Here is a 144,179-nt window from a genome sequence, read left to right as displayed (position 1 = left end):
AGATATTTCTCTCACCCAGCATTGGTATATGTAAAAAGACACCCCAAAACACATTGCCCTACTTCTTCTGAGTACGGCGATACCAGATGTGTGACACTTTTTTGCAGCCTAGGTGGGCAAATGGGCCCACATTCCAAAGAGCACCTTTCGGATTTCACAGGGCATTTTTTACACATTTTGATTTCAAACTACTTCTCACAAATTAGGGCCCCTAAAATGCCAGGGCAGTATAACTACCCCACAAGTGACCCCATTTTGGAAAGAAGACACCCCAAGGTATTCTTTGAGGGGCATGGAGAGTTCCTAGAATTTTTATTTTTTGTCACAAGTTAGCGGAAAATGATGATTTTTTTTTTTTTTTCTTACAAAGTCTCATATTCCACTAACTTGTGACAAAAAATAAAAACTTCCATGAACTCACTATGCCCATCACGAAATACCTTGGGGTGTCTTCTTTACAAAATGGGGTCACTTGTGGGGTAGTTATACTGCCCTGGCATTTTAGGGGCCCTAATGCGTGAAAAGAAGTCTGGAATCCAAATGTGTAAAAAATGCCCTGTAAAATCCTAAAGGTGCTCTTTGGAATGTGGGCCCCTTTGCCCACCTAGGCTGCAAAAAAGTGTCACACATCTGGTATCGCCGTACTCAGAAGAAGTAGGGCAATGTGTTTTGGGGTGTATTTTTACATATACCCATGCTGGGTGAGAGAAACATCTCGGCAAAAGACAACTTTTCCCATTTTTTTATACAAAGTTGGCATTTGACCGAGATATTTATCTCACCCAGCATGGGTATATGTAAAATGACACCCCAAAACACATTTCCCAACTTCTCCTGAGTACGGCGATACCAGATGTGTGACACTTTTTTGCAGCCTAGGTGAGCAAAGGGGCCCACATTCCAAAGAGCACCTTTAGGATTTCACAGGGCATTTTTTACACATTTTGATTTCAAACTACTTCTCACGCATTAGGGCCCCTAAAATGCCAGGGCAGTATAACTACCCCACAAGTGACCCCTTTTTGGAAAGAAAACACCCCAAGGTATTTCGTGATGGGCATAGTGAGTTCATGGAAATTTTTATTTTTTGTCACAAGTTAGTGGAATATGAGACTTTGTAAGGAAAAAAAATCATTTTCCGCTAACTTGTGACAAAAAATAAAAAGTTCTATGAACTCACTATGCCCATCAGCGAATACCTTAGGGTGTCTACTTTCCGAAATGGGGTTATTTGTGGGGTGTTTGTACTGTCTGGGCATTGTAGAACCTTTGGAAACATGACAGGTGCTCAGAAAGTCAGATCTGCTTCAAAAAGCGGAAATTCACATTTTTGTACCATAGTTTGTAAACGCTATAACTTTTACCCAAACCATTTTTTTTTTTACCCAAACATTTTTTTTTATCAAAGACATGTAGAACAATAAATTTAGAGAAATTTATATATAGATGTTGTTTTTTTTTAAAAAAATTACAACTGAAAGTGAAAAATATCATTTTTTTGGCAAAAATTTCGTTAAATTTCGATTAATAACAAAAAAAAGTTAAAATGTCAGCAGCAATGAAATACCACCAAATGAAAGCTCTATTAGTGAGAAGAAAAGGAGGTAAAATTCATTTGGGTGGTAAGTTGCATGACCGAGCAATAAACTGTGAAAGTAGTGTAGTGCAGAAGTGTAAAAAGTGGTCTGGTCATTAAGGGTGTTTAAGCTAGGGGGGCTGAGGTGGTAAGGGGAAAATGAGCCCTGTCCTTAAGGAGTTAATAATGAACACAATTCTACTCAATTGGATCTATATGATTTTCAGTATAAATACATAATTGCTGATAATGCGTTGATGCAGTTAGTGTAAAAACTGACCTTTAGGCTTACGTCTACACAACGACATTTGTCACCGACAATTTTTATAATGGCAGTCTATGGTGTCGCACTGCAACATGCAAAATGATGCAACTGCGACGCAACAGTCGCAGAAAATCCATTCGAGATGGATTTTTCTGGACTGTCCGCGTCGCAGTCGCAGCATGTCGCATGTTGCAGTGCAGACACCATAGACTGCCATTATAAAAATTGTCGCGCGACATTGGTACAACAAAATGTTGCGCGACAAATGTTGCAGTGTAGTTGTGCCCTGTTGCGCGAGAAATGTCGTCGTGTAGACCTAGCCTAAACCTCTTAAAAAACAAACTAATAAAAAAGGAACACAAGTTTTAATTGAAAGTAGTGACCATAAGTTAAAGTGACAACACATGTTTTCCAAGGCACACTACTCTCCTCCAGTTTTGTTGAACTCTCCAAACATAGTTGGATTCATTTCCCAGTGGGGTCAATTAGCACAAGCACCTTTTCGACCTGATGACAATCTAAAAAATAATTTTTGCAAAGATATATTTTACATAGCTGAAAGAGACTTGCGTCCATCAAGTTCAGCTTTCCCCACACATGTTTTTGCTGTTGATGAAAAATAAGGAAACAAATCCCACTTTGAAGCACTTCCAATAGCACATGACAACACAAGTAAAGAAAGGTAAATTAACGAAGTCCTATAATAAATACCACTAAAATCCAGTGAGCGCTGAAGTTCAGAGGGCATAGCCAGAGATCTTCCGGGGAAATCCTCATCTGAAGAATACAGAGAAATCACAAAAATACATATTGTTTATATATTATATAAATACCTAATTTTATAATATACTATGCATTGACATATTATATTACATAAATTAAATTATAATATCTAATCTATCTATCTATCTATCTATATATATATTAGTAACCAGAAAAAAGCAGCAGCACAGCTGATGAATGTGAACAGGGTGCAAAATCCTCTTGGGAATTTAGGCAGTTATTCCAGGTATGTATAATCCAAAGACGAGGCAGCACTCCAGCTTTAGTGAGAATATAGGTGACCCTCTTTATTCCCCAGGCAACGTTTCGGTCCACACAATGAGACCTTTGTCAAGCATGTATGTATGTATGTATGTATGTATGTATGTATGTATATGTAATATATGTGTCTTAGGGCGGTTTCACACGTGCCCGTATTGCAGACCGCATTTGCGGAACCGCAATATAAGGGCACGGGTCCGTAGCCATTCCGCATCACGGATGCGAAACCATTCATTTCAATGGGTCGGCAAATCCGGAGATGTGGAACGGAAGGACGGAAGGAAACACTATGGAAGAACTACGGAGTGCTTTCCGGTGTTCCGTTCCGTCCTTCCGCACCGCAAAAGATAGAGCATGCTCTATCTTTTTGCGGAAACGGAGGGATCGTGGACCCATTCAAGTGAATGGGGCTGCGATCCCCTTGCGGCTTCGACACAGTATATGCCTGTGCCTTGTGGCCCGCAATTGGTGGGCCACGGCACGGCCATGGGCGACAGACGTTCGTGTGAAACCGCCCTTATACACACACAGTAGAAGTAGAAGGCAGTAGTAGTCCCAGTTGTGATAAGAGCACTCAAGGCTGTGACTCATAAGTTGGGAGAGTGGCTTCAACAGATTCCAGGTGGTGGGACATCTGAGATTGCTGTCCAGAAGAGTGCACTTCTAGGAACAGCTAATACACTGTGCAAAACCCTCATTGTCCCAGGCCTCTGGTAGAGGACCTGAGAGTGAGGAATAAACATACTTCCCAGAGGGGTGAGAAAACCAATTTGCTTTTTGTTATGTGTGTATGAATAGCTGTTATTGTGACAAAGAACTAACCTTTCCAAGTCTATCTAATTTTCCGGAAAATAATGTCAATGAAATCACTGCATCCAACTGGTGAATAGGTTCCTGTTAAAAAGATTTACAGTTATAATGTAGAATAACAACACAAACATACACCAATTCACACTTGCCTGATGCTTTTTAATCAAGTGATACAAGTATGCATCAATCACCTGCATTATAGAGAATGAACAAATAAATAATTTTTTTATTTTGGCTTTTAACCAGCTCCCGACCGCCTAACGCAGGGATGTGTCCTGCGGACGGTTGGGTTATTCCTCCTTGACGCATCGGCGCGTCAGCTCGCGAGACGCGAGATTTCCTGTGAACGCGCGCACACAGGAGCGTGCGTTCACAGGATCGGGAGGTAAACGAGTTGATCTACAGCCTGCCAGCGGCGATCATTCGCTGGCGAGGCTGTAGATGCGATTTTTTTTTTAAACCCCAGAAAGGTATAGCAGACGCTGTTTTGTTAACAACGTCTGATATACCTGCTACCTGGTCCTCTGGTGGTCCCTTTTGCTTGGATTGACCACCAGAGGACACAGTCAGCTCTGTAAGTAGCACCAAGCACCACACTACACTACACCCCCCCTGTCACTTATTAACCCTTATTAACCCCTGATCACACCATATAGACTCCCTGATCACCCCCCTGTCATTAATCACCCCCCTGTAAGGCTCCATTCAGACGTCCGTATGTGTTTTGGCGGATCCACGAAACACGGACACCAGCAATGTGCTTTCCGCATTGCCAGAACTATATAGAAAATGCCTTTTCGTTGTCCGCAATTGCGGACAAGAATAGGACATGTTCTATATTTTTGCGGAACGGAAGTGCGGACCCGGAAAGTGCAGATCCACAATTCCGGATCCGAGTGAGACAAAGTCTGTCCATAGAAATGAATGGGTCCGCATTTACGTTCCGCAAAATGCGGAACAGAATTGCGGACGTGTGAATGGGGCCTAAGGGTCCCTTATCACCGCCAGTTAGTTAGCCACTTTGTTAGGGTCGTTAGCGCCCACCGCACCGCAGTCACTGATTAGTCGCTGATTAGCGTCATCGCTGTCGCTAATCAGCACTAGTACTATATAGTATCTGTAAGTGATCAAGATTGATCGCAATCAGATCTATATAAGTTACATTAGGTCACCTTAGGCTCTACAAAGAAACGCAGTGTTCGCCCGATCAGGCCTGATCTTGTGCGCACACTTGCGTTCAGGTCCACGCCACCGCAGTGACATAAATTGTTTTTTCTGATCACTGCAAAAACACCGTAAAATCGCTGCGGCACTATAAAGATCACTTTTGAGCTTTTGGATCTTTATTAGCGATCGCAGCTTTTTTTTTTTTGCACATTTTTTGGCAGAGGATTTTTTTCATCCACATTGATCGATGTGAATGAAGAAATCTGTGGCGTTCATTTTTCTTTCAGCCCAGAGGCTGAACGAAAAAAATAAATCTCATTACCCGTATGCTCAATATAAGGCCTCATGCACACCGACCGTCCCGTTTTTTTTGCGGTCCGCAAACCGCGGATGCGCAAAAAACGGAAGGCGCCCGCAATTTGTGGAACGGGCGCCGGCAATATAAATACCTATTCTTGTCCACAAAGAGCGCGGACAAGAATAGGACATGCATATTTTTTTAGCAGGGCTGCGGAACGGAGCCACGGATGCGGACAGCACATGGAGTGCTGTCCGCATCTTTTGCAGCCCCATTGAAATGAATGGGTCCGCATCCGAGCCGCCAAAACGGTGGCTCGGATGCGACCCAAAACAACGCTCGTGGCATGAGGCCTAAGGAGAATAGCAGAAACTCCTAACGCTGGCCATACATGTAATGATTGCGGAGACCCTCAAATGCCAGGGCAGTACAAACACCCCACAAATGGAATCCAAATGCCTAAAAATGCCTCCTAAAAGGTACTCAATTGGAATTTGGGCCCCTTTGCACACCTAGGCTGAAAAAAAGTGTCACACATGTGGTATCGCCGTACTCAGGAGAAGTAGGGCAATGTGTTTTGGGGTGTCTTTTTACATATACCCATGCTGGGGTGAGAGAAATACTCTGTAAAATGACAACTTTGTATAAAAAAAAAATGGGAAAAGTTGTCTTGTTACAGAGATATTTATCTCACCCAGCATGGGTATATGTAAAAATACACCCCAAAACACATTGCCCTACTTCTCCTGAGTACAGCGATACCACATGTGTGATACTTTTTGCAGCCTATGTGTGCAAAATGGCCCAAATTCCAATGAGTACCTTTACGATTTCACAGGGCATTTTTTACGCATTTGGATTCCAAACTACTTCACGCTTTAGGTCCCCTAAAATGCCAGGGCAGTATAAATACCCCACAAGTGACCCCATTTTGGAAAAATACAACCCAAGGTATTTCGTGAGGGGCATGGCGAGTTCATGTAAATTTTATTTTTGTCACAAGTTAGTGGAATATGAGACTTTGTAAGAAAAAAATGAAATATCATTTTCCGGTAAACTTGTGCCAAAAATATATATATTCTAGGAACTCCCCATGCCCCTCACGGAATACCTTGGGCTGTCTTCTTTACAAAATGGGGTCACTTGTGGGGTATTTATACTTCCCTGGCATTTTAGGGACCCTAAAGTGTGAGAAGTAGTTTGGAATCCAAATGCGTAAAAAATGCCCTGTGAAATCGTAAAGGTACTCATTGGAATTTGGGCCCCTTTGTGCACCTACGCTGAAAAAAAGTGTCACACATGTGGCATCGCCGTACTCAGGAGAAGTAGGGCAATGTGTTTTGAGGTGTATTTTTACATATACCCATGCTGGGTGAGAGAAATATCTCTGTAAAATGACAACTTTGTATAAAAAAAAAATGGGAAAAGTTGTCTTTTCCAGAGATATTTATCTCACCCAGCATGGGTATATGTAAAAATACACCCCTTCTGCAACCTTCTGCTTTTCCTGAGACTTAGATATGTTCTCCAGTGTTGCTTCTTTTATTGAATCCATGGATGATTTCCTCTCCTCCATGTAACTTAGGTAATTATTCTCCTCTGGGTGAATGATATTTGACAGCTGGAAAACAAATTGTTTAAATAAATGGCAAGACCAGGGCTTTTTTTCCTCAGAGAAAAGGTGGTGGAACTCACCCCCCCTCCCCTGGCCACGCCCTTACCCAACCCTAGGACCGCCCCCTACCCGCCTCTAAGACCACCCCTACCCACCCCTAGGACCGCCCCCTAAAACCGCCCCTTTAGAGAACAGGGATGCAAGTAAAATTTGGGGGGGGGGGGGCTATAAATGTCCAGCCCAGCAAAGAAACCCCCCAGATGGGGATGGCACTGTTAATGGGGGGGGATCTGGGGATGGCACTGTTATGGGGTGGAGGATCTGGGGATGGCACTGTTATGGGGTGGAGGATCTGGGGATGGCATCCACAGATCCCCCATCCTATAACAGTGCCATCCACAGACCCCCCCCCCATCCTATAACAGTGCCATCCACAGACCCCCCCCCACCCCATAACAGTGCCATCCACAGACCCCCCCCCCACCCCATAACAGTGCCATCCACAGACCCCCCCCCACCCCATAACAGTGCCATCCACAGACCCCCCCCCCCCCACCCCATAACAGTGCCATCCACAGACCCCCCCCACCCCATAACAGTGCCATCCACAGACCCCCCCCACCCCATAACAGTGCCATCCACAGACCCCCCCCACCCCATAACAGTGCCATCCACAGACCCCCCCCCACCCCATAACAGTGCCATCCACAGACCCCCCCACCCCATAACAGTGCCATCCACAGACCCCCCCCACCCCATAACAGTGCCATCCACAGACCCCCCCACCCCATAACAGTGCCATCCACAGACCCCCCCCAGCCCATAACAGTGCCATCCACAGACCTCCCCCAGCCCATAACAGTGCCATCCACAGACCCCCCCCCAGCCCATAACAGTGCCATCCACAGACCCCCCCCCCCCACCCCATAACAGTGTCATCCACAGACCCCCCATTGCCGCTCCAGTACAGTTATAAAATGTGTAATTAAATTCATTCATAAAGTAGGCCGGGCAGGCACGTGACGTCAGTCAGTGACTCTGCCGCTCGTCTGCCCGGCCGGCCTGCATTACGATAACAGTAGCGATGTGAGTACAATATATTGAAAGTTATACTACTGAGGGGGCAGCATGAATCATTATTCATTTAATTACACATTTTATAAGTCTCTACTGGAGCTGCGGGGCCGGAGCACAGTGAACGCACCGGCCCCCAGCTCCTCCTCCCAGTCCCTCCCCGCTGATACATCGCAGGATGCGATGTCAAAAGGTGGCGGAACGCCGTTCCGGTGCGTTCCGCCAGAAAAAAGCCCTGGGTAAGACAATACAGTATAAAGAATAAAATAAAAAATCAACTTTCGTAGTAAAGTTTTATGTGAAAAATGGAACGGATGGTTATGAAGATGAAAATGCTTACAGAAACAAAAAGTACATGTTTATTTGCATATGCTCTAAGCAACAACAAATAACATTCAAATGTAATTTGCAACCTAAGTGGAATAAAGCAAGTAGTCTTTATCGGGTGAAATCTGTATATACAAAACAATTAGTCCATGTAACACAGGCAAATATTTTACTGTGGCCGTGACAGACAGACAGACAGAAATAAATAAAAAACAGCTACTCACCCGGCAGATCCACAGGGACTTCTACTGGGAAAACTGCCTCCCTCCCATACATTAGAACAAATGGCGAAAATGTGGTTGTTGTGTGGACCTTTGATTGGAGCGAAAATAATGTGGCTTCCAAATATATGTCCCAGTTGTTTTGTTTTTCGTTTACTAATTTAGATAGGGCTCTAGAATGAATAAAGAAACAAACACCTTTTCAAAACTGTACAAAGTAATGTTAAATTTATAGCTCTAACCACTAATAGAAACAAGTGGAATGTAAGAAAAAATTCGTTAAAGTGAAACCTGTGAAGCAAAGTTCTAATGACCCCGCACTCCGCTCTGCTATTTGGTGACCCCGCGCCGCTATGTGGTGACCCCGCACTCCGCTCTGCTATGTAATGACCCCGCAGTCAGCTATATCCCGCACTCAGCGCCGCTATGTGGTGACCCCGCACTCAGCTATATCCCGCACTCCACTCTGCTATGTGGTGACCCCGCACTCAGCTATATTCGGCACTCAGCGCCGCTATGTGGTGTCCCTGCACTCAGCTATATCCCGCACTCAGCTCCGCTATGTGGTGACCCCGCACTCAGCGCCGCTATGTGGTGTCCCTGCACTCAGCTATACCCCGCACTCCGCTCTGCTATGTGGTGACCCCGCACTCCGCTCTGCTATGTGGTGACCCCGCACTCCGCTCTGCTATGTGGTGACCCCGCACTCCGCTCTGCTATGTGGTGACCCCGCACTCCGCTCTGCTATGTGGTGACCCCGCACTCCGCTCTGCTATGTGGTGACCCCGCACTCCGCTCTGCTATGTGGTGACCCCGCACTCCGCTCTGCTATGTGGTGACCCCGCACTCCGCTCTGCTATGTGGTGACCCCGCACTCCGCTCTGCTATGTGGTGACCCCCGCACTCCGCTCTGCTATGTGGTGACCCCGCACTCCGCTCTGCTATGTGGTGACCCCGCACTCCGCTCTGCTATGTGGTGACCCCGCACTCCGCTCTGCTATGTGGTGACCCCGCACTCCGCTCTGCTATGTGGTGACCCCGCACTCCGCTCTGCTATGTGGTGACCCCGCACTCCGCTCTGCTATGTGGTGACCCCGCACTCCGCTCTGCTATGTGGTGACCCCGCACTCCGCTCTGCTATGTGGTGACCCCCGCACTCCGCTCTGCTATGTGGTGACCCCGCACTCCGCTCTGCTATGTGGTGACCCCGCACTCCGCTCTGCTATGTGGTGACCCCGCACTCCGCTCTGCTATGTGGTGACCCCGCAGTCAGCTATATCCCGCACTCAGCGCCGCTATGTGGTGACCCCGCACTCGGCTATATCCTGCACTCAGCTCCGCTATGTGGTGTCCCCAAAATATACAACACTCAGCTCCGCTATGTGGTGTCCCCAAAATATACTGCACTCAGCTCCGCTATGTGGTGTCCCCAAAATATACTGCACTCCGCTCTGCTATGTGGTATCCCCCAATATCCCGCACTCAGCTCTGCTGGTGACCCCACCCCGCACTCAGCTATATCCCGCACTCAGCGCCGCTATGTGGTGACCCCGCACTCTGCTCTGCTATGTGGTGACCCCGCACTCAGCGCCGCTATGTGGTGACCCCGCACTCAGCTATATCCCGCACTCCACTCTGCCATGTGGTGACCCCGCACTCAGCTATATCCCGCACTCCACTCTGCCATGTGGTGACCCTGCACTCAGCTATATCCCGCACTCAGCGCCGCTATGTGGTGACCCCGCACTCTGCTCTGCTATGTGGTGACCCCGCACTCAGCGCCGCTATGTGGTGACCCCGCACTCAGCTATATCCCGCACTCCACTCTGCCATGTGGTGACCCTGCACTCAGCTATATCCCGCACTCAGCGCCGCTATGTGGTGACCCCGCACTCAGCTATATCCCACACTCAGCACTGCTATGTGGTGACCCCGCACTCAGCTATATCCCGCACTCAGCTCTGCTATGTGGTGACCCCGCACTCCGCTCTGCTATGTGGTGACCCCGCACTCCGCTCTGCTATGTGGTGACCCCGCACTCCGCTCCGCTATGTGGTGACCCCGCACTCAGCGCCGCTATGTGGTGACCCCGCACTCAGCGCCGCTATGTGGTGACCCCGCACTCAGCGCCGCTATGTGGTGACCCCGCACTCAGCGCCGCTATGTGGTGACCCCGCACTCAGCGCCGCTATGTGGTGACCCCGCACTCAGCGCCGCTATGTGGTGACCCCGCACTCAGCGCCGCTATGTGGTGACCCCGCACTCAGCGCCGCTATGTGGTGACCCCGCACTCAGCGCCGCTATGTGGTGACCCCGCACTCAGCGCCGCTATGTGGTGACCCCGCACTCAGCGCCGCTATGTGGTGACCCCGCACTCAGCGCCGCTATGTGGTGACCCCGCACTCAGCGCCGCTATGTGGTGACCCCGCACTCAGCGCCGCTATGTGGTGACCCCGCACTCAGCGCCGCTATGTGGTGACCCCGCACTCAGCGCCGCTATGTGGTGACCCCGCACTCAGCGCCGCTATGTGGTGACCCCCGCACTCAGCGCCGCTATGTGGTGACCCCGCACTCAGCGCCGCTATGTGGTGACCCCGCACTCAGCGCCGCTATGTGGTGACCCCGCACTCAGCGCCGCTATGTGGTGACCCCGCACTCAGCGCCGCTATGTGGTGACCCCGCACTCAGCGCCGCTATGTGGTGACCCCGCACTCAGCGCCGCTATGTGGTGACCCCGCACTCAGCGCCGCTATGTGGTGACCCCAAAATATACAGAACTCGGCTCTGCTATGTGGTGTACCCCAAAATATCCAGCACTCAGCTCTGCCGTAAGGATGAACTGAAACTGATGATTTGCACTCAGCTCAAGGATGAACTGCAACTGATGATTTCCACTCAGCTCTGCCGAAAGAGTGAAGTGAAACTGATGATTTGTGGGCGCCTGCGCACTCAAGAGTAGGGAGCTCTGATGCAACACTTTTAAAATCTCTATACCCCTAAATGCGCGGTGCGCGAAGTACTTCTATGGAGGCGCAGCAATTATTCTTTGTTAGACGGTGCGGCCGCGTCATTTCCGGTATAGACTTTTCTCCGGGTATATAAAAGTGGCAGAACACCGGATCCAGAGAGCTCCTGCAGGTTGCTCTTTGCCAGAACAGTTTGCTAGAATTACTACCGGTAGTGTAAAACAGGTGAAAATTTGTGGGCAATACATTGAAGGGTAAAAGAGGAGAGAACTTCAACTCCCAGCATATTCAGTCTGTTATTATGGAATACAAGTTGACATTACAGGGAGAGGGTATAAGAGGAGAGAACTATAACCCTAGCATTACCAGACTGTTATTATACAGCATCAGTGGATATTATAAGAGGTGAGAACTACAACTCCCAGCATGTCCATACTGTTATTTTGGTGCATCTGTAAACATTACATGAAGGGGGATACAGTAAGGCAGAACTACAACTCCCAGTATAAGGATGTTATGGGCTATCCCAGGACACCACTGACCACTCCTCCAGGCACACACAGAAGCTCCTCCCCATGTAGTTTCACTACATTTTCCTTTCCACTGCTGAGCTCCATCTCACTGCCCTGGTCACATGAAGATGACATCATCACAGATCCTTCAGCTGTAAAACTACTGACTTTGTACTCTGCATGGCTGCCCTGATCACATGCTGATGACATCATCGCAGGTCCTTCTGCACAACTAGCTAGGTTTTCACAGCTAGCTATGTAAGTGTAATTGGGGGCTTTCTTTCAGGGCCGGGGCCCTTCCTCCACTGGCCCCATAGCAGCTGTGTGGTCTGCCTCTATTAGAAGTACATCTTAGTAGGAGGTGGCATACAAAAACATTTAAAAAAGGGTTTTTATGTGCAAAGGTAATAAAAAAAATGTATATATATATATATATATATACACACACATATTTGTGTTCTGTCCCCACATGAAGGCGATTATCAGTTACACCTTCAATGACTTTGTGACTGTCCTACCTTCGTATCCAAGCAGTGGAGCAGACCGGAACGGCAGATGCTCAGGTTAGATGGATCCAGACGTAGACATGAGGATGCAATCAAACGTGGGTTTATTTGATCCAGAGCAGTGACATACGGTGATGGAATACAGTAGATGCTGTCATGTGGATGTCTTTTCTGAGGCTAACTGCTGAGGCTACTGCTGAGGCAACTGCTGATCAAAAACTGATGCCTTCACAAGCCAAGGTGTGTGTCTCCAGTCACAAAGGATGCAGCACTGAAAAAGGCTACAGGAAGTGACCAGGTCCAAGGCTGCTAAAACCACGCCCAGAGAAAAAACTTTATAGACAACGAACGAGGCGTGCAGCATACAAATTCCGGCCAGCAGATGGCAGCAGAGAACAATGGATAGAAACAACATAGGTAAGAAGAAATAATACAGTGCAGAAATTCAATTAGAAAGGAACAGCACAATTTGGTATTACTGTAATTGTAGTGAAAAAGAAAATAGTTAGTTATTTATGCTGAAAAATGACACAGCAAAAGTTATAATGTAAAAACTCGGTTATTGTTTTTTCCCATCCCCTACAAAAAGAGTTAATCGGTAAAAGTTATATGTGTCATTAAAAATCACCAACTTGTCCCCCAGAAAAGCATACTATTATATCGATTTAAAAATAAAAGTTATAGCTCTTGAAATGCAACAATGAACAAATGAATAAAGAACCTTTGGTCATTAAGGCCCAAAACAGGCTGGGTCACTAAGGGGTTAAAAGTACTATTAGAAATAACAGATTATACAGTCTAGCCCTTCTTTCTGATTAGTACTGCCTTTTTTGCATCATTACTTGTTTTCTATATAAGATATGCAGAATGGTTGTTGATGTAGACGATGGCCATCTGCTCTGTGCTTAAGTTTCAGTCTAATGCGGTGGTCACGTTACTAGGGGAGCAGAACATCATTTTGCTTAATAAATAATTCAGCCACAAATATACTTTTCCTTTGTCAGACGTAATGCTGCAACCTGCCATTTATTCAGGTACTGCCGAGAAGAGGCAGTGGATGCCCCTTTTGTTCTGTTCATCTATATGAGGTCCCAAGGGGTGAGACTCTCCAACATAAACTCACATGGATAGATTATCTTAACCATAGGCTATGAATGTAAGTCCCCAAAGACCTCTTTAAAGAAGCACTCCCACAAATATTTGTATTCTCTGGCCTGTTAGAAAGGTACATGATGTAAATTGTAGTGATTTTATTTGAATTTTTTACCAGTAATTGAATTTGTGACCTATCCATTCCCTTCTGTTCCTCAGCTGAGTCATTCTGACTCTCCAGCTGACAAGGCATCTCATGTGAGGACTGCTGCGTTTGTGTGGTGGCTGGGCCTGGTTACTAGTGGTCTGGTAATATACTGGTTACTGTGAGTTTTTTTTTATATCCTTTCTCCATCACAGACTCGAATTCTGGTTGTGGGGAGCCCACAACCTTGCCGGTTTCCTGATCAATTTCTTGGATTTATTCTGGCCCTCTACTTTAATGCTGCTTCCCCAGGACACTACTGCAAAGAATATAACGCTCTCCATGACACCGCGATAAAACATGTCCAATATCTTATTGAAGAAGTCAGTTTGTTCCCTTTTTATGGATCTTGTCCATGTTCACCCGCCAGTACAGTTTGTCATCCAGGTGAACCCCCAGGTGTTTGTAGCTGCTGACCAGCTCAGCCTCTTGACCGTTAATTGTGATAGGCCGATGAGGTTCCTTCTCCCCCGCCCCCCCCCCCCCCCCCCCAAGCTATCATCTCCTTCATTTTCACCACGTTAAGTACCAACCAAGTCGTTTGAAGATGTTTAGATGTGGCATCTGTTGGAGTTGTACACAAAGTCTGTAGTGTGGAGTGATTCTTGGCAAAGGATATTAAACAGTTTGGCCGCACAGACCTTAAAGGGGTTTTGTCACTTCAGCAAATAACATGTATTATGCAGAGAAAGTTTCCATGGTTATGACCACCCTGCAATCCAGCAGTGGTGGACGTGCTTGCAGTTTATGTGAGCTCCTGCGGTCCCGGCCACCAGAGAGGCTGGTATTTTTTTCCTATGGTGTGCAAGCACGAGCACCACTGCTGGACTACAGGGTGGTTGTAGGCATGGAAGCGGGCAGTGTATAATGTGATGGGAAAATGAACCAAGCAAGCAAAGGAGGCGATATGGACAATGACAATACATTAGTAAGTGCCTTGTATTAACTTTCTCTACATGATAAATGCCACTTGCTGAAGTGAGACAGCCCTTTAAGACCGCTACCCGGTCAACTATCAGTGACTGAGAGCTAAGTACATATGTATACACACTTAGGCCTCATGCACACGAACATATTTTCGGTTTGTATTTTTTACAAATCAAATGCAGACCCATTCATTTCTATGGGGCCGCAAAAAAAGTAGACAGCACACAAATTTTATATGTGTGCTGTCCACATCCATTTATCATGTAGAGAAAGTTAACACAAGGCACTTACTAATGTATTGTTATTATCCATGTTGCCTCATTTGCTGGCTGGGTTCATTTTCCCATCACATTATACACCGCTCGCTTCCATGCCTACAACCACCCTGTAGTCCAGCAGTGGTGGTCGTGCTTGCACACCATAGAAAAAAAATACCAGCCTCTCTGGTGGCCGGGACCGCAGGAGCTCACATAAACTGGTGTTTTTTCTATAGTGTGCAAGCACGGCCACCGCTGATGAACTGCAGGGTGGTCGTAACCATGGAAACTTTTTCTGCATAATAAATGCTATTTGCATCACATTATACATCACATTATACACTGCTCATTTCCATAGTTACAAACACCCTGCAATCCATCAGTGGTGGCCGTGCTTACACACTATAAGAAAAAATGCCAGCCTCTCTGGTGGCCGGGACCGTGGGAGCTCACATAGGCTGGTGCTTTTTTCTACAGTGTGCAAGCACGGCCACCGCTGGTGAACTGCAGGGTGGTCGTAACCATGGAAACTTTTTCTGCATAATAAATGCTATTTGCTGAAGCGGCAAAACCCCTTTAAAGGAGTTGTCTCATCATGGACAATGGGGGCATATCGCTAGGATATGTCCCCATTGTCTTATAGGTGCGGATCCCACTGCTGGGACCCACACATATATCGAGAACGAAGCCCGGCAAGGTGGTGGCTGGAAGACTCCGGTCCGGCCACCACCGAGCTGGCTCCCCATAGAAGTGAATGGGAGCGTACCACGCATGTGCGGCCCCGGCTCCCATTCATTTCTATGAAGCCGACGGAAATAGCTGAGCCAGCACTCGGCCATTTCGAACGGCCCCAAAGAAAATGAATGGAGGGTGGCTGCGCATGTGCAGTGTCCCACTTGAGATGTGTGGGCACTTTAAACCTTGTTATTTGCCAATGTAATGTATTGATGTATGAACCCTGTATATCCCATGTGGCAGTCCGTTATTTAGCTCACCTTTCCAGAGGTGAAAAGGTAGGGGGATTAGTCAGATTATTTCGCAGAAGGAGACCTCAGGAGACAGAAGTGCATTTCAACTGGCGTCCTGCCAGCTTTATTTCACAGGTTGCATTAAAACACAAAAACATAAACGGAACACCTAGCCTTGTCCAGGCTCTAACTAAACAATAGGTCCCTCTCTAGGACGTGGATGAGCTATTCTCAGTCCACCCAAAATAAGCACGCTGTCTGAACAGCAACCTGTGATACTTGCAGTTTGCAGGCTCTGGACCTTCAGGGTCCCTCAGTGAGATGTGGCTTCTCTCACTCCCAGGAAGTTCTGAGCAAGTGTGTTGTCAGCCCAGTTATCTAGCAACTCCCCAGGTGCAGCTCATCAGGACCCAGGCTTAGTTTTTTTTAACGGAAAATGCAAATGTGATCGCACACTACATCCAGCACTCTGCCCTCCATGCTGGATGAGACATTGGTTTATATTTTGGCCAAAGCATAGTAAGCCACTCACCGCGTCAAGGCTGTCTCATGAGTGGTCCCTAACTCTTGTTCCTACCTGTTCATGGGCCATGACAGCCACATAAAATCCAGGGAATGCAGGTCAGCATGCAAGCCAAGTACACTTTGCTTGTAACCCCGTCCGGTGCCATTACAGCTTTCATCGGATCCAGTGATGCAAGTACCAACATGCATGCTGAACAAACCATATACTTCTCCTGGAGCCAAATGGCTAATGGTAGGTTCTATACAAGCAGACTCAGTTTTATACTGACTTTAAAACCAGCCTCAAGGACAGATTAACTGGTCAGGTGTGCAATGACTCCAAGGAGATCGCCACGCCTCCAATATATACTACAAAGAAAAAAATAAGGGGTTGGGTCAGCACAACCTGCCTGTAGGTGCAGATCGCTAGGCGAAATACATATACAAACGGAAAATGCAAATGTGATCGCACACTACATCCAGCACTCTGCCCTCCATGCTGGATGAGACATTGGTTTATATTTTGGCCAAAGCATAGTAAGCCACTCACCGCGTCAAGGCTGTCTCATGAGTGGTCCCTAACTCTTGTTCCTACCTGTTCATGGGCCATGACAGCCACATAAAATCCAGGGAATGCAGGTCAGCATGCAAGCCAAGTACACTTTGCTTGTAACCCCGTCCGGTGCCATTACAGCTTTCATCGGATCCAGGGATGCAAGTACCAACATGCATGCTGAACCCACCATATACTTCTCCTGGAGCCAAATGGCTAATGGTAGGTTCTATACAAGCAGACTCAGTTTTATACTGACTTTAAAACCAGCCTCAAGGACAGATTAACTGGTCAGGTGTGCAATGACTCCAAGGAGATCACCACGCCTCCAATATATACTACAAAGAAAAAAATAAGGGGTTGGGTCAGCACAACCTGCCTGTAGGTGCAGATCGCTATGGCGAAATACATATACAAACGGAAAATGCAAATGTGATCGCACACTACATCCAGCACTCTGCCCTCCATGCTGGATGAGACATTGGTTTATATTTTGGCCAAAGCATAGTAAGCCACTCACCGCGTCAAGGCTGTCTCATGAGTGGTCCCTAACTCTTGTTCCTACCTGTTCATGGGCCATGACAGCCACATAAAATCCAGGGAATGCAGGTCAGCATGCAAGCCAAGTACACTTTGCTTGTAACCCCGTCCGGTGCCATTACAGCTTTCATCGGATCCAGGGATGCAAGTACCAACATGCATGCTGAACCCACCATATACTTCTCCTGGAGCCAAATGGCTAATGGTAGGTTCTATACAAGCAGACTCAGTTTTATACTGACTTTAAAACCAGCCTCAAGGACAGATTAACTGGTCAGGTGTGCAATGACTCCAAGGAGATCGCCACGCCTCCAATATATACTACAAAGAAAAAAATAAGGGGTTGGGTCAGCACAACCTGCCTGTAGGTGCAGATCGCTATGGCGAAATACATATACAAACGGAAAATGCAAATGTGATCGCACACTACATCCAGCACTCTGCCCTCCATGCTGGATGAGACATTGGTTTATGGCCCATGAACAGGTAGGAACAAGAGTTAGGGACCACTCATGAGACAGCCTTGACGCGGTGAGTGGCTTACTATGCTTTGGCCAAAATATAAACCAATGTCTCATCCAGCATGGAGGGCAGAGTGCTGGATGTAGTGTGCGATCACATTTGCATTTTCCGTTTGTATATGTATTTCGCCATAGCGATCTGCACCTACAGGCAGGTTGTGCTGACCCAACCCCTTATTTTTTTCTTTGTGGTATATATTGGAGGCGTGGCGATCTCCTTGGAGTCATTGCACACCTGACCAGTTAATCTGTCCTTGAGGCTGGTTTTAAAGTCAGTATAAAACTGAGTCTGCTTGTATAGAACCTACCATTAGCCATTTGGCTCCAGGAGAAGTATATGGTGGGTTCAGCATGCATGTTGGTACTTGCATCCCTGGATCCGATGAAAGCTGTAATGGCACCGGACGGGGTTACAAGCAAAGTGTACTTGGCTTGCATGCTGACCTGCATTCCCTGGATTTTATGTGGCTGTCATGGCCCATGAACAGGTAGGAACAAGAGTTAGGGACCACTCATGAGACAGCCTTGACGCGGTGAGTGGCTTACTATGCTTTGGCCAAAATATAAACCAATGTCTCATCCAGCATGGAGGGCAGAGTGCTGGATGTAGTGTGCGATCACATTTGCATTTTCCGTTTGTATATGTATTTCGCCATAGCGATCTGCACCTACAGGCAGGTTGTGCTGACCCAACCCCTTATTTTTTTCTTTGTAGTATATATTGGAGGCGTGGCGATCTCCTTGGAGTCATTGCACACCTGACCAGTTAATCTGTCCTTGAGGCTGGTTTTAAAGTCAGTATAAAACTGAGTCTGCTTGTATAGAACCTACCATTAGCCATTTGGCTCCAGGAGAAGTATATGGTGGGTTCAGCATGCATGTTGGTACTTGCATCCCTGGATCCGATGAAAGCTGTAATGGCACCGGACGGCGTTACAAGCAAAGTGTACTTGGCTTGCATGCTGACCTGCATTCCCTGGATTTTATGTGGCTGTCATGGCCCATGAACAGGTAGGAACAAGAGTTAGGGACCACTCATGAGACAGCCTTGACGCGGTGAGTGGCTTACTATGCTTTGGCCAAAATATAAACCAATGTCTCATCCAGCATGGAGGGCAGAGTGCTGGATGTAGTGTGCGATCACATTTGCATTTTCTGTTTGTATATGTATTTCGCCATAGCGATCTGCACCTACAGGCAGGTTGTGCTGACCCAACCCCTTATTTTTTTCTTTGTAGTATATATTGGAGGCGTGGCGATCTCCTTGGAGTCATTGCACACCTGACCAGTTAATCTGTCCTTGAGGCTGGTTTTAAAGTCAGTATAAAACTGAGTCTGCTTGTATAGAACCTACCATTAGCCATTTGGCTCCAGGAGAAGTATATGGTGGGTTCAGCATGCATGTTGGTACTTGCATCCCTGGATCCGATGAAAGCTGTAATGGCACCGGACGGGGTTACAAGCAAAGTGTACTTGGCTTGCATGCTGACCTGCATTCCCTGGATTTTATGTGGCTGTCATGGCCCATGAACAGGTAGGAACAAGAGTTAGGGACCACTCATGAGACAGCCTTGACGCGGTGAGTGGCTTACTATGCTTTGGCCAAAATATAAACCAATGTCTCATCCAGCATGGAGGGCAGAGTGCTGGATGTAGTGTGCGATCACATTTGCATTTTCCGTTTGTATATGTATTTCGCCATAGCGATCTGCACCTACAGGCAGGTTGTGCTGACCCAACCCCTTATTTTTTTCTTTGTAGTATATATTGGAGGCGTGGCGATCTCCTTGGAGTCATTGCACACCTGACCAGTTAATCTGTCCTTGAGGCTGGTTTTAAAGTCAGTATAAAACTGAGTCTGCTTGTATAGAACCTACCATTAGCCATTTGGCTCCAGGAGAAGTATATGGTGGGTTCAGCATGCATGTTGGTACTTGCATCCCTGGATCCGATGAAAGCTGTAATGGCACCGGACGGGGTTACAAGCAAAGTGTACTTGGCTTGCATGCTGACCTGCATTCCCTGGATTTTATGTGGCTGTCATGGCCCATGAACAGGTAGGAACAAGAGTTAGGGACCACTCATGAGACAGCCTTGACGCGGTGAGTGGCTTACTATGCTTTGGCCAAAATATAAACCAATGTCTCATCCAGCATGGAGGGCAGAGTGCTGGATGTAGTGTGCGATCACATTTGCATTTTCCGTTTGTATATGTATTTCGCCATAGCGATCTGCACCTACAGGCAGGTTGTGCTGACCCAACCCCTTATTTTTTTCTTTGTAGTATATATTGGAGGCGTGGCGATCTCCTTGGAGTCATTGCACACCTGACCAGTTAATCTGTCCTTGAGGCTGGTTTTAAAGTCAGTATAAAACTGAGTCTGCTTGTATAGAACCTACCATTAGCCATTTGGCTCCAGGAGAAGTATATGGTGGGTTCAGCATGCATGTTGGTACTTGCATCCCTGGATCCGATGAAAGCTGTAATGGCACCGGACGGGGTTACAAGCAAAGTGTACTTGGCTTGCATGCTGACCTGCATTCCCTGGATTTTATGTGGCTGTCATGGCCCATGAACAGGTAGGAACAAGAGTTAGGGACCACTCATGAGACAGCCTTGACGCGGTGAGTGGCTTACTATGCTTTGGCCAAAATATAAACCAATGTCTCATCCAGCATGGAGGGCAGAGTGCTGGATGTAGTGTGCGATCACATTTGCATTTTCCGTTTGTATATGTATTTCGCCATAGCGATCTGCACCTACAGGCAGGTTGTGCTGACCCAACCCCTTAGTTTTTTTTAACCCTTTCCTAAATAACTTTCTTCAGCATATGCTAAGAACCTGGGAGACACATATATACCCTCAATTACTTCACCCTGTGATACACCATATTTCCCCCCCTTTTGCACTAACCTATGGGTTGGAGCACCCTGGCTTGACAAACAGTAAGTACGAGACAAACCATCTACATTTCCCTGGAGGCTGCCTGCTCGGTGCTGTACTGTGAACCTAAAAGGCTGGAGGGACAGAAACAACCTGGTAACCCTACTATTCTTTTCCTTGTTATTCTGCATCCACTTTAGGGGTGCATGGTCTGTTATGAGGGTGAATTCTCTGCCCAGTAGGTAGTATTTGAGAGCGTCCAGGGCCCATTTAATGGCCAAAGCCTCTTTCTCTACAGTGGCATACCTCTTTTCATGGTCATTCAGCTTCCGACTTATGTATATGACAGGGTGTTCTTCCCCATCAATTATTTGTGATAACACTGCTCCTAACCCAGCCTCCGAAGCATCGGTTTGCAGTGAGAAGGGTTTATGAAAATCCGGACATACCAGTACCGGCTGGGAGCACAGGGCTTGTTTCAAGGATTGGAACGCCCTCTCGGCCTCTGGGGTCCATTTTATCATCACCGAATTTTTTCCTTTTGTAAGATCGGTTAAGGGAACCGCCATAGATGCAAAATTAGGGATAAACCTTCTGTAATACCCTGCAATTCCCAAAAACGACCTCACTTGCTTCTTGTTTAGGGGTCTAGGCCAGTTTTGTATTGAGTCTATTTTGTTTAGCTGGGGTTTGATCAGACCTCGCCCAATGGTGTATCCCAAATACTTGGCTTCTTCCAAGCCGATGGCACACTTTTTAGGGTTTGTGGTGAGACCCGCCTGTCTTAGTGAATCCACAACCGCCTGCACTTTTTGTAGGTGAGACTCCCAGTCGCTACTGTAAATTATTACATCATCCAGATATGCTGATGTATAACCAATATGTGGCCTTAGGATCCTATCCATCATACGCTGAAAAGTCGCCGGGGCCCCATGGAGGCCAAATGGCAACCTAGTGTATTGGAAATGACCACTGGGTGCAGAAAAAGCCATCTTTTCCTTGGCCCTTTCAGTTAGCGGAATTTGCCAGTACCCTTTAGTTAAGTCCAATGTTGTTAAGTACCGAGCACTACCCAGCTTGTCTATTAGTTCGTCTACTCTCGCCATTGGGTAGGCGTCAAACTTTGAGACCAAGTTTAACTGGCGATAGTCATTACAGAACCTTATGGACCCATCAGGTTTGGGAATTAAAACGATGGGACTAGACCACTCACTTACAGACTCTTCTATTACCCCTAGGTCTAACATCTTGTTAATCTCTTGGGTAATGACCTCGCGCCTCGCTTCGGGGACCCGGTAGGGCTTAATCTTCACCTTAACACTGGGTTCTGTGACAATATCGTGTTTTATCACATGAGTGAGGCCTGGGAGTTCTGAGAAGAAATCGTTATTTCTCATAACGAATTCCTGTGATTCCTGTTCCTGATGGGGAAACAGGGACTCAGCAATTCTAACCTCAGGTACGGTGTAGCTTCGTGGTGCTGAGTTTACCACCAGAGTTTCCCTATCTTTCCAGGGCTTTATCAAGTTAATATGATAGTTCTGTTCGGGTTTTCTCTTCCCGGGCTGATGAACTAGATAGTTCACCTCGCTTATCTTTTTAACAATTGTGAAGGGCCCTTGCCATTTTGCTAAGAATTTGCTCTCTACTGTGGGTATTAATACAAGCACCCGGTCCCCTGGACTAAAATGACGCAGTTTCGCACCCCGGTTATATATTCTACTTTGGGCCTGTTGGGCTTGCTGCATATGTTCTCGAACCAAGGGCATGACTGCCTTGATCCGGTCCTGCATCTGTGACACATGCTCAATTATACTGCGGTACGGGGTAGATTCGTGCTCCCACGTCTCTTTAGCTATGTCAAGTAGCCCTTGGGGCTGCCTGCCATACAGAAGTTCAAAGGGTGAAAACCCCGTAGACGATTGCGGTACTTCTCGTATGGCAAACAGTAAATAGGGAAGTAGGCAATCCCAATCCCTACCATCCTTGGCAATCACCTTTCTTAACATGTTTTTCAGGGTTTTATGGAATCTTTCCACCAATCCATCCGTTTGCGGATGGTAGACTGAGGTTCGGATATGCTTCACCCTGAATAGCCGACATAATTCTTTGGTCACCCTGGACATAAATGGGGTGCCCTGATCCGTTAAGATCTCTTTAGGGATCCCAACCCTACTGAACACCAGGACCAACTCCTTGGCTATGGTCTTTGCCGTCATATTTCTTAATGGAATAGCTTCTGGATATCTGGTGGCGTAGTCTAGGATCACCAGTATGTACTGATGTCCGCGAGCTGATTTCACTATAGGGCCTACCAGATCCATAGCTATTCGTTCGAATGGCACTTCCACAATGGGTAAGGGTACCAATGGGCTTCTAAAGTTAGGGGACGGAGATGTATATTGGCACTCGGGACAAGATGCACAGTAATCTCGTACCTCTGCTACTAGCCCTGGCCAAAAGAAACGCATTAAAATTCGTTCTTTTGTCTTTTCCATCCCCAGATGTCCCCCCAACAAATGACCATGTGCTAGATCCAAGACCATCTTCCTAAATGGCTTGGGAACTATCAGTTGTTCTACGATGTCTTCACCTTGCTTGTCTACCTGATACAGTAAGTTATTTTTCATCGCGATATGGGGATAAGCAAGCGTGACATCTGGGTAAACCAGAACACCATTTATTATTTTTACATTTTCCCGGGCCCGAACCAAAGTAGGGTCATTCAGCTGCGCTGTGGCAAAATTGTCGCGTGAAACCTTTATATCCGCTAAGACATTTTCAACCCTCTCCTCTGGCTCCCCACTTACATCAGTGGTTTCGGTGTCCCCTGACATTACATCAAAAGGAAACACGGCCTTATCAGGAGATGACAGAACCTCATGAAGAAGCTCAGGTTCTGTGACTCCTGTTGCCCTTTCTCCAGAGATCGTAACCACTGTTGGCTCTTTAACCCTTTTTTCCCACAATTCCCAGAAAAAAGGAAAATCCCTCCCCAGTATTAAGTCATACATGAGAGTGGGTATTATCGCTACCTGACAGGTTACCTGGTTGAGCACAGTTCCTATGGTAACACGTGCCGTATTATACTCGCGAGTTTCCTCATGAATACAGGTGACCCCTACTGACTGGGTCTGTAAGCTATCGGAGTTTACCAAACTGGCTTTGACTAATGTGATCATACTGCCAGTATCCAGGAGAGCCTGCACCTCTCTCCCCTCTACTGAAACAGGACACAGATGTTTATCGACCCTTTCAGGGGTCCCAATAGAACAAACCCCTTGGGCAAACATCGATTTCGTATTTGGCATAGCACTCATATCACACTGCATGGGCTCTGAGTTTAGCGGACAGTTAGCAGCAATATGTCCTGGTCTCCTACAACGGAAGCATTTGATAGGTTCTGGTCTCAGAAAGTCAGACTTGGACCTTTCGGAGCGTTCCGGCCAGAGTTCAGCTTTGGCCCTTGTGTCCCTGTTAGGGGCCCCACCCCTCGCAGGAGTACCCCCCTGCCGGGTACTTTCCTGGGTTAGGCGGGGCTTTTGTAACAGGTCCTTTGCCGCAGCATATCTTTCCACCAGAGAGACCAACTCAGCTGCGCTGTTAGGGTCACCGTGGGTAACCCACTTGCATATTTCAGGTGGAAGGGCTCTAAGATATCTGTCCATTACCACACGTTGGACAACCTCTGGAGCCGATAGAACATCTGGTTGTAACCACTTCTTGGTTAAGTGTACCAGGTCGTACATTTGGGAGCGAGCTGGTTTGTCTGCCTGAAAAACCCAATGGTGCACTCTTTGGTTCCGAACCGACAAAGTAACTCCCAGACGGGCCAAAATCTCTGCTTTCAGCTTACAGTAATCCTGAGCGTCGGCAGGATCCAAATCATAATAAGACTTCTGAGCCTCTCCACTCAGAAAGGGGGCTATTAACCCCGCCCACTGATCTAGTGGCCATCTTTCACGCTCAGCGGTGCGCTCAAATGAGAATGAGACGCCGGCAGGTTCCCCTGGGTGGAGCCTAACTATGAAGATACCGGAGGCTATAACGGGAGAACGGAGAGGCGCCCGGGGATAACAGTAAGTGCAGGGAGATCCCTGGGCACCGCTCTACATGTCTGTATAGTTAGTTTAGATGTTTTATTCTAGTGAAAGGTCCTCTTTAAGCCCTGCAATTTCTCTCATTCCAGCCCAGACTCCCCTTATATTGTTTTTTCTAGTCTCTCCTCTAGTTTTTTCTCTGTATTGCATCTCACTCTAATTCATCTGTACATTTAGTTCCCTTTGGGTTTTCTTCATTAGGACCTTGTCCCCCTCTTTGAATGCCTGTTTCTTTTTGTTCAGTAGCACCTTCATTTCTTTAGTAATCCACGGCTTGTTGTTTAGAAAGCATCTTACTTTTCTAGCATTGGCCAGACAGTAGAAAAGTGGCCATGAAAAACTGACAGTGTGTCCATTTTTCAAGTCCATTTTTTCACTGTTGTGTAAATGTAGCCTTGAGATCATCCTGTGCCTAGCTTCTGTTCGGCCTACATGATCTCCACCAGTACCTCAAAAGCTACCAGGTTTACTATTAGCAGATCATCTTTTTGCTGATGTCTTTGGTCACATCGTAATTATGACTGATTGACTTAAATTCTAGGTCCACAGCTTCTAGAGGTCTTTTATATCTTCTGTCTCCTCTGGAGACCCTGGATATATCAGAATATATAAAGAGAAGCTTAGAGGTTTCATATGTAAATCGTCTTCACCGGCTGGAGCCGGATTTTTCTTTGTCAAGAAGGACAGATCTCTCCATCCATGCACTGATTTTTGGGACTAAACAAGAAAACAGTAAAAAATAAGTATCCATTACCTCTCTTTCTAGAACTGTTTAATCGACTGCATGAAGCTAAAATCTTATCTAAATGTGGGATCTACATCTTGACCCAGATCCACCAAGGCGATAAATAGGATGACCTCTTTCAACAGCGGTGACGGTCACTACGAATACCCAATTATGCCTTTTGGTCTATGTAATGCTCCAGCAGTTTTTCTGGATTTTGAATTATTTTATATCCTTAATACTACCAAGTAATTATTTTTTGAAGTGAACACTTCACTCATAGGGGCTGGGGAATAGTGATGGACGAACATCGGCCGGGACGATTCGCGAACGCGATCAAATGTTCGCGAACTGCAAGTTCGCAGCGGGCCCCATTCACTTTAATGGCAGGCGAACCTGAAAAACCTTCAGGTCATATTTGCAGCCACCAAATACCAAAATTCCTACAAAAAAATATGTATTTTAATTAGGGGCCATTTTTATGCGTCTTAAAGGGAAACTGCCAAATATGTGCTCTGCTGGAGTGTAGAAAATTTTTATTTTAGACCACGGGAGTACAGGCCCCAAACATTAGGCATTCACCGGACAGAAAACATCAAGTGATTATGTGGCTGGAGGTATATTAGACGGTCAATGGATATCAATTCTACTACATTTGCACTAAATTGGAAGCGGTGGAGCGGCCTGGCTCCTGCTCATCGCCCAGGAGAATGTCATCCTCGGTCTCCTCCCCCCAGCCACGGACAACACCAGGGATTCCAGAAAAGTTTAAAGCCTGCTCTACTTGCTCCTCCTCCTCCTCCTCCCCCCATGCACCATCCTCCTCTGACTCCTCTTCAGACTCCTACTGACTTGTCTCAGATGGAGAAGCCCCCCCTGGGAATTCATTCAGCATTGCGACTTTCTCATCTTCCTGCTCCTGCTCCTCGACGGCTTGATCAATGACACGACGCAATGCATGCTCCAGAAAGAAGGCGTAAGGTACGATGTCACTGATGGAGCCCTGGTGGCGACTGACCAGTTTGGTGATCTCATCAAATGGCCACAGAAGTCTGCATGCGTTGTGCATGAGTAGCCACTGGTGTGTGAAAGAAAACCAAGCTCCCAGAACCTGTCCTGCCGCAGAGTTCGTACGGCACATTTCTGCTGGAGCAGCCTATTAAGCATATACAAGGTGGAGTTCCAGCGCGTCGGGCAGTCACAAATCAGCCATCTGACGGGCAAGTGGTGTCGCCGCTGAATGTCAGGAAGACGAGCCATGGCTGTGTAAGATTTTCTAAAATGGCCAGAGATTTTCTGGACCCCGGGGTATTTGGCATCGAATTGCTGCACGACAAAGTTCAGGACATGTGCCATGCACGGCCAGTGTGTCATTTTGCCCTGTTTCAGTGCGCTCAGCAGATTGGCACCGTTGTCGCACACCACTTTACCAACTGTCAAATTGAGCAGGGTCAGCCACTGATCGGCCTGTGACTGCAGAGTTTAAAGGAGTGCAGGACCAGTGGCACAACAGCCGTAGCACAGCATGGCAACGTCTCACCTGGCACGTCGAATAGGTTCTGGGGAGCTAGGGGGGTGCAGCAGAAGAGGCAGTAGCAGTAGAAAAGGAGGAGTCAGCCGAGGAGGAGATGCAGGGCGGAGTAGGAGGAGGAGAAGAAGAGGCAGGTCTGCATGCAATCCGTGGTGGTAACACCAAATCCACACGGGTGCCAAGGGTTGCATGCTTGACAGCTGTCAGAAGGTTTACCCAGTGGGCAGTAAAAATGATGTACCTTCCCTGCCCGTGTTTGCTAGACCACGTGTCTGTGGTCAGATGTATCTTGGCACCTACACTATGTGCCAGAGATACATTCACTTGCCACTGAACATGGCCATATAGCTCTGGGATGCCCTTCTGGGAGAAATATTTCCTTCTGGGGACCGTCCATTGCAGTGTGCCAATGGCCACAAATTTTCTAAAGGCCTCCGAGTTCACCAGTTTATATGGCAGTAGTTGGCGGGCTAGCAGTTCCGACAAGCCGGCGGTCAACCATTGGGCAAGAGGGTTATTCGGCGTCATCAGCTTTTTACGTTCGAACATTTGTGCCACGGAAGCCTGCCTTCTGCCAGATGAACGCGACGATGGCATGGTGGAAGGTGGAGTGGAGGATAAATGGGAGGAGAGAGGAGAAGGAGAAGAGGCATGACGTAGAGCGACGGGAGTGTGGCTTTGTGGGTTCTGACGGTGTTGCTCCCACTGGACTGAGTGATGGGAGGCCAGGCGCCTTAAGGAGGTCGTCCCTTAAGGCGTTGCCTTCTTAAGGCGGTGTTGGGCTTACCGCCACTTATGCGTTGACAGCACAGGCTGCAGATGGCAACACTATTGTCAGCAGCTGACACGTTAAAAAAAGCCCACACTGCAGAGCCATGTGACGGCGTCCTGGGAGTGCCAGATGTGACCGTGCATGGTGGATGGCTCACTGCCTGATTTTCCTCCTTCGTCTCCCTATCTGCTGCTTCGTCTATCCCTCTGAACTCCCCTCCTCTTCCTCTCTTGTGGGCACCCATGTGACGTCCATCAACACGTCATCATCGTCACCTTCACCACCACTGACATTAGAGATCTCGGAGTAGGCAGCAACAGCGGGGACTACCCTCCTTGAGCGGATCTGGGTACTGTCGTCAGACCGCTGTGTTTGGGCCGTTGCTACCTCATCCGATGCCAAGAATGGCTGCGCATCGGTAAGGTCTGGGAGTGGATGGGAAAATAATTCCTCTGACTCGGGTGGAGAGGCTATGGTGGTGGTGGTGTCTTTGGGGGTGCACACAGCAGAAAGTGAGGAGGGTGCAGAAGCTGAAGGCTGAGTGAGCCACTCAACCAACTCTGGTGCGTCCTTTGACGTAATCGCACGCACCTTCTCCAACTTCCCACTTAGGCTTCGGCCTGGTGCACCTGCCCGACCCCTACCACCCTTCCGGAATGGCCTGCCTCTTTCTCTGCCTGTCATTTTCAAAATGACCCTGTGACAGTCCCTATAGAAGAGCAGTATTTGTGGAAGCAGGTATATCGCAGGCCTCAATCAATATTTTGTGAAAGCCGGTATATAAATACCCTTTATCATTATTTTGTGGAAACAGGTATATAGAACCCAATAATAAGTATTTGCTGGAAGACGGTAATTCAAACCCCTTAACCAATATTTGGTGGAAGCTGCTGTATCGCAGGCCTCAATCAATATTTGGTGGAAGGCGGTATATCAATACCCTGTATCAGTATTTTGTGGAAACAGGTATATAGAATCCAATAATGAGTATTTGCTGGAAGCCAGTAAATTAAACCCCTTGATCAATATTTGTGGGAAGCTGGTGTATCGCAGGCCTCAATCAATATTTGGTGGAAGCCGGTATATCAATCCCCTCTATCAGTATTTTGTGGAAACAGGTATATAGAACCCAATAAGGAGTATTTGCTGGAAGCCGGTAAATCAAAGCCCTTAATCAATATTTGGTGGAAACCTTGTATCGCAGGCCTCAATCAATATTTGCTGGAAGCCGGTAAATCAAAGCCCTTAATCAATATTTGGTGGAAACTGGTGTATCGCAGGCCTCAATCAATATTTTGTGGAAACCGGTTTATCACAGGCCTCAATCAATATTTGGTGGAATGCGATATATCAATACCCTGCATCAGTATTTTGTGGAAACAAGTATATAGAACCCAATAATGAGTATTTGCTGGAAGACGGTAAATCAAACCCCTTAATCAATATTTGTGGGAAGCTGGTGTATCGCAGGCCTCAATCAATATTTTGTGAAAGCCGGTATATCAATCCCCTCTAACAGTATTTTGTGGAAACAGGTGTATAGAACCCAATAATGAGTATTTGCTGGAAGATGGTAAATCAAACCCCTTAATCAATATTTGGTGGAATGAGATATATCAATACCCTGCATCAGTATTTTGTGGAAACAAGTATATAGAACCCAATAATGAGTATTTGCTGGAAGACGGTAAATCAAACCCCTTAATCAATATTTGTGGGAAGCTGGTGTATCGCAGGCCTCAATCAATATTTTGTGAAAGCCGGTATATCAATCCCCTCTAACAGTATTTTGTGGAAACAGGTATATAGAACCCAATAATGAGTATTTGCTGGAAGATGGTAAATCAAACCCCTTAATCAATATTTGGTGGAAGGAGGTGTATCACAGGCCTCAATCAATTTTTGGTGGAAGGCGGTATATCAATACCCTGTATCAGTATTTTGTGGAAACAGGTATATAGAACCCAATAAGGAGTATTTGCTGGAAGCCGGTAATTCAAACCCCTTAATCAATGTTTGGTGGAAACCGTGTATCGCAGGCCTTAATCAATATTTGCTGGAAGGCGGTATATCAATCCCCTCTATCAGTATTTTGTGGAAACAGGTATATAGAATCCAATAATGAGTATTTGCTGGAAGCTGGTGAATTAAACCCCTTAATCAATATTTGGTGGAAGCTGGTGTATCGCAGGCCTGAATCTATATTTGGTGTAAGCCGGTGTATCACACCCCTCAATCAATATTTTGTGGAAGCCAGTGTATCACACCCCTCAATCAGTATTTTGTGGAAGCAGGTGTATCGCACCCCTTAATCAGTTTTTTTTGGGGGGCAACAGGTATATCACACTAGTTGCAATTACTTATTCCAGTAACGTTTGTCTCTCTATCTAGCTGCGGTATCTCAGCAGAACCGCACACAACTGCTGCACAATACAAATGCACTATGATATACTTTCTATGTTAGAAGGTATATTATAGATATATTACACCCCTCAATCAGGTTTTTTTTTGGGGGGGCAACAGGTATATCACACCGGTTTCAATTACTTATTCCAATAGCATTTGTCTCTCTATCTAGCTGCGGTATCTCAGCAGCAACGCACACAACTGCTGCACAATACAAATGCACTATAATGTACTTTCTATGTTAGAAGGTATATTATAGGTATATCACACCCCTCAATCAGTTTTTTTTGGGGGGCAACAGGTATATCACACCAGTTGCAATTACTTATTCCATTAGCGTTTGTCCCTCTATCTAGCTGCGGTATCTCAGCAGAACAGCACACAACTGCTGCACAATACAAATGCACTATAATATACTTTCTATGTTAGAAGATATATAATAGGTATATCACACCTCTCAATCAGATTTATTTATTTTTTTTTGGGGGGGGGGGGGGCAACAGGTATATTACACCAGTTGCAATTAGTTATTCCAATAGCGTTTGTCCCTCTATCTAGCTGCGGTATCTCAGTAGAACCGCACACAACTGCTGCACAATACAAATGCACTATGATATACTTTCTATGTTAGAAAGTATATTATAAGTATATCACACCCCTCTGTATGTCACACCTATCGATAGCACACCTATACCAGTCCTCAAAAGGACGTTTGTGGCCCTATTTTCTAGCGTTTGGTGTCCCTAACAGTCTGTCCCTGCTCCAAACAGCAACATCTCCCTACACTGGCAAAAAAACAGAATGTAAAATGGCTGCCAGATCGCGTTTATTAATAGGGTAGGGGGTGTGTCCATGTGCTGAAACGTCTCAATTGGCTGTCCTGTCCCACCTTATGGATGTGTCTTGGGTCAAAGTTCTGCACAATGTAAAGAATATGGTGCCGGCGGACATCGCTATATGTTCGGAGACGTGTTGAGAGCAATTCTTGACAGTTTAGGTATCTTACAAGCATTCCACAGACCATACCACCCTCAAAGCAGTGCGAAAATTTAAGACAGGACTTTGAAAATAAAAATCCAGAAGGCCAAAGCAGAGACAGGGATGCCATGGACCGAGTGCCTCTCAATTGCTTTATTTTCAGTACGTAAAACCCTTGACAGGAAGACTGGGTTGACTCCTTATGAAGAGTTGTTTGGAAATGTTCTCCAGAAGAGCCTTAACTTGGTACAGCAGTTGCAGGCACAGCATTGGGACTTGACTGCTTATGTTTCCGCACTGCATGGTCAATTCACCAGAGTTCACAAATCAGACCCAGACTCAAAAGAGAGGACCCAGACTCAAAAGAGGGGACCCACAATCATAAATCTGGAGATTGGGTAGTCAATAAAAATGTCAGAAAGGGTCTGGATCCTTGATTTGATGGCCCATACTAAGTTTTGCTTACCACAGAGTCCTCTGTAATATTGAAAGGAAAGGCTTCTTGGATTCACACCAGTCTATGCAAGAAGATTCTGAAACTAGAAGCAAAACTATGAGAGTCTCGACCACATCTTTTTGGGACTAGTTGCCACTTGTGTGGCCATTAATGAACACTTAGTAGGGGACTGGAAAAATAAGTCTGTGACTTATCATCAAATAGTATCTACTTTGTTTATTGTATCATTGCTGGGTCTGCACATACAGAGCCGCATCAGCCATGAGGCAAGATGAGAATCTTGAGGGTGTGTAGAAGAAAGTGGCTACACCTGCCTGGAAAATGATTTTTTTCCCCTTAAATACATATTTTATCTATATATACAGTACAGACCAAAAGTTTGGACACACCTTCTCATTCAAAGAGTTTTCTTTATTTTCATGACTATGAAGGCATCAAAACTATGAATTAACACATGTGGAATTATATACATAACAAACAAGTGTGAAACAACTGAAAATATGTCAAATTCTAGGTTCATCAAAGTAGCCACCTTTTGCTTTGATTACTGCTTTGCAGACTCTTGGCATTCTCTTGATGAGCTTCAAGAGGTAGTCCCCTGAAATGGTCTTCCAACAGTCTTGAAGGAGTTCCCAGAGATGCTTAGCCCTTGTTGGCCCTTTTGCCTTCACTCTGCGGTCCAGCTCACCCCAAACCATCTCGATTGGGTTCAGGTCCGGTGACTGTGGAGGCCAGGTCATCTGGCGCAGCACCCCATCACTCTCCTTCATGGCCAAATAACCCTTACTTTCAAAGTTTTCCCAATTTTTCGGCTGACTGACTGACCTTCATTTCTTAAAGTAATGATGGCCACTCGTTTTTCTTTACTTAGCTGCTTTTTTCTTGCCATAATACAAATTCTAACAGTCTATTCAGTAGGACTATCAGCTGTGTATCCACCTGACTTCTCCTCAACGCAACTGATGGTCCCAACCCCATTTATAAGGCAAGAAATCCCACTTATTAAACCTGACAGGGCACACCTGTAAAGTGAAAAACATTTCAGGGGACTACCTCTTGAAGCTCATCAAGAGAATGCCAAGAGTGTGCAAAGCAGTAATCAAAGCAAAAAGTGGCTACTTTGAAGAACCTAGAATATGACATATTTTCAGTTGTTTCACACTTGTTTGTTATGTATATAATTCCACATGTGTTAATTCATAGTTTTGATGCCTTCAGTGTGAATCTACAATTTTCATAGTCATGAAAATAAAGAAAACTTTTTGAATGAGAAGGTGTGTCCAAACTTTTGGTCTGTACTGTATATATATATATATATATATATATATATATATCATATAGCTTGAGAAAGACAGCAACAAGCTGTTGAAACGTCGCTGCTGACACTGGGTGAATAAACTACACGTTTTCCGTTGAAATCCGTGGTGTGCTGCTGGCCTTTTTTCATCATTGTATCGCATTGGACCCAGGTGCCGGTTCACATTGGCTTGATTTGCACCCGCATCTTACAGTGTGCTGCATCCTCATTTTCCCAAAGCATATATATATTTATATATATATTATCCACACTACAGCAAAGCCCTCACAACTGAGACACATTATCTCTAACAAAACGCATTAGAACCGCACCTTCAATCAATTCCACTATTCTTTAACACACCATACCCAGCTCCACATTATCTCCAACAATACGCACTAGAACCTCACAGACACACTGGCACATATTCTGTAAGGCCGTCCTGTTTTCCCACTTTATGACTATGTGCGCGACCACAAGGCTAAGTCTATCCAATAACTATAAGATCACATTTAGGTTTAACGGCATACACACTCCGATTACACCTACCCAATGGCAAGTACAACTCAATTACCTGACTGTACAACCGCACTAATATGGCAACGATCACGTACCTATGATACTTACCAATCACCTTTTTACAATATATGTTTTCTTTCTGGACTAATTGTCCAGCGCTATGATCAAATATACACAACAAGTCATCCCCACCCTATATTATTGAATATTATTAAATATCACTTAAACTAATTCAACACCTGGGATCGTAGCACCACTTAGATTCACCTTTGGTCACTCCTTCTTCCTCGAGGTTGGGAACGCCCCTATCTTTTCCTTTATAAGTCAGGATAACCCACTATCCTGCAGGCCACTGAAGAAGAAGCAGAGAGCTTCGAAACGTGTTTGGTATCCCCTGCAGCAGCACAAAGACCACTGTTCCCCCACAAAGGATCGGATATCTACTCCGGACTTACTGAATTCAACAAGAAAGATTTGACCTACTATCCTCATACAGGTCTGAAAGGCGCCATCCCCTTTTTTCAAAAGATAAATCTCCCGCCCTCGTGGGACGCCACGAGCGGAGCTGGTGGATTTTTACCAACCACTTGCGCTACGGAGTACCCCGCTCCCGGCAACATTCAACGGGTAAGGTTATATATACCTTTTAAATACATTGGCCACATTAATACCGATGCAACCACTAAATTGAGCATTACTATAGATTTCTATTGCCCACAAGAGGATTCGGACTGTTGCACAGCTATTTACAGCTGTGCAACATTAGTGACCACTGCAAATACACTGCTGCTAACACATTAACACGCTGTGCATGGTACATCTCTGTGCAGCCCAGGCTACTTGAGAAACCTTGGCGTGGAGCCCGGGCTTAGACATGTTCTACACCGTAGGACATGTTGACTAATCTCTCAATTTTAAAATCAGTTTGAGGGTTTAGTGAGACTGCAGAGTGCACCTGTGTTTGTTATTGTTTTGTTATATTGTTATATTAATTGTGACATCCGCACTTGTTACCTTGTGTAGGATGTCTATTGTGGTACTTGTGGTTCGCCGCGGGCATCCTTCACCGTATGCATTTTGCTGGGGATTGCCATTAGCAACGGGCCACAAGTGCAGGATTTGCTCCCCTATATATATGCACAACTGCATGTGGGTTCGAGCACCTCCTGCTAATGCCAACCTGTCTTCTTAGTTTGTATATATAGATTCCTGGAGGTGTATAAACTCCAATTTAAATGTGCCTGTTTTCCATCTACAGGCCACATTTAGGTGCACCTGTGAGGCCTGGGACATATCAGCCAGTCTTGAGTGGGACTCGCAGACTCCTCCCTCCTCCCATTGCAAGCATGGCTACATGCTGGAGGTAACTGGTGAGCTGTTTGTGAGTCGGCCTTATGCTCCTGTAATTTGCCCACTGGCTCCTGGTATTGCCCATACGGCTCAGGTAGGAGAGTGTTAAGTCCCGGGCTACTTGAGAAACCTTGGCGTGGTGCCCGGGCTTAGACATGTTCTACACCGTAGGACATGTTGACTAATCTCTCAATTTTAAAATCAGTTTGAGGGTTTAGTGAGACTGCAGAGTGCACCTGTGTTTGTTATTGTTTTGTTATATTAATTATGACATCCGCACTTGTTACCTTGTGTAGGATGTCTATTGTGGTACTTGTGGTTCGCCGCGGGCATCCTCCACCGTATGCATTTTGCTGGGGATTGCCATTAGCAACGGGCCACAAGTGCAGGATTTGCTCCCCTATATATATGCACAACTGCATGTGGGTTCGAGCACCTCCTGCTAATGCCAACCTGTCTTCTTAGTTTGTATATATAGATTCCTGGAGGTGTATAAACTCCAATTTAAATGTGCCTGTTTTCCATCTACAGGCCACATTTAGGTGCACCTGTGAGGCCTGGGACATATCAGCCAGTCTTGAGTGGGACTCGCAGACTCCTCCCTCTGCAAGCATGGCTACATGCTGGAGGTAACTGGTGAGCTGTTTGTTAGTCGGCCTTATGCTCCTGTAATTTGCCCACTGGCTCCTGGTATTGCCCATACGGCTCAGGTAGGAGAGTGTTAAGTCCCGGGCTACTTGAGAAACCTTGTCGTGGTGCCCGGGCTTAGACATGTTCTACACCGTAGGACATGTTGACTAATCTCTCAATTTTAAAATCAGTTTGAGGGTTTAGTGAGACTGCAGAGTGCACCTGTCTTTGTTATTGTTTTGTTATATTGTTACATCTCTGTGCAGCACCATAAAACGCAGCACTTGTGTCTACATGTAGGAGGATTTCCTCTCAAATGCCAAGCACTGCCATCAAGCAGACAAATGTGAAGAAACATAAGCGCTACTACAGGTAGTACCGCAAATTCCAGCAATCCCAAAAACAGACTCTTTTCCATATAGAACCGCTCCTTATAGGTCCTCTAAAAGACTTTCTACAGGTGTTTGGAATACCATCCTTTGGAGCCTATATCGGATCCATCCTTGGACATTGGCTTGATTCTTTTTCTGGGACTTATTTTTACTCATCCTTTTTTATATATATTTTTCTATATTTATAACAGTTGTCGTCGTCGTCGTCCCCCCCCCCTTTTTTTTCATCTATCAATAATAAATATCTATTTTTATTTTTATATTTTTACATATATCTTTATATTTAATAATAAAAATCTACTTTTAGGTACACTGTAGTCATATTTGATTTTATTCCATACCATCTACGGTTCTAGACATCTACTATCTACACTGACAACAACCATCCAATCCTAGGTAATGAGTGCCCTCCACACTGACTAAACTTTACAAGATAAGAATCTTGCCTTAGGAGGTGGCCGGGCTGGCTTTAAGGGGGCAGCAGTTTACGGCAGGGCCTATGACTTACGCTCCTTCCGTCCCTGCAGTAGAAAGGCGCAGGAAGTCGCAATGACATTACCACAGGCACAACCTCATGCACCGGGTCTCGAGTGACGCAACAAAGTGGCCCCCAATGCCTGTGTCTTGATGCAGGCATTCGTGACCGTGTCTTTCCACTGTCCGAGACCCAGAGCAGGAGGTCACAATGATGTCAGTTTTTTTTTTTTATATATATATATATATATTGGCACAACTGCGGGCATTGGGGGGGAGGGAGTGCATTATATATAAAACCACTACAGGGGGCATTATACTATGGGGGGGGTATAACAGAGGCGCTTTATACTATGGTTCAACTACAAGGGCGCATTATACTATTGGAGAACTACAGGGGTGCATTATATATAAAACCACAACTGGGTGTATTATATTATGGGGGAACTACAAAGGTGCATTATACTATGGGGGAGGCTTAAGGGATGCATTATACTATGGGGCGACTACAGGGATGCATTTTTCTATGGTGGACTAAAGAGAGGCATTACACTATGGGGGCTACAGGGTACTGCAGTAGAGCATTATACTACAGGAGCACTACAGAGGTGTGTTATACAACAGGATGACTACAGGTGGGCATTGTACTACAGGTGGATTATAGGAGGGCTTTATACTACAGGGGGAATACAGGAAACATTATACTACGGGGTGACTACAGGAGGGCATTGTAGTATGGGGGCATTATAATACGGGGGTATTAAACTACAGGGGGGGCATTACACTACAGAGGCACAATATACTACAGGAGAAACTACAGGAGGGCATTATACTACAGAGGGACTACATGGGTGTATTATATTACAGAAAAACTAAGGGTGCATTATAGTACAGGGGGACTTTATGGTTACTGAGAACATTATACATACTAGCACTACAGGGGGCATTATGCTACAGGGGGTACAACAGGAACAAAGAGCATTATACACAGTAGCACTACAGGAGGGGGGGGGGGGGGGGCATTATGTATACTGGCAGAACACAGAGGAAAGGGGGGGGGGGGCATTATACTATAGGCCAGAGCACTACATGGGAGATTATAATACAGAGGACACTCCAGGGGTGCTTTGTAAATACTGGGACTACTACAAGGGGAATTATAAATATTGGAGCTACTACAAGGGGAATTATAAATATTGGAGCTACTACAAGGGGAATTATAAATATTGGAGCTACTACAGGGGGCAATATAACTACTGGGGACACTATAGGACGGTGATCGATTACTACTGTAGGCTCTATAAGGGTGCCTTATAAATCAGCCTTATTACTGCTGAGGGAACTTATAAATGGATACACATAATAGTGGGATGGATGAGGTAATAGGTGGATTAACTCATATATAAAGTCCAGACAATGCAAGTTGTTGAAGGGAATTAATAAGGTCCCACATTTGTGCGAATAATGTCTAGTAAGCAAAATCGATTGCAATATGGGATATTCATAAAGAGTCCGAAATTTTTAGCATGGCCATGCAATACTGAAAGAGACCTAGGAAATCATCCTCTGAAACGAATGTAAGAAAACCGACTGGTGGTCGATTTAATTAACGGCTGGCTACTGATAATAATCCATGATCACAAGATCGAAGCTACACCACGATTTTTGCCGCGATTGACAGAGTCTGTATTACACGAAAGAGAAAGAGAAAGAAACAGCTCATCTCGCGATAATTGAAGCGATCTTACGGAGATCCGATTTTATGATGTCAGTTAGCAATTACACTCTGCCGTTCGCATTTGACTAAACCGACACCAAGGTAAGCGCTCTTACACGTGGGACGCCACAGAGCTGCGCAAAAGTGAGTATCCTACTCATTACAGTTGAAGACTGTTTGCTATCGATTTTTCCTATTCATTATATTTGGAGAGTGTTTGCAATCCATTTTGCTTACTAGACATTATTCGCACAAATATGGGACATTATTATTCCCTTCAACAACTTGCATTGTATGGACTTTATATATGAGTTAATCCACCTATTACCTCATCCATCCCACTATTATGTGTATGTATGCTTTTATGTTTTATTAAATTGCACTATTTTACCATACTGGTTTTACTATACTGGTCCTCTGCGTGAACCCATATGTTTGAGTGCCGGTCCAATACTATCTAAATTTTACTGTTTTGAAGGGGCGATTCTATTTTGGACATTGGCACCAATCCGTGTATCTAGTGAGTGAGCCGTCCCATTACCATTCAACTTCTAAATGGGCCTTATTTCTACTAGGGGCCATATGGTAGCTTTATAAATACTGTAAGGGGATTATTATTATTATAGAGGACATTAGGAGGGCATTACTACTAATGGTGGCACTCTTGGGGAACATTCGTCCTATTGGGGGTATCGTAGGGGGCATTATTACTATTGAGGGCAGTCTGGGAGTACTATTACTATGGGGGGGGGGGACTATCTGTACAACACTGATTTCTACAGCATGGCATCTGAGGACAATGGGAAGCACAGTGGGCATAGTATTGGGGGAAGCAGCAAGATAAAAATGTTGGGGCACCAAGAAGGATGATGAAAAAGTGAGGAGTCTAAGATGTCTGTGTGGCAAACTTTGCAAAGATGAAAGATGTTGTCATGTGAACACTTCCTTCCCGACAATTGACTGCTCCTGTAAATCCATGCCCCAATCTCTGTGCTTCTGGGCCTGGAACAGCTCCCCTGCCATCGATTGTGGCATGCCTTTCCTTCTTCCTGAGTCTCTGTGAAGAAACCCACTGTATCAGAGTTGTAGTTCCTATGGGTGCCAGCAGGTGGCAGGGCTCCATAGGATAACAGTAAATGGAGCTTACAATGCAGTGCTAATTTATTTGAATGTGATCAGAAGATCACATATTCAAGACCCCTCAGCAGGGAAGGGGGACAAAATAAATGACAAAAAAAAAAATTTTTATATAAAAATTCACATCACCCCCCTTTCCCCAGAATTAAATAAAAAAATATACGATAAAAAAGCTCTATTAGGACATAAAAATATTTATCCCATATGGCAAACGACGTAATGGAAAAAAAGATCAAAATGGATGCTTTTCCATTTTTTCATTGCTTCACTTCCCCCAAAAAATGTGATCACATACACATGCCAAAATGGTTTAAATAAAAACTACAGATCGCCCCGCAAAAAAATGAGCCCTCACACAGCTCCATAGACATAACTAAAAACTTATTTTTTTTCAGTAACATCCAAGCAAAACTATATAAATGTGGTATTCTTGTAATCAGACTGACCTGGAGAATAAGGATAACAGGTTAGTTTTACCGCATAGGGAACGTTGTAAAAACAAAACCCTTAAAATGGTGGCCAAATTGCATTTTCTTTTACCAGTTCCACCCCATTTGAATTTTTTTTTCCAGCTTCTCATTATATGGCCGCATGCAACATCCGTGCAGCGGGCCGGACCTATTCAACTTGAATGGGTCCTTGGTCTGTCCGCACCGGGAAAAAAATGACATGTCATATTTATTTGCGGTGCGGAGCAACGGAAAGAAACACCACGGAAGCATTCCGTAGTGCTTCCGGTGTTCCGGTCCGTATTTCCAAAATTGCGTGGTACACACGGTCGGCGGCCGTGGATTGCCAACCCGCCGTTTGCGGACCGCTATACGGTCTATTAAATACATTGTATGGAACAACAAATGGTGCTATTAGAAAGTACAATTTGTCCCGCCAAACAAGCCCTTTTATGGCTATGTAAACAAAAAAAATAAAAAAATTATGGCACCGGGAAGGCAGGGAGTGAAAAACAAAAATGCAAAAACAAAATATCCTCCTGGGCCCAAGGTGCCTTGTACCTACATAAAGGGTATGTAAGAAGTCACCTATATGCCATATAGATAGTCCACCTATAGTAACAGTACTCCAAAAGTTCAAATATTTTAATTCTCCCCCAGAGTGCCCTCAATAGTAATAGTGCCCCAATAGTGATAATACCCCTTTTAGCAGTAGAGCCCTCAATGTTGTGCCAAATAATGATAACACCCCCCCCCCCCAATAGTATCCCCAGTAGTAGTAATAATGTCCCATAATAGAAATACTTTCTCATAGTGCCTCCAGTAGTGATAAAGCCCCCACTGTAACAGTGATAAAGCGCTCCCCCCCCCCCAATAGTAAACCAGCAGTACAATTGCCCTAAAAGTGCCCCCAGGACTGATAAATACCCCCACAGTGCTCCTAATAGTAAAAAAGACCCCCATAGTGCCCCCAATAAGGCCCTTCTATAGTACCCCCGGTTAATGTAATGTTCCCATATAGTGCCCACAGTAATTGTAATATCCCTTATAGTGTATATATAGTGCCCCAGTAGCTTTAATCCACCATAAAATGCCCCCAGTAGCTTAAAGGGGTTCTTTACCTTTTTCTTACTGATGATCTATCCTTTGGATAGGTCATCAGCATCTGATCGGCAGGTGTTCAGCTGTTTGTGAAGGCAGCGGCTCTCGCATTAGCACTGCAGCCTTCTCGTCCCACAGGCCACTGAAGTCATGACTATGTCACGTGGCCTGAAGTGTATGGGGCTGAGCTGCGCCCAGGCCACATGACGTAGTCGTGATGTCACTGGCCTGTGGGAACTAGTGAGAAGGCTGTGGCACTAATGCGAGGGCACTATAAGCAGGTTCCTGCAGACCAGTGATGTCACGACTATGTTATGTGGCCTGGGCACAGTTCAGTCCCATTCACTTCAAACCACGTGACATAGTCGTGGTGTTGGACCCGCGGTTGTCACGGTAAGTACGGGGAAGGAAAGACAACCAATGAGAACCACAGCTAAACAACAACAGACTAGGCCCCACACCTAGGGAACAAAGAGGACACCTCCTAGCAATCCCTGATTCTCTCCCTAAGCTGCTAACAACATGTTCAAATCTCAAACGTAGAAATGCACATGCACAGGAACCTGAGACTGCCGAAACACTGCACCAAACCCTCAGCTTAGGGAACAGGGAAAGAGGCAACCGGCTCCTTCCAAACTGAAGGAGCTAGTGGCTTCCTGAGGCCTAGTCAGAACAGACACACCAAGAAAAGGGAAAAGGACTTAGCTTGAGATGTAAGTGGAACAGGAGAACCACCACACAAGCAGATCACTCCACAGAAGAACTGTCAGCCGCAGGGAAACAAGTGAGAGGCGGAACATATAAAGAGCCACCTGACTGATAATGAGCAGCATCTGCGAAGGTGAGGAAACCTGTCAGCAACAATGAAAACAAGAGAGATCTGTCAGATAGACTCCTGAGTCTTCCATCTATCTGAACTTCTAAGATCTCTCCCAGGGCAGGCGGTGACACCGGCGATCAGATGCTGATGACATATTCAAAGGATAGGTCATCAGTAAGAAAAGGGTAGAGAATCCCTTTAAATGCCCCATATAGTACCCCCAGTAGCTTAAATTGTCCCCTATAGTGCCACTAGCAGCTAAAAAGGTCCCCTATAGTGCCCCCAGTAGTTTGGATAGCCCCCTATAGTGCCCCCAGTAGTTTAGATAGTCCCCTATAGTGCCCCCAGTAGTTTGGATAGCCCCCATAGTGCCCCAAGTAGTTTGGATAGCCCCCATAGTGCCCCAAGTAGTTTGGATAGTGCCCTTTAATGCCCCCAGTAGTTTGGATAGTCCCCTATAGTGCCCCCAGTAGTTTGGATAGTCTCCAATAGTACCCCCAGTTTGTACAGTCCCCTATAGTGCCCCCAGTAATTTAGATAGTCCCCGATAGTGACCCCAATATTGAGATAGCCCTCTGTAGTAACCTCAGTAGTTTGGATAGTCCCCTATAGTGCCCCCAGTAGTTTAGACAGTCTCCTATAGTGGCCCCAATTGTTTAGATAGTCCCCTATAGTACCCCCAGTAGTTCGGATAGTCCCCTATAGTACCCCCAGTAGTTTGGATAATCCCTATAGTGCCCCCAGCAGTTTGGCTAGTCCCCTATAGTGCCCCCAGCAGTTTGGCTAGTCCCCTATAGTGCCCCCAGTAGTTAAGATAGTGCCTCCTATAGTGCCTCTGTAGTCTGTAGCTCAGATGTGAAAATAAAACAAAAATTAAATACTCACTTGATTCCTACTTTATGCTGTAATTAGTGATGAAGGCCGCAGGCCTCTTCCAGTTGGTTCCGTCCCAGATGTGATTACGTCATCACGCGGCATAACTGAGTAAGCTCAGGCTGCAGGCTGGCTAGAGGAGGCCTCTGGCCTACATGATGGGTGGCGGCTGCTGCGGCATGGAGCCACAGTATTCAATGCAAAGATAATTCACGAACAGGCTTTTTTTCTGCTGGACATTGCAGACGGCAGAAGAAAACACTCTGTTTTACAGACTGTCCGTGAATCTATGGACGGTTGGCAACCCTGTCAGGCATATCCAAACACATTTGTATCTAATCCTATCATGTATGATACAGACTGCTGTGTCTGAAACATAGCCTGTTGTGTGCAATACTGCCTGCTGAGCTGTGTATCTAATCCTGTCTTGTACTATACTGCCTGCTGAGCTGTGTATCTAATCCTGTCTTGTACTATACTGCCTGCTGAGCTGTGTATCTAATCCTACCTTGTATGATACTGTCTGGTGTGTCTCTGTATCCAAATCTATCACCTGCGATCTAGTCTACTGTTCCTGTATCAAACATTCTCATGTGTGATCCTGGCTGCTGAGCTATGTATCTAATCCTATCTTGTATGATCCAGTCAGCAGCAAGTGTTCACTGCGGCGTGATCAAATGGAGGACTTTAATTATTATTATTTTCTTAACACAAGTGGGGTAGGAGGAGTAAAAGGCTGTACTAATGAGCACCCCACAGTGGATTTGCTCATTAGTAACAGGCCTCTTTCACACGGGCGATGCGGGAAAAGGTGCGGGTGCGTTGCGGGAACATGCACGATTTTTCCGCGCGAGTGCAAAACATTGTAATGCGTTTTGCACTCGCGTGAGAAAAATCACGCATGTTTGGTACCCAAACCCGAACTTCTTCACAGAAGTTCGGGCTTGGGATCGGTGTTCTGTAAATTGTATTATTTCCCCTTATAACATGGTTATAAGGGAAAATAATAGCTTTCTTAATACAGAATGCATAGTACAGTAAGGCTGGAGGGGTTAAAAAAAAATAATAATAATTAAACTCACCTTAATCCACTTGCTCGCGCAGCCTGGCATCTCTTCTGTCTTCTTTTTTGCTGTGTGCAGGAAAAGGACCTGTGGTGACGTCACTCCGGTCATCACATGGTCCGTCACATGATCTTTTACCATGGTGATGGATCATGTGACGGACCATGTGATGACCGGAGTGACGTCACCACAGGTCCTTTTCCTGCACACAGCAAAAAAGAAGACAGAAGAGATGCCAGGCTGCGCGAGCAAGTGGATTAAGGTGAGTTTAATTTTTTTTTTTTTTTTTTAACCCCTCTAGCCCTATTTTACTTTGCATTTTGTTTTCAGAATGCTATTATTTTCCCTTATAACCATGTTATAATGGAAAATAATAATGATTGGGTCCCCATCCCGATCGTCACCTAGCAACCGTGCGTGAAAATCGCACCGCATCCTCACTTGCTTGCGGATGCTTGCGATTTTCACGCAAACCCATTCATTTCTATGGGGCCTGCGTTACATGAAAAACGCACAAAGAGGAGCATGCTGCGATTTTCACGCAACGCACAAGTGATGCGTGAAAATCACTGCTCGTGTGCACAGCCCCATAGAAATGAATGGGTCAGGATTCAGTGCGGGTGCAATGCGTTCAACTCACGCATCGCATCCGCGCGGAATACTTGCCTGTCTAAAAGGGGCCTTATAGAAAAATAATGGCAATTAATATTGCCGGTAGAATATAATTACTGGCCTGGCCGGTGAGATACAGGCCAGGTGGCAACCCTAGTGATACAACCATGATCAACCCGCGGAACACGGTAAGTACCCATAATGAGGTGAGTGCACGACAATCGCCACACGGTCAGATACAGACTGCATGTATCATACATTACTATCGTACAGGCAGTGGGGGTCAGGAAAGCTGTGGTCCACCTAGAAAATGTGGCTGACACATAGACCGTGATTCTGGGGCCGATCACAATAGTTTTTATGTGCTCTATAACTCATATTGAGCTCCCATAACAGTGACATCCACATTGTCCCCATAACAGTGACATCAACAGAGCCTCCATAACAGTGACATCGACAATGCCTCCATAACAGTGACATCCACATCGCCCTCATAACAGTGACATCAACAGAGCCTCCATAACAGTCACATCAACAGAGCCTCCATAACAGTGACATCGACAATGCCTCCGTAACAGTGACATCCATGGTGTTCCCATAACAGTGACATCCACAGTGCCCCCATAACAGTGACATCCATATCGACCCTATAAAAGTGACATCCACAGTGCCCCCATAACAGTGACATCCATATCGACCCTATAAAAGTGACATCCACATTGCCCCCATAACCATGACATCCACAGTGTTCCCATAACAGTGACATCCACAGCACCCCCATAACGCGGACATCCACTGTGCCCCCATAACAGTGACATCCACAGCACCCCCATAACGCGGACATCCACTGTGCCCCCATAACAGTGACATCCACAGCACCCCCATAAAGCGGACATCCACTGTGCACCCATAACAGTGACACCCACTGTGCCCAAGTAACACCCACTGTGCCCAATTGACATCCATAGTGCCTCCACAGTGCGTATATTGCGCTGTGTATAAGTCAATACAGGCTTCACATACTAGACGGCCGGCGGTCCCATCACATGCACAGTAGTGTGCAGGCGTCGGGAACAAGGAAGGCCAGCATGAGGCGGTGACGTCAGCGATGACGCACTGTCTCCTGCCTTCAGAGCAGAAAAGAAGATGATGGGGAAGGATCGGAAGCCTTGGAAGTGCTCCAGGAGCGGTCACGTGACCGCGAAGAGGATCCTGGGAAAACCCGTGCTGCGGAGGGTAAGAATTCTTGAAATATTCTTCCCTCCACAGGTTAAGGGGTTGTCTGGGTTCAGAGCTGAACCCGGACAATTACCCATTTTCACCCAGGCAGTCCCCCTGATAGGAGCATCGGAGCTTAATCGTGCAGGACAAAGGCTTTTTCTGGAGATCCGGTGACGTACCAGGCTCGCCATAGGGTAAACTAGGCCGAGGCTTCCATCTAGCAGCGAGCCCGGTGACGTCACCGACACGTAAATCGGCTAGAGCAGCGCAAAGCCCGCCCGTCAGTGTCGGTGCTAGGTGGAAGCCTCTGCCTAGCAATGTAAAAATATAAACAAACAAGCCCTTGCCCTGCATGATCCAGCGCAGGGCAAGGGAAAGCATCTGAGCATGAAATGCTCCAATTCTCATGTCAGAGGGGTGAAAATGGGGATATGTCCGGGTTCAGTTCTGAACACGGACAACCCCTTTAAGTGCAAGAAGAAATTTCAACTTGGGGCCGGAGAACCCCTTTAACCCCATCCCGACACCTGCCGTACATGTACGGCGCAGCGGGAAGGAAGCCGACAGCTGCCGTAAAGGTATGGCACGCTAATCGGGCGGGTGCTGGAGCTGCTACTGCTCGATAGGGTAGCCAACTGTCCAGAAATTCCTGGACCGACAGTAAAAATAGGTGACTTCTTTCTGTATCCATTAAAAAAATAGACGTGTCTGAGATTTCTTTTTAGGCTGGAGGTACTTGACTGGATTATTTTGGTGGTAATTATCATCCTTTTACAGCTCACAGTAAATGCTGGTAATGAGTTCTCATCAGTATACTGTGCTATAGACATGGATTACATATCATCATTATCATTCATTATGGTTTTCCAATTTGTCCGTAAAAAATGTCGGCTGTCCGTGATTTTGGGATAAGTTGCCCAGCAAAACTCTAGTTGGCAACCATGCCACCCAATCGGCGGCAGGGGTCTGGCTGTTCATGACAGCCAAGCCTCTGCTGTATACGCCAGCATTGGTGAATACACCAATGCCAGCGCATTAACCCTTTGCATGCCGCAGTCAACGCTGACCGTGGCATGCGCAGAGTTTGCGGAGGGTGGGGGCTCCCACTCGGACCCCAGCGGTCACCCGATGACATCCACCGGCACAAATGGGTGGTCATTAACGCTGCCCTAGACTGTTTTAAAGGCTAGGGCAATGGTAAAGTCCGCCCATTAGTGCCAGTGACGTCACCGGGATCACTGCTAGGCAGAAGCCTCGGCCTAGCATGCACATGAGAAGCCCAGTACATCACCGGTAGTGATGCAGCACAGGGCAAGGGCGAGCATCGGAGCAAGAAACAGGCTAAGGGCTCATTCACACAACCGTAGTTTGGTTTCGCATCTGAGCCGCATTTTTTGCAGCTCGGGTGCGGACCCATTAACTTCAATGGGGCAGCAAAAGATGGGGACAGCACTCCATGTGCTGTCCGCATCCATTGCTCCGTTCCGTGGCCCCGCAAAAATTATAGATCATGTCCTATTCTTGTCCATTTTGCGGACAAGAATAGGCATTTCTATCAAGGGCCGCAAATTACGGAAGGCACAAGAGCGGCATCTGTGTTTTGCGGATCCGCAATTTGCGGACCGCAAAACACGGCACGGTTGTGTGAATGAGCCCTAAATGTGTGAAGGGGAGTTTATGTCCGGGTTCACCTCTGAACCTGGTTAACCCCTTTAAGGATGAAGTACTGACCATGTACAACTGCAATGGTTCTCGGGGGCTGGTAAATAGAAAGAAAATAGCGGTTTGTGACAGTATTTTCATACTAGGACGTGTTTCTAATGTACCAGAGAGGGTTCCTCGAACGCATTCTATTCAGCATAAGAGTGGGTCATTTTAAGGAGACCAGGACCAGCCACCTCTACTATACCGCCCTCACAAAAACATACACATTTTTGTTTAAAAAAAAGGACATCCAGCAAATATATACATTAAAAAAAATAGACAACCAAAAAATTCCACAGCTTAGCCCCGTTCACGTCAATGGGACTGAGCTGTGTTACCAAGCACTGCCGCTATACAATCTATGGCACTGTATTGGGGGGTCGGGGAGGTCCCAGGTGTCCGACCACCACCGATCAGATACTAATGATCTATCCAGAGGATAGGTCATCGGTTTAAAAAACATCTCTTTTAAGGGTTCTAGAAATGTAATTGGTGCCTATAGCAACCACTTATCTTGCATCTTTCATTTTCAGATCAGCCATAGAGCAAAGAAAGCTGAATTCTTATTGGTTGCTATGGGCAACAGCGAGTTTAACTTTTAATTCTTAGACCAGCTCTTATGGTTGTTGCTCCTCTTTTCCTCTGAAACACTTGTGCATTAACATGTGCATAGCAAAGGTTAGTAATGCGTGTTCCCGTAGCCCTACGGTCACAACCACGACTCCCATTTAAGGGTACAAAAAAAAAAGCCTTTAACCAAGCCCAAAACGTCTTTTCTCTCGTGTCTATTGTATACTGCTGCCAGCACTAATCATGGCCGCCAGTGAGTATCGCTATAGGCCGAGAATTTACGGGCGCCATCTTTGATTCTGGCAACTTCCGCAGAACGTCGCCCTAACCACGCTTCTACGCCTGCGTGCTGACGTTGTCCGTTGGCGGTCGGCCATCTTTTCTAGCGCCGGGGCTTTCGCTCTGTGGTGTGTGCGGAGGGGGAAGGATAACGGGATACCGGGTTGCCAAGAAGTGCTTGCGGCCTGTGAGACTCCTAGGGCGGGGAAATTCGCTTACGGTAACCGACTTGTCCTCCTGGAAACGGCAGCGAAGCAGAAGTAGCATCCGTGCCGACCCTTTCCATAAGCGTCATAACTCCGCGCCACTATCGCCGCCATTCACTCCGCTGCCGGGAACACACTGCTCTGAGCCCCTTCTCCGTGCTGAGGACGCCGGGACACCCAGGTAAGGCCTCCCCGGGTCACAGGCGCCTTTCTCTGTAGCTGGGGACGTGCAGGCCTCGGGGTCCCCCACATCCTGCCCCATTACCCATTGGATGGAGGGGGGGCTCACACCTACTTACGGCCATTGCTCGTCCGATCAGTCTGTGATCGCACACGGGGGGATGGGATGGATTTCTGTGTAATCCCTATGGGCAGCAGTCTCTGAGCCCACGCCATAGAGGTGCAGCAGATTACAGGTTTCATTGTGATCCAGGGTGGGCACAGATCCAAAATAAACGGAACTGTGATTCACCGCTCTCACATGGGTGGTTACCATTAATGGTTAATTTACGGTTGGGATCGGATCTCTGATCCAGAAACCATTGAGATCAAGGGGCCAGGTTTTTTTTTTTTTTCTGAATGGAGCATGGCTGTGAAATCTCAGCTGCAGGCACCTCCTCCCCATGATGGATGTTCCTATGATGAAAGGTGCATGCTCAGTGCTGTGCGCTCCGCATCTACGCTGTGGATTTCCGGGGCACTGGGATGGGGATGCTTATTCCATCTCCTTACCCCCTCAGTCCAATATCTAGCGTAAATACCCTTTCCCCTCCGATAGGCGGTCACGGGGGGGGGGGGGATATAACGCAGCAGATACGTGATGACCTTCGTAAGGTGGTCGGATGCTTATTGCGGGATTGCTGCCGTCCCCCTGCGCTATGGCCTGTGGTTACATACTAGGTGGCCGGCTACGTTCTGGGTAGAGCAGTGACACTTTATTCCCTCCGGTCCTTGCCTATATGCGAGTAGACGGAGCCGTAGGACCACCAGATGGGACACAAGGCCGGCATCTTTGTCCTAGAGCGGCCTCCGTGGGACTTGAAAGACGAGCTATAAACAAAAGGCTTCAGCTCATTATCTTCACAATGAAATCAGGAAGTGAGCTAGTCACGGCTGCCCCTACCTCCCTTTGTGGTGTAAACCAATAGTGGGACCTCCTGGGACTCTGTGACCCCCTGGCCTGCCGAGCCCGTGCACAGGGTGTTCTCTGCTGTTGCAGCCGACGCGGATCCGCGCTTTCTGTCCATATATCTTATACCACTTAAATGCCCAGGACATATTGGTTGATTCTTTGTACAATTGACAATATTTGAACCTTTTTGTATTGATTGTGGGTGATGACTGACCACCTCCTGATAATCCGTTATGTTCGCACCGGACTTTCCGTGCTCATTTTAGCGAGTATTCCCTACAGTAATCTGCAGAAAAGCCACCTGGTCCTATTTCAGTGGGGCAGCCTGCCAAAAATACACACCAAATTTGTCCCCCACCTGACCATTTATTTGTTTCATGTTTTGTTCTCTGCATTTCAAAAGCTGCCATTTAAAAAAAAAAAAAAAAAAATCCCGTCAACAGGGGCTCGTTTAAAGGGAACCTGTCACCGGGATTTTGTGTATAGAGCTGAGGACATGGGTTGCTAGATGGCCGCTAGCACATCCGCAATATCCAGTCCCCATAGCTCTGTGTGCTTTTGTGTAAAAAAAAAATATAAATTTGATCCATATGCAAATTACTCTGAGATGAGTCCTGTCCCTGACCATCTCACGTACAGGACTCATCTCAGGTTAATTTGCATATAGATCAAATTTTTCTTTTTTACACAATAAAAGCACACAGCTATGGGGACTGGTTTTGCGGATGTGCTAGTGGCCATCTAACAACCCATGTCCTCAGCTCTATGCACAAAATCCCGATGACAGGTTCCCTTTAATGCCGACAAAGTTTATTTTTGAATGGCGCCATTTTGGGGTACCTTTACTGAATTATTTATCCAAAGGTGCATTCACATCCCTGCCAGGTATTTGTCTGGCTGAAACCCGGCATTTATGCTGGCAAGTGGCCGGATCCCATTATAGTCAATAGGGTTCTGGCGGTGATCCGTTAAAGAGGACATTTCACCTCTCCTGACCGGCCTGTTGTAGTAACTTCATGCATTCCCCATGTAGTAACACTTCTGGTACATCTATTCTTATGGCTCTATGTTGTGCCATTCCTTTATTATTCCTGCTAGAAGTTATGAATGAATTGCTAGCAGTCTGCAGTAAGGGTACAGAGGGGAGGTAACCAGTTGGGGGGGTGTCCCTGCACAGTCTGAGTATCCAGTCAGTGCTGATAGTCTGTGCAGGTACACACCCCCAACTGGTAACCGCCCCTCTGTACCCTTACTGCAGACTGCTAGCAATTCATTCATAACTTCTATCAGGATTTATAGAGGAATGGGACAACATAGTCATAAGAATAGATGTACCAGAATTATTACATGGGGAATGCATGAAGCTATTAAGACAGACATGTCAGGAGAGGTGAAAGGTCCTCTTTAAATCCGGCAATGCCAGATCCAGTTAACACCGGCAGGCTGTTCTGTGCTGGAGCAGCCTGCCGGAAATGTGAACATGGCCTGAGACAGACCTCCCTCGGGGGTCAGCCTCTCAGGGTATATCATACTTACCTGCTCCCGCCACCGGATTGGGTGTCTGATGTTCCCAGGCCTCCTCTTCCTCTCCATGCTGACTGTTGCTGCCAATCGCAGGCTGCAACGATGACCTGTTCCTCTTGCATCATGTGACCAGTTGTTGGAGCAGGTCTTCTTGATGTCGCAGGACATGTCATCCATGTTGCCAAAAAGCATTTCACGTTGATATAACTGCCTATTCTTCTCCGCAAAACGGACAAGAATAGGACAGGTTATATATTTATTTTTTTTGCGGACCACGGAATGGAGCAACGGATGCGGACAGCACACTGAGTGCTGTCCGCATCTTTTGCGGCCCCGTTGAAGTAAATGGGTCCGCATCTAAGCTGCAAAAACTGCGGCTCGGATGTGGACCAAAACAACGGTCATGTGCGTGAGGCCTTAGGGTTCATTCACACGTCCGTAGTGTATTGCGTATCCGCAATACTCCCAGCCGCCACCCCCATAGAACTGCCTATTCTTCTATTTTTTTTTCTGGATCCGCGGACCGGAAGATCGGCGGCGTGCTCCCGAGATGCGGACAACACATTGCGTGCTGTTCGCATCCATTCCTGCCCCATAGAGAATGAATGGGTCCGCACCCGTTCCGCAGAATTGCAGAACGGATGCGGACACATTCACGGACGTGTGAATGGACCCTTAGGCTACTCTCACACTCGGGTTTTGGCTTTCCGTTTGTGGGATCCGTTCAGGGCTCTCACCAGCGGTCCAAAACGGATCAGTTTTGCCCTAATGCCTTCTGAATGGAAAAGGATCCGCTCAGAATGCATCAGTTTGCCTCCGTTCAGTCTCCATTCCGCTCTGGAGCTTGCAGCGTTTTGGTGTCCATCTGACGAAACTGAGCCAAACTGATCTGTTCTGACACACAATGTAAGTCAATGGGGACGGATCCGTTTTCTCTGGCACAATAGAAAACGTATCCGTCCTCCATTGACTTTCAATGGTGTTCAAGACGGCTCCGTCTTGGCTGTGTTAAAGATAATCCAAACTGAACGGATGCAGACGGTTGTATTACCTGAACGGATCCGTCCATGACAGATCCGCACCAAACGCGATTGCGAAAGTAGCCCTAAATGGGTTGTCTGCTTTTGTAATATTTATGACCTGTCCTTAAGATCGAATCGAGCTTCGGATTATCTGTACCAAACCCGACCTAATTTTAAATGTTTTTAAGGATTTATGGAGAAATGATTGCCGAATTAATTCACCGTAGACTCATGCGACTTCGGGTGAAACGAAGTTTGGCTCTGCGCAGACTATACATTTTAATGCTGTACGGAGACAGGTCCCCGGACAGCATCAAAACCGAAGAGTTTGAACAAATCGACTTGATTTGCTCAAGCCTAGTCATCAATATCAAATTGTTGGGGGCCCGACTGCCGGCACCCTCGCCGATCAGCTGCTCTCGGACCATTTATCTGCTCGCTGTCGACATTGCAGCAGCGAACAGTGTAATTACAATTCTATCGCCAAGATCAAGGGAAGCCTTACTGAACAAAAAAAGAAAACGTATCGCTGCGCCTGTAAAGATGTGCTCTATAATAATCACATTATCTACAATATCAGGTGAGGTATAGAAAGTCAGAAATGCAGCACACTCCTGCGTATCGCATCAGAGGCACGGATGTGGCTAGGACAAGGCCGACAAAGTGTGCAAAATGTAAGAGGATCCAGCTTCTGGTAAAACGATATCCTTTATTTGATGCGGTAAATTCCATACATTGCAAGACAATTGCAAAATCACGAGTAAGGATCCTTAACTTGGGATCCAAAACGTGTCGATTTTGCAATTGTCTTGCACTGTATGGATTTTACCGCCTCAAATAAAGGATATCGTTTTGCCAGAAGCTGGATCCTCTTACTTTTTGCGCAATATTAGGTGAACACTGTAAAAAATAAAAACTGTGCCAGTCTCCTCACCTGCCAAAAATATAATACCAAGTAGGGATCGACCGATATTGATTTTTTAGGGCCGATACCGATACCGATAATTTGTGAACTTTCAGGCCGATAGCCGATAATTTATACCGATATTCTGGGAATTTTCATTTTTGAGGAAAAAAAAATTCCTACACAAATCTGCTGAAAATTAATATGTTTATTGTTAATGTGTATTTTTTTTTGTTTATTGTTAATGTGTATTTTTTTTTTATAAATCTTTTTCATTTATACTTAATATTTTTGTGTTTTTTTTTTTACTAACTTTTAACCCCCTTAGGGACTAGAACCTTTGTCCTATTCACCCTGATAGATCTCTATCAGGGGGAATAGGATCTCACACTGTCCCTGCTGCTCTGTGCATAGTGCACACAGCAGCATGGAGCTGAACATGGCAGCCAGGGCTTCAATAGCATCCTGGCTGCCATGGTAACCGATCGGAGCCCCAGGCTTACACAGCTAGGGCTCCGATCGGAGGAGCAGGGGAGAGGGGATCCTGTGGCCACTGCCACCAATGAGTAATACTGGGTGGGGGGGCGCACTGCGCCCCCAATGTTTTAACTATTGGCTGGGATTGGGATGGGGGTGGGGGGCGCACTGCGCCACCAATGATTAATACTGGGGGGCTTGGGGGGGGCGCACTGCGCCACCAATGAAGATAAGTCTCTCGATCATTCATATACAGGAGGCGGGAGCTGGCTGCAGAATCACATAGCCGGCTCCCGACCTCTATCAGCGGTAGCTGTGATCCGTGGCACCTGAGGAGTTAACTACCGCGGACCGCAGCTATCGCTCATAGAGGTCGGGAGCCGGCTATGTGATTCTGCAGCCAGCTCCCGCCTCCTGTATATGAATGAATGAGAGGCTTATCTTCATTGGTGGCGCAGCGGCCACAGCCCCTCCCCTCCTCTTATGTTCTATCCCCTCATTGGCGGCAGCGGCAGCAGCAGCACAGGGGGAGGGAGACACTGCTTCCTTCTCCCCGGTGCTGCGGAGGGAACACAGAGCGCGCTGAGAGCAGCGCGATCTGTGTTCCCAATACGTTATCGGTATATCGGCAAAATAGATGCCGATACCGATAACGTTCAAAATCCTCAATATCGGCCGATAATATCGGCCAAACCGATAATCGGTCGATCCCTAATACCAAGCCATCAAAAAGCTGTATGTACCCCAAAATGGAACCAATGATAATTGCAACTCATCCCGCAAAAAAAAAACCTTCACACAGAGAAAGATTAAAATATATATCTATATCTATCTATCTGTACTGGTACCCAGAGGCTCCATTAAAATCTACGCTACTAAAAGGTGGTCTTTCCCTTCTGAAGCGTGCCCAAACAGCAGTTTACATCCACATTTATGGCATTTCCGTACCTACTAGAACCCGCCTAGCAATTTGAAGGCTGTGGTATGTCTCTGGTGGCACCAACTGCAGTGCTCCAGACTAAAAAAAAATACCTAGTAGCCATTGGCTCCTGAACTGAAAAATTTAGGAGCCAAATAAAATTTTTAGTCGCCAATCGAAACAGAATAAAAATGTTGGTATCGTGACAACGCTGCGCCGATCAGAACGGCGTAGGGTTGTTTCGATACCAAAATTTTGATTCGCTTTCGTCACCATAAAAAAGTATTGCGATACTCAATACCGCGCAAAAATAAATAAAAATTAAAAAACACCAAAACGTTCGGCCCATAATAGAACAGTCCTATCTTATTTTTTGGGGTGACAAGGTGACTAAAAACTGGCGAATGCTCACCGCATAGGAGATATTTTTTAATAATTTAATAGTTTGGACTTTTCGGACGCAGCGCTAAGTTATGTTTATTTGTTTATATTATATGTAAAATTGGGAAAGGGGGGATTTAAACTTAATATTTTAGGGTACTTTCACACTAGCGTTTTTCATTTCTGGCATAGAGTTCCGTCTTAGGGTACTTTCACACTTGCGGCAGAGCGATCCGGCAAGCAGTTTCGTCGCCGGAACTGCCTGCCGGATCAGGCAAAACGTATGCCAACTGATGGCATTAGTTAGGGCTCTTTCACACTTGCGTTGTCCGGATCCGGCGTGTACTCCACTTGCCGGAATTACACGCCGGATCCGGAAAAACGCAAGTGAACTGAAAGCATTTGAAGACTGATCCGTCTTCAAAATGCGTTCAGTGTTACTGTGGCACCCATTACGCTATTAAAGTCCTGGCTGCCATAGTAGTAGTGGGGAGCGGGGGAGCAGTATACTTACAGTCCGTGCGGCTCCCGGGGCGCTCCAGAATGACGTCAGAGCGCCCCATGCGCATGGATGACGTGCCATGCGATCACGTCATCCATGCGCGTGAGGCGCCCTGACTCTGGAGCGCCCCGGGAGCCGCACGGACGGTAAGTATGCTGCTCCCCCGCTCCCCACTACACTTTACCATGGCAAACAGGACTTTAGCGTCCTGGCAGCCATGGTAACCATTCAGAAAAAGCTAAACGTCGGATCCGGCAATGCGCCGAAACGACGTTTAGCTTAAGGCCGGATCCGGATCAATGCCTTTCAATGGGCATTAATTCCGGATCCGGCCTTTCGGCAAGTGTTCAGGATTTTTGGCCGGAGCAAAAAGCGCAGCATGCTGCAGTATTTTCTACGGCCAAAAAACGTTCCGGTCCGGAACTGAAGACATCCTGATGCATCCTAAACGGATTTCACTCCATTCAGAATGCATTAGGATAAAACTGATCAGGATTCTTCCGGCATAGAGCCCCGACGACGGAACTCTATGCCGGAAGAAAAGAACGCTAGTGTGAAAGTAGCCTTAGGGGCTCTATACCGGAAAATAACTGATCAGGCATATCCCCATGCATTCTGAATGGAGAGAAATCCGTTCAGGATGTCTTCAGTTCAGTCATTTTGACTGATCAGGCAAAAGATAAAACCGCAGCGAAAAAAACTAAAGACTTGCCTAAATGCCGGAATTTTTCCCCGTAGGATTGTATTAGTGCCAGATCAAAATGTGTAAAAAGATACAACACGGATCCGTCTGTCCGCATGATAAGCGGAGAGATGGATTCGTTCTTGCAATGCATTTGTGAGACTGATCCGCATCCGGATGCGTCTCACAAATGCTTTCAGTCACATCCAGATCGGCGGATCCGACAGGCAGTTCCGACGACTGAACTGCTTGCCGGATCACACTGCCGCAAGTGTGAAAGTAGCCTTAGTGTTTGTTTTTTTTTTTTTTTTCTTACTATTAGCCCCCTTAGGGGCTGGAACCCTTGTCCTATTCACCCTTAGCCCTTTTCACACGGGCGAGATTTCTGCGCGGGTGCAATGCGTGAGGTGAACGCATTGCACCCGCATCTGAATCCGGACCCATTTACTTCTTCTATGGGGCTGTGCACATGAGCGGTGATTTTCACGCATCACTTGTGCGTTGCGTGAAAATCGCAGCATGCTCTTTATTGTGCGTTTATCACGCAACGCAGGCCCCATATAAGTAAAAGGACCTGCGTGAAAATCGCAAGCATCCGCTAGCAAGTGAGGATGCGGTGCGATTTTCACGCATGGTTGCTAGGATGAAAGTCTATTCACTGTGTTATTTTCCCTTATAACATGGTTATAAGGGAAAATAATAGCATTCTTTAATGCAGAATGCTTAGTAGAAGGTCAATATAATAAACATTATATACACCCCAGTATAATAAACATTGGTGGCGCAGTGCGCCCCCCCCCCCAACACCCCAGTATAATAAACATTGGTGGCGCAGTGGGCAGTGCCAATGAGGGATAAAAAAAATTAACTCGCCTCCTCCAATTGATCGTGTAGCAGCCGGTCTCCTGTTCTTTCTTCAGGACCTGTCAAATGACCTGTGGTGACATCACTGTGCTGATCACATGGTACATCACATGATCAATCACCATGGTAATGGACCATGTGATGAGCTCAGTGATGTCACCACAGGTCCTGAAGAAAGAACAGAAGACCGGCAGCTACGCGATCAATTAAAGGAGGTGAGTTAATATGTTTTATTTGGGGGGACGCACTGCGCCACCAATGCTTATTATACTGGAGTGTTGGGTGTTGCGCCACCAATGAAGATAACTGACCTGTTAGTACAAATACAGGAGGCGGGTGTCAGAATCAAATAGCCGGCATCCGACCTCTATGACAGGGAGCTGCGATCAGCGGCAGTTAACCCCTCAGGTCCCGCACCTGAGGGGTTAACTGCAGCGGATCGCAGCTCCCTGACATAGAGGTCGGGTGCCGGCTATTTGATTCCGACACCCGCCTCCTGTATTTGTACTAACAGGTCAGTTATCTTCATTGGTGGCGCAGTGGCCACAGCCCCTCCCCTCCTCCTCCCGTCTCTCTTCTTATTGGCAGCAGCACAGGGGGGAGGGAGGGACTCCTCCTCTGCGCTGCTGAGAAGAACATCGGCGGCGGGGAAGAGAACTATCATCTCCTGTGCCCCGCCGCTGTATTCAACTGCAGAGCTGCGGCGGCAGGTCTAGTCGCAAATGGTGACCAGACTAAAAAGTCTTGTCGCCATTTGTAAATTCTAAGTCGCATTGGCGACCATTTTGGTCGCCATCTGGAGCCCTGAACTGGGCACAGCATATAAAGCACTGAAATGTCATATCTGTGGGAAAATTACATTTCTAGCTTTGCACCATCTGCTGTTCATTAATTTTTGCAAAACATCTGTCGGGTCAAAATGCTCACTCCACCCCTTAAAGGGAACCTGTCATCAACTTTATGCTGACCTCACTGAGGGCAGCATGAATTAGTGACAGAAATTCTGATGTCACCGGTGTGTCACTCATGAGCTAAAAGTAAGTGGTTGCCGAGAACCAGCATCATAATCATTGCAGCCCAGGCCTTGAGAAGAGTCAAATCTACCTGAGAAGAGTCCTGGTTATTCATTATCTCCTGCTCTCCTGTCCATCTGCTGATGATTGGCAGTTCTCTCCTAGAAAGAAAACTAGGTAGAAGCCTGTCAGCCATCAGCAGGTGGTCAGGAGAGCAGGAATTCATGAATAACCAGGACTCTTCTCAGGTGGCCGTGACTCTTCTCCAGGCCCAGTCTGCAATGATTGTGATGTTGGTTCTCGGCAACCACTTACCTTTGAATGACAAGACCGCCTGTCTCATTTATGCTGCAGTTAGTATGGGCAACATAAAGTTGATGACAGGTTCCCTTTAATAATTACTTGGTTTTCACACTGGCACACACTGAAGTGTGCCAAAACAGTTGCCATACTCTGGAGAAAATGGGAATCGGATTGTGGGATCTTTTGTTCTCCTGTAAAATCTGAGGCCAAATGCAACACTTTTCATGGAAACAAAATGTATCTTTTCATATTCACAGCTAAGTGTTTATAAATTCTGTGAAACGCGTGTGGGGTCAAAGCACTCATTATATCCCTCAAGTAATTTATTAATGGATGTAGTTTCCAAAAAGGGTCTCTTCAAATGTGACATGGCACCCAAAAACCATTCCAGCAAAATCTGCCTTCCAAAAACCATATGGCGCTCCTTCCATTCTGAGCCTTGCAGTGTGCCCATACAGCAGTTCAGGATCACATGTGGGGAGTTTCTGTAAACTGCAAAACCAGGGCAATAAATATTGAGGTTTGTTTTGCTGTTAACCCTTGCTGTGTTATGGCAACAATGGATCAGCATGGAAAATCTGCAACAAAAAAGACATTTCACCCATTGCCCTTTAATTCTTTTGGAAAACCTAAAAGGTTAACAATGTTTGTCAAATCAGTTTAGTTTCTAAAATGGGGTCATTTATGGGTGGTTTCTAGGAATGAGCGAACTTGTTTCAAGTTCTGTATACAAGGTTTCGGGTTATCTAAGGCCCCTTTCACACGGGCGAGTATTCCGCGCGGGTGCGATGCGTGAGGTGAACGCATTGCACCCACACTGAATACCGACCCATTCATTTCTATGGGGCTATTCACATGAGCGGTGATTTTCACGCATCACTTGTGCGTTGCGTGAAAATCGCAGCATGCTCTATATTCAGCGTTTTTCACGCAACGCAGACCCCATAGAAGTGAATGGGGTTGTGTGAAAATCGCAAGCATCCGCAAGCAAGTGCGGATGCGGTGCGATTTTCACTCATGGTTGCTAGGTGACAGTCTATTCACTGTATTATTTTCCCTTATAACATGGTTATAAGGGAAAATAATAGCATTCTGAATACAGAATGCTTAGTAGGTGATCAATTGAGGGTTAAAAAAAATAAAAAAAATTAACTCACCTTCTCCTCCTTGTTCGCGTAGTTCCCGGTCTCTTCTTTACTTCTCAAAAGATGAACTATCGGCTAGGACCTGTGGTGACGTCAGATCACATGCTCCAATCACATGGTTCATCACCACGGTGATGTACCATGTGATTGGAGCATGTGATCTGACGTCACCAAAGGTCCTTTAGCCCACAGCTCATCATTAAAGTAGTAAAGAAGAGACCGGGAACTACGCGAACAAGAGGCGAAGGTGAGTTAATTTTTTTTTAAAAAAATTTTTAACCCTCAATTGATCACCTACTAAGCATTCTGTATTCAGAATGCTATTATTTTCACTTTATAACCATGTTATAAGGGGAAATAATACAATCTACAGAACACCGATCCCAAGCCCGAACTTCTGTGAAGAAGTTCGGGTTTGGCTACCAAACATGCGTGATTTTTCTCACGCGAGTGCAAAACGCATTACAATGTTTTGCACTCGCGTGGAAAAATCGCGGGTGTTCCCGCAACGCACCCGCACATTTTCCCGCAACGCCCGTGTGAAAGAGGCCTAAGAGTTCCGTTATGGAAGTCTTTGACCCTAACCTTGTACACCGAATTTAAAACACAAGTTCACTCATTCCTAGTGGTTTCTATTATCTAGGCTCCTCTAAATGACATCATAACTGAATTGGTCCTTAAAAAAATAAATTTTTGCAAAGTTTCTTGAAAATGCTAAGCCTTTTAATGTCCTAATAAAATGACCTCTACAAAATGATGCCAACATAAAGTGAACATAGGGTGAATGTTAATAACTATTTCAGTAACAAGGTGTCACTATCTGTTGCAGAGCTTCTGTCCGCAAGATCAACCCTGCTAAACCAGGCAGGTGGGGTTGATCATGCTGAGTAAAACAATAGATTTCTTTTAGTTTGTATCTTAAAGGGACACTGTCACCTGGATTTCACTTACTGAGCTATTAACATTAGGGATCGACCGATTATCTGTTTTACCGATATTATCGGCCAAAATTCAGGATTTTGACAGTTATCGGCATCTATTTTGCTGATATTCCGATAACGTATGGGGAACACAGATCGCGCTGCTGACAACGCTCTCCGTGTTCCCTCAGCAGCACAGGGGAGAAGGAAGCAGTGTCTCCCTCCCCCTGTGATGCTGCCGCCAATGAAGAGACAGGTGGGAAGAGGAGGGGAGGGGCTTTGGCCACTGCGCCACCAATGATGTTAACTTACTCATTCAAATTGAACAGGAGGCGGGAGCTGGCTGCAGAATTACATAGCCGGCTCCCGACCTCTATGAGCTGTAGCTGCGATCCGCGGTAGTTAACCCCTCAGGTGCCGCGGATCGCAGCTTCCGCTCATAGAGGTCGGGAGCCGGCTATGTGATTCTGCAGCCAGCTCCCGCCTCCTGTATATGAATAAATGAGAGATTTATCTTCGTTGGTGGCGCAGTGCGCCCCCCCCCCCCCAAGCCCCCCAGTATTAATCATTGGTGGCGCAGTGCGCCCCCCACCCCCGTATTAAAAACATTGGTGGCGCAGTGCGCCCCCCACCCCAGTATGAATCATTGGTGGTGCAGTGCGCCCACCCACCCAAGCCCCCCCAGTTTTAATCATTGGTGGCCACAGGGTCCCCTCCTCCTCCGATCGGAGCCCCAGCTGTGTAATCGTGGGGCTCCGATCAGTTACCATGGCAGCCAGAACGCTATTGAAGCCCTGGCTGCCATGGTAAGCTCCATGCTGCTGTGTGCACAAAGCAGCAGGGACAGTTGAGATCCTATTTTAGCCCCCTTAGGGACTAGAACACTTGTCCTATTCACCCTGATAGAGATCTATCAGGGTGAATAGGACAAGGGTTCTAGTCCCTAAGGGGGCTAAAAGTTAGTAAAAAAATAAATAAAAAATTAAGTATAAATAAAAACGAAAGATTTACAAAAAAAAACAAAAAACTACACATTAACAATAAAAATATTCATTTTCAGCAGATTTGTGTAGGGATTATTTTTTTTCAAAAATGAAATTTTACAGAATATCAGTATAAATCATCGGCCTGAAAGTTCACAAATTATCGGTATCGGCCCTAAAAAATCAATATCGGTCGATCCCTAATTAACATCACCACATCAGTCTCTACGATTTACATTAAAATATACTAGTATTACTGTCCTGTAATTTGTCTATAAAAATTGCTTTTATTAATATGCTAATTACCTCCAATAAGGAGCCCAAGGGGACATCCCTCCAGCCGTTGGAGCGCAGCCGCTCCCATTACTTCGGAGCCTAGCACCGCCCCACTGCTAATTTATTCACTCCTCTTCGCTGATGTAATGTTTGTGCAGCGCCTGTAATCCCGCGCATTCGCCCTGGATACACATGTCAGCGCCCGCGTGGTGTCCTGGCATCGGCCTCACAGAACTCAGTGCACATGCGCCAGCTTCACTCGACCCGCATCTGCTCCTCCGCCCGGCAAGTCGCGCCACTCCGCTCTTCCTTTCTGTGCTGTAATACTAGTATATTTTAATGTCAATCGTGGAGACTGATGTGGTGATGTTAATAGCTTAGTAAGTGAAATCCAGGTGACAGTGTCCCTTTAAACGGCTGCTGAAAAATGTGTATTAGGTAGATGGAGCATGTCACGGACGAGAATAGGCATTTTCTATATAGCGCCGGCCCTGTGTTCCGCGGAAAGCACAAGGCTGGTATCTGCGTTTTGCGGACCGCAAAACACAGCACGGTCATGTGAATGTACTCTTAGGCCCCTTTCACATGAGCGAGTATTCCGCGCGGGTGCAATGCGTGATGCGAATGCATTGCGCCCGCGCGGAATCCAGACCCATTCATTTCAATGTGTCTGTGTACATGAGCGTTGGTTTTCACGCATCACTTGTGCTTTGCGTGAAAATTGAAGCATGTTCTATATTTGGTGATTTTCATAGAAGTGAATGGGGCTACGTGAAAATGTGTTTTTCACTGATGGTTGCGAAGACATATTGTTTGTGAACATTCAGTTTTTTTTATCACGCGCGTGCAAAATGCATTAAATCGTCCCCACGCGATAAATACTGAACTCGATCGCAGACAATACTGACTGAACTTGCTTGTGAAATCACGCATTTTTCACTGAACACATCCACAACGCATCTAGACCTAATCCGCTCATGCTCGTCTGCAAGGGGCCCTAGACTGTGCCACAGACCCAGCCTAAAATAAGGGCTCATGCACACAAACGTCTATTCTTTGTGTCCATTCCTTTTTTTATTTGCGGACCGTATGCGGAACCATCTATTTCAATGGGTCCACAAAAAAAACTGAAGTTACTCCGTGTGCTTTACGTTTCCGTATTTCTATTCCGCAAAATGTCATGTCCTATTGTCCACATTACGGACAAGGATAGGACTGTTCTGTTAGGGGCCAGCTGTTCTGTTCCACAAGATACGGAATGCACACGGACGTCATCCGTATTTTTTGTGGATCCGTTTTTGTGGACCTCAAAATACATACGGTTGTGTTCATGGGGCCTTAGAGACTGCCTGTCACTTACTGCAGATCCCAGGGCTCGTCCAGTTTCCTCCTGAAACTGGACAGCTCCTTTTAAATTTCAGCTGGCTGCGCCACATGTTAAAGGGTTTACTGGGAGTTTATGTAGTGAAAGTAGCTGCAGGAAACGTTGTACTGGTAAACACCACTACCTTCTGCTGAGTCCCCCGCCGCAGCAGCGAAGGGCTGCAGTGTGTATGAAATTTGGGAATTCTTTTGCGCCCAAGCGAGTTTTCCACACGGGTGCAATGAATCCTGACCCGTTCATTTCAGTGGGTCTGTGTACATGAGCGTTTTTTATTTAATTTTTTTTCATGCATCAGTTCTGCGTTGCGTGAGAATCGCAGCGTGTTCTATATTCTGCGTTTTTCACGCAGCCCTGGCCCCATAGAAGTGAATGTGGTTTCAGTGAAAAATGTATTAAATCCTGAAGCAAGTGCGGATGCAATGCGGTTTTCACTGATGGTTGCTAATGTTGTTTGTAAGCCTTTAGTTTTTTGTTATCGCACATGCGAAAGACGCATTGCACCCGCGTGGAAAAAACTGAACGCAATCGCAGACAAAACTGACTGAACTTGCTTGTAAAACGGTGCGAGTTTCACTGAACGCATCCGGAGCCTATCTGTATCGTTCGTGTAAAGGGGCCTAAGGACCAGAAGGAGGATCTGTCTTTGGATTTGCGCAGTTCCGTTGGAATCCGTTCAGTATTGTAGCTTTCCACTACGTAACGTCCCCTTGCTCTATCCATAAGTGGCTGTGAGCTCATCTGTAACCTGCTGCATTTATCTATGCACTAAACCCCTATTAGAGGCTTCCATTTACCTCCCGGTCCTAACCCTGTCATCACTGATGATGGGAGATCTGTCATTGTACGCCCTAATTCACACCGAGCCTTTACTGTACCTCTGATTTCAGAATGCAGAGATTTTGTGGCTTTATTACTGAGCTATTCTCTCCGGGGCTCCATGCATATAGCTCAGCAATGCACTCCAGAACTACATCCGGGCCCCTCCTGGACTCTTTTACTGAGGTCACATCACCACCTCTTATGGCGTCCTCCGGCAGTCCCGGCACCTAAACAGAAATCTGGACATAGATTTCTGGCTTTATTTGCACCCGAAAACTGGTGGAAATGAAGATTTGTCTCCGCTATTGGCTGCGCCCCCTTCCCCACTCTTGCCAAGCCACCTTCTGGAAAAGTGACTGGTGGCGTAGTCCCATTTAAAAAATCGAGACACACAGCTTGGAACTTCTTAAAGCCACTTTTCCATGTACCTCACATTAATAGTGACCCCATTACATACCTCATGTAATGGCAACATGGGGTTAATATGAGGTACATGATGGGGTCATTTACTGTTAACATGAGGCACATGAAGGTCCAAATTGATAAAGCCACGTGCCTCCTATTAAAGTAGCACTCCCACAAACCTTTTTATTCTGGCCGGTTAGAAAGGTACCAGATATAAACTGTAGTGAAGGTCCTTTTCTTATCCTTCTGAGCCTCAGCTGTGTCATGTGACCCCATGATGTAGCCCCTCACATAATGGGCAATATGTGGTTAACGTGAGGTACATGATTGGGTTACTTACTGTTAGTATGAGGCACAGGAGGTCCAAACTGCTAAAACCATGTGCCTCACATTAGGGCTTCAAAATGTGAATCGGAATCAGACCAAAATTACACTCCTGTTCATGAGGCCTAATAGTATTAAGAACCTCCATGCATTAGCCCCATGTTGTCCCTTATGTGAGGAGGTAGATGATGGGGTTACTATTAATGTGAGGCATGTGCTTTTATCGATTTAGACTTCCATGTGCCTCATATTAGTGGGAAGTGACCTCATCAAGCAAGTTTCCTCCTAGCATGATGGACAATCGATGCTTTGCCCAAAAAAAAAAGTCACTTGGGCAGCTAACTAAATCCCATGCCTTACGTATACTATGACGTGGGCTTTATAGCCCCTGGACCTCCAGCTGTATATTTGCATAGCTTTAAAAGAACGGATTCTCCCCCTCACCGATCCCCGATACCGCTCCAGTCCCTGCTGGTCTCTGCTCCCTATCCTGGTATGACACGCCAGAAATGGCAGAAAAGTCCTGCTTAGCCCATCACTGACCTTTAGTGGTGACCCCACAGAGGGACCAGTGGATACCAGATCGGTGAGGGTTTCTCTTTAGTGTTTTAAAGGGTCCATCCAATGTCTAAAACATGCCCCTCATATAGCTTATACTTACCCTGCTCCCCGGCACCCGCGTCGCTCCCCACCTGGCCTCTGCTGTATCTCCCTGTCGTACGGATCAAAACATACGGGGACGAGCCTCCCTAGCGCCGCCCGTGGTGCAGCGGCGGGGTAAGTATAATGTGTTAGACATTGGATAAACATACGGGGACGAGCTTTAAGCATTTCTAAGCCCACAGCCACCACCTTTTGTTCATTTGGACCTGTCCTTTAAAAAAAAAAATGGTGATATTAAAGGAACTTTAAAATGTTCTCGTACTCTTTAAGTAGGTTCATTTGCTGCTAGGACTGGTATCTCCGTATCATCTGGAGCAGAAAAACGCCAACCGAGATGCAGCTGCTGCTCTGGGATGAGCTGTGAGCTTTAACTTTCTCCTGGGCAGTCATTTGCCTCGGGCTGGGTGAGCTGCTAATAATTACCAGGGCACCGAGGTGTGCTATTTATATGGAGAGGTCTCAAAGCGCGGCAGCTCCACATGATGCTCTGAGCCAAAGTTTAAAGGATGAGCACCACAAAACTGAACTGAAGCAGCTCTTATTTCAGCCCAAAGAAAAGCAAAAGAACCAAAAAATGCCAATAACTGGATAGAATTGATGTTATTGTCAGTACAGGTGCTGATTCAGACCCTGACATGAATCCGAAGCAATCTCCAAAGATTGCGCCTACGGTGGCCGGCAGTACTTGTCGTATGCATTGCCCCCTTCAATGGGGCAATGCATACGGTACACTGGTTTCAGTGTCGGGCGTATACAGTCGTGGCCAAAAGTTTTGAGAATTACATAAATATTGGAAAAGTTGCTGCTTAAGTTTTTATAATAGCGATTTGCATATACTCCAGAATGTTATGAAGAGTGATCAGATGAATTGCATAGTCCTTCTTTGCCATGAAAATTAACTTAATCCCAAAAAAACCTTTCCACTGCATTTCATTGTTGTCATTAAAGGACCTGCTGAGATCATTTCAGTAATTCTTAACTCAGGTGAGAATGTTGACGAGCACAAGGCTGGAGATCATGATGTCAGGCTGATTGGGTTAAAATGGCAGACTTGACATGTTAAAAGGAGGGTGATGCTTGAAATCATTGTTCTTCCATTGTTAACCATGGTGACCTGCAAAGAAGCGCGTGCAGCCATCATTGCGTTGCATAAAAATGGCTTCACAGGCAAGGATATTGTGGCTACTAAGATTGCACCTCAATCAACAATTTATAGGATCATCAAGAACTTCAAGGAAAGAGGTTCAATTTTTGTTAAGAAGGCTTCAGGGCGTCCAAGAAAGTCCAGCAAGCGCCAGGATAGTCTCCTAAAGAGGATTCAGCTGCGGGATCAGAGTGCCACCAGTGCAGAGCTCGCTCAGGAATGGCAGCAGGCACGTGTGAGCGCATCTGCACGCACAGTGAGGCGAAGACTTTTGGAAGATGGCCTGGTGTCAAGAAGGCCAGCAAAGAAGCCACTTCTCTCCAAAAAAAACATCAGGGACAGATTGATCTTCTGCAGAAAGTATGGTGAATGGACTGCTGAGGACTGGGGCAAAGTCATATTCTCTGATGAAGCCTCTTTCCGATTGTTTGGGGCATCTGGAAAAAGGCTTGTCCGGAGAAGAAAAGGTGAGCGCTACCATCAGTCCTGTGTCATGCCAATAGTAAAGCATCCTGAGACCATTCATGTGTGGGGTTGCTTCTCATCCAAGGGAGTGGGCTCATTCACAATTTTGCCCAAAAACACAGCCATGAATAAAGAATGGTACCAAAACACCCTCCAACAGCAACTTCTTCCAACAACAGTTTGGTGAAGAACAATTCATTTTCCAGCACGATGGAGCACCGTGCCATAAGGCAAAAGTGATAACTAAGTGGCTCGGGGACCAAAACGTTGACATTTTGGGTCCATGGCCTGGAAACTCCCCAGATCTTAATCCCATTTTGAACTTGTGGTCAATCCTCAAGAGGCGGGTGGACAAACAAAAACCCACTAATTCTGACAAACTCCAAGAAGTTATTATGAAAGAATGGGTTGCTATCAGTCAGGAATTGGCCCAGAAGTTGATTGAGAGCATGCCCAGTCGAATTGCAGAGGTTCTGAAAAAGAAGGGCCAACACTGCAAATACTGACTCTTTGCATGAATGTCATGTAATTGTCGATAAAAGCCTTTGAAACGTATTTAGTGCGTGTAATTATATTTCACTACATCACAGAAACAACTGAAACAAAGATCTAAAAGCAGTTTAGCAGTAAACTTTGTGAAAACTAATTGTGTCATTCTCAAAACTTTTGGCAACGACTGTACATTCCCCCTTCTGTAGGTGGTGGAATTGCATCTCCACTGGGTTCAGTGCCTGCGGTATGCATTAGCCCCTTCCATAGGTGGTGCGATGACATTATCTCTGGGTGCATTTTGTGCTGTAGACATTACCCCCTTACTTAGGTGCAATATTTGCACTCCCTCGGGTACAGGACTCGCCATATGCACTAGTTCCCACCGTGGGTATTGAACCCCCCTTCTAGGTGGAGTATTTTCCCTACCACTGTCTTAAGTACTTGCCGTATGCATTCCACCTTCCATAGATAGAGTAATTGCACTACCATTACATACGGTCCCAACTGTCGCACTATCCCTTTCCATGGACGGAGTGTTGCATTTCACCGTGCTTCCTGTTGCATTCTCCCCTTCCGCAAGTGGTCCACTAGCGGGGAATAACTAAACCTCTTGGGATGTTGCAACTCAACTATGCCACGGCTCTAGATGCCTTCGCTTTCACAGGGGGTGTGGCAACAGTCGGTACTCTTACTCTGGTGGTATACTGTGCTGCCAGTAGAGACGGTGGCTATTCCTTCCTTCCTTTGGCGCGGTTTTGAACATGCTCATCCTCTGTCTTTCCAGGGCGTTGACACACTTATGTGTCCCAGAGCCCCCCCCCATCTCCATGGGCATCCACCATTCCTGTCGGTCATGATTTTGTCCGCATCAATGCGTAGTGCGTGCACCATTGCGCATATTTGGGGAGTATGTTCCAGCGAGTCAAGTGTTTTACTGACTCTTTATTCTCTGTCACCACTCCTCCTTCTATGGGAAGTGGTTATGCTGGCACTCTCCACAGGTGCAGCCTTTTTTCTTTTGCTAAGACTTGAGTTCGTAGTCGCTGCAGTGGGACACCCCCCTCAGGGGCTCCCCCTCTCTAGTGCTAGCTTGGCAGTTGTTCCTGCTCAGCGTCCTTCCAGGTAGGGTTTTTTAAATTAGCTCTACTTAACTCGGGCAGTATGGTACGTGGCTTCTATGGCTAGTCTCAGGCCTCCCCCTCAGCTCTGCACTCACGGGAAAGCGCTGGCTACTACTGTGGGAGTGGTATTTGCGTTACCACTACATACTTCGATTCTTCTGCAGCTCATTCTTCAGGTAGTGGATTCTTCTACCACTGAATTCGGTGGCCTCTGTGGGTGGCCCCCTCCTGTTGGGGTATGGCGCTAGCAATACAGTGTGACTCCCCTTGCCTGGCTCCCTCCTCGGGCGTGTTTTTTGCACAGCCACTTAATCTTTGGCTACTCTGTATAGCGCCGGTATCAGAGTGGGAATGGACTTAGACCTAGCCTATTCTTCTCTGGTCCTTTCCTCCTCTGGCTCATGGTTCATAGCCACCCCGCATGCCTTGGTAGTTCCCACATTACTACCTTCCCTCATCTGCATTTGCACGGAGTATTCATTTGGTGGTCTTCCATTTCCAGACACGCTCTGGTTCCGACTGGTGGGCTGTGGCACCCTCCACATCCCTCCTTCTACTGGGACTTCTTCCATGGGTCCGGGTGTGCCAATGGTGTCTACACGAAAGCTTTCCACTTTCTCTCCCATGCAAGAGTTCCGGAAGCATTCGGCGTGGATGCCCTGATATTTCCTTGGTGGGAGTTCTCCCTTCTTGTGTGTTTTTTCCTCTTCCCCCTCCTACCCAGGTTTCTGCGGAAGTTCAAGATGGAGGGCATTCCGACGAATCCTAGTCACTCCGGATTGACCCTGTCGCGCCGACCTCGTTCTCCTTCTAGAAGACGTCCCTTGGTCACTGCCACTCAGACTACCTTCTTCGTAGGGTCCGGTCATATATCAGCATTAAAGTCTTTGGTTGACGGCGTGGCTATTGAATCGGCCATTCTGACATGGAGGGGGTTTTCGGCGGACGTCATCCGCACTATGATTCAAGCCAGGAAGCCTGCATCGCCCAGGATCTATTAGGACCCGGAGGTCCTTCCTGGGCTTCTGTGAAAGCCGGGACATCCCCTCACTCCATTTTTTCTCTCCCCACGGTCCTGTCCTTTCTACAATCGGGGTTGGACCTAGTTTAACCCTTAGTCTCCTGATGGGTCAGGTGTTGGTGCTTCTATCCTGGGGCAGCTTCCAGCGTACTCTGGTTCCCTGGTGTCCATGGAAACCTTCCTTCAGGGGTTGGCACATACGGTTCCTCCGTACCGTCCTTTACCGCCTTGGGATCTGAATATGGTTCTCTCAGCGTTCCAGCCTTCTCCCCTTGAGCCCTTGCAGGAGATCTTACGCCAGCTCCTGTCCTAGAAGGTAGTCTTCTCGTGGCTATCATATCCATCAGACGGGTGTCCGAGTTGGGGGGGGGGGGGGGCGCTCTCTTGCAGAAAACCCTTCCTGGTTCTTCAAAGGATAAGGCGGTTCTCCGGCCCATTCCCTCTTCTCACGAAGGTGGTCTCTGACTTCCATATCGATGAAGAAATTGTCCTTCCTTCACTGTTCCTCCCCTTCACACCCTACGAAAGGGAGTTACATTATTGGACGTTGTCAGAGCTCCGATCTTATTTGGCAGCCTTCAGTCTCTTCCGGCGTACGGAACTCCTTATTGTCTTCCGAAAGGTCATCACTAGGGATTGGCGGTTGCCCGTTGGATTCGGTCTACAACTGCTGAAGCATACTGCGCCCTAAGCAGGGTTCCGCCCTTAGGTCTCGCGGCTCACTCCAGACAGCGGTGGGTGCTTCTTGGGCTCTGAGGAATCGCGCTTCGGCCGCTCAGTTGCGTAAGGCGGCTACTGGTGCTCCTTACACACGTTCACAAGAGTTTATCAGGTGCATACTTATGCATCGGCGGTCGCTACCTTGGACCGCGTGTTCTTGCAGGCGACAGTTCTTAGATGCCTGCAGGGACGCTGGCTTCCATGGGTCTGTGGCCTTTCCCTCCCTATCGACTGCATGAATATGGGCAAGAAAAGGAGATTTTTGTATAACTTGCCAGTAAAATATTAATCTCTCTTCATTTGGGGACACAGCACCCACCCAGTATTGTTGTTCGGCCACAGTTGTGGCTGTTGCTGGTTAGAACCTGGTTCGGTTCTTGGCATTGTTGCTGTTCCACATTGTTTCGTTGGTTTACTTGCTTCTCACAAACTGAAGCTCTCTCTCCAGGCTGGAGGGGGTATAGCTGCCAGGGGAGGAGCCAACAGCTTTTACTAGTGTCAACGCCTCCTAGAGGACATAGCTATACCCCCAATGAAGAGCGAGAGAGATTTTACTGCTAAGTTATACAAAAATCTCCTTTTTTCTCACTCCCATTTTTAGAAATGACTATTCTTGTCTGCCGATCAGACAAGAAAAGTACATCTTCTGTCATTTTTCATTGTTTGCGGACCCATAGATCCACGTGAAATCTGCAGGAAATGCAGATCGGACACGAATGCAAAAGACAGGTGTGTGTGCATGAGGCTTTAGAAAACTCGTGGCTGCTTTATCCAAAAACGGTTCCATGGATTTTTGCATGCCCTATACTTTGGTTCTCAGGGAGATAAGAGGTTTCTGGCTGCAGCTCCACCCCCTTTCAGTACACATGCATGCTTGGCTGAGCCCAGTATGCATGTGTGGATTGGGAGAGCGGTTGGTCGACCACTTGGTTTTTTCTGTATAACCCATTCCATAGAATTTAGCGCCCATGCACTAGTCAGACAGTTAGGTCTTTTTCAATTGATATTTTATAAAAGGCTATAGCGGGGAAGAATACTTGTATGTTTCCGAATTAATCAGTTTTTTTTTCCAGCACCCAGACATGACGCTATAATGTATTCCCAAATTACTGGTGGCTCCCTTGCAGACCTTGAATGTTTCTGTGCTTTGACTTGCTCAGCAGCAGGATGTACTGATCTGTCGCATCCCACATGAGCTCAGATGGGTTGTATGGTATATAAACGTGAAATTGGTGGGGGGTCCTATAAGCCACACCCCCACGTTGGGCTGTTTCAGAATAGCTTTCGTGCTGGAGCTGGACATTGTCTAGTGCAGGGATGCCCAACCTGCGGCCCTTTTATCTGTTGCAAAATTACAACTCCCAGCATGCCCACACAGCCTGTAGCTATCGGCTTACAGCAGGGCATGGTGGGAGTTGTAGTTTTACAACAGCTGGAGGGCGGCAGGTTGAGCATCCCTGGTGACTGCAGTGCCGCAGTTACAGGCCCCGTCCCCTGCACCGCGGAGGGAGCTACTCTGAAACGGCTGACTGGGTCCTCAAAACCCCGCCGATCTGATATTGACAGTGTTTGCTGAGCAAAGGCGATCAATAGTAAAATTCCTAGAATACCCCATTATGGTTCCTTCAAAACCAGCCATTTCTAAGCATATTTTTTTTGTGTGTAGGTGAGAACTGGGCACAAAAGTGAGGCAGAGGCTGTATCAGACTCGATGAGTTTCTTTCGTCATGTCGGAGAAGTCAGGCCAGAGCACAAAAGCAAAGGATGGGAAAAAGTATGCTACCCTCAGCCTATTTAACACGTACAAAGGAAAGTCGCTAGAAACCCAGAAAACTACAGGTGAGTGGCAGCATCATGTGGACTTGCTTATGGGAACTGTCAATCTTGTTGACTTATTTGCAGTTTGTGCCTTTATTTTGCATTTACCAATAAACGTTAGATATGTTTTTATCCATTGTGTTTTTTCATGACAAGGGCTCCAATGATGAGTGTTAACATCCCGGCAAGGTTTTTTATCCATGTCCTTTCCGTTTTTATTTTTATTTTTTATTTTTTGCATCCCGTATGCGGGATCATCCACTTTGATGGGGCTGCAAAAAAGGAAATTGCTCTGTGCGCATTCCGTGTCCACATGGCCGTTCTGCAAAAAAAATACAGCATGTCGGACAAGGGTAGAACTGTTCTATTAGGGGCCAGCCCTTCCGTTCCTCGAAATGCGGAATGCACACAGACGGTATCCGTGTTTTGCACATCCGCAATTTGCAGACCACAAAACACCCAACGGTCATGTGAATGTGCCTTACGATGCATTGTGGATGGAGTATTCCAGCTGAACCGGACTGGAAGCAGTTCTGAAGGACCCAATTTGCTGATATAAGTATAAATTTGTGATATTGAATAGCACAGCAGACTACGCTATTCTATACAGTGATACGAGGCATTATACTTACAGTAGCAGCAAAATGGATGAAATTTAAACAGCTCTTATCTACTGTACCCCGTGGTGAACGAAAATCCGATGTTGCTCTCTCCTTATAACGGGATCAGAGACAACAGGATCACACAAGGCCTCATGCACACGACCATTGTTTGGGTCAGCATCCGTTGCTCTGTCCTGTGGCCCCGCAAAAAAATAGAACATGTCCTATTGTCTGTTTTGTGGATAATAGGCATTTCTATTATTGCTGGTCCATTCCTGCAAATTGCAGAACCCACACGGGCGGCATCCGTGTTTTGCGGATCCGCAATTTACGGACCGCAAAAAGCACGGCGCGGTCGTGTGCATGTGGCCTAAGGGTGTATTACACCAGATTTTTCAGCAGATGGTTGCTAACGAGCGTTCATAGCAATACTCGTTAGCGCGCACCTGGCAGTTTAAAATTAAAACTTTGCATTGAAGTGAATAGGTCAGCATCCGCCCCGTAAAAAATGTGGATCCGATGCAGACTAAAAATACGGTCGTACTCTTAGGCTAAAAATAGGTTTCAGGAGCTTCTTATACCAACGGTGAATGTAAAATCGCTGACAGCCTGGATGCCATCTGTGTTGTCAGTGGATTTCTGCAGACCCATTGACTTCATTGGGCATATGTGGTGGCATGACCCAAGTAGTGTATGTCTCCGTGGGTCAGTGAAAAACCACTTGTGTGAAAACGCATTAAAATCAAGGCCTAACTTTGAGCATCTGCTGTATAGTTATGTTGGTAACACTGAGGTGGATTTTGCAATTAAAAAGGTGTAAATGTTACTTAGAATTTTAATTAAGTTGGGTGCTGTTTTGTAATGAGCTGCCATTATTAATTTTTTTTTAAGTTGCTGCACGTCATGGACTTCAAAGCTTGGGAAAAGTTGCTGTATCTCGGCGCATGCCACCACCTGCAAATTTACCCAGTCTAAAGGCAGAAAATAAAGGCAATGACCCAAATGTGAATATTGTACCCAAAGATGGCACCGGATGGGCATCCAAACAAGAGCAGTCCGAAGAGGAGAAGTAAGTTCCACCCCATTGACACCTTTTAATATTTTGTCTTTTTATACTTACAAATTGAGAAGTCATAAGCAACTTAATGTCACATTTTATTTCTTTCTCTAGAGCACCAGAAGTGCCTCCTCCACCTCCAAAGCCTGTTGTTCCTCCCCCTATAATTGAGGTTCCTGTGGTTGCCAAATCTTGGGCCAATACCAAGCCAGGTGGACACGGAGATGGTAAGATGAGTTTTGAAGTAAATACTGCTATATATCTTGTTTTTTGTGTTTTAATGCTTAAAAAAATATCTAAAAACTCCCGGGGAACATGACAATATTTTTTATTTAATTTTTTGCATCGCCATATTCTGGCCTTTGAAACTTTTTTTTATATACTTATTTACACGTCAATGGAGCTGTGTGAGGGTTTTCTTTTTTGTGGGCGCAGTCTGCAGTTTTTATTTATCATTTTGATGTGTGTGACTATTTTTAAACTTTTTTTTATTGGCGACCTGCGGTTTGCAGCGCTTTCTGCAGTTTCTGATCCCCGCCCGCCTCATCTTGAATATTCATTGGTGTCCAGTGGGTATACCAGAGTGTCAGCACATCTTTTCCATGGTTATTACTATGCTTGAGCGTATCGAGCTTTGGATCATAGATCTGAAGTCAATTCGTTAAAAAAACTTTGTTGGTAATGCAGTTTCCGTACAGCATTAAAATGTATGGGCTCGGTGTAGCCAAACTTCAACTCGGCGGAAGTTGCGCAAGACTTTGAGTTACTACGGTATCCCTATCTGCGTATTTAAATACATTTTTAAAATAGGAATCCGATGTCGGGTTTGGTACTGGACTGGTACCTCAGTACCAATGCCCACTTTGGATTACTATTTTTAAATGTTTTTAAATACGCAGACAGGAATACCAGGTACGTGCAGAGTTGCAGAAATTCCTTGCAGATTTCTGTGCATTTCCACAGCAAAATCCGGAAGTGCTACTTGCTGATTTTTGTTTTGATGTGTTTTTGCCGCAGATCTCACCATTCCATGGTGAATGATGCTGCTGCAGCTTGTATGGACTCGTGATACTCGGCCATAAGGTGCCATGTCACTGTAAAGGATGTGCACAGAAAATACAGCTTTCTTATTTCCTTTATAGGCTGGAATTTGTGCTACACAATTATACAGATTATTTTTTTTTTTAAATGTATCTGATATAATTAAGAGGATGATAGGGATTTTATTTGCTTTAACAGTTGAGATTCTGGCTTCTTTTCCAGGTGTTCAGGTGAATAGCTATTTCCAGCAAGAATTTCCCAGTCTGCAGGCAGCTGGGGATCCTGAAAAGCGAGAGAAAGATGCAACGGAAGATAATTATGGACCTGGACCCAGTTTGCGACCCCAAAGTAATACATGCATAGATTTTGTGACTTTGCTTGTAAAACTTAGGCATCATTCACACATACGTGGATTTTCACGGACCACGGTCCGTGAAAACCCGTCCTCCTGAGTGCACGGCGTCATAGCAACCAATGACGCCGTGCACTCGGCAGGCCGGGTTTTCACGGACCATAATCCGTGAAAATCCATGTATGTGTGAATGAGGCCTTAGGCTTTTCAGAACAGAAATTCATACATTATGCCAATTTGGGGGGACATTTTATTATTTTTGTTTTCTACTTGGCTTGGGTCAAATGTGTTTTTTTTTTTTTTTGTTTATTTTTTACACTTTGTCTTTATTCATTTTCAACAGTTTGTCACCAGGATTTTGTGTATAGAGCTGAGGACATGGGTTGCTAGATGGCCGCTAGCACATCCGCAAAACCAGTCCCCATAGCTCTGTGTGCTTTCATTGTGTAAAAATCTTTTTAATACATATGCAAATTCCCCCGAGATGTGTCCTGTACATGAGATGAGTCAGGGACAGGACTCATCTCAGGTTTATTTGCATATGTATCAAATCGTTTTTTGTTTTTTTTTCCCACAAAAGCACACAGGGCTATGGGGACTGGGTATTGTGGATGTGCTAGTGGCCATCTAGCAACCCATGTCCTCAGCTCTATACCCAAAATCCTGATGACAGGTTCCCTTTAATTTTCACTGGATCTGTTGCTTCTTTAGTGAAACCCATTAGAGAGCTGCTCTGATGGTTCATTCTGTAGCCTTTCTCTATACTTTCCTGAAAACTCAAACATTCTGAAAGGGTCAAAAAAAAAAAAAAAAGAGCTTTGTTATATGTCAGACTTAAAGCTCATGCACACAAACGTATTCTCTTGCCGCTTCCGTTTATTTTTTTTTGTGGACTGTATGCGGAGCCATTTACTTTAATGGGTCTGCAAAAACAACAGAAGGTACTCCGTGTGCATTCCGTTTCCGTATTTACTTTCCGCGAAAAAGTAGTGCATGTCCTATTGTCGCAAATCACGATGCCCCATTCAAGTCAATGGGTCCGCGAAAAATACGGAACACATCCGTATGTCATCTGTGTTTCATCTGTATTTTGCGCATCCCTACTGTAAAAATACTATGCCTAGCCCATATTGCTCATCTGTTTGGTGAATAATAAGTTACTGTTTCCGATCCGCAAAAAATGGATCAAGTATGGAAAGCATGCGGATATGTTTTGTGCAATAACTGAACAGAAGAGGACTTAAATCAGAGAGAGAAAAACTCTGATGCGGAACAACAGATCCGTGAAAAACGGATCTCACAAATGGAAAGCCAAAACGCCAGTGTGAAAGTAGCCATAGAGCCATAAGAATAGAGAGGCTCCAGAATTGTCACATGGGGAATGCACAAAGCTATTAAAACAGACATGTCAGGAGCGGTGAAAGGTCCTCTTTAAATATGACTAACAGGGTCTCTGTGGCTGATTTGTTCTTTGTACAATTACCCACCGATCTGACTGCCAAGATTACTTAGTAGTTTTCTGTTACTGTTGACCACAGTCCTGGGGTACTTTGGGCCATCAGAAGTGAACAATCCAGCCATTTTGTATCCTTTTGCTTTTGTGATTGTGTCTTTTCTATTTTTCTTAAAAATACTTGATTTTTACTGCATTTTCTGTCTACACAGCTGATGTGGCCAGTTGGCGGGAAGGTGGAGGGAGGAACCTTGGAACACCGCTAGCGCCCTCTGACCAGGAAAATGCCGCTTCGGTTGGAGAGGAAGGATTGTCCCATCCTGCTCTCCCTAGTGCTGCGGATCAGAGCAAGATTGCTGATAAACGTACTGCTGCCCCACAGCCTAAACTGAATGGACAGCAACCCGGCCTACCTCCTCAGTACAGAGGCATGATGCCTCAATTTGCTGGGAATGTAAGTGACTGTCTCTTTAGTAAGGTTTCTGGTTTATTACAATACATTTGAGTGAGGGGAAGATTATTGTAATGGTGTTTGGTCAGTAGTTTAACATTTTTCATTAGGCACAAGTATTTTCTTACTTGGTATATTTACTACATGGATAGCTGTGTACCCAGCAGTAACCACATTTCATTGTGCTGATTATTTTCATTATGCAGTTGTTTTTCAGGGACTTTTGAACTGATCGGTGGCGGTCCAACACCCGACGCTCACAGTAGCACCTTGGCCTTTTCTCTGCTCACCAAGAACAGTGCTGTACATTGTGTAGCGGCTGTGCTTGGGATCGCAGCTCGGCCCTGTTCACATCAATGGGGATGAGCTGCGCCTTGGCCATGAGAGTAATAAATGCCGTTGCTGCGAGCACCTCTGCCTTCTCAAACAGCAGATCGGCGGGGGTCCCGGCTGTTGGATCCACACCGATCAGGTACTGATGACCTATCCACAGGATAAGTCATCAGTTTTAAAATCTTGGAAAACCCTTTTAATTGTTTTTATTAGGTGATTTTAGTACAGTTCTCAGATGTACTTGTGAATTTTTTATTTTATTTTTGTTAAAAAAAAGGACATTAAATATCCAGTCGGTTTATTGTAGTTGAATTCCAGCAGATGGCTTTATTTGTACTATATGTAGCTAGTCTTTATGTAAAGTATGTGACTCCGTTCATGGTTACTACTTTCATGGCAGTCATGCTGGCAAATAAAGAAAAACGTGTATACTGATTTTTCCTGAATTGACCTTTTTTCACCAGATGTTCCCTTCCTATCCTCGACTTCCGTTCCCCCCTGTGCAAGGACAAACTAAATATCCTCCACAATCAGAGACCAACAGGTAATATGACCGTTTTACTGCTGTGATGTATGTATGATCTATGTTGTAGGTGAGCAAATTTAAAGTGCATCTTACCTTTTTTATACAATAGATTATTTTTGTCATTCAATTATATTTTTTCATGTGTTGGACCCCTACCAATCAAATACTGATGACCTATGAAAAGCCAAAAAAACACTGTTAAAAACTTCAGCTGGGGAGCTGTCTAAAATGAAGGAAAACCCCTTACTCACCTTTTTAATGTCATGCTGCTCTTGCACCATGGTCCACTCCTATTCACTGAGGTCTGTACTGATCTCGCATCAATGGCCTCATGTCCTTGACTCCTATGACAGCTGCCATTCACCGGCCTCATCGGTTACAAGCCATTCATGCACATGACTGCTGAGGTCAGTGAATAGCAGCAGCAGCAATCACGTGAATGATTGACCTGACACTATTGGAGGTAACCGAACAGTGGCATTCGAGCGGTTGGATATTTAAAAGGCAACTTTAAAAATAAAAAATAAAAAAAAATTATATAGCCCACTGCTCTGTGCCAAGTTTTTAAAAATCTCAAAGACCGCTTTAATTCTAGTACTCTGACTCGAGATGCTTTCTAAACCAGATATCAAATGTCATTGGGCATTTGGAAGATTTATTTATTTATATGATTTGATGTTTTCAGACAGCCTCGACGACCACAAGCCTGGGCTGCAGAGGGCATTGAACGCCCCTCCATTATTAGTGCTAGTGAACTAAAAGAGCTGGATAATCTGGACACAGAAGCAGATGAAGGCTGGGCAGGTACTTATTTTATTTTGAGTAAATCATTGTGACATTTTATCCTCTGGGGTATCTTACATTTATAACGTGAGTGTTCACAGAAACATTAATTCACAATTTAGGCAACTTTTTGTTTTTTGAGACATCCAGTTTTCAAATAGTGGTCTCTTCTGGTCCATCGTAGCTTGAATGGGTGCTCAATGGGTACCTTTTCTTCAGAACATGCATGCGATTGGACATTGATGTCATCTAATCACTGATGACAAATTTATTTATTTTTATTTATTTTTTGCACTTATGTAGCGCTTGTGACTATATTCCGCAGCGCTTTACAGACATTAGCATCACACTGTCCCCAATGGGGCTCACAATCTAAGGTCCCTATCACTATGTCTTGGAGTGTGGGAGGAAACCGCAGAACCCGGAGGAAACCCACTCAAACACGGGGAGAACATACAAACTCCATGCAGATGTTGTCCTTGGTCTGATTCGAACCTAGGACCCCAGTGCTGCAAGGCGCCAGTGCTAACCACTGAGCCACCGTGCTGCCCGTATCAGGCCAACAAGCAGTCACTGGAGGACATTTACATTCATGTATAATGCACCCTTTCAGAACCAACTACCAGTATTCTATCGTTAGTTACAACATGCTGTCATCAAAAGGATATTCCTTTCTGGATCATTAATGGCATATTGCTAAAACATCAGTGCAGGATCGACCTCATTGACACGCCCCTTTTTACAGATTGCCGTTTCTAGAGTCCACGGAGGTGAATATACAATGTATTTCTTGTAAAGCTCCTTAAAGGGGTTGTCTCATCATAAACAATGGGGCATATCGCTAGGATATGCTCCCATTGTCTTATAGTATGCTGAAGCAAATTGTATAGCTGCAGGTAGGGATGAGAAAAGGGAGATTTGGATCTTGGCTCTGAAGTCGCTTCGATCCAAACTTTGTTTTAAAGCTGTACAGAGATCCATCTCCATACAGCATTAAAATGTATGGGCTCCGGCGAGGCGAAAGGAGTTATTACTGAACTCTTTCAAGACTTCGGTGAATAACTTCGACGTTTGATTTATTAACTTGAAAACCATTTTAAAACAGTACTCCGAAGTCTGTACCTCTGTAAATAGTACCTCGGTACTGAAGCCGACTCTGGAACCAAGTTTTGAAATGGTTTTGAAGTTGAAAAATCAAGTCCCGCATTTATACATGATTCAGTGATAACTGCTTTGCCTCACCGGAGCCCATATATTTCAATGCTATACAGAGACTGATCTATGTACAGCATTACAATGAAGTTTGGAGCGAAGTGACTTTGGATATAGGATCCCAAGCTTGCTTTGCACATCCCTAGCTGCAGGGCTCTAACTAAGAATGGCATCCACCATTTGTTACAGTAGCATAAAAGTTGGACCTAATCTTTATGGGCTATCAATTTTAAAGCGAGTCTGACAAGTTTTGACCATGCTAAACTGTTAACAGCACTATGAAGGGATATTTTCCCATCAGGAGTAGTGTGCATGTGAAGTTTTATTCTGCTGTATATAGAGCAATACAATAAAAAGAGCACTTTAAAGTGAAGCTCCAGTGCAGTAGCAGAATCTGGCAGAATAACCCTGACTCCCCATCCCCTATTCAGTGCTGTTAACAGTATGGCATGGTATAAAGCACTGGCACTTTAAATGGTCTAGTTTTCTCATATTGATGACCTATCCTCTGGAAATGTCATGAATATCAGATCTGCAAACGTCTGACTCCTGGCAACTCCGCTGATCAGCTGTTTCTCTTTACTGTTCACAAGGGGGGTGCTGGAAGTCGGACCCCCACCTATCTGATAGGTCCTCAATATGAGAAAACTGGACAACCCCTTTAATGTGGTTGCACATCCTGTTGTCACTTTTGCAAAAATGGTCTGCGGTGTTAAGGGGCGAGGTGCTGTAGAGGTCACTGTCATGGGGGATACTGTATCTTTTAACGAAACACACAAACATTAAGTGAAATAGATAAAATATACTCGTGCGAAGCCGGGTCCTTCTGCTAGTTAAAAATACAAAGGGCCTTAATAAAGTATGTTTAAAAAAAGTGTTTATTATGGCATTAGGGACACCTTAACAAAAATATAATCAAAAGTTGTTACTCTTTAAAGGCTCCAGGAAGGCAGGGGGGTTTAAAAAAGAAAGAGAAAAAAGAAAATTGCTTTTAGGAAGGGGGTTAATGAGACATGTGATACATATTTTTTTTTTTTTATCATTTGCAGGGGAACAGAGTGAAGTAGATTACACAGAGCAACTTAACTTCAGTGACGATGATGAGCAATCTCCTGGTCAGAAAGATAAATCGGAAAGCCGGTAATCCTCCTCTGTTTCTTATCTTTTATTCATGTATCCGCTGTAAAACTGTTTATGATCATGTAATGTACTTGTCTGACTTGCAGACCTTTTTTGTATTTTTTTTTTTCTTCATTTGTTTGTATTTATCCCTTTTTTGTACTTTGAATTAAAATCTTGCTTTTGTACTCTTCACGCGTTCTCCCCTGTATTTTATTTTGGTCACGCTAACCACATGAGGGTTGACTACTGTCCCTACTGCTCCGCTCAGTTCTGACGATGGCAGCTCAATCTCCATTAGCAATGGAAATGTACAGTATGTAAGCTATAGCTTGCTGCGGTCACATATCAACTGCATTGTGACTAAACAGAGTACAGTTCAGCGCAGGTTGGAGCTACATGTATGAGCTACTCAATGGTTACATTTATTATTCTTGACTAGAATCTATAGGTTTATTAGAAATGTATTACCTATCAAGATATAATAAATTGGCCCGGTGTTAAAAATAAAAAAAATTAAAAAAATTGGTGTAACATAAATTGTTGCACCTACACGCAGTTAAACCATGGGGTCTTGGTTTTGCTATGTACAGTGTCTTTCCACACACACAGCTTGCCTACAGAGTGAAGCACTGGGGTCCAAGTCTTGATTTAAAAAAAATATATTCATTTTCTTATAACTTTACTGCAGTAACTATTAGTTATGTGAAATGGTTGCACAAAAGTGAAGTACATTTCCTTAAATTTCATAATTGAAGGCCAAACCTGTGAATGTACCAGCCTGCGCGCACGACGTCTGTTCTTGTACAACATCTTGGCCTTGCTGCTTCGAACTGTGAAAGTGGTTTTCCAGAACTTTTAGATATTGATGGCCTATCCATCGATGTCAGATTGGCAGGGGTCCGACCTGCATCCTCGCCTATGAGCTTTGCAGGAGGTAGCGTCTGCGCAGCAACTACACAGTTCTTGAAGAAAGGGGTGCAATGGTCAAGTTGGCTTTTCACTCTTGGTTACAGATGTTTGCCGAATCAGCTGGATAACTCCATTAGACCTTTTTTGATGTAGGCGTATTTAGCGGTCCATGTTTGACGCCCACAACCCTCCCTGTTGCCACTAGACGATGAGGGCTGTGCTTTAGTGAGAATCTATTGTGCCTGTAGTTCATACCATTTTATGCATAGGTAACTGCTTTGGTGTTAAACCATCTAAACACTGCCGTTTCCAACGTTGAAGGAGCTGCAGAATATATATTAACAGTGTTTAGACAATGTTCAACGAGTTGCCTTCAGCTGCCAAGCGCATGACATCTGTGTTGGCCCCATGTTCATATGTGACCACATTGCTGCGAATATATTCAAATGAGCCTCTAGGAGCAATGGAGGCGTTGCTGTTACACCTAGAGGCTCTGCTCTCTCCGCAACTGCCGCTCCCTCTCCAGGGGCAGGCATGATATTTTCAGAGAGGCTCATTTGCATATATTAAAACATGATTGTTTTCAGCAATGCGGGCACATATGAACATGGGACCAACACGGATCCTTCAGCTGCCTAGCGCACATGTAACGAGTCAGCCAGTGTCATAGGTACAGATCTGCTGACATAGACACTAAGTTCTTCAGTGTTTAATTGAAATCAATAGGGGTGTATGTATATGTATGTGTATATATATATATATATATATATATATATATATATATATATATATATATATATATATATATATATATATATTTCTCATTCTATATACATTACACATTCTCTGGTATCAAGTCTACATCTATATCTACATGCTTTTTATCTTGAATAGTGCTAGTTGTGTATGTGTGTCAGCTTTCCGTTGGTGTTGGTTCAGATCCACAGCTTGCCCATACACACACACACATACTGGTTACACATCCAACAGTCGCTCTGATTTCTATTCTGACCAATGGAACGTGAACATCTTAAACGGCTTCTTATATTTGTCCAGACTTTAATGTTTTCAATAAATATTAATATTAAAACATTTGTGAAACTTTTGTACTTAGGGACGACCGCATCTCAAAAACAGAGCAGGTTCCATCAAAATCTAATGATAATACAGAAACCTCCAAAGAAATAGAAGAGCGGTCTGCCAGTACTTCTTCACAAGCACCTACCGGGCAGAAATCTCTCCTTGGGAAGGGTCCACCTCCTGATACACAGGTAGGTTGGATTGTGCGTTCGTGTTATAAAATGTGTTGTAAATTGGCGGTGGCTAATTACTGCTTTTATGTAGGTTATTTATTGTGCCATATAATGCACACTTATGAGCAATGCCTGCTAATTCTGTCTTCACTATAGCCTAAAGGGGATGTCTTGGCCTTGAAAAAATGGGAATGGTTGGGCGCGTTGTGAATTGGAGGGGGGGGGGGGACAAACATCCGGTCTCGTTACCGTGGCACATGTCCATGCCTCTTGTGCTACACCTGGCCGGAAATGTCATGTGCCAATCAGTGGTGACATGTGCAGACACGGCACGTGACCACTGAGTAGCGGATGGCGGGTAGCAGGAAGTTGGGTTGGCAGATCACACGTCCCCTTCCTCTTACGGATGGCGGGTAGCAGGAATTTGGGTTGGCAGATCACGTGTCATCGTCGTTCCCCCCCCTCCCCCCACACACACACACCATGCCGTCCCCAATTTTTTTCTTCAGAGCCCAACAACCCCTAATCTTCATAGAAACTCCTCTTCCCAGTAATGTCAGCCGTCTAAAGGGTTCTTAACCCTAATATGTTGAGACTTCCTTTTCTGTAGCAATCATCAGTAGTCCTCTGATATCTGACATCACAGGCAGGAGTACAATGAAAGATACCACCTCTGTTTTATAGACACAGGATCCACCATTCATAATAGGCAATGGTTGCAGCTTATCTACTCCCTCCCTGTACAATGACCTCTGCTCAGGTCACAGAGCTTTCCCATAGAAGTCAGTGAGGTCAGCTCCAGACTATTGTGTCTATGGCCCAGCAGTAAAGCATGTCTCTGAATGCTAGAAGGCTTCTCACATAATCATGTGGAAATGGAATAAAAAAAACGTAAAAATTTAAAACCGAGAAAAAGAATGTAACTGATATCTATTTTGGAGGAAAAGTATGGGTGACGCATTACAATTTTATACAATATTCGCCTGAAGGTTTAAAAAACTGAAAGGCTCTGTTTTTGTAGGTGACACTAGGAAGGGTCACATGGGTTGGCTGACATCTGGGACATTATTTGTGACCAGCTGAGGACCATTAGTCTTAAACTGGACAGGCTGCCTTATCCTTACAAATCCCTTTTGTGGTGGCTGCAGCCCTGACAACAGATGGAGGAGTATTATGAAGAGTGATTGACAGGTCGACACCACCTATTGTCGTCCAGATTTCTGGAAAGGTGGACTGTTATTATCTCTGCTGCTTTTTTGAGAGAATGATCAGCCAGGCCTAGAATATGTATTTTCATTTCTAGTTAAAAACCACATATAATCAGTATTTTCCCATCACAATATGGCCGCTAGACTAACACTATTTCTAGACCAGTGTATATGTAAGAACCTGGACACAATGCATGTATCTTTTTAAAAGGCACTTTCATGCAGCCCTGGCCCCATAGAGGTGAATGAGGCTTGTGTGAAGAACTGAAGGCATCCGGGTGCGATACGGTTTTTACGTCTTTTAAAGTTATAAACACTTTATTTTTATTTATTTTTTTCAGATCATTTTTATTAAAGGTTTTACATACAGCCAATTATTCAGATTAACCGTACATTATATGACTATAGGATATCAATACAGTTAAATCAATCATACTTTATCCAAATCAGCACGTCAATTACACTGCATCAAATAAACCTTTATTAAATCTCCCTGTCCCCCCCAACTCCCTCCCCACCTCCCGCTCTCCGTTTGGTCATCTCCCTCGATATGGACAAAAATGCTCCAATTCTCTTACATCTTACCTTCCAAATCCCCTTAGGACCATTCCATTCCAAATATGCATCAATCTCTGAGACTTCCCCCCAGGTCCAGCCAGCCACACCTGCCATTGCTTCTTACATTTCTGTACAGTGCCTCTTTTAATATAGATGCCACTCTTTTTTTTACACTTTTCTCATGTTACAGGATAGACGCCAAATGCCTCCATCCTTACTATCTCTTGATAAGAATATTCCACCTCTATTGCAACCAAAAAATGCTCCTCCGCAGGTATGGCTTGGGGTCTTTTCTAATTGAGCAGCGTTAATGGGGTATAAGGGTTGTATTTAACTTGCGCTTTATATATTTTAATTAGTGTTGAGCGAATCAAGCTTCGCTTGTTTCTATCTGCAGCCCTGAAGTGCTATCGGTACAGGAGGGAGGTGTTATGTGACTGACAGCTGTCTCTGTATGCACACAATGCTGTCAGTCACTGATAACGCCTACCTCCTGTACCGATGCTGTTCACAGAAGGTAGAAAAAGCTGAGAGATAAATGTATAAATTACAACTTTTACTGAATCTTTTCCCACAAATATGTACATGAATCCGCTCAGCTTCTCCTGCCCTATAACATAATGCTTTCAGATTGCATTGCATTTTTTGGTGACAGGTCCTCTTTAATGCGGTCTCTGTACAGCATTTAAAGGTTTTGGCTCTGTGGAGCCAAACTTCATTTCACCCGAAGTCGTGTGTTTTTAAAAACATTTAAAATTAGGAAACCGAAGTCGGGTTAGGTACCGACTGGTATCTCTGTACCAAACCTGACTTTGGATTCCTAATTCTAAATGTTTTTATAGATGCAGAAATGAATACCGCATTAATTCACCAAAGTCTCGCTGTGGCAATACATTTTAATGCTGTACGGACACGGGTCTCAGCATTAAAACTGAAGTGTATGAACGAATCGACTTTGGATCTCTGATCCGAAGCTCGATTTCCTGAAGCCTAACTTTAATCCGAATGACGACCTAGGTCACGGATGCCATGTCTGGTCTTGTTTTCTTCTACAGTTTCACTTTTAGATTTATAGAAACGAAGTACTTTTACAGAGTATGATACCTATGTGCCAATCAATTTTCTTTCAATGTTGTAGCATCCGTCTCAAAGTCGCCCTGGCGCACCGTCAAGACCAGCACCTTTGCAGTCTCGTCCCAGTGAGGATGAGATGTGGAAGCAAAGACGGAAACAACAAGCTGAAGTTTCTGCTTCTGTAGAACGAGCCCGTAAAAGACGCGAGGAAGAGGAACGGCGAATGGAGGAGCAAAGGAAAGCTGCTTGTGCAGAAAAGTTAAAGCGCTTGAATGAGAAGTTCGCTCCTGCTACAGCAGCCACATCTCCTGAGATACCTGCATCAGACAAACCACTTGAGGAGAAGCCAGTGATTGAGGAGTCCACTCCAGAGCCCTCTGTCCCTCAGGAGGAAGAGGATGTCACTGTTCATGAAGAGCCTGTAAAAGAGAAGGAACCAGAGAGGCCAGAAAAGCCAGAGACTCCAGTACACCATGAAGAAAAGGAAGATGTGATCCCAGAGTCTGATACTGAACCACCAGGGGAAAGTGAAAGTGCCAGTGTTTCAGAAGACAAGACTTCTGAGCTAGGTAGGAAATGTGTCGTAGACTAATACAAGGGGGAAAAGGACATGATTCATCAATAACTCAATTAAGGAACACAGCCTAGAAATGAGTGATAAAAGTAACACTAGATAAAGCTCAATTTGCAGGGTTTCCTGTGTGTGTCAGAAATCTTGCTCAGAACATGGTTAATTCCTGCTGATCCATTTTATTTTATTTTTTTTCCAACTAAGTCTTCGTACACATCTCCAGTGAACATATGACTGAGAAAAGCCTGACAAAGTTCACTGCATCCAGCATCGCCAGGTTCTACAGTTCACTGCCAGATCCCCATTGTCTACAATGGGGTCTGATGGTGATCTGGCTGCTTTCTGGCATAAATGCAGTGATATCCAACTGCAACTGTGAACGTAGCCTATGGGCATAGCCAAGAGCGTGGGTCTTGTTGATTGTTGTATCTTACTCCTAATAGGATGTGAGTGGGGGGCGCTTACTAAGGCCGGTTGTTTCACAGTCAGACACAGGTTTATGTGATGGTGGTGGGTGGCATTCTCAGCCTTAATTTGCAACATGAGAACAAAAATAAAATCGAGACAAGTATGAGTAGAGACGAATTGCAAAAGGGCAATCACTACAGGTGAAGCCCTTTTATTCCAATTAAACATGGCAATGTATGTTTTTTTTGTTTTCCAGTAGTGGCAGAAGAACCACCATTTGCAAGGAAGGATAGTCTTTCAAGTGACAGAGCGGACACCCCTCCAACCATACCGGTCCAGCTGCCAGCACCAGTTCTTCCGCCACCTTCAATGTCTAATCTTCCACCTTCTCCATCACCAGCTTCAGCCCCTGTGATGCCACACGAGAGTGAATCTGAAAGTGGAACACAAACACGTCCACCACTTTCTTCTGGATACTCTAAACAGTTTCAAAAATCTCTGCCTCCACGATTTCAGAGACAGCAGGTACAGTTCTCTACATGTTTATGCAGGTTTTGCAAAGTAGCTCTAGAAAGCTGGATCTGTGTGCTTTGTAGCCCACTTACATTGACAGTGGCTGTCAGTCTATCATGCCATGTCTGCTTTATTTGTGAGAGATGACGAGCTGTAGACTAAAGTGCATGTTGTGGCCTGCCTTCTCCCGAATGAAGGTAGTGGGACCTAAAAGGCATCAAGAGCTCAGTCGGTTCTATGTTCATTCTGTGAGAGGGGAGCACAGATGAGAACATCAAATATGACATGTTACATGGGATGTATGCGTTAGTATTAGGGATCGACCGATATTGATTTTTTTAGGGCCGATACCGATAATTTGTGAACTTTCAGGCCGATAGCCGATAATTTATACCGATATTCTGTGAAATTTCATTTTTGAAAAAAAAAAAAAAAATCCTACACACATCTGCTGAAAATGAATATTTTTATTGTTAATATGTAGTTGTTTTTTTTTTGTAAATCTTTCTTTATTTATACTTAATATTTTGGTTATTTTTTACTAACTTTTAACCCCCTTAGGGACTAGAACCCTTGTCCTATTCACCCTGATAGATCTCTATCAGGGTGAATAGGATCTCACACTGTCCCTGCTGCTCTGTGTTTTGTGCACACAGCAGCATGGAGCTGAACATGGCAGCCAGGGCTTCAATAGCGTCCTGGCTGCCATGGTAACTGATCGGAGCCCCAGGCTTCCATTGCTGGGGCTCCGATCGGAGGAGGGGGGGAGAGGGGACCCTGTGGCCACTGCCACCAATGATTAAAACTGGGGGGCTTGGGTGGGGGGCGCACTGCGCCACCAATGTTTTTAATATGGGGGTGGGGGGCGAATGAATGAGTAAGTCAACATCATTGGTGGCGCAGTGGCCACAGCCCCTCCCCTCCTCTTGTCTTCTCTCCTCTCATTGGCGGCAGCAGCATCACAGGGGGAGGGAGACACTGCTTCCTTCTCCCCTGTGCTGCTGAGGGAACACAGAGCGCTGAGAGCAGCGCGATCTGTGTTCCCCATACGTTATCGGAATATCGGCAAAATAGATGCCGATACTGTCAATCCTGAATATCGGCCGATAATATCGGTAAAACCGATAATCTGTCGATCCCTGGTTAGTATATCTTGTGTCTGAAGATCTGATTTGCGAGGAGTCTAAATTACCCTGAATAGCCATTGGTGAACAAAATTAATCCCAAAATTATTGGTTTCAGTCAAGCCTTCACTTTTCAGCGGAGTAATTAGTTTGCTGCTTATTTTATTTTCTCAGGAACAGATGAAACAGCAGCAGTGGCAGCAACAGCAGCAAGGTGTGCTATCCCAGCCAGCCCAGTCCCAACCTTCTAGCAGCCCTGTCCCTCCACCACAACACAGGCCTCTGTACCAGCCTATTGGACCACATCCTCAACATTTGGCTTCCATGGCCTTTGATCCTCGCTGGTTAATGATGCAACCTTATATGGATCCTCGAATGATGTCTGGAAGGCCGGCAATGGACATTCCACCGATGCATCCTGGTATATTTGTTTGACTTCTGTGTTTTGATCACTGGGGTTTCTCTCTGGTCACTTTAATACTGAATTAACATTATGCATAACTTTCCTGTTACCATCAGGATTGTACTAAGATTATATACATTTTGTTTTTTGATTATACAGGGATGATACCAACCAAACCCCTAATGAGACGTGAGCAAATTGAACCTTCAACTGCTTCTGAACCGTATGAACATATGACTCGATCCGTTAGAGACCACGGTGTTCCAATATCTGAGCCTCGCATGATGTGGGGAGCAGAGCCCTACCCGCACCCAGACAGTCCACAGGTTTCTTCCTCTACTAAAGAATCAGAAGAGCCTGAAGATTACCGGTAGGGTTTGTCAAGTTGCGGCCTTAATCAAACAGTATAGGGACGTATTCACACGTGGCAGAAGTGTCTTTGTCTGACTTTCATTCATCTGAATAAGGTGGTTTTGATTTCAGGAACATACATTCTTACAAACCTCACTCAGATGTAAATATGCTAGAGCTGTAGAGTTTGTGCCAGAAATACTGTTAGAATTGCATGAAAAGTTGCTGGAAGGGCAAACCTGTTAGGTGTCTTTCAAATGAAGATGAGCTTTAAAGGGGTTTTCACTTGGATATGCCACCAATGTCACACATAGGTGTGGCTACCGCCTTTTAAGACCCGCATCTGTCTCTAAAACGGAACCCGCAAAATGAATGGAGAACAGCCGCTTGTGTGTGATCGCCCTCCGTTTCTATAGGAGTTTTGAAAATAGCAAAGAGCTGGCTAGGCTTTTTCTGGCAGCCCTATAGAGGTGAACAGAGCACTAGCCGGGCTTGTGCAGTGCGCCTTCTATTCATTTCTATGGGACTTTCAAAAATAGCCAAGCCAGCGCTTTTGGACCTGCACTTATTTGATATTGGTGGCATATTGTAGCCATTTACCACCAATGTCTGAGCTGGCACAAACCCTTTAAAGGGAACCGGTCACCGGGATTTGGTGTATAGAGCTGAGGACATGGGTTGCTAGATGGCCACTAGCACATCCACAATACCCAGTCCCCATAGCCCTGTGTGCTTTTATTGTGTAAAAAATATTATTTGATACATATGCAAATTAACCTGAGATGAGTCCTGCCCCTGACTCATCTCACATGCAGGACTTATCTCAGGTTGATTTGCATATGTATCAAATCAGGTTTTTTTACACAATAAAAGCGCACAGAGCTATGGGGACTGGGTATTGCGGATGTGCTAGCGGCCATCTAGCAACCCATGTCCTCAGCTCTATACATCAAATCCTGGTGACAGGTTCTCTTTAAGTAACCATAAAATCATCGTATAAAGAATTTTTTATTTTTTGTGAAGATTGTGTTCACAAGTTAAATACATAAAAAAAACTGGTATTAAATAGTTTACACTTGCAAGATTTTCATGCACAGTGTGCTAATAGGGAGCAACTAGTGTGAGCTAAATGTTGGGTCTGTTGTGCTTTATTGAAATACCAATAAAAATTATTTACTCTAAATGTTGGGTATTAATAGCTTTTTAGGGTTTGCCGTTTTCTTTCCAAGTAGGGAATTTTTGGGTAACACTAATGCAATTTTGGAATACTGAAACATTTGTTTAGATTTACATTTTGTATATCTATATTTACTGTGATGTTTGTTTTACTAAGGTCTGAAACGCCACTGGACCAAGATGTTATCACTGAAAACTACTCACTGGAGCATAGTCCATTTGACCCTCAGCCCAAAACGGATTTCTTTTCAAGAACTCGAGAGCCAGATCTTCACAGTGTATCTATAAGGCATACAGAACCTAATCAACTACCTCAAGCGGAAGAGAAAGACACAGTAATATCGGCATATGAACCAACAGAGAAGCAAGCTCCTACTGATGAAGCATCTCACATTGATATTCAACCTATGTTAACCAGGACTTTATCTAGTGAGTCTGCTCACACTCAGAAGCAAGAAGAGAGGAGGGTAGATACAGTACAGATGAATGCTAAAGTATCTGTTAGGCCGCCTGAAACTACAAAAGAAACCACAGACGAAAAACAAAGAAAAGAGAGTTTTCAGAGTTCTAAGCCACTAGATATATCAAAAATAGAAAAACCTTTCAAACCTAAGTCTGAAACAAGATGGGGCCCGAGACCAGGATCCCGAAGCCGAGAAGAAGGTATGGATAGACCAGTCAGGCGATCTGGTCCCATTAAAAAGCCTATTCTTCGTGATATGAAAGAGGAGCGTGAAATGAGAAAAGAAAAGGAAGAGGAGAAGACTGGACATGAAAAACCTATGAAGCCAGAGAAAGTTGAAAAGAAAACCCTATCACAGCAGCAAGTGCCAAGTTCGGTGTCTACAATACATAAAGCTGAGCAAGATAAACCTTCACCTGACGCTGCTACTCTTCCTAAAGTGTCAAATACCAGCACATTACATGCAGAAAAGTCATTGGAAAACACTTTAGATTCGATACCTAAGCCCGTTGCCCAACCAACTGCAACTACACAGCCAAATAAGGAGGATAAAATAGTGCGTCCGGTTAGCAAGGAAAATAAAGAACTTCCACCCGAAAAGCCTAAACCAGATGCTAAACCTCCATTAGCATCTCAGCCCCCACATGCAACGGTCCCACATAGAAGGGACTCAATTTATCCACCAAGAGCTTACAGGAGAGAGGCTAGAGACAGAGACTGGTTTCCTGATCAGGGGTATAGAGGTCGAGGCAGGGGAGAGTATTATTCCAGGGGAAGGAGCTATAGGGGTTCCTATGGAGGTAGGGGACGGGGAGGTAGAGGACAAAACAGAGAATATCCACATTACAGAGATTCTAAGCCCCGTTCTGAACCAGGTCCTCCTGGAGCAGCAAGGCGTAGGGATGAAAGTGAGACGCGTAGTGAAAGCTCAGATTTTGAGGTCTTGCCCAAAAGGAGAAGACAACATGGTTCTGAAACAGACTCTGATAGTGAAGTTCATGAAAGCGCAAGTGACACTCCTCTTTCGGATAAGGAGACTTCCAGTAGAAGCAAATCTCGTAGAGATGAGCGCACTGATATTAAAAGAGCACCTAAATCTGTTTCTGCTTTGAAGGCAGAAGCTGGAACTTCAAGGGCAGAAGTCAGACCACCAGAAAGACACTTCCCTAGAGAAGATGACATGCGAACAAAGCCTGGCTTCTTGCCAAAGGGTGAGCCATCTCGTAGAGGAAGAGGAGCTGGAAGTTTCCGTCGTGGTGGCAGGGAACCCGGCATTCGTCCAACACGCCCTCCTCCACCACGAAGATCCAATTACAGAGACAATCAGTGGATTCCACGACAGCAGGATTTAAGACCACCACCACCTCCACGAATGGATGAAAGTGAAAACAGACATCAGGAGCACCACACATTACCCTCCGGTGATAAGAGACCACTTATTAAGTTTGAGCGCAAGTTTGACCCCTCAAGGGACAGACCAAGGAGGCAAAGGCCCACAAGACCGCCGAGACAGGATAAGCCACCACGATTTAGACGGTTAAAAGAAAGAGAGAGAGAAGATGCTGGCAAACCAGTAGAAGTTAGTGGAACTGCTAATCAAGCAGTGCCAGCTTCAAATACTGTCCATGAACTCCCATCAGACTTTTCAGGCAACAAGACTCCAGACTTGTCTAATCATAATTCTTCTGATCAGGCCAATGAAGAATGGGAAACCGCTTCTGAAAGTAGTGACTTTAATGAACGAAGGGAGAGGGATGAGCGCAAAGCAGCATCAGCTAGAATCCAGTCACCTGTTCCTAGTAAAACAACTGATGGTTTGACACAATCGCCACCCAAGCGTGAAAGTGCAAAAAGAAGTTTCTCCAGTCAGAGACCTGGCATGGATCGCCAGAATCGTCGTGGCAATAGTGGTGCTCCAAAACCCGGCAGGCACTACTCTGGTCCCAGAGGCGAAAGACGAAGTGCAACATCATTACAAAGGGGGAAAAGAGGGTGAGACATTTGCTGTAGCTTCTGTTATGTTGATGGCGCTAGTGTGCTTTTCTTTTATACTGTGGTGTTCTGTTGCTGATTTGTTTCTAAATGCATTTACATTTCTTTCTTTTTTTTTTTCTCTTGTACTATCAGGACATTTGATGAACAGGCTTCAGGATTAAACGCAGTAGAGTCTGGTGGAAGCAGCAATGCTCATCATCACTATCACAACTATCACCCACATTCTGAAGATGGCAGTACTTCAGCCCAATCAAAAGCCACCAAGGATGTTCCTGGCAAGAAGAAAGAAGAGCCTAAGCTAGTTGTGAAGAAGCCTAAAGAGAAAGTAGATGCCTTGTCACAGTTTGACCTAAACAACTATGCCAGTACGCTTTTTATTTTATTTATTTTTTTAGTATATTTATATTGGCATTCTTTACTTCGCATTGTTTTTCCAAAATAAGGTGGTATTTTATATTTAACTGATTCACTGATAACTTTAACTATTTGACCTGAGACTTCTTTCGTTATTCAGCACAAATGACATCTGCAGTTTGCAGGTTAATTAATATAAACTGGCCATACCTATAAGATCATTGTCCCTGATAGGGTTGCACCCGGTATCGAATTATCGATACCCAATAGATACCTTTGTACTGGTATCGATTCGATACCGGCATTTGCCATTTACCTATACTAGGCTGCACTATTGCACAGCCTAGTATCAGAGAACATGGAGCGCGCTGAAAGCAGTACAGGGGAGAAGGAGTCTCTTCCCCCCCTCTGTGCCGCTGCCACCAATGAGAGGAGAGGGGAGGGGCTGTGGCCACTGCACCACCAATGATTTTAAACCATTAATACAAATACAGGAGGCGGGTGCAGGCGACAGAATCGCATAGCCAGCACTCGACCTCTATGGCAGGGAGCTACGATCAGCTGCAGTTAACCCCTTAGATGCGTCACCTGAGCCATGTGATTCTGCCGCCGGCACCCGCGTCCTGTATTTGTATTAATGGTTTAAAAACATTGGTTGCGCAGGGGTGCCCCCCCCCCCCCCCCAAAAGTATTAAATTATTGGTGGCACAGTGCGCCCACCCCAACACCCCCCCCCCCCCCCCCAGTATTAAATCATTGGTGGCGCAGTGCACCCCGCCCAAACCCCCCAGCATTAAATCATTGGTGGCGCAGTGCGCACCCCCCAACCCCCCCAGTATTAAATAATTGGTGGCAGGTCCCCTCCTTTCCTCCTCATTGGTGGCAGTTGTGATCGGAGTCCTAGCAGTTTAATCGCGGGGCTCCGATTGGTTACCATGGCAGCCAGAACACTACGGAAGCCCTGGCTGCCATGGTAAGCTCCCTGCTGCTGTGTGCACAGAGCAGCAGGGAGAGTGCAAAGTCCTATTCACCCTAATAGAGCTCTATTAAGGTAAATAGGACAAGGGATTAAAAGATCACAGGTTCTAGCCCCTAAGGGGGAAATGGTTGTTATTAAATAAAAAGTAAAACATTTTTTAAAACCACCAAAATATTAAGTAGAAAACACCCCCTTTCTCAATTTTACATATAAAATATACAAACCATAAATAAACATTACATATCGCCAAGTCCCAAACTATTAAAATAATAAATATCTCCTATGCGGTGAACGCTGTAACTGAAAATAAATAAATGCGTGATTCGCCATTTTTTAGTCACCTTGTCCCCCCCAAAAAATAGGATAGGACTGTTCGATTATGGGCCGGACGTTCCATAAAATGCGGAATGCATGTGGCTTTTTTGGTGTTTTATTTTTTTCGAATGGTATCGAGTATTTTTTTATCGTATCAAAATCAAATCAAAATTTTGGTATCGAGACAACCCTAGTCCCTGAAGCCTTTAATTTTGTCCGGAGCTTGTGAACGGAGTGTCCCTACTGTTCTGGTTCTTGGTTTTCAACATGTCGCATCCCTTTGTTCTCAGGGGAGAGATAAGCTCCCACCAGTGGCTTTCTCACCTCTCCTTAGTCCGAACACCTGCATGGTCGGCTGAACTATTGTGAATACGTTACCAAGGAAGCATCAGGTTTAAATAACCATCTTTTACCCTTGAATTAATATACTTAACATGACGGAACCCCTTTAAGTGTTATCTTTGGTCTCAGGTGTTGTGATAATAGATGATCACCCTGAAGTAACTACACTAGAAGACTCTCAGTCCAACCTCAATGATGGTTTCACAGAAGTGGTCTCCAAAAAGCAACAGAAACGTCTGCAGGATGAAGAACGCAGAAAGAAGGAAGAGCAAACGGTACAGGTATAATGTTGACCTAGTTGCCCTGTACAGTACTTCTCATGCAGCACTTTCTGCTACGCTCATACATGAGGTCTACTGCACAATACAGTGTTGTCCGATCACCGATATTTCCATATTAGCATAGATTAGAAATCATCCTGGCCCCCTGATTACTTATTTTTCTCTCATGTCGGGGAAATGAGTGCTGCCTACCATTTTAGGTTGGGTTCACATCTTCGATGCTGTAAAAAAAAGTATAACAGCAGCCCCCGCGGGGGCCCGTTGATTGGAAAGGGATCTACTAGGTTTCAGTTATGAATTGCTGTATTCTGTTGGACAAATGACGACTGCATGCACTTTTTCTTTCCTATTTTTAGCCGTAGTCAGCAATTGAGGCTCCTAATGGACCTCCACTGCAGATTTGAACCTAGCTTTATCATTGCGCCGGGTCAGACAGTAAGTTAAAAAGGGGAGACAAAATAATAAAAAATATATATAAAGAACTCACAATAATACACACCACAATATAGTAAATGCTGAATATATTTCTGAATGCCAATCCGGCCGACAATTCCCTAGCTATTTATTGGCTGAGTGGTCATTTTAGGTTTGTCAGGAGACCATGAAGTAGAGACTGCAGGGAACTCGGAAATGTTAGAATAGCATCATTAAGGTGAACTTTACTTATTTTAAAGGCCTTTTTTTCTTTTTTTTACTTGGCTGGATAATCTCTTAAAGAGGATCCAGAGATTTCAAGTTATACCCTTTCTATAGAATAGTGGATTACTATTAAATCGGTGGGTGTCTGCTGGGATCTCCACTGATCAGAAGGACAAGGGGTACTGCCAGAAATAGCAGAGTGCTATACTCTATCCCTTACATTACCATAGAGATGAATTAAACAGTAGTGCACATGCTGGACCTGCCTCTCCATTAATTGCATTTGTTCTCGCAATCGATGGGGGTGTCAGCAGACAGACCCCTAGCTATCTAGTAGTTATCCGCTATCCCATGGGTAATGGAAAACTTGAAATAGAGCGGCCATTTACAGAGTGTTGACAGCTGCAGATTCTGTGCCAAAAACCACTGGGTGGCCACATGGAAACTGCCTCCCTTTGTTTTCAGTGGACAAAAACATGTCCTTTTCTGGGGCGTGGATTCTGGGCCAAATTCTGCAGGTTTGTACGGGCCTTATTTGCCATAAACAGATAATCATTCAGGGCTTTTCTAACAAGAGACAGACATGGGGCATCTACAGACTGTAGAAAGAATTACCATGCAGAATCCTAATCGAACAGATTTTTATGTAATCATGTTCTACTTAATATCTCGGATTGTTCTTTTGAACGTTGTGTTGCTCTTCTAGGTTTGGAATAAAAAAGGTTCTGGTGAGAAAGGGCGAGGCCAAAACTCTAAGCTTCCACCTCGTTTTGTGAAGAAACAGCAGCAGCAAGCAGCGGCATTACAGGCCCAATCTTCGGGGCTTACCGCTTCTCAAAATGTATCCCCAGCGGTACCTGCAGCAATGCCTTCAAATCAACCTCCGGCACCTGTTCAAACACAGCCAACCACAAATGGGTCAGAATTTTCTGGACCTGTAAAACCACAACCTCCATCACAGCCACCCAGTACTCTGGGAACAGAGCTGTGGGAAAACAAAATGACAGCCCCAAGTGTTCTGAATGACTTGTCCAAGAAATGTAAGTAAAGTTTACTGTATTATGATAGGTCATCAGTATCATATTAGCGGGGGTCCTACTCCAGGCACCCCCACGGATCAGCTGTTTGAAGAGGCATGAGCGCTCCGGCCTCTTCACTGGCGGTGCATGGTGATTACAACTGCTAGTCCCCTTCAGTAGAACAGGTTTCCATGTTCATTATTCCTGCTGATTGTATGTGGCAAAAACACGGGTTAGCCCTATTGGATTACAATGCCACTGATGGGCTGTCATATCTGCTGCAGAGATCGTAGTTTGTCTTCGGCTTTTCTGCCGTGGATTATTTAAATGATCATTCTGACTATGTGGATATAGCCTAAAGGGTTGGAGCCTGGGAATGTAATCAAAGGTGTTAAGCAATTAAATACTACTAATATGAAAGTTGTGTGCAGTTATAACAAAGTATATTAGTATAGATTAATTTCCTACGCCTTTCATTTCAGTGGGACCTATAAATCCTCCTCAGCCGCCATCCTCCAGTGCCTGGAATAAACCTTTAACAGGTTTTGTGTCCGCTACCAATTCCGAGGTACTGTTTAACACACATTATGTGGTGACTGTATGCTTGCTTACAGTGTATATAGAATGTGTTGCTCATCCTAATTTGGAAAATATATTTTTTTTTTTTCTGCTGCAGACATCTAAAAATGGCCAAGATGTCTCTGTTGACTTGACAATAGAAGCTATTCAGTTTGGTGCCCCTGCATCCAGCAGTAGTGACAATGAAGGTACACCGTCCCTCTCTGAAAAAACTGAGTCTCTACCTGAGCCAAAAGAGCAGAGACAAAAGCAGCCGAGAGCTGGGCCGATTAAAACCCAGAAGGTAATGTTAGCGAGTGTACAAGTGGTTTAAAGGGAATCTGTCACCAGGAACCTCAGTATCCATCTGTTTGCATAGACCAGTAGCTGTGTTTCACCTGATTAAAACACTGTTTCTTTGGTTGATCCAAGGCTCCGTTCCTGTTCAAAGGTTTTTCTTTTTTTTTAAGTGTATATAAAATTGGTATTCTAGTAATTTTACTGTCCCCTAGAAAAGGGTCTTCAGTCATTTTTAGCGCTCAGTGAACGCCTCAAAAACAAAACCCAAAGAACCATGGTTTCACCCCACAAAGACTTGTCCTGCTAAATAAAAACACTCTATGTGAATAGAGCAGTAAACCAAAAGGTTACAACTCTTGGAGGGCAGGGACCAAAATGACAATTGGCCTGCTACTTAAAGGGGTTTTCTGAGAGTCTGATGACCTTTCCTCGATATAGATATGGCCTCAATATCAGATCAGCTTCTTTCAAGAGGCAGCGGCACTCCAACGAGCGCTTTAGCCTCTACCTAGGCCAGTGATGTCACGTTTATCAGTCGCTTGGCTTGGGCGCAGCGCAGTTCTATCACGTAAATGAGGCCAAGCTGCAATACAAAGCATAGCCACTATCCAATGTGCTGTGCTTGGTAAACTGCGAGGAGGCCTTTGCGATCACTGGCGTCCTCAAAAAGCTGATTACACTGAAGACCCCTGCCGATCTGTTATTGATGACCTATCCTGAGCATATGACATCAATATCAGGATCTCGGGAAACCCCCTTTAAGGCATTAATGATGTAATTACCACTTCACTGAATAGGACAAACAACAAGGTGGCAAAAAGTTCTTCATTCTTGCCAGTTACTTTTTATTACAGCACTCAACTATAAACCTCACGCAAAGGGACACTTACATCAAAAAATGTTTTGGCACATATTAACAGCATATGCCAATATTCAATGTATTTTTTTTTCTCTGGTGGATGATTTTCTGGATATAATTTTTTTGAAGTCACTGTGTTCCTGTTCCTTGGCTTGGCTCGGCTCTTTTAGATCGTTCTTTGGACTTTTAGCACAGCAAACCGTCTCCCTTGACTTTTATCACTCAATCACTGTAGTCCGAGAGGGAAGGAGGATGAGTGACTCAGTAAGAGCATCTGCTATGGGCATCTTTATGTAGGACTATCAAGAGAAAAAAAAAAGCTGCCATATGTACTGTTATCCAAATTCTACACCTACTATTATACTAACTGTTATCTTTCCCTCATGGCAGCAGTAAATTGACAATGGATCCAGTATCTATATAGATACTTGGGGGCATATTTATTAAGAACTGCATTTTAGACGCCAGTCTTAATAAAGCCCCATAGCTGGCGGTGGATCGACGAAGTTATGAAAAGGGACAGGCTTCTCCATAACTTCGACACATCCAGCGCCAGTTCGAAATGTAGCTTCCGAGATGTCTTACATTTAGACCATTTTCTACGCATAAAATAGGCCTACAAAATGATGAATGAGACGGCCTGCCAGCCCTTCCTTGGACATGCCATGCCCACAATTTTAGGCCTGGCGTGAGCGGGGAAAAGTTGCAGAAAGCGGTGCAATTAACCATTGTGCCGCCATCTGTGCCTGAAATACGCCTAATTTAGTCATAATTCAGAATAGTAAATAACCCCCTTAAGCCTTAGTGAATTGTTTCACTTTAATGAGACCGAGTCCAGAAGACAAAACTTTAGTCTCCATTCGAACTGCTTTTCATCTGTGTACATCCGTTTTGCTGTACACTCTACTGTTTTCGGCTAAGGCTAGCGTTGAAATCTTCATATCCAGCATAGCCAGATACTGCCTTACCACTCCGCAGCCCATTCACTAAAATGAGACTCCTTTTGGATCCGGCTGAATCCCAACCCTACTGCCGGAAACAGACCTGGTCCCATTATAGGCAATAGGGCCTGGTGCTGCTTAGGCTTTTTCCAGCTATGCCCGATATAATGAACTCCGGCAGGCTGTTCCTCTGCTGGAAGATTATAATGCTAGTGTGCAACTAGCCTTATGAAACACATCTCCTCAGTGGAAGGCTCTGTGGAGAGAGACATCTTGATGTGAATTGACCTTAAGTTGGCTGTGTACTGGCTGACCCATGCTATAATACTGTGCTACAAATTTCAGAGAACCTTTAGTAACATGTTCTGTGTAACTCATTTTGTTCTAGATTCAGGATCTTAATTTAGTTCTGAGTAAGGAATATAAGCCAGGACCTATCGGTAAGGAGCGGTCCTTAAAGAACCGCAAAGTAAATGAAGTGCAGCAGTCTGAGCCAGAGACTCAGGAAAAGCAAATTCCAAATACAGTTCACACGCCAGAACCAGTTCCATCAAAGGACAGTAAAGTTATAACAGAAGTGGTTCCGGAAATCACCAGTATGTTGTCGGTATCTGCACCTGAATTTGGAACAAGCACTAAGGTACTAAGCAGATCTTCATATGATTGGAAGCAATGAGAATGTAGATGGATATTGGATGTAATTGGAAATAATTTGAAAATTAAAGTTCGTTTACTTTTCCACTTCTAAGGAAACTGTAACAGACTACACAAGCCTGTCCAACACCCTTCCGAATACTGCATCGACAGGCAGCTCAAAAATGGAGTCTACTTTGGTGCCTAATGTAAGTTTAATAATACACTTTTTCAATTGATTGATATTGCTGTTCCTCCAGTCAGTTTTAATGTCTGAGAACTATGTCTGACTTACTGTTGTTTCAGGTTCCCCTTCCCCACAGTCTCCCCCTATCTCGCCGAGAGACTCTTCAGCAGAGCTCGAGCCTAACACCGGTGTCTCCTGCAACTGTTGACCTGACTCTCAAGGTACATAACATACATATTATGCTACTCATGTTTCTGCTTTGGATTTGAAAGGATAGAATCCGCTTTATGACCGTGTGAAAAATTTCAGCAATTTACCAAAATTTTAACCCAGGTCAAGACCTGGGATGTTGCCCTTCAGAGGGAGCTTTGGGGAAGCTGGCATAGATGGGGCCTGTTATACATTGATTTCTGAATAGTTTTCACAATTTAGAATTCACCTATTTAGATACGTAGCGGACTTATTATGGCCATTAGTAAATGACGGTGAAACCCAGCACCACATCTGTATGTTGCATTCTTTGTGCACTAGTCTTCCATAGCTTGAACAGCAGCATAGATGACTATCCACAATGCCAGGTGTTGGCTTGAGTTGTGTAAAGCAAACTTTTGCCAAACTTGGGAACAATTGAAAACTGCTCTCTGGTAGAGGATTTGCTTATGAATCTGGGCGAGCATTATCATGCTGAAAAATTGCCAGTTTGAAGTCCTGCCTTGAAAGACGTCACATATGGCTGAGGGATGTCTGAACTTAGTGTCAATCGTACCACTACAAGGGGTGACCAACTATCATAGGCAATGGCTCTCCAGATCATCACACCAGCAGTTGGGGCAGTGTGTCGCTTCCTAGCAAAGGCAGGGTTGAAGCGCTTACTACGAGGCATCCATACCCAAACCCGACCATCATCAGATACCCAACAGAACCTGGATTGGTGGCTAAAGATGAAATAGTTCAAGTCCATAGCAGTCCAGGTTTTCTCGTTCACACCACCACTGCAAACAAAGGCAACGGTAGCTGTAATGACAGGACATAATGGGCGCAGTGACACGAATTTTCCTTTCTCACTTTTATCATGATGATTGTTTCTGTGTGTTCTTTTCTACAGATGGAGTCTGCTCGCAAGGCATGGGAGAACTCCCCAAGTGTTGCTGAAAAAGGATCCCCAATTACCCCAGCAGCACCTCCCACCAGCACTTCAGGAGTTGGGGCTTCCTCCAATTCCAACACTGGAGTTGGTAGTGTAACCGCCAATAGTGGAAGTGCTGGGCCTCCTCCACCCAGCAATGTTCCTTATAATTCTTTCTCCAGTGCATCTATGCAACCTATCCCAGTTGCTTCAGTAACACCAACTACTTCCTTGTCAGGTAATTGGGAATTACAAATTACGGTTTTAATGCTTAGTGGTGATTATGTAGATATTGTTTATTAATGCGATTTGTGTCCAGGTGCTGGAACATACACGACTTCATCACTTAGCACAAAAGCTACCACAACCTCGGATCCTCCTAATATCTGCAAAGTGAAGCCCCAGCAGCTCCAGAGCAGCAGCAGTATGCCCTCTGCTAGTCACTTCTCTCAACTCAGCTGCATGCCCTCATTAATGGCCCAGCAGCAAAGTCCACAGGTGTACGTCTCCCAGTCTGCAGCAGGTATGCCATGTCTCTCCATTGTCACTTTTTCTTTAAGTTGACTTTGAAGCCCTAATTAGACCTGTTTAACACCGGTGTACAGCCGTGGGGTGCCTGAAGTCTGCCCTTCCCTATTCACTATAATGGGGACCAGTGGAGATCCGCCCGCAGCAGGGCAAATATGGTGGGTGGCGGCCGGACAAAAAGATAAGTGCTCATTTTATCATTTTGACTCTATCCCTGCACCTGAAAGAAATTCGGTATGTGAGAAGGGTGTGGTCTAGTAACCTGATCTGACAGTCTTAGCCTGCCAGAGTTTACCGGATCTGCATTGCCAAATTCTTCCATTCACCACCCGATTCCCATTGACTATAATGGGATCCGGAGGTGAACCCGTGGCTTTCTGGCATAAATGTCAGGTTTTGGATGGACAAATACAGGCTACCGGAAGAGCCTGCCAGATTCAGAAAAGCAACTGCGAATGTACCCCTAGTCCCCTTCATATGAAGAATGAGCAGAAGGTGCCTGCTACAGCAAGCTACTTCTCCGCTGTAGGTAATGGAGCCTTGACTCCTGTTTTGTCAAACATGATTAAAAATATATTAACTTTTTAATTCTGCTTTTTAAAGATTTTTGTTACTTATTAATGTTTCTTTTGGCACAGGAGCGGCAGCTCAGATACCTGCATTCTACATGGACACGAGTCATTTATTTAATACTCAGCATGCACGATTAGCTCCGCCAACTCTAACCCAACAGCAAGGATTCCAGCCAGGGCTCTCCCAAGTGAGTTTTTTTGTTTTCTCTTTGTATTTGTCACTGTAAAGGAACTGGACTTTACAGACCAAACCGATTTTGGCCTTAAAGGCAATTTGTCACCATGATTTTGGACTTCCAGATTTGGCCCCCTGTTTTTCTGCTGTTAGCTCTCAAAAATTGCACTGACAATATATTTCAGTACAGCTTTAAACACTTACAATGGAAGAATGGGGGCATTAGGTTAATAAAATACTGATCTGGACTCTTTATCTGCAGTACTACTCATATATTACAGCAGATAATAGTCCAAATTGTTGACTGTGTTACAGCTGACACTCGCTGCTGAAAGCAGCAGCTCAGTTCATGAGCCTGCACTATCTCTATATAAATGTAATAAATATACAGTACTGCAGCGTATTGTCATGCTGTACATTTACGGCATGGTGCTAGAAGGCATTAAAGGGGTTGTCCAAGTTATATTTATTGATGACCTATCCTCAGGATAGGTCATCAATATCAGATCGGCTGGGGTCCGACAGCCGGCACCCCCGGTGATCAGCGTTTTGAAGAGAAGGCGCGCGCCGTGCCAACGCCGCCTTTTCTTCCCTATTTACGTTCTCGCCGTTGCATCTGCTGCGGTGAGCAGATGTAATTTACACCCAAGCCGTCCAATTTATTTCAATGGTACGGATCGCTCCTATACAAGTGTATGGGAACGATCCGTCCCATTGAAATGAATGGGACTGTTAGGTGTAATTACACCTGCTCACCGCTGCAGATGCAACGGCAAGAAGATAAACGGTGAAGAGGCGGCGGCGCTGGCACGGCGCATGCCTTCTCTTCAAACAGCTGATCGGCGGGGGTGCCAGGTGTCGGACACCAGCCGATCTGATATTGATGACCTATCCTGAGGGTAGGTCATCAATAAATATAACTTGGACAACCCCTTTAATGAATTGTTTAAATCACTAGAAAAACCCACCTCCTGGAATTAAAAACTCCATCTCTCATCTGTGTCTTTGGGTATAGGTGCTGGAACTAGGAGTCAATACTGAGCGTGTTAGCTGCTCTTACCCGCTATACCCTTCGTGCAGACACTGAGCTAATGAGTTTAAGCCTAGCATCCCTAGGAGGCAGACCGGTATAAAGGAGGCAGAAAGTCCCCGTTCCCCCATTGGCAAAGGACGGAGACTAGTGTGTCATGACAACTGAATGGTGAAAATGCAGGAGCAATGCACTCTCTGCTTCATCTAACTGAGATCAGGGAAGCTGTTACATGGTAATGATTAACCAGAGCCTGGCACAGGTATATTCCAATACAGGCCTGTAGGTGGCAGCACTGCGCTAGAATAGACTGAATTCCATGAGTAATGGATCAATTTCCATCACTAAGTAGAAATGGCAATCTAATGATTGCTTGTTATACAAGGTATATACCTTGGGTGACTTTTATTTTTATTTTTTATAAACTGGTTTTAATAATATATAAAAATTTAAATCATCCCCCTTTCCTCAAAATTAAAATAAACAAAAAATTAAACATCATAGGCATCGCTGCATTTGAAAACGCCCATACTATTAAAACATAAAAATATCCCATACGGCGAACAGAGTAATGGATAAACAAAAAATTATTAAAATGGACGACTCTTCTGTGTAAGCTTGTGTAGAAGAGTTTCACAATGAAAATTCCCAATTTTGAAATTTTCTTTATTTTAATTTCCTCTTAGATTCCAATCCCCATTTATGCTCCCCTGCAAGGCCAGCATCAGGCTCAGCTTGGCTTGGCACCTGCTCCCCCTGTATCCCAAGCGCAAGAATTGTTTACCTCCTCTCTCCAGCCATACAGGTGAGCCAGTTCTGCTTAATACCTTGTACGTAGAAGGAGAGAATGGAAATGAGAAGTGATAAAAATGGAATACACTACTTACTATCCAGCACACTCTTTCCGCAGGTCTCAACAGGCATATTTACAGAGCAATCTGTCTCAGCCGTCCCAAGTTGTCTTGTCTGGCGCCTTACATAATTTCCCTGGAGTACAACACCAAGACCTTGCTAAAGCTCAGTCTAGCCTAGCATATCAGCAGACCACCAATACTCAGCCCATTTCTATCTTGTATGAACACCAGCTTGGTCAGTCTGGTTTAGGTGGCTCTCAGCTCATCGATACACACATTCTTCAGGTAAGAGTTTGATTTCAGCAGAACATTGTTGTATTGTGAGCAAGGAACTCATTAGCACTTTATCCCCACAGACACGACAGGGTCTTGGACAGCCTTCTAATATGTATTCTGGACAGCAGCCTAATCAGACCAGCTTCTACAACACTGCTCAGTCTCCTACAGCACTTCAGCAGGTGAGTGTTAAACATGTGAATTATATTACAGCCGAAAAAAAATCTGCATTTATTCATTGTCCATGAGTTGCGTCTGATATTGTATCTTGGCCCCATTCAAATTTATGGGGTTGAGCTGCGGTACCAGACACAGTGCATGATGAAAGGAAATGGCATAGGATTCTTAAGCTAGTGCTTATGAAACAATCTGTATTTTGAGCAATCTCTCATTTCTCCTTTGATTTATAATGTACATTAAAATGCCTTTCCAAGTTTTTAATACTTATGATCTATCCTCAGGATAGGTCATCAGTGTCTGATCGGTGGGGGGCTGACACCCGGGACCTCTGTGGATCAGCTGTTTTGAGAAGGTATCTGCACTCCTGTGAGTGCTGTGGCCTTCTCTGTGCTTGCCAAGCACAGTGCCGTACATTGTATAGTGGCTGTGCTTGGTATCATAGCTCAGTCCCATTCACTTGAATGGGTCTGAGCTGCTCCTAGGCCACGTAACCGATGAACGTGTTGTCACTGGCCTAGGAAAAGCTGTGAGAAGACCGCAGGGCTACTATGAGCGCCAGTGCCTTCTCAAACAGCTGATCGGCAGGGGTCCCGGGTGCCGGACCCCTGCCGATCAGATGACCTATCCAGAGGATAGATCATCAGTTTAAAAAAACTGCAGAACCCCTTTGAGTTCAGCTCCGAGAAGCCACAGTTGTCCTGGGAAACGCGTTTGTCACATGGACCTCTTTTTCTGAACCACACGTGTCTTAAAGAGGACCTTTCACCACTCCTGACCTGCCTGTTTTAATAGCTTCATGCATTCCCCACATTCTAACTATTCTGGAGCATCTATTCTTATGTCTCTATGTTGTGCCATTCCTCTATTACTTCTACTAGAAGTTATGAATCATTGCTATTAGCCTTCAGTAAGGGTACAGAGGGGAGGTAACCAGCTGGGGGGTGTACCTGCACAGACTCTCTCTATTCAATCAGTGCTGCCATTTTCAGACTGTGCAGGTACACCCCCCCACTGGTTATCTCCCCTCTGTACCCTTACTAAAGGGTAATAGCAATGATTCATAACTTCTAGTAGAAGTAATAGAGGAATGGCACAACATAGAGACATAAGAATAGATGCTCCTAAATGGTTATTACATCGGGAATGAACAAAGCTATTAAAACAGATGTCAGGACAGGTGAAAGGTCCTCTTTAACCTGCAGTGAGTTACACACTTGTGCAGTTTAGTCTAGTTTTTGTTAATTTCTCGCCCATATTCCTTGGGGGACACAGAAGACCTTGGGTATAGCTCAGCTCAAGGTCTGCTGTGTCCCCCCAAGGAAGAGCGAGAAAGAGATTTTACTGGTAAGTTATACAAAAATCTCCTTTTTCTGTTAACTGAATCTCACCAATACATGAATTACATTTATCTTAACCTTGTACTTCCAGATGACTTTACCTATGCAAGGATCACAGCTGTCCTTGCCCAACTTTGGTTCTACTGGGGGGCAGCCCCTCATTGCTTTATCTCAAGCAATGCCGCCTGCACCTCAAGCTCAACATCAGACTCTCTCTAGAGCGGGCCAAGTGAGCCAGGCTTACCGTGGCCTGATCCCTTCCGGCAGTCAGCATGGAATGATCGCTGGCAAGGTGACTACTGTAACTATTCTCTTTGCCTTTAGGCGATATATATTATGTATATTAATATTTACAGGAAGTACCTTTTTTTGGGGGATTTTTGATATTTCCTGAAAGACTGTCTGGGTTTATGTAATTGGTGCTTGTGGTGTTGGCTAAGATTGTGGTCTGTTTTTATCTCTGCAGTGTTCAGCTAGAGGGAAGAGTGGCTTTGCGTCAGTGTCCCCATGGAGCTATGGAGTCAACTACTTAAAATCGGTCAGATACTTAAATACACGTATTAGGGATTATTACTCATGGCTCTGGGCTCCTGTAACATGGAGAGCTGCTCTGGCTGACTTGTTTCACCAAAGTATTACATGGATAGCCTTTTATTTGAATGGAATTTTCTATTTATTTAATTACTAGCAGAAGGACCCGGCTTCGCACGGGTATATTTCATTTATTTCACTTAATTTTTGTGTGTGGTGTTAAAAGATATCAACAGTATCCCCTATAACAGTGAACTCCACGGCCCCACCCCCACCCCTTAACACTGACCCCCCTTCCCCCACAGTGCCCAGCCTTCTTGAAATGTTACCTTCACAGCAGCCCATCCCCTTAACTTTGACCTTCACAGCAGCCCATCCCCTTAAGGCCTCTTTCACACTACAGTATTTTGCGTTCAGTATACTGGACGTTTTTTGAGTTCAGTATACGGAACAGATACTGAACCATTCATTTCAATGGTTCAGCAAAAAATACTGAAGTGTCTCCGTGTGCATTTCGTTTCAGTATTTCAGTATTTCCGTGCCGTGGAAAGATAGAACATGTCCTATGTTTGTCCGCAAATCACGGTCCGTGTCTCCATTAAAGTCAATGGGTCCGCAAAAAAACGGAATGCATACGGAAGGCATCCGTATGTCATCCGTATGTCATCCGTTTTTTGCGGATCCGTCATTAACAAATGCTAGGCCCAGCCCACTGTGGCCATGTGTTTCTTGTTGCCAAACTTTGGCTGAGCACAAATACAGGTGGCTTCCGTTTTTGATCCGTGAAAAACGGACCGTATACGGGAACCATACGGAAACCATACTGAAAGGTTTTTGCGGACATACTGAACGGAAACGGAGACACAACGGAACCCAAAAACGGGACAACGGATCCGTGAAAAACGGAACGCAAAACACTGAAATGGACATACTGTAGTGTGAAAGAGGCCTAACTTTGACCTTCACAGCAGCCCATCCCCTTAACTTTGACCTTCACAGCAGCCCACCCCTTTAACAGTGAGTTTCACAGCACCCCACTCTCGACACTGACCTCCTCAGGGACCCGTCCCCCTACAGCAGCTCGCCCCTTAATACTGAACTCCATAAGGGACCGTTCCCTTATCTGTGTCCTCCAGTGTTCCCTGCCCCCTTAACAAAGACCTCCACAGCACCCATCCCTTTAACAGTGACCTCCACAGTACCCTGCTCCCTTAACAGTGAACTGCACAGCAGCTGCTCCTTTAATAGTGGCCCCTGCTCCCTGAACAGTGCCTGCCCCCCTTTAACTGTGGGCCTCCACCACGAGCGCCCCCACCCCCAAGGCTAGGGCTACGCGACCTGCTGATAAGGGACATGTAACCGTGTGTATGGCAGTTGGGATATGAAGAGAAAGACCTGCAGGCTTGTATTGGCTAATGTGGGTCATTTTTTAGGACTATCTGGGGAACGGTTCGTCCTAGAGAACCGAGACCACAAGATTTCTTTCCAGGTAGCAAGGGACGTGTATACCAAGTTTAGTTGAAATCGATGGTTGCTTTTTTGAGTGATCGCGGAACGAACATTTTGTAGTTGCCCCACCTCTCTACAGGGGTGGTCACAATGTAATAAAACATTTGCCTAGCTGATCTCCAGTAGTAAGGAAGTCAGACCTGTAGGATCAGCTGATCGCCACAAGGGCCTCTTTTTTTTACGGTCACTGATAAGTAATCCTAGTTACCTTCCCCCAATACAGTCTAATATCTAAGTAATTTGGGGCTTCTGTGATGCTCTTATGATTGGGTATTGGTTTTGGAAATGTAGCATCTTTATACAGTTTCATTCATTGTGATGTGGTTTTGGACCCCCCCTTCTTCCTTCCCCGTGTGCTATATCTTTGTCCATTTTTTGGGATCAATTACCACTTTTCCTTTAGAAAAAAAATATGGGAACATTGCAATGTAACAAATGAGCTGAGCGGATTGATTATAGTGATTTGTGAGAAAAGATTCCTTATAACTTGTGATTCATTGATGTGAACATCTGGTCACTGTGGATTCAGTAGTCCCTATCGGACTACCTTCCTTGTGTGATTGTGCATAAGCCCCGGATGAAAAGAGATTTAGATCAATAGGGTAAACAGGATCAGGGACATTTATTAAACATTTTATGCCACTAGTGTGGCATAAAGTTGCAAAATATGGCGCACGCCGTATTTACGCCTTTCTCACTTCTCTTTGAAATGTGCTGTGGAAAGTGGGCGTGGCTTAGGAGGGTCCTTGGACCTGTGGGCCAACGAGTTTACTATCCTTTACCCTAGAAACTGGTGTAAATTACAGTTCAGATCTACGCCAGCTCATCACTGGTGTAGATTTGACCTTGTGGCGCACAGACTGCCTGGAAATGCGCCAACTATGTTGGGGCCTATGATTCTTACTAAATTTGGCGCATTCTGTGTGTATCTGCCTTATTGATGTGACATTTATACTAAAGCTCGTTACTGCATCAGACGTTTTTTGGTTCTGCTTCTTCAAATATCATATGGTGGCATAATGTAGCATCGTGTATAGAAGCAGCGTGCATAGAAGGGATTGTTTTTAGGTCACAGGCCCAAAAGCCTTAGGCCTCTTTCACACGAACGATACGGATCGGCTCCAGGTGCGTTCCGTGAAACTCGCACCATTTTGCAAGCAAGTTCAGTCAGTTTTGTCTGCAATTGCATTCAGTTCAGTTTTTTCCATGCGGGTGCAATGCGTTTTGATGCGTTTTTCATGCGCGTGATAAAAAAAACGGAAGGTTTACAAACATCTCATAGCAACCATGCGTGAAAAACGCAGGATATAGAACATCCTGCGTTTTTCACCCAACGCAGAACTGGTGCGTATAAAAAACAAAAACGCTCATGTGCACAGAGCCATTAAAATGAATGGGTCAGTATTCAGTGCGGATGCTATGCGTTCACATCACGCATCGCACCCGCGTGGAAAACTCGCTCGTGTGAAAGAGGCCTGAACGTGCTGTAAGGGATTAACATGGCATCTTACTATGTTGCTGTTACATGCGACAAGTGTTTTTATGTAATTCAAATGAATGTCCACGTAGGAAATGTTTTCTCACAGCAATGGCTACTTCAGATATTTGTATTCAGAAGTGTGTATGTGACATAGACAGAGCCCACAGACCACAGTGGTGCATCTTAAAGGGGTTGTGCAGGGAGGGAGGGGGGTTTATGCAATCCCACTTTACCAGACCTTTAAAGGAAAGATGACCTGCTTCCCTGCACTGTCTGGCCTGCAGTGCTCCGCTGGGCTTCCTCGGTGTCCATATCTGGTTTGACATCGGCACAGCCAGTCGCTGACTGCAACTGTCGGTACTCCATGAAAATGGTCACATGATGCAAGGGGATCTAGTCTCCGGTGCAGCCAGTGATTGGCTGTAGCGATGTCAAATCGGATGTTTACATCAAGGAGCCCAGCAGAGCATCACAGGCCTGGAGGAGGGCGAGCCAGTGCCAGGAAGGAAGCAGATAAGTAATCTTCTTGGGGTTGACCCCTCCCCCAGTCATTCTTGCACAGCCCCTCTAAATTTACCACTTAGGCCAGTCATTGCCTGCAGCGGTACATGTGACTCGTCCATGTAAAGAGAGGCAGGGAGCTGGAGTGAAGTCATGGGGAGCAATTGAGTATTGATTTCTCCACATGTATTTCAGGCTAGGTGCAACCCCCTTTAAAAGGATTTTCCCATATGAAGGGATGGCATATAGCTAGAGGGGTCTGACCACTCGGCTTCCTTGAGATCCTGAAAATGAAGGCGCAGCAGTGAATGGAGGCAGCTGTAATTCTGCGTCGCAGGTTTTTGGGACAGTGCTTTGTAAGGAAATGGTTAAAGGGGTTCTGCACTTTGTTTTAACTGATGATCTATCCTCTGGATAGATCATCAGCTTCTGATCGGCCGGGGTCCGACACCCGGGACCCCCGCCGATCAGTTGTTTGAGAAGGCAGCGGCGCTCCAGTAGCACCGCGGCCTTCTCACGGTTTACCGCCGGCCCACTGACGTCACGAGTTCACGACTAGTATCAACTAGCGTGGGCGCGGCTAAGCTCTGTTCACTTGAATAGAACTTAGCCGCGCCCACGCTAGTTGATACTAGTCATGACGTCAGTGGGCCGGCGGTAAACAGTGAGAAGGCCGCGGTGCTACTGGAGCGCCGCTGCCTTCTCAAACAGCTGATCGGCGGGGGTCCTGGACGGAGGATAGATCATCAGTTAAAACAAAGTGCAGAACCCCTTTAAAGGGTTGCAGCGCTGAATTAGTGCTGTGACCCCCTTCATACTCTGAACCTGCAGGGTCCCTGAGATCAGACCCCTACCGATCACAATAGTGATTGCATATCCTAGCAATATGCTATCACTTCAGTATGGAAGTTTCCTGCCTTCCTTTTACAGTTGGTGCAAAAATCCTTTGCATAGATTGTGTCTGATATTGCAGCTCATCTTTTTCCAAGTCGCCTAGAATATAAGTTACAGCCTATGGGAGTAAGAGTACTTTCACACTTGCGTTTTTCTTTTCCGCCATAGAGTTCCGTCCTAGGGGCTCTATACCAGAAAAGAACTGATCCGTTTTATCCCCATGCATTCTGAATGGAGAGAAATCCGTTAAGGATGTCTTCAGTTCAGTCTTTTTGACTGATCAGGACAAAGATAAAACCGCAGCATGCTACGGTTTTATCTCCGGCCAAAAAAACTGAAGACTTGCCTGAATGCCAAATCCGTCATTTTTTCCATAGGAATATATTGGTGCCGAATCCGGCATTCAAAATGCCGGATCGCGCAGACTGAAAAAAAAAAGGTGAAAAATAAATGCCGGATCCATTTTTCCGGATGACACCAGAGAGACTGATCCAGAATTTCAATGCATTTTTCTGGCTGATCAGTCATTTTTAAGACTCATCAGTATCCTGATCAGTCTTACAAATGCCATCAGTTGGCATACGTTTTGCTGGATCTGGCAGGCAGTTCCGGCGACGGAGCTGCTTGCCGGATCACTCTGCCGCAAGTGTGAAAGTAGCCTTAGGCTCCATTCACACGTCCGCAATGTGTTTTGCGGATACACGGAGTCACAGATCCGCAAAACACGGAAAGCGGCAATGTGCGTTCCGCATTTTGCGGACCGCATATTGTCGACATAATAGAATATGCCTGTTCTTGTCCGGAATTGCGGACAAGAATAGGACATGTTCTATTTTTTTGCGGAAGCGGAAGTGCGGATCCGCAAATGTGGATGCGGACAGCACATTCCGTCCCCATAGAGAATGAATGGGTCCGCACCCTTTCCGCAAAATTGCGGAAAGGATGCGGACACATTTTGCGGACGTGTGAATGGAGCCTTAGTGGTGCTGTTTCTGAAAAAAAAAAAAAACTGTTCCCACTTTGTAATCTGGAATCGTCCCTTTTTCTCTCATTGGTATTTAGTACATACCTTCAAAGTTGTGTATTTTACAGTTTTATTACCATATATTGAATGGCTCTGTCTCAGCCTTGCTCAGATAATTGCATTTGCAGTTGATGATTTTTATTAATATTCATGTTCCTGTCTTTGTATAGATGAGTGATATAGATCTTAAACATTATGGGGGTGGATTGGACCATGTCAAGCCTGGAACTCCGCCTATAGCCGGAAGAAGCACAACGCCTACTTCCAGTCCTTTTCGGTATGGCTCGGTGTATTTTGGCTTGACTTCATTTTGCATTTCATACATTGATATAATCTGCATAAAAATGTAACAGCTGGTTAAATTCATTGCAATACTTGTACTGATCGTGTGTAACCGCCCGTGTTATAGTCAATTGTTTCTGTGTCTTTTTAGGGCAAGTTCAACTAGCCCCAATAGCCAGTCAAGTAAAATGAACAGCTTGGTGTACCAGAAGCATCAGTTTCCTTCCACAGCGGCCAGTGTACGGATGGGTCAGCCCCCATACCCCACACCACAGTTCCCTCCTCAGGTAACAGTTTAAAAATCTTACTGTATTTTAGTTCTTCTGTATTCTGGTCGTGACTTTTTGTATGTTGGAGGTGGGGGGGGAGCTTGTATTTATTAGGTTAGCTTCACACAGAATGTGTTCATCTCCCTGCTATTTGTCAGTGATCAGCATGGCCCGGGCTGCCGGTGAGTAATTCTGTCAGTCTTTACAGTCAGTATTGCACTGTACTAGTTAGACATTACAGCAGATAGTCGGGGCAACTGCTCGCTGGTGGAGGAGACTGCTGCACTTACATGCGACTATCTCCTTCAGAGTATAGGGAGAATCGATTGTTAATGCCATCGCTCTTCCCCATAAAGACTGTTTGCTGACAGCAGATCATGATTAGGCTACATTCACACGTCAGTATTTTTCTATATCCCGATTTTCGGTCCGTTTTTTGCGGATCCGTTGTTCCTGAAAATGTTTCCGTATGTCATCCGTATTTTGCGGATCCGCAAAAAACGGAAACATGTATAAATTTCAATAAGCAAATAAAGTTGTTTGGATTTCTTTGGAAAAAAAAAAGTGAATAAAAGTCTAGTTATGTGTTACCTCAGGTGCCATTTAATTTCCAGGAACGGAATCCGCATAAAACGGATGACATACGAATGTCTTCCGGTTTTTGCGTATCCATTGACTTTGTATTGGTCCAGGATCCGATTTTTGCGGAAAAGAATAGGACAAGTTTTATATTTTTTCGGACATGTGGAACGGAACAACGGAAACGGACAGCACACATTGTGCTGTCCGATTTTTTTCCAGGACCCATTGAAAATGAATGGGTACAGAACTGGTCCAGATCTGTTCCGCATCAAACGGAACAGATCAGGAAAGAAAAAACGGACGTGTGAATGGACCCTTACACAGCACAATCTGCAAACGGTAAACGGTCATTTTTGTGTGCACATAATCGGTAGTACATTTACACCGCCCGATCATTGCTAACGAGCATTCCTAGCAATAATCTGTGTGACTCTCGGCCCATGTAAAGTGCCCTTTAGTAACGTTCATTGTAGGGCTAAAATGATTACTTGATTGATTGAATCGAGTAATTCGACACACAAAAATCATCAATGCAAATTTCTTGCATCGAGGATTAGTTTGTGTCATGTGACCACAGATCGGGAGTTAAGCGCTTGCTATTACTTACCACTATGTGGTCACCCGCCAGCCCATGCCACGCTGCACTGGATCCTGACACATATTCCGGTCATAGTGCACGTAAGCGTGCACTATGACCTGGCGCTGTGACCTCAGGATCCAGTGCAGAGAAGAGGAAGGAAGGAGCTGTGGAGCAGCGCCCCTACGGGAAAGTTAAGTACACTGCTCAAAAAAATAAAGGGAACACTTAAACAACACAATGTAACTCCAAGTCAATCACAATTCTGTGAAATCAAACTGTCCACTTAGGAAGCAACACTGAGTGACAATCAATTTTACATGCTGTTGTGCAAATGGGATAGAAAACAGGTGGAAATTATAGGCAATTAGCAAGACACCCCCAATAAAGGAGTGGTTCTGCAGGTGGTGACAACAGACCACTTCTCAGTTCCTATGCTTCCTGGCTGATGTTTTGGTCACTTTTGAATGCTGGCGGTGCTTTCACTCTAGTGGTAGCATGAGACGGAGTCTACAATCCACACAAGTGGCTCAGGTAGTGCAGCTTATCCAGGATGGCACATCAATGCGAGCTGTGGCAAGAAGGTTTGCTGTGTCTGTCAGCGTAGTGTCCAGAGCATAGAGGCGCTACCAGGAGACAGGCCAGTACATCAGGAGACGTGGAGGAGGCCGTAGGAGGGCAACAACCCAGCAGCAGGACCGCTACCTCCGCCTTTGTGCAAGGAGGAACAGAAGGAGCACTGCCAGAGCCCTGCAAAATGACCTCCAGCAGGCCACAAATGTTCATGTGTCTGCTCAAACGGTCAGAAACAGACTCCATGAGGGTGATATGAGGGCCCGACGTCCACAGGTGGGGGTTGTGCTTACAGCCCAACACCGTGCAGGACGTTTGGCATTTGCCAGAGAACACCAAGATTGGCAAATTCACCACTGGCTCCCTGTGCTCTTCACAGATGAAAGCAGGTTCACACTGAGCACATGTGACAGACGTGACAGAGTCTGGAGACGCCATGGAGAACGTTCTGCTGCCTGCAACATCCTCCAGCATGACCGGTTTGGCATTGGGTCAGTAATGGTGTGGGGTGGCATTTCTTTGGAGGGCCGCACAGCCCTCCATGTGCTCGCCAGAGGTAGCCTGACTGCCATTAGGTACCGAGATGAGATCCTTAGACCCCTTGTGAGACCATATGCTGGTGCGGTTGGCCCTGGGTTCCTCCTAATGCAAGACAATGCTAGACCTCATGTGGCTGGAGTGTGTCAGCAGTTCCTGCAAGACGAAGGCATTGATGCTATGGACTGGCCCGCCCGTTCCCCAGACCTGTATCCAATTGAGCACATCTGGGACATCATGTCTCGCTCTATCCACCAACGTCACGTTGCACCACAGACTGTCCAGGAGTTGGCAGATGCTTTAGTCCAGGTCTGGGAGGAGATCCCTCAGGAGACCGTCCGCCACCTCATCAGGAGCATGCACAGGCATTGTAGGGAGGTCATACAGGCACGTGGAGGCCACACACACTACTGAGCCTCATTTTGACTTGTTTTAAGGACATTACATCAAAGTTGGATCAGCCTGTAGTGTGTTTTTCCACTTTAATTTTGAGTGTGACTCCAAATCCAGACCTCCATGGGTTAAAAAATTTGATTTCCATTTTTTTTATTTTTGTGTGATTTTGTTGTCAGCACATTCAACTATGTAAAGAACAAAGTATTTCAGAAAAAGATTTAATTAATTCAGATCTAGGATGTGTTATTTTTGTGTTCCCTTTATTTTTTTGAGCAGTGTATTTTATTTCACTGGCGCTGGGGACACTTAAGGGGGACAGCTGGTAATAAATGGCATGGAGGGGCAGATGGGAGTGGGGGACATGAAGGGGCTGATCTGATGGCACTGGGGGACATGAAGGGGTTGATCTGATGGCACTGGGGGACATGGAGGGGCTAATCTGATGGCACTGGGGGACATGGAGGGGCTAATCTGATGGCACTGGGGGACATGGAGGGGCTAATCTGATGGCACTGGGGGACATGGAGGGGCTAATCTGATGGCACTGGGGGACATGGAGGGGCTAATCTGATGGCACTGGGGGAGTGGGGCACATGGCAATGGAGGGGCTGATGGCATTGGGGTGGGGGACAGCTGAAGGCACTGGGGGAACGGAGCTGATGGCACTAGGGGAACTGATGCACTTGTGCTGATCATACAGGGGGGAACGAAGGGTGTTGGGGACAGATGGCAGGGGGTCTGATTAATCGATTATTACTCAATTAATCGATAGAATACTCTATTACTGAAATAATCATTTACTGCAGCCCTAGTTCATTGAGAGAGCGCTGCTAAGGACAGAGGAGCTCTAGTGCTTGAAAGGGCTCAGGCTTGCCCCTTGGTCTCCTGAAGACCTAATTAACATATTAATGAAATGTTATAAGGAAGTTAAGGCCTCATGCACACGACCGTTGTTTTGGTCCGCATTCGAGCCGCAGTTTTTGCGGCTCGGATGTGGACCCATTCACTTCATTGGGTCCGCAAAAGATAATCCGTTCCGTGGCCCCACAAAAATAAATGTCCTATTTTTGTCTGTTTTGCGGACAAGAATAGGCATTTCTACAAGCCTGTTCCGTTCCGCAAGTTGCGGAAGGCACACGGGTGGCTTCCGTTTTTTTGCGGACCGGAAAAAACGAATGGTCGTGTGCATGAGACCTAATGCTAGCATTCTTCCACCATGGTCAAACGTTATAAATAACTGAAATAGTGTCAGCGGTTTTCAGAAACCTGATTTACCACTGGGCACAAAGATATGCCATGAGGACAGAGATCCAGATGATTGATGTGCCTCCTTTCATCGGGGAATGTGTTTGACTGGACTGTCGGTAAACATGAGTGGGAAAACGCCATCTGTCGGACTTCTCTCCAAGCAAGGAGAGGAAGGTGTTTGCACCGACAAATACACAATACAAATCCGCATCTTTGGATATACAGCTGCAGAATTCAAGTTTGCTGGATAAATTTGAAAACAAATGCAGATGGATTTGTGTATTTTCATATATAAAAATGTCTATACCACATTAATAGATTAATTAGAACCCTTAATGTCATTTGCTATAAGTGTCTATGGAAAGAGATATATGGAAAGGCATTGTCTTCTGAACCTAGAGCAGGGGTAGGCAACCTCTGGCACTCCAGCTGTTGTGAAACTACAACTCCTAGCATGCATTCTTGCTCTGCTCTTCTCCGAACTCTCATAGAAATGAGCGGAGCATGCTGGGAATTGTAGTTTTAAAACAGCTGGAGTGCCGAAGGTTGCAGAACCCTGACAGAAAGGGATATTTTTATTTTATTTATTTTTTTGACCTTACATGCTTTAGTAAGATAAACTCACTTCATGTTTTTCCCTGTCCAGATACTTTCTCAGCCTAATTTGGTTCCACCAATGGTCAGAGGACCACATCCGAACACGTTCCAACCTCCTGTTCAGCGTCCACCCATTGCACTGACTAGCCAAATGCCCCCACAGATGCCCACAGGCTTGATGAACCATCCCCCGCGCCTTCATCACGTGTCTCGCACCCCTCCTATTCCACCTTCTGGCGTGCGAGTTAATGCTGCAATAAAGGCAGAGCAAGATCTGAAGGTCAGTTTGGTTTCTGCTATGGTATTCCATATTCCCTGTACTTTAGAAAGTCTACCAGGAAAAATGATGTGCATTTCCTCTAAATCAGTGTTCCTCAAGTCCAGTCCTCAGGGCCCACCTACTGGTCTTTTTTTCAGAATTTCCTTAGTATTGAGCAGGTGAGTTAGTGTCGTTAGGACTTGCCACCGGTATTCATTCTGTGGGATATTCTGAAATCCTGAGCGGCAGGTGGGCCCTGAGGACTGGAGTTAAGGAACACCGTGCTAAATGCATTATTAAGATACTGAATCACAACAGTTATCACTGTGCCCCCATCCCTTCCCCTTTAACCACCTCAGCCCCCTAGCTTAAACCCCCTTAATGACCAGACCACTTTTTACAATTCTGCACTACACTACTTTCACGGTTTATTGCGCGGTCATACAACTTACCACCCAAATGAATTTTACCTCCTTTTCTTCTCACTAATAGAGCTTTCATTTAGTGGTATTTCATTGCTGCTGACATTTTTTACTTTTTTTATTATTAATCGAAATTGACCGAAATTTTTGCAAAAAAATGAAATTTTCACTTTCTGTTGTAAATTTTTTCAAACAAAACTACATTTCGATATAAATTTTTCTCTAAATTTATTGTTCTACATGTCTTTGATAAAAAAAAAATGCAATAAGTGTATATTTATTGGTTTGGGTAAAAGTTAGGGCGTTTACAAACTATGGTACAAAAAATGTGAATTTCCGCATTTTGAAGCAGCTCTGACTTTCTGAGCACCTGTCATGTTTCCTGAGGTTCTACAATGCCCAGACAGTAGAAACACCCCACAAATGACCCCATTTCGGAAAGTAGACACCCTAAGGTATTCGCTGATAAGCATAGTGAGTTCATGGAAGTTTTTTTATTTTTTGTCACAAGTTAGCGGAAAATGATTTATTTTTTATTTTTTTCTTACAAAGTCTCATATTCCACTAACTTGTGACAAAAAATAAAATTTTACATGAACTCCCCATACCCCTCACGGAATACCTTGGGGGGTCTTCTTTCCAAAATGGGGTCACTTGTGGGGTATTTATACTGCCCTGGCATTTCAGGGGCCCTAAAGCGTGAGAAGAAGTCTGGAATTCAAATGCGTAAAAAATGCCCTGTGAAATCACAAAGATACTCTTTGGAATTTGGTCCCCTTTGCGCACCTAGGCTGCAAAAAAGTGTCACGCATGTGGTATCGCCGTACTCAGGAGAAGTAGGGCAATGTGTTCTGGGGTGTCTTTTTACATATACCCATGCTGGGTGAGAGAAATATCTCTGTAAAATAACAACTTTGTATAAAAAAAATGGGAAAAGTTGTCTTTTACAGAGATATTTCTCTCACCCAGCATGGGTATATGTAAAAAATCTCTGTAAAAGACAACTTTTCCCATTTTTTTTTATACAAAGTTGTTATTTTACAGAGATATTTCTCTCACCCAGCATGGGTATATGTAAAAAGACACCCCAGAACACATTGCCCTACTTCTCCTGAGTACGGCGATACCACATGCGTGACACTTTTTTGCAGCCTAGGTGCGCAAAGGGGACCAAATTCCAAAGAGTATCTTTGTGATTTCACAGGGCATTTTTTACGCATTTGAATTCCAGACTTCTTCTCACGCTTTAGGGCCCCTGAAATGCCAGGGCAGTATAAATACCCCACATGTGACCCCATTTTGGAAAGAAGACACCCCAAGGTATTCCGTGAGGGGCATGGCGAGTTCCTAGAATATTTTTTTTCTTGGCACAAGTTAGCGGAAAATGTTTTTTTTTTTTTTTTTTTTTCTCTTACAAAGTCTCATATTCCACTAACTTGTGACAAAAAATAAAATTTTACATGAACTCGCCATGCCCCTCACGAAATACCTTGGGGTGTCTTCTTTACAAAATGGGGTCACATGTGGGGTATTTATACTGCCCTGGCATTTTAGGGGCCCTAAAGCGTGAGAAGAAGTCTGGAATATAAATGTCTAAAAAAATTTACGCATTTGGATTCAGTGAGGGGTATGGTGAGTTCATGTGAGATTTTCTTTTTTGTCACAAGTTAGTGGAATATGAGACTTTGTAAGAAAAAAAAAAAAAAAAAATCTATTTCCGCTAACTTGTGCCAAAAAAAAAAAAAAATCTTCTATGAACTCGCCATGCCCCTCAAATATAGCGCCGCAGCGATTTTACGCTGTTTTTGCAGTGATCAGAAAAATAAAAATTCTGCGGTGGGGCGGACTGAACGCAAGTGTGCGCACAAGATCAGGCCTGATCAGGCGAACACTGCGTTTTTTGTAGAGCCTATAGAACATGTCCTATTCTTGTCCGCAATTGCAGACAAGAAAAGGCATTTTCTATATAGTTCTGGCAAAATGCGGAAAGCACATTGCTGGTGTCCGTGTTTTTCGGATCCGCGGTGTCCGTGTTTTGCGGCTCCGCGGTGTCCGTGGATCCGCAAAACACATACGGACGTCTTAATGGAGCCTTACAGGGGGGTGATCAGGGGTTAATAAGGGGTTAATAAGTGACGGGGGCGGGGGTGTAGTGTAGTGTGGTGTTTGGTGCTACTTACAGAGCTGCCTGTGTCCTCTGGTGGTCGATCCAAACAAAGGGGACCGCCAGAGGACCAGGTAGCAGGTATATTAGACGCTGTTAACAAACAGCGTCTAATATACCTTTTTGGGGTTAAAAAAATCGCATCTACAGCCTGCCAGCGAATGATCGCCGCTGGCAGGCTGTAGATCAACTCGTTTACCTCCCGATCCTGTCAACGCGCGACAGGAAATCTCACGTCTCGCGAGATGATGTGTCGAAGAGGAACAAATCGACCCCCTCCGGAACACAATCCTGCGTTAGGCGGTCTGGAGGCGGTTAACTTAGTGAAAGTTTCTTGGGAAAACATCAAATGGTGGCTGTGAAGGCCCTGAAAATTTCAAAAGCCAGAATAAGTTATATACTGTCTTAAAGGGGTTGTCCCATGAAAAATATGCTACAGTTTTCAGTCCAGCACCTGGATCTGAATACTTTTGTAATTGCATGTAATTAAAAATTTTGCATAACCACTAAGTTATTCAATAAAATGTATCTGTATAGCGCCTGACTTTTAATATGTAGGAGATAAAAATGGCCCCTACAGACAAACAACAAGTAAGACGTGCACCCTCAGCAAGGTGTGGTGAGAGAGCATAGACGGTTACAGTACAGACATAAATACTGATGGTGGGCTGGACAAATATAAACGTAGAGGGTCAGGCGAGAGGGTGTAAGTGTGTACTACCCACTAGCCCTAGTGCCTCCCTACTTCTCCTAGTCCACCCTAAGACGTGTGTCCAAGGGACGGGGTCCAAAAAAGCCCCGCAAGGGGTGGCCCAGACTGGAACTCTGATCCTATATTGGAATCCCTGATGAGGCCCTGACCAATAAAGAAAAAAAGGGAAGAATTCCATACATTGGAACAACACACATGCAGATTAAGGGTCCATTCACACGTCCGTTGTTTCTTTCCAGATCTGTTCCGCAAAAAACGGAACAGATCAGGAAAGAAACAACGGACGTGTGAATGGACCCTTAAGGAGATTAACTCCACCAAAAAAACAGGAAGGATTAAATGGAGGAATACTCAAGTGTTCGAACGCGTTTCTTTGATAGAGGCCCCAGGGGACATGGGGCATAAACGATGGTTATCCCTACCAGCTGATAGCCCAGTAGTTAGGGAGTAACCTGTATATTCGCTGCAGTCAGTATGTGGCTGAGCTTTTTGGTGGCTGCGGTCAGCATATGGCTGTAAACCCACATCTAAGCAAGACCCCGGGTGGTGGTGTCTCCTAGAATAGTGACAGGCCGGTTTCACTGCCTTTCCTGACCGACCATCTTTATTTGAATCTGTATAGCGCCACCTGCAGTTTCTTTTTCTTATGTCTTTGACCTGCTCACTGAGATGGCCGCACATGCTCAGTTTCATCCTTCATCAGTCTCCTGAGCTGTGATAGGGAGAGCATGGACACGCCCCCTGAGCTGTGATATAGCATGGACACTCCCCCTGAGCTGCAGCAGAAAAGACACTCCCCTTGGGCTGTCAGCTTGATATAAATCTAGCAGAGCAATGACTGGGGAGATCTCTGGATCCATGTGAGAACAGGGCTGGTTCTAGCTTTGTTAGAGATTGTCATGTACTATGTGATGTCTAATTTTCACTTTTTACATTAGTCATTGGATAACCTCTTTAAAGGGCTGGTCTAATGAAGACCTTGTCCATCCACCCTAATAGTGCATATGGTCATCATAGGCAAGTTCCTGACCCTTGATCCTGCATGAACCAGAACATCCATTCATTGCTTAGAAAGTCATTCACGCGAATAGCTGGCATGAAGTGCTATGTTTTTCCTGCTGATCTCGTTGCTTTGGATAATGTTTTCACTTTCAGAGTTGCAGAAAAGTGGTCTAATGCAACAAATGCATTAATGTGCCTTGACTCATCTTAATTTATGGGACACGTCTTTTTCTCTCATTTTTTTCCTTTCCCTTAAGGCAAAACAGAGAGCAGAGGTCTTACAGTCGACACATCGCTTCTTTGAACAGCAGCAGCATCAGCAGAGCAAACCTGTGATCCCCAAACCTCCGACAACTGCGTCGGCCCCTCCAAAGCCGTCAGACATCCTAACAGAGCCTCCTATGGTCTCGCAGGAGAAGGTAGAAGAGAATTTGGCTGCATCCGCTGCCCTGGCTCAAGCTTCGGTGCCAACCGCCACAAAACCCATCAGAACTGGACCAATTAAACCTCAAGCCATCAAAACGGAAGACACAAAATCATAGAGACAGCTCGGCAGGTGGTTGCGTTCTAAGCACTACACTTGAGTGTATGGATAAGAATTTCATTGTTTACTGAAATATGCAGCATCTGATCTAAGATTAGGAGGGGAAGCGGGAGCTTTAGTTATCTGTACCGATCAGAACAGCGTCTGTCGATCCTTACAGCATTTCAAGTTGCGAAACATAGAAGACTGTGCCCAGCCAGCTCTGGCACCTTTTTGATTTCGACTAGGTGTGTCTGTGACTAGTGAGTGCAACGTAACGCTGGCATCCAGTGTACAACTGTATGCCACACGGGAAAGCTCACACTGTCCGGTAGATTGGAAACACTACCCTGCAGAGTTATTCCCAACAGCTCACTCTGGTTTAGCGAGGCTAAAGTGCAGCTTGATCCTAGATGTACACCCAAACACGCTTTATGGTCTTGTTTAGGGTTACATTGTTGGCTTTGTCTTGCCCCACAGTGTTTGCTCTCCCAATATCTCACCCTTCTGTGTATGTTGTGCCCTTGATTACAAGACATTCTCTCGAAAACACTTGCAAGCAATTTATTACTATTGGGATTCGCACAGACCTGACTCCTGAATTAGGGCGCATGTGGTCTTACAGGTCACAAGCAAAGCTCAAGGCATTGGGCCCCTGTATCTTTTTTTTTTTTTTTTCCCCTCCTCCTCGGAGAGTATATATATATATATATATATTTGGTCAGCTGTGTAGAAAGAAACCTAGCTTCATGTAATTTCCCCCAAACCATGCTGTGGTAGACCAATGGAATCCATGCCAACGTCGCTGCTGTCTTTTCACCTATATCAGTCTATACTGTACCTTTTTAAGATCTAACCTCCTGTGACGTTTTTTTTTCTCCCTTTTGAAATCCAATCACGTTATACAGCAACCTTTTTATATAAAGAATAGGAACGCTGGAGTTCACTTCTGTTCAAGACAAAAACTGTACATTATAAGATATCTTGTAAATGCAGCTATGTTGTGGTAACGGTGTTCTTATTAAACTTAAAGAAAAACTCTTATTTTGCCCAGTATAAGGGTTTTTGCTTGTTTTTTTTTTTTATTCAGTAGCTCTACAAAAAAAAAAAAAAAAAACTTGATTAAAGAGAAGTCCTTGGCATTTATATGTAAAATCTACCCAATAAAGAGGGAATTAAGTCTAAAGGCACACAACACAATAACAGTGGTTGTCATTATAGGCCCCTTTTAAAAACCTTTCCCACAAGTTATTGTTACTACCCGTATTGCCAGTAATTTCCAGTTAGTATTTCCTTACCAGTTTCTAACTAAAACGTTAGGGTAAAAGCTACTGGTGAATTTTTATTTTATTTTTTAAATACTACCCAAAAGTCATTGCATTTCTGGCTTGGCCTGCTGTACAGAATAGTTGCAGACAGAGCGAGCTGCAGTTTAGTTGTGTATTTTTTCTTTCTTTCCTTTCTTTTTTTTTTTTTTAAATATAAATATATAAATATATATAAATATACAGATTTTCTTTCTTTTTAGCTGTTTTTTGTCATCTTTTTTGCAATTAAATACTGGGGATAGTATAGCTTTCCCACCCATCCTTTTGGCTTTGTACAGAATTTACAGCCACTCTTAGCCCTGCTCTGTTGAGAGAGAGAAAAAGAGAAATACATTGTATGGAAATATGTAAGGTCTGTACTTGATCCAGGTTTGATTACAGGAACTAATAAAGTATTCTCTAAATAAATACCTTTTTGCTGCTTGTTATGCATGAATGGTTTCCTTTCGGGGGCAATGAAAGCGTACCGGTCTTGTGTGTACTGTACAGGTCATTATATGGCTTGTATGCTGCACTCTTTATTTTTTTTTTATTTTTTTACCAGTTTCCCCATCTGCAGGCTATATCTCTGATTCTCCGTTCTCCCAAAGCTACTGGATAGAGACTAGTTGCTGTAATGAGGAGGAGAGGAGATTTTGCTCTCCTCTCTATGGCATACACTCAGAAGCAGCAGGCACAGATATTACAGGGGCTGGCCAGTTTATATTACTAGCTGCACATGCTGGAAAGCTAGTAATAAACATTATTGAATTATCAGCACTGATGTCCAATAGTTTAATATGAATAGTTCATACAGGTCCGCTGACCTGTGTGCCGGCGGCGTGCTTGGAACATGGCTGCTGATGGAGGGTTCTGTCCATCAGCAGCCTCCATTCACTTACACTGGGGACAGACAGAGAAACTAGCGCATTTGCGGTCTATCCCCAGTGAATGGAGGCTGCTGGTGGATAGAACCATGTATCAACGGCCATGTTTCACTGGTGAGCGGATCTGCATGCGCACATGAATTATTCATGTTAAACTACCAAACATTGATGCTTATAGTTTAATAATGCTTTTTACTAGCTGCATGCGTATGCGGTTACCAACCCCTTTAAGGCCTCATTCACACATCAATGAATGACGGTGTGTTGTCTGATTTTTAAAGGAGTTATCCAAGGCTGGAGACGCGCGACTACCCCGGATACCTCACTGATTCTACTTGCCTGGTTCCCACATGACCGCCACTGCTTCTCCCCTTGCGCAGCTGAAAACATCTGGGGGGGGGGGGGGCGGCTAGGTTGGCTCTTCCCCGTCACTGCCTGCCATTGGCTGCTTCCCCAGACACCAGATGTTTTCGTCTGCGCATGGGGAGAAGCATGGCGGCCGTGCGGGGACCAGGAGCGGCACGGGGAGCCTGTTAAGTACACTGAACATAAATACAAATGCAACACTTTCGGTTTTGCTCCCATTTTACATGAGCTGAACTCAAAGATCGGAAACATTTTCTACATACACAAAAGACCCATTACTCTCAAATATTGTTCACAAATCTGTCTAAATCTGTGTTAGTGAGCACTTCTCCTTTGCCGAGATAATCCATCCCACCTCACAGGTGTGGCATATCAAGGTGCTGATTAGACAGCATGAATATTGCATAGATGTGCCTTAGACTGCCCACAATAAAAGGAAACTCTGAAATGTGCACAGTTTTGCCTTACTGGGAAAGGGGGGGGGGGGGGGAGAAGAGTCAGAAAACCAGTCAGTATCCGGTGTGGCCTCACGCAGTACAACACATCTCTGTCGCATAGCGTTTATCAGGTTGTTGATTGTGGCCTGTGAAATGTTGGTCCACTCCTCTTCAATAGCTGTGCGAAGTTGCAGAATATTGGCAGAGACTGGAACACGCTGTCGTATACACCGATCCAGAGCATCCCAAACGTGCTCAATGGGTGACATATCCGGTGAGTATGCTGGCCATGCAAGAACTGGGATGTTTTCAGCTTCCAGGAATTGTGTACAGATCCTTGCAGTATGGGGCCGTGCATTATCATGCTGCAACACGAGGTGATGGTCGTTGATGAATGGCACAACAATGGGCTCAGGATCTCGTCACGGTGTCTCTGTGCATTCAAAATGCCATCCATAAAATGCACCTGTGTTCGTTATCCATAACATACACCTGCCCATACCATAACCCCACCGCCACCATGGGCCATTCGATCCATAACATTGACGTCAGCAAACCAGGACTCATCCGTGAACAGAACGCCTCTTCAAAGTGCCAGGTGCCATCGAATGTGAGCATTTGCCCACTCAAGTCGGTTACGACGACGAACTGCAGGCTAGGGTTGTTTCGATACCAAAATTTTGATTCAGTTTCAATACCATAAAAAAGTATTGCGATAGTCTATACCAGGCGAAAAAATAAAACGCCCCAAAAACTCGTGCATTCCGCATTTTATGGAACGTCCGGCCCATAATAGAACAGTCCTCTTATTTTTTGGGGGGACAAGGTAACTATAAAAAAAAAATGGCGAATCACGCAGTTTTTCTTTTTTTTTTCTTTTACAGTGTTCACCGCATAAGAGATTTTTTTTATATTTTGGACTTTTCAGTTGTGATGTTATTTATATATTTTATATGTAAAATTGGGGTGATTTATACTATTTTTTTTTTTTTTTTTTTTACAGTTTAATTATTTCTTGCTCGTATCATTGGGGGACACAGGACCGTGGGTATAGCTGCTGCTGCCACTAGGGGGCGACACTAGGCTGAAAAGTGTTAGCTCCTCCTCTGCCGGCTATACCCCCTCCAGCCTGGAGAGAGCATATCAGTTTTAAGCTTAGTGTTGTAGGAGGCAGACCTCCCTGGCAGGGCGGCTTCCTTTTTGTTATATTTTTTTTTCCCTTTTAGTTAGGGGAAAACAGAGGTGCCTAGCCCCCTCTGTCTACCCTGGGAGCAAGGCCGGTGTTGGATTCCCTCACCGCCTGACCTCCCCACAAGATAAAAAAGGTGGACCAGGGCAGCCTAAGGGTCACCTGGATCCAGCGAGAACCCCCCCGCCATTCCAGTCTCCTGTCACTTCGGGTGCCAGCTGATGAAGAGGTGACTCTGCGGGACTCTGAGGAGGGGTGAAGAGGATGAAGATGGGGTAAGTACTCGGGATTAGGGGAGTATTATCTGCACCCTCCCCATTGTATGCCCTTAACCCTTTGAGCCCTGTGGTCTCTGCTCAGACTACTGTGAGTATTGGTTAGACTACTTTCACATCTGCGTTTTTCCTTTCCGGTATCGAGATCAGGCAGAGGATTTCAGTGCCACAGGAAAACGCTTCGGTTTTGTCTCCATTCATTGTCTATGGGAACAAAACTGACTAGAATGCACCAGAATGCGTTACGTTTGGTTGCCTTCCCATACCGGACAGAAAACCGATGCAAGCAGCTTTTTTCTGTCTGTCATGGGATGCAGAGCAAGGTGGATCCGGCATGAAACACAATGTAAGTCACTGGCGCCGGATCCGTTTTCTCAGACACAAAATAAAACTGTTCCGGCACCCATTAATAATAATAATCTTTATATAGCGCTAACATATTCCGCAATGCTTTACAGTTCAGGGGTTCATGTACAAACAGTCATAAATAACATAGCAACAGACAAGTCAATAATTACAATAAGCGGAATGAATGAGGGCCCTGCTCACAAGAGCTTACAGTCTGTGAATTGACTTCCAATGGTTTTAATGCCAGATCCGTCATGGCTGTTGTAAAGATAATACATCCGGATCCATTCATAACGTATTCTACCGGTTGTATTATCTAGACGGAAGCGTTTTTCCTGATCCGTGTCTGATCCATCAACAAAATATGTGAAAGAAGCCTTAGGCCGAATTCACACTTCAGTTATTTCCATCAGTTATTGGGAGTCAAAACCAGTAGTGAAGCTTACACAGAAGAAAGGTATAGTGGATCTAGGAATCCCAAGTTGGATTTGGTACCGGCTGGTACCTCCGAAATTTAAATGTGCAGATGCAGAAATGAATACAGAATTAATTCACCGAAGTCTCGTAACTTCAGGTGAAACAAAGCTTGGCTCCACAGAGCCAATACATTTTAATGCTCTATGAAGACTGCATTAAAATCTGTTTTTGAACAAATTGATTTTGGATCGTTGATCCAAAGCACGATTTACTCAACGGTACTCATGACCTATCCTCAGGATAGTTCATCAGTATCTGATCGGTGGGGGTCCGACCCCTGGGCCCCCACCGATCAGCTGTTTGAGAAGACGCCGGCGCTCGCAGTAGCACCATCGCCTTTTTTCAATTTTTCCTAGGCCTAGTGATGGACATGTTCATGTGGCCTAGGGGCAGCTCAACCCAATTCAAGTGAATGGGGCTGCACAGTATACCAAAGCGCAGTTGTTTGGCAGGATCCTGGGTGTCGGACCCCCCACCGATTAGATACTGATGATCTATCCAGTATAAAAGTCTTGGAAAACCCTTTTAAGGGCAGATATAACTTCTTTACTTTTTTCAATCTAAACCTGAACGTGTGGCAGCAGCCACCGCCATTTTCATCCCTTTTGTGTATAGGTTAGGTTAAACCTGTACACAAAGGCGAAATTTTAAGATGGCGACTACACAGCAAGAAAAAGCAAGAACTGGGTCTGTGGTGACAGTACAGCAAATACATTTGTTAAATGTGTTCTGAATAGAAACTGCATTTTGCGTTGGTTGAAGCAATTTGAAACCACTGGCTGTTTGTTACGAGAAAAAAAGTTGACCAAGCTTCCGAAAACGTCTGCGTTGTAAGCCATACAGATTTCAAATTCTTCAGGAGTTCAAACCGGTTGACAAACCGAAACACTGAGTTTTGCAAAGCCGATTGCCACAGCAATTCCAATTGCTTTCAATGTCAAACCAGATGTTCACATCGAAGGAGCCAGGGCCGGGAAGGCAGGTAACACCGGGTTCACATCACTGTTTAGTTTTCCGTTCTTCTGATCCGTCAGAAAAATTAAGAAAAAAGGATCCTGTATTTTAGGCATCTGTTATGCAAATTTGGCATCCGTTTTAGCCATTTCTGTCTGAGATCCGTTATTTTAACATGCATGCAGGACATTTTTCCCCCATCTAAAATAACAGATGCTTAAAATACAGGATCAGTTTTTTTATTTTTCTGTTCTTCTGACGGATCAGAACAGAAAATTAAACAGTGATGTAAATCCAGCCTAAGTAAGCTTCCCTTTACACGTCTTCAGGGGGGAAGCTGACACGAAACACGTGTCGGGGTCTCTTGGAGGTGCCACCAGCTGGGTCTGTATTGTGAACTATCTATGGGGGTGAGTCATATGGTCTGACTTTCATTTATTTGCAGTTATTGATATTTCTATTCTCATCCTACCTCAACTACTACTTGCAATGTCATCATTTGATGTCCCGGTGTGCTGGAGTACCCTCCTTGTGTTTCTTTGCCATTTCATGTATCTATTTTTGTTTTTATTGATTCTAATAAAAATATACTTTTGGATATATAATTTTGTATAATCTTTTACATGTTAAGAGCCTGGGTTTTTCCCACTTAGGAGGCCGTTACACGACTGGTAAAAGTAGGGAGGTTTGCCAAAACAACTGGAACACAGTGAAGGACCTACTGATGTAACATTTCAACCTACAGATCCTGTTAACCAATTATACACCACTCACAAAAAGTTAGGGATATTTGGCTTTCAGGTGAAATTTATGGAAAACGTAAAAAGTTCATCCTACAAAAGCCAACACCAGTGGTGGGTACACCCCCACAAAAAATGTCAATGTCTCAATAACTTGTCATGTGGTCGTGAGCATCCATTACAGCTTGACAACGACGTCTCATGCTGTTCATAAGTCAACTTATTGTCTGCTGAGGCATGGCATCCCACTCTTCTTGAATGGCGACCCTCAGATCATTGAAGTTCAGGGACATAGAGTTACAAACCCCTACATGGCCACTCAGCTGATCCCATAGGTTTTCAGGTCTGGAGAAAGGGCAGGCCACTCCATTTGAGGTAACCCAGTCTCCAGCAGCTGTTCTCTAATGATGCAACCTTGATGAGCTGGGGCATTGTCGTTCATGAAGATGAAATTAGGCCTGTGTTGATGCAGAGGCACAATGACTGTATTAATGAGGTTATTCAAGTAGTATGTGATTGTCATTGTACCATTCACAAAGTGTAAGGCAGTTCTGTATTGACTAGACACACCTGCCCACCCTGTAACACCACCACCAAAGGCTCATCTGATGACAACAGTGGCTGATGCATAGGGCTTTCCTTTACTCTAACATTGTTGGCGGACATCATTTCTGCTTGGCGTGAATCTACTTTCATCAGTAAACAGCATTGAGGCCCACTAGTCCCTTGTCCAGCATCGATGCTTCCTGGCCCATGCAAGACTATGACGCCTGTGGTCCCCTGAGATACCCTTGCAGGTCGTCTAGCACACAGACTGCTGATGTAAACTGTTTTTAATGGTCTGACATTACACTTGGGCGCCCCTCACCTACTTTAAATGTGCCTGGAGTTGTGTGGCATTCATCATCCGGTTTTTGCAGGGAATTGTTTACAATGAAGCGGTCATCAGTGTAGGATGTGGCCAAAGGACGTCCACTTCTATGCCTTTCTGTGACTCTTCCAGTTTCTCTGTTGCAACCTGCTGATGACACTCTGTGACACTCTAAGCTCAGTGGCCACTTCCATCTGAGAACATCCTGCTTGAAGCCTCGCAATGTCGAGGTACTGTTGATCAATTGTTAGGAATCGTCTTGGTCTCATGATGTTAAAATGTGAGCAGCATGATGAGGAGGACTGTTTAAATACCAATTCTAATTGAACCTAGAAATTTATTGGACGATTCATGGATCAAATATCTGTTGTGAATTTTGCCGTTAAGCTCCTTGTTAGAGAACAGCAAGTTGTGCAAAAAGTACTGAAACATTGAAAAGTTGGACATGTGCATTCAAAAGTTTAGAGAAAGTCACATTAAGTTCACCTGTAAAGGTTAGAGTGCATTTTAGATTCATCCTGAAATTTCACACACAAGCCCAATATCCCTAACTTTTTGTGAGCAGTGTATTGAATACTAATCTACTGCCTACCTCCACTTAGGCCTCATGCACACAGCTGTGTCCATATTTGTCAGCAAAAAATGGATCCACAAAATACAGATACTAGCGTTTGTAAGGCTGCAAGTCCGGACCTCCCAGCACTGCCGTGGTCGCATAGCATTATGTCAGTGTTATCCAATACATTCCAGAACTGTAAGGGTTACATAGCATCATAAATCAATATAATGCTATGTGACCCCCCGTTAGTGCTGGGAGTTCAGGGCGAGCGCGTGACAACCGCTCATCTGCAAGGGGCCTTATGCCCACGAAGGTAAGGGCTCCGTTCTCGTATTGCGGACCACAAACGGCGGGTCTGCAATATACAGGCACTGGCCATGTGCACTCCGTGCTGCGGATGACTTAAATGGGTCCACGATCCACAAGATACTGCCATAGATAGGACACCTATCTTTTGCGGAGCAGAGGCACTGATCGGAAGCCCACAGAAACACTACGAAGCGCTTCAGTGGGTTTTCGGGTCCATGCCTCCACACCGCAAAAGATAAGACCTGTCCTATCTTTTGCCGTATCTTGCGGATCGCAGACCCCTTCAAATCAATGGGTCCGCATCCGTAGCATGGCATGGAGCCCTTATGTTTGTGGGCATGAGCCATTACAGTTTTTACTGGGACAACTATTCTCTACATTCTTGTAATTGAAATTATTTCTTCCCGCCTCACAAGAGATCTATTAGGCAGTACTGCCAACTAGTGGTGATTCATAAAATATCTGAATATTGCATTGTTCCCATACTTAGTGTAGACAGGGATAATGCATGCTGTGGCTGCTGATTTCTGGTAGTTGATAACGCTCTGGGGTTTTTGTGGCTCTCAATAGAGTTCTAGTACTGCTCTCTGACCTTATGCTGTTTGTGATGACATTGAATTCTGAAGGATTGCTACGCAGATTTATTTTATTCTCTCACCCTGCCGTGGTAATGGACAAATTTCTCCACAAATCTGCTCTGATGCAGACACACTACTCTCAGGCTTTGGACACACACACACACTTTTGGTCCATAACGGTATTTTTTATGTGTCGGATGTGGACCCGTTCACTTCAATGGGGCTGCAAAAGATGCAGACATCACACCTTGTTCTGTCCGCATCCGTATGTCCGTTTCGCGGCCCTGCAAATAAATAGAACCTGTCCTACTCTTGACCATTTTACAGACAAGGATAGGACAGTTCTATAGAGGGCAGGACATTCTGTTCCGCAAAATGTGGAATACACACAGCCGGTCACAAAACAGTCAACGGTTGTGTGCATGAGCCTTTATCATGACTCTCACCTGCCAATGAACGCTAAAACACCTGTTTATGCCAGCTAAATTGATTACATCACCTTCCTTGCCAGACTGGTTGACACTGAACCTCTCCACCCCTGGATAGTCTTTGGTCATCTCCATTTAGGACCATCAACAAGGCGCCATGGTGGAGCAAGAAGTATCCCACACACTTATGCCTTACGTCAAGAAGCACCTAGACCTACTCCATGCTTCTATTGATTCCGCACAGATTACCACTAATGCACAATAAATTGTGGGATAGGAAACCAGAATGATGCCTGGACTTGACAATATCTCAGAGACAAAATACAGACATTATCTTGAAGGATATACTTGAAGATGATCTTTATTTATCAAGTAATGTAATACAATCACATGTAAGGATGAGGCCACAATACGGCTCAAATATAGGCAGTAAAGCAATAGTCAGAACACATTTTAAGTTGGCCTATGATCAGAGGGTAACAGTGCAAGGCCTCGAGAGGTATATATACTTGAAGATTTGGAAAATAGAAGTAGGCACAATAAGCAACACTTTGTCTGAATCCCAACCTTCAGCCTCCTAAGGGGGAAGATGGACCTTGCCTTGTGACTGCAAAGTACCATATGCCTTGGGGATGCATGTTAGGATCCATTCAAACAACTGCTTGTATTTTTCGGTCCACAAAATGTGGATCCGCAAAACACAGATGGTGACGTCCACGTTGCATCTGGGTTTTTTTTGCTGACCCATTGTCAGTGAACCACATCCATATGTCCGTTCTGCAAAAGATAGAACATGTCCTATTCTTGGCCGCAAATGCGGACCACGGACCCATTTTATTGTTATCTACTTGACAGCCCCTTTAATGTGGTGGTGTTTGTGATTTAAGGGTATTATGTTTAGGTCAATTTGGGTAGTGCGGAATGTGGAGCATGGCCTCTGAAAGGGGGCAGGGTGTTAGTCCATAAAAATTCTGGGCTACCTGTGATTTTTGGTTCAGTTGTTCAGAAAAAATGAAATTGAAGGTTGGCAATGCCCATATTCCTTAGACTACCAAAGGGTCCAACCTCTTTAAGCATTGTACTCTGGTCTTTGTGGTCTTTGATATCCCATGTGCCACTGGAGGACACACTTAATCTATGATGAGGGTCAGGCCTTGTCCTGCATTAGGCACATCCTCTGGCAGTCCACACCCGAGACTGGAGTAGATTTTAGAAAAAGTGAATGATATAGACGGCTCTACTGTTCAAGCAAATGGTAGAGGTGCAGAACTGCTAAGTCGACTCACCCGGTCAGGACAGTAATAAATAGAAGGTAAGAAGGTAAGCAGGCACACTCATATAAGGGTAGTATTATAGCTAATTTATTAATGGGAATAATAGGGGTATATGGTATATGTGGAATTTCCTGGTGATGAAATTCATTCAATAAATATTCCAAAATATAAGTCAATAAAAATGTGCCTTGGAATAAAAGATCAAAAAAACAAAAATCAAAATGAGGAATAAAAATAAAATACAATAAGATAAAATTGCCACATATGCATATAAATATGATAAAAAATAAGATAAAAATAATCCTCCGTGGAATAGTCCTTCACAAGTGAAGATGTGCAGTAATTAATCCAGGAACGATCTTCCTTAACCTAAGGCTGTATGTATGGATGCAATACAGTCAATTATTGTGATGCTGCACGGTGCTGTGGGAAAAAAAGAGAGAGGTGCTCTGTGCCTGAGCGTGGCGTCCCACGCTGTCTGCGGCTACAGAGATCACTTACCCACCCACCGGCGCTGTTGGAATAGGTCCTCCTATGGCGGTCAGCTGTTCCTGGGAGAAATTGCGAGGTCTGACGCGATCTGATGGTAAGATCTTCAGCGTTCCTCGTGGTGCCCGGGGCGTGGTTCGCGCCTCTGTAGTATGACGCGGATAATCACGTGATGACGATCTTTGCAATAGTAGATTTTAGTTGCTAGCGAATGTTCTGTGGCCGATGGCCCCACCTACACCACTCCCCTTCCCCACCTACACCACTCCCCTTCCCCTCCCACACCGCTCTCCTTCCCCACCCACACCGCTCTCCTTCCCCTCCTACACCACTCCCCTTCCCCTCCCACACCGCTCTCCTTCCCCACCCACACCGCTCTCCTTCCCCTCCTACACCACTCCCCTTCCCCTCCCACACCGCTCTCCTTCCCCACCCACACCGCTCTCCTTCCCCTCCTACACCACTCCCCTTCCCCACCTACACCACTCCCCTTCCCCTCCCACACCGCTCTCCTTCCCCACCCACACCGCTCTCCTTCCCCTCCTACACCACTCCCCTTCCCCTCCCACACCGCTCTCCTTCCCCACCCACACCGCTCTCCTTCCCCTCCTACACCACTCCCCTTCCCCTCCCACACCGCTCTCCTTCCCCACCCACACCGCTCTCCTTCCCCTCCTACACCACTCCCCTTCCCCACCCACACCACTCCCCTTCCCCTCCCACACCGCTCTCCTTCCCCACCCACACCACTCTCCTTCCCCTCCTACACCACTCCCCTTCCCCTCCCACACCGCTCTCCTTCCCCACCCACACCGCTCTCCTTCCCCTCCTACACCACTCCCCTTCCCCACCCACACCACTCCCCTTCCCCTCCCACACCGCTCTCCTTCCCCACCCACACCACTCTCCTTCCCCTCCCCACTTCATGAAGCTGAGGGCAGCGTTTAGGTGCAATGGCGTTAAAAAAAAGTTGTAAACTGGGGGCAGACTGCATGTTTCTGGAGCAGAGGTTGATAATAAAAGACCCCCAATGGCTTTAGCCTATGCTGGTTGAAGCAGAGATCACCAAACACCAGACCCTGGTCGTTAGGACAATAATGAAGGATAAAAAATGTGTTGTAAAAAACCTTGTGCTGTGGAAATGCCAACTTAATGTATTTCACCAGTGAAAACTCCAACCACATCGAAAACCCATTTTTTTTTATCCAGTTGACATTTTAGAGCCTTTAAAAAAAGGAGAAAATCTATAGGCCAAATTGAAATTTTGGGGGAGATTTATTAAAACTGGTGTAAAGGAAAACTGGCTCAGTTACCAATAGCAACCAATCAGATTCCACCTTTTATTTTCCAAAGGAGCTCTCAAAAATGAAAGGTGGAATCTGATTGGGTGCTATGGGCAGTCCTATTCAAGTCAATGCGGCGGAGCTGCAATACCAAGCACTACCACTATACAATGTATGGCGCTGTGCTTGGTTAGCTGCTGGGAGTCCATTGTGCACCAGAGCTCCAGTGAACACAGCGGATCCCTGAAACAGCTGATCGGCAGGGGTCCGATATGATCCTGTGGATAGGTCATCATTATCAAACTCTGAAAAAAACCTTTAATTTAACTGTGTCCTACACCAGGTGTAAGTCATTACTTAAATACCAGTGGAGCAGGGCTCCTGAGTGAGAACCTACAATGGATTTGGGTGAGAGCTGTTTAATGTTTTTCTAAGGGGCTGTATATGTGTGCATTTGGCTCTGGTGTGTGTTTTAGGGTGCATTTACACGACTAAGTGTTTTGTGGTCTGCAAATTGCGGATCCGCAAAACACGGATACCGGCCGTGTGCGTTCCGCATTTTGTGGACCACACATAGCCGGCAAGAATAGGACATGCTCCATTTTTTTTTGCGGGGCCGCGGAACGGAACAACGGATGCACGGTGTGCTGTCCACATCTTTTGCGGCTCCATTAAAATGAATGGGTCCGCACCTGTTCAGCAAAACTGCGGAACCATTTATACAGTCGTGTGAATGCACCCTTAGGCCTCATGCACACGACCGTTGTTGTGTTCCGTTCCGCAAAATGGGGTTCCATTGTTCTGTGATCCGTTTTTGGTTCTGTGTGTCTTCCTTTATTTTTGGAGGACCACCAGACATAAAGGAATGTAAAAAAAAAAGTCTAAGACAGGTTTGCCATGCAAATGATAGGAAAAAAACGGACGCGGATGACAATCTTGTGTGCCTCCGCGTTGAATTGACTTGAATCGGTCCGTGAACCGTTTTCCGCGAAAATAATAGGACAGGTTATATTTTTTTTGACGGACTGGAACCACGGATCACGGACGCCGATGGCAAACGGTGCATTAGCCGAGTTTTCAACTGACCCATTGAAAATCAAAGGGTCCGCAGAAAATCACAAAAAACGGCGCAACGGACACGGAATAAAACAACGGTCGTGTGCATGAGGCCTTAACCTGTAAAAAACCCTAGAATAAGATGTTTTTGTTGCACACAGGGGGGTATTTACTAACCCCAGTTTGGTAAAACAAAAAAGTTGCAAGGCCCCCATATTACAATGTTTTAAATGCCGGTGTGCCAATATTTTTTCAGTTTTAAGACTAATTCAGAATTCTTCAAATGTTTGCTTTTTTTCTGACTTACTTATGTTGGGGCGTCTTTTTTTTTTTTGCACCTGAATTAGGCGCATAGACAGTCTTATTTCTACTCCATTCCTGACTAATCTTATTTTTCCCGTCTGTTTTTGTGCCGAAACTTGTGCAATTTTGTACACTGAAAGGGACAGAGATGCGACCTGTTTGTGCGCAAACCAATGAGATGAGTCTATTTGAACCAATGTTAGCAAGAAAACGAGCTCAAACTTAAACCAAAACAGAAAAACCTGATTTATTAAGGAGTAAAAAATGAGATGCAAATTAGACAGGTGTTGCCAATATAATTTATTTTTACTTAAAAATAAGAAAAGCAAGCTTGATAAATGTGCCCCAACGACTGCAGTAGCACAAAACCGCTTGTGTTCCATATTTCCCATGGACCTTTTGCTAACGTCTGAATCTGGACCTGGCGTTTTTACCACAAAAAAACCCCAATAAGGGCTCATGCACATCAACGTATTTTTTTTCCTGATGTCTGTTCCGGCAAAAAAGGGGAAATGACTCCATGTCTGTATGGCCGTTTCACAAAAAAAAATGTCCTATTATTGCCAGCATTATGGACAAGGATAAGACTGTTTTATTAGGGGCCGGCCCTTACATTCCGCTGAATGCACAAGGCAGGTATCTGTGTTTTACGGATTTTCAATTTGCCTGCCGCAAAACGCATACAGTGGTGTGACTGTACCCTGACAGAAAAACACCACAAAAATAACTGAGAAAGCAGTCTTAGGCCACCTGCACACGGGTGCGGGTGAACGCACATAAGATTTGTGTGGGTTTCTTCAGTATATCCACACCAAAATCGGCTAATTGCCGTTTTTGGTTAAGATTACCCTAAGTTCACACCTGAACGTTTTACAGCGCGTTCCTACGCGCTGTAAAACGCACAACAAGGAGAAACCAATGCTTCCCTATGGGAATGGTTCTCACCTGGGCATTTTACAGCGCGTACAATCGCGCTGTAAAAAAAGCCCGACGCTCAAACAAGTACTTTGAGCTTCTTTGGGGCGTTTTGTCGCGCATTCCCGTACGTAGACTTTCGGGAACGCGCGACAATGGGCGTTCGCTTGTCTCTGTATGCACGCTTGTAAACGCCCGTACAATCGCGCATACAGAGCGCTCCTTTCAGAACGCTCAGGTGTGAACTCAGGGTTAAGGCTACATGCACACGATTGTTTTTGCGGTTCGCCAATAGCGGATCCGTGTTCCTGTGTTTTTTTTTTTTTTTCTCCACATCCGTTCTGTTTGTCCGCAAATTTTGTAGGTTGTGTTTTCCGGGTGTCTTCAGTTTTTTTTTTTTGTTTTTATTTTGCGGTCCGCAAAAAAACCCTGAAGGCTGTAATTCTTGAAATTTAATATATACAGGTTTCCCAGCAACCATCCGCAAACAAAACTCATGCGGATGACATGCGGATGGCTTCTGTTGGTCATCCGCATATTTTTGCGGACCCATTGACTTCACTGGGTCCGTAAAACGTTTATTGCGGACAAGAATAGGACATGCAATACTTTTTTCGCGGACGGGAAACACGGACAGCGGATTTGGAAAATAAATGGTTGACTACACCGCAATTCTAACGGCTCCATAGAGTGTGCATGTAGCCTAAATGCCGTTTTGCTGCAGATCTCGCCTTTAATTGAAAAGGGTTAAAGCCGCAGCTAAAACAGCAAACCTAACTGCAAGAAGAAGAAAGAAGACTATAACGGCTGCGCAATCAAGTGGATGAGGTGAGTCATTTTTTTAACCCTCAATGGACATTTTACTTGGCATTCTGTATTAAAGAATGCTATTATTTTCTATTATAACCATGTTATAATGGAAAATAATAAACTAAATAAACTTTAATGGGGTCCCGGGGCTCATCCCTATTTATTAAGAACATCCACTTCTATGGGGCCTGCGTTGTGTGAAAAACACAGAATATAGAACATGCTGCGATTTTCACGCAACGCACAAGTGATGCGTAAAAACATCGCTGATGTACACAGCCCCATTGAAATGAATGGGTCAGGATTCAGTGCGGGTGCAATGCGTTCACATCACTCATTGTACCCACGCGGAAAACTCGCCCATGTGAAAGGGGCCTAAGTGCTACCACACAGTACTAATGCCCACCTTGTGGCCCCTTCACAAAAGTTATGTCCTCCTTGTGGCCCCTCACAGCAGCTATACCCACCTTTTGTTCCTGTCACAGTAGATATGGCCAGATATGTGCCCCCTCGCAGTAGTCATTTCACTCCATCAGTGTTTGGTCAGTGATTTTGAACTAAAACCAGAATTGGAGACTGCACAGAGATCAGGTCTATTACAAAGATCTGTTTCTGTTCTGTGTTTTTGACTCGCACCTGGTTTTGGGTCACAATCACTGACGGAAAACCCCCCATTTTACAACTTTAATGCCCATGCAACAATATTTTGTAGCATGGGTGTTTTTTTTTTTCACCATCCTCTCCACTGTCAAATGGCACGGGTGTTTCCGGGGTCGGACTGGGACGTTGGGACAATAATAACAGACTTACACATTTTTACACCTGGTAACGGGCATAAAAGTGGAGTAAAAGCTCCAGTCAGGCAGGAGTAGTTTTTTACTCCAGGTGCACAGACTGTCGGTGGTCTGCCTAATTCATGACGAGGCAGCGCGGGGGGGGATCTAACATCGACCCCCTCTGACTGTGAGCGAGCAAACTAAAGCCTAGCTCAAACTTTGGTGAATCACAGACGTGTGCGGTTTGTGTTCTCCATGGACGGCACACGTACCCATTGGTTTTAATTTGTTCACACATCAGTAGTTTTCCACTGACTGTGGGTCAGTGGATAAATCGTGGAGACATGGACCAAACATGCCCATTGAAGTATATAGGTCCATGAAAAATTGCGGATACAACATGGATGGCATCCGTGTTCTGCCAGTGTTTCACGGACCATTGGCAGGAGATGCTCTGGAAATAAATTTTCAGCTGAGCAGTGACCATGGAATACGGATGACATATGGAGGGCAAAAAAATGGCCACACAGACCAAACACGGAGACGGGGAATTGTGAACGAGGCCTGAGGGCTCATTCACAACAGGGTCGTGTGCACAGAGCCTGCACAGTTCCTCAGTATGGAGCCTTACCGCCTCTGCTGGATGCTGGGAGGCATACGGCAATACTATAGAAGCACCAGTGCCTATTTCTGCTCTGTACAAAACCTCATGAGCCCCAAAATGTCACAGAAGATATAGCAATGTTATCCATAGAAGCATGAATTTTATGTACGGTATTTGCCTGGTATTTTTTGTGCATGAATATATACGGTATGTTTTTTCATCAGACTGTTTCCAGCAGGGGCGGATTGGTCATAGGCCTTACAGGAAAACTTCCCGGTGGGCCGATGTCCATGGGCCCACCCAAGCCCTCCTGTCTGCCGCTGGCCAGGAACATAATGAGCTCTCAGTGGTAATTAACCCTGTGAGAATCAGAAATGCATGTACCCTACAAGCGACCACACATGCATTCTGAATTCAATTGCTGTGGCCCGCTCCTCACCTCCTGAGCCCCTTGCTTCATATCTTAATCAAAGACAACTGGAAGAAGACAAAAAATGGTGCTTCTGATGGCCACAACAGCAGGACAGCTTTTGGGGCAGTATGTTGTACTGCCCTATGGTATAGGTTTCTGCTGGGACAGTATTTTGCACTATGGTATTGCTGGCCCTGCCTACTTGTGTTGCTCCGCCTTCTTTTAATTTGGACCTCACTACAACATGGGGCCACATTTTATTTATTTATTTTCCAGGGTCACTTTAAGTTCCCAGTCCGTCCCTGGTTTCCAGTATGGAAGTGAAAGTGGTGTTTTAAGCAGATTATACTATTCGTATTAAAGAACGATCGGCATAATGCAGTCATTTTGTGTGCTTTTTTTAGGGAAACAGCTAGAACGCCGCGCTAAACTGGAGATGGAAATTAGTCATACAAACAAGGTCAGTATGATATTGTGGAGCAATGTGCTTCTTTAATTGTCACTCAGCCTAACCTTTAGGCTGAGTTCACACGGGCGAGATTTCCGCGCTGGTGCAATGCGGGAGGTGAACGCATTGCACCCGCACTGAATCCGGACCTATTAATTTCTATGGGGCTGTGCACATGAGCTGTGATTTTCACGCATCACTTATGCGTTGCGTGAAAATCGCAGCATGCTCTATACTGTGCGTTTAACACGCAACGCAGGCCCCATAGAAGTGAATAGGGCTGAGTGAAAATCACAAGCATCCGCAAGCAAGTGTGGATGCGGTGCGATTTTCACGCACGGTTGCTAGGAGACGATCGGGATGGAGACCCGATCATTATTATTTTCCCTTATAACATGGTTATAAGGGAAAATAATAGCATTCTTAATATAGAATGCATAGTATGATAGCGCTGGAGGGGTAAAAAATAAATAAAAAAAATTTAACTCTCCTTAATCCACTTGCTCGCGCAGCCGGCTTCTCTTCTGTCTTCTTTGCTGTGTGTAGGAAAAGGACCTGTGGTGACGTCACTTCGGTCATCACCATGATCAAAGATCATGGTGATGGACCATGTGATGACCACAGGTCCTTTTCCTGTACACAGCAAAGAAGAAGACAGAAGAGATGCCGGCTGCGCGAGCAAGTGGATTAAGGTGAGTTAAATTATTATTATTTTTTTAACCCCTCCAGCGCTATTGTACTATGCATTCTGTATTAAGAATGTACACTGCTCAAAAAAATAAAGGGAACACTTAAACAACACAATGTAACTCCAAGTCAATCACACTTCTGTGAAATCAAACTGTCCACTTAGGAAGCAACACTGAGTGACAATCAATTTCACATGCTGTTGTGCAAATGGGATAGACAACAGGTGGAAATTATAGGCAATTAGCAAGACACCCCTAATAAAGGAGTGGTTCTGCAGGTGGTGACCACAGACCACTTCTCAGTTCCTATGCTTCCTGGCTGATGTTTTGGTCACTTTTGAATGCTGGCGGTGCTTTCACTCTAGTGGTAGCATGAGACGGAGTCTACAACCCACATAAGTGGCTCAGGTAGTGCAGCTTATCCAGGATGGCACATCAATGCGAGCTGTGGCAAGAAGGTTTGCTGTGTCTGTCAGCGTAGTGTCCAGAGCATAGAGGCGCTACCAGGAGACAGGCCAGTACATCAGGAGACGTGGAGGAGGCCGTAGGAGGGCAATAACCCAGCAGTAGGACCGCTACCTCCGCCTTTGTGCAAGGAGGAACAGGAGGAGCACTGCCAGAGCCCAGCAAAATGACCTCCAGCAGGCCACAAATGTGCATGTGTCTGCTCAAACGGTCAGAAACAGACTCCATGAGGGTGATATGAGGGCCCGACATCCACAGGTGGGGGTTGTGCTTACAGCAGAACACCGTGCAGGACGTTTGGCATTTGCCAGAGAACACCAAGATTGGCAAATTCGCCACTGGCGCCCTGTGCTCTTCACAGATGAAAGCAGGTTCACACTGAGCACATGTGACAGACGTGACAGAGTCTGGAGACGCCGTGGAGAACGTTCTGCTGCCTGCAACATCCTCCAGCATGACCGGTTTGGCATTGGGTCAGTAATGTTGTGGGGTGGCATTTCTTTGGAGGGCCGCACAGCCCTCCATGTGCTCGCCAGAGGTAGCCTGACTGCCATTAGGTACCGAGATGAGATCCTCAGACCCCTTGTGAGACCATATGCTGGTGCGGTTGGCCCTGGGTTCCTCCTAATGCAAGACAATGCTAGACCTCATGTGGCTGGAGTGTGTCAGCAGTTCCTGCAAGATGAAGGCATTGATGCTATGGACTGGCCCGCCCGTTCCTCAGACCTGAATCCAATTGAGCACATCTGGGACATCATGTCTCGCTCTATCCACCAACGTCACGTTGCACCACAGACTGTCCAGGAGTTGGCAGATGCGTTAGTCCAGGTCTGGGAGGAGATCCCTCAGGAGACCGTCCGCCACCTCATCAGGAGCATGCACAGGCATTGTAGGGAGGTCATACAGGCACGTGGAGGCCACACACACTACTGAGCCTCATTTTGACTTGTTTTAAGGACATTACATCAAAGTTGGATCAGCCTGTAGTGTGTTTTTCCACTTTAATTTTGAGTGTGACTCCAAATCCAGACCTCAATGGGTTGAAAAATTTGATTTCCATTTTTTTATTTTTGTGTGATTTTGTTGTCAGCACATTCAACTATGTAAAGAACAAAGTATTTCAGAAGAATATTTAATTAACTCAGATCTAGGATGTGTTATTTTTGTGTTCCCTTTATTTTTTTGAGCAGTGTATTATTTCCCTTATAACCATGTTATAAGGGAAAATAATAGCAATCTACAGAACACCGATCCCAAACTCGAACTTCTGTGAAGAAGTTCGGGTTTGGGTACTAAACATGCCAATTTTTCTCACGCACATGCAAAACTCATTACAATGTTTTGCACTAGCGCGGAAAAATCGCGCATGTTCCCGCAACGTCTGTGTGAACCCAGCCTTAGGCTAGATTCACTTAATTGTATCTGTTTTGCGGTCAGATATCGTCTGTGTGCCATCCGCGTTTTTTGGAGGACTTGTTGATTTCAATGTGTTCGTGGTCTACATTTTGCATACCAGAATAGGACATTTTCTATAATTTGCGGGACGGACATATGAATGCAGACAGCACATAGACAGTGGTGTATATTGGTTTTGTGCTGCCCTAGGCGAGACTAAACTCGGGCACCCCCCTAATATAAATTTGACCCACCCCTTCCTGTCGAGGCCAAACCCCTTTCTCTAAACCACACCCCTTCCTATGTGCCATCCACAGATCCCCCTCCCCTAAACAGTGCCATCCACAGATCCCCCTCCCCTAAACAGTGCCATCCACAGATCCCCCTCCCCTAAACAGTGCCATCCACAGGGGCTTACATAAAAGTTACTAGGCCCAATAGCAAGAATCTAAATTGGGGTCCCCATGCCCCATTCATAGGCCCTACCCGTTCCTAGCCAGAAGTGTACTGATGTGTGAGGTATAAATTACAGCTTGTACCTCATATATCAGTACACTGCTGGGTATTCTATATATCTGTACACACTGTAATATTATACCTCGTACCTCACATATCAGTACACTGCTGGGTATTCTATATATCTGTACACACTGCATTTATTATACCTCATACCTCACATATCAGTACATTGCATCTATTATATATAAGTAAAAATAGTAAATAGGGGGGCAAATTAAGAGAAAGTAGGAGGACCTCCTCTTACCACTCCATTCTAGTCTCAGTGGAGAACTCCTCCTCTTCCATGCTGTTGAAGGACCGGTGATGATCCTCTGCTGTGCAGTTCTTTTACTATACAGGACCTGTGATGATGATGATGTCATCACAGGTCCTGGCAGATGCTTCTATCTAACCAGGGAACTACACCATGGTCTGTGCAGTTCCCTTACTAGATGTACAGGACCTGTGATGCTGAAGATTATCATTACAGGTCCTGGCAGATGCTCCTATCTAACCTAGGAACAACACCATTCTTTGAGCGGTTCCTTTACTTGATGTATAGGACCTGTGATGACATCATCACTGGTCCTTTTGTTTTCTCCACTAGGTAGGGATACTATACTGGAGCTAGACATAATGAGTGCAATTAGGGGGCGGGGCCTATCTTCCACTGCAGCCCCCTTTTCCCCATGGGCTCTATAGCAGCTGTGTGGTCTGACTCTATTGGAGGTACACCACTGCTTATACTGCAGCTTTGATGGGTCTAGCTTCTCCATGGCCTTCTGGTCTGGAGTCTGTATTAGTTTAGGGGGTCTGAAGGGGGACCTTGCAGCAATAGCTGACCACCAGGCGAGATCAGTATGAAGAGAGGCACAGCCTCTAAGGGTTTGACGC

General features: G+C 45.3%; 1 protein-coding gene across 8 annotated transcripts; it reads left to right on the top strand.

The window, feature by feature from the left end:
- The first annotated feature begins 48,106 nt into the window (after nucleotides 1-48,106).
- Nucleotides 48,107-123,260, top strand: PRRC2C (proline rich coiled-coil 2C). 8 transcript variants are annotated; one of them, XM_040408645.1, is made up of 36 exons: nucleotides 48,107-48,396; nucleotides 71,487-71,659; nucleotides 73,132-73,309; nucleotides 73,412-73,524; nucleotides 74,561-74,686; nucleotides 76,356-76,597; nucleotides 77,392-77,471; nucleotides 78,139-78,257; nucleotides 80,498-80,588; nucleotides 82,594-82,750; nucleotides 84,689-84,772; nucleotides 85,637-86,141; nucleotides 86,811-87,076; nucleotides 88,363-88,609; nucleotides 88,751-88,961; nucleotides 90,276-92,573; nucleotides 92,709-92,941; nucleotides 94,696-94,847; nucleotides 96,193-96,526; nucleotides 96,988-97,073; nucleotides 97,182-97,367; nucleotides 99,552-99,803; nucleotides 99,913-100,005; nucleotides 100,103-100,204; nucleotides 101,089-101,347; nucleotides 101,429-101,632; nucleotides 102,276-102,397; nucleotides 104,101-104,219; nucleotides 104,325-104,553; nucleotides 104,625-104,726; nucleotides 106,153-106,353; nucleotides 106,528-106,599; nucleotides 112,171-112,310; nucleotides 112,434-112,569; nucleotides 117,111-117,341; nucleotides 121,878-123,260. In XM_040408645.1, the coding sequence occupies exons 2-36, from the start codon at nucleotides 71,548-71,550 to the stop codon at nucleotides 122,160-122,162; spliced, it is 8,367 nt and encodes a 2,788-aa protein (XP_040264579.1). In that variant the 5' UTR covers nucleotides 48,107-48,396; nucleotides 71,487-71,547; the 3' UTR covers nucleotides 122,163-123,260. The 8 variants fall into 8 exon arrangements, with proteins under 8 accessions (XP_040264579.1, XP_040264580.1, XP_040264582.1 ...); XM_040408646.1 differs by having other exon boundaries at nucleotides 86,808-87,076; nucleotides 94,696-94,841; XM_040408648.1 differs by having other exon boundaries at nucleotides 86,808-87,076; nucleotides 112,171-112,277.
- Nucleotides 123,261-144,179: the final 20,919 nt, after the last annotated feature.

The sequence above is a fragment of the Bufo bufo genome, chromosome 9 (assembly GCF_905171765.1).
Source record: "Bufo bufo chromosome 9, aBufBuf1.1, whole genome shotgun sequence".
NCBI lineage: Eukaryota > Metazoa > Chordata > Amphibia > Anura > Bufonidae > Bufo > Bufo bufo.
This window is presented reverse-complemented; position numbering and strand designations above follow the sequence as displayed.

Coding starts and splice junctions, on each gene's coding strand:
- PRRC2C (XM_040408644.1), top strand. CDS start 71,548: ATGTCGGAGAAGTCAGGCCAGAGCACAAAAGCAAAGGATGGGAAAAAG. Junction 101,633..102,275: donor CGTCTCCCAGTCTGCAGCAG/GTATGCCATGTC, acceptor CTTTTGGCACAG/GAGCGGCAGCTCAGATACCT. Junction 112,570..117,110: donor CACCACAGTTCCCTCCTCAG/GTAACAGTTTAA, acceptor TTCCCTGTCCAG/ATACTTTCTCAGCCTAATTT.